A 139,536-nucleotide genomic window follows, 5' to 3' on the forward strand; every position below is an offset into this window, starting at 1 on the left:
CTCAGAGTCCTACACTAGCTTGGCTTGCTGGCTTAGATGGTGGTCCACCATTTAAGCCATACCTCCAGCCCTACATTTTTGTTGGTTGTGGGACTTGAACTCAGGGTCTGGGCGCTGTCATTGAGCTCTTTTGCTCAGAGCTAGTGGTCTACCACTTTGAGCCACAGCACCACTCCTGGTTTTTGAGTAGTTTATTGGAGATAAGAGACTCACACTTTCCTGTCCAGGCTGGCTTTGAACCACAATCCTCAGATCTCAGCCTCCTGAGTAGCTAGGATTGCAGGCATGCACCACCAGCCCCCAGCTCAGCCCTACGTTTTGTTGATTTAATTTGGAGATGGAGTATCACATACTTTACTGCTCAGACTTGCTTTGAACTATAGTCCTACAGATCTCAGCCTCCTGAGTAGGACCCTGGCCACTTGAGAGGTTAGGTTGACAGGTGTGAGCCACCAGCACCCTGGCTTTGAACTGCGATCCTCAGATCTCAGCCTCCTTAGTAGCTAGGATTACAGGCGTGAGCTATCAGCGCCTGCCTGGGATTCTTTTCTGAAACCCAGAGCTGGTGTTATAGCACAGAGGTGGTCTCCCAGCTGGGACTGAAGGACTGCCCTCCTCCCACCCCCAGTTTTCACAAGATTAAAACTCCCAAAGAAAGCACTGAAGCCTCCTGGGCGGGTGTTCTGACAGGGGCAGGAGGCTGGGACACCCCCACCTAGCGCCCAGCCCAGTCCCGGGCGGTGAGGCTGCAGGTGTCCACTAAGGTGGTCAGCCCCTCAATGGTCTCTCCTTCATGGTAACATTGGAGGTGGCCTCCAGGAGCCTGACTGCCAGGCACCAGCCTTTGTCCAGCCTAAGATAAAAGGGACAGTTGGCTGCCTGATTATTCTTTCTACAAGCAGCAGGCACCGTGGAGAGAAGAGAGGGGAGAGATGCATGCGTGTGTGAGATTTACACACAGCGCAATGACAGGGAGTGTCAGACAGACAGACAGACAGACAGAGAAAGCTGCCACACTGAGTCAGAGAGGCAGAGACAGAAGAGGGGAGAGGGAGGAGCATGGTGATCCCTCTGGGGACTCACCTGAGTCTTCCATCTCCCGGCCTTTGCCCCTGCTGTCAGCTGGCCTCCAATGACCCTTCTGGTTGTCGCTGTCTTCCAGGTTGTCACTGCTGGGAGCTTGCTGCGCCTCCCTTCCCCCGGTCCACTGCCTCCCCGTAGGGGGGCTCCTCTCATACTGAGGATGAACCTGGGGTGTCTACAACATGGCTGCTCCCTGCTGGGCTGGGTTCCTGGGCCTCTGCCTACCCAGCACCCAGCACACAGTAGGTGTGCAAGAGTTTCTCTTCAGTTGTGCCAGCCTGACATTGATGACCTGCAAATATTGAGCACCTACGGCATGCCCGGGCCGCTGAGGGGTGTCCTGGGGGTTCTGTCGGGGGTGGGAGGCCTTGCTTCTTGCCAGGCTGTTGGGGACCCCCAGCGGCCCTTTCCAGATGCTTCCAGATGGCACACTTTGTGCCCCATCCAGGTAACGCCTAGGATAGCCATGGTCTCTTGGCTGAGTCAGGGGCCTCCAACCTGGGGTCCCCCAGCGGCCTGACATCTGTCCCCACACCTGTCCCCCTCTGTCCCCATCTGCCCTCATCTGTTCTCTGCCCCCTTCTGCCTTCCATCCTGGCAGGTGGGAAAAGAGAAGTCTCTCCCTCTCCCTCTCTCCCTCCCCCCCTCCCCCCCTCTCACACACACATACACTCTGAGGTCCTTGACAGCTGATTTCATGACTTCATTTCTCCAGGTCCTGGCTCTCCCGCTGGACCAGGAGGTTCATGACCCCCGTCACCTTGGACTATTTGGGGGTTCACTGGGCTAAGGAAGCAAGTGGGAGGAGGGAACGCTTGCTCCCCAGCCAGGAAGCTGGCAGCCCCCCACCCTTTCTCCTGAACGGGGTTCTCCCTGGCGCAGCGGGCAGGGCTGCAGCGCCCAGGTCCTGCACGGCCGCTGGTCCTGCAGGGCTGTCTCAGCTCTTTCTTCATGAGCACACGCGGAACGCCCCGGCACAGGCCCTGGGGCTTGCTGGGGCCTAGAGGAGAGACTGACTCTGGGCAGCCATGCCAGCGACAAGGCCCTCAGCCCCTTGGGGGTGCTCCTGGGGTGAGAAGTGGGATCCCCCCCCCCCCCCCCGCCATTCCAGTTCCTCTGCAGGTAGGTTCCAGGACAACGCGGCCTCTGCCCTCAGACGGGGCTCTGGGTCCTTCAGGGCCTCTGCCAGGTGCCTGAAGGTTCAACCTTCCCCATCACATTTGGGGGGCCCAGCGTCCGGCCCACCTTTCCTGTGCATGCCACTCCAGCTCCTCCCCCATCGTGCTCACACATCTGGCTTTCCTACAGGAATTCCTGTGGCCCTGGTGCAGACCTGCCACCTAGAAGGTGCTTTGCTTGGAAGGCTAGGCTTGCTTGCTGGCTTTGTTTTTCTGCCCTGTCCCGGTCTGCTATCCTCAGTGCTGGGTTGGGGGCTCCTGTCTGGGCCTGGTTGTTAGAGGAGAATTGGGGAGCTGGGGCAGGAGGCGTGGGGGTAAAAGGGACCCCTCTCCAACTCTCAGGGGAACGTGCTCGGCATGCCACTGGGCGGTCAGTGTGAGGGTGTCTTGGTGTGGCTTTCCCCTGCGTTAGCTCGTGAAGCTGCTCTGATTGGAATCTTTGAAACTGTGGTTCTTAGAACATTTGGGTCTCAGAATCCAGAACTCCAGTTCACAGCATGGGTCCCCAGACTTCATAAACCCAGCTCTGTCATCTATCAACTCTGTGACCTTGAACAAGTCCCCTAACCTCTCTGGGCCCACATTTCCTCATCTGTCAAACAGCAGTAACAATGTTACAAGATTATTCTAAAATTTAAAAAGTCAATATTTATGGAGAGCTTACTCCAGGGCCAGGCAAGGACAAAGAATCTGTGTGCATTTGAGAAATAAAACGCTATGGTCGGCCAGATGTTGGAATCTTTACTAGTGTGCTCTTTAGGATCTCTTGGCCTAAGAGGGACCTCATTTCACATGCCAGGGCAGGAATCTTGTCCTCGGCTTATTTACCCTCCCTAACTGTGCAGCTACTACATCGTGAGAAACTTCTGTGGGGCACGCGTGAGCCTGACCGCTGTGCCCACAGCTGCTGGAGCACTGAGCATGGCAGGTTGGGCCTGGCTCCAGGAGAGGGGTCCAGGCGGCCTTCCCCTCACCCACTCCTGGCAGGACTTGGTGAGCTCTATTCCCAGGGCAGGCCGAGGCCTAGTGAGCGTGTGCGGCTGATGCAGCCTTCAGCAAATAGCAGACGCAATATAAATAGCAGTTGGAATAAATGAAGCTCCTGCACCAGCGACAGCCTCCAGGAGGGACAGCCCTGCCCTGCCCTGCCCTGCCCTGCCCTGCCCTGCTTCTTGTGGAGACATCGAGTCCCACTTCCATCCTCCTGCAGATTTGGGGGTGTCCTCTCCTGTCCCCCTTCTTAAAAATCTGTCCATATCCCGTGTCCCCGGGGTCACGCAGTGTCCTGGGGAATGGGGTGGTGTGTGTGTGTGTGTGTGTGTGTGCGCGGGCTTGAACTCCAGGCCTGGGCATTGTCTCTGAGGTTTTTAACTCAAGGCCAGTGCTCTATCACTTAAGCCATGGCCCTACTTCTGGTATTTAGGTGGTTAATTGGAGATAAAAGTCTCAAGGGCCAAGTGCTGGTTGTTCACACCTGTAATCCTAGCTACTCAGGAGGCTGAGATCTGAGGATCACAGTTCAAAGCCAGCCCGGGGAAGGAAAGTCCACGAAACTCTTATCTCCAATGAACCACCAGAAAACCTGGAAGTGGCGCTGTGGCTCAAGTGGCAGCGAGCTGGCCTTGAGCTGAAGAGCTGAGGGACAGCGCCCAGGCCCAGAGTTCAAGCCCTATGACTGACGAAAAAGTTTCATGGGCCTTCTTGCCCAGGCTTCAACCCGCGATCCTCAGATCTCAGCCTCCTGAGTAGCTAGGAGAACAGGCTGAGCCACCAGCGCCCGGCCCTCAGCACCTGCCCGCGGCCGCGGGGTGGGCGGAGGTGTGTGTGGGGAACCTGCACGCGTGGAGCCGCTCCTTCCCCAGCTGAGCCCTCCTGGCTGAGGAAACTCAACTCTGGCTTCAGTTTCTTCATGGGAAAAATGGAGGCAACGAGTGAGACTGCAGGAGGTGCCTAGAGACAGTAGCTGCTCATTAAATGGCTGCGGAGAGGCAGGGTCCGAACCGGCACTTAGAGGGTCCGCGTGCTTCCTAAGTAGCCCCTGGCTCCTGAGGGGTGAGCGAGGGGAGGGTGGAGCGGAGAGGCGCGGGTCAGGGGAGGTCCTGGGCTGGGAGTGGGCACCGCAGGAGCCGAGGCGGAGGCGCCGGGCGGGCGCAGGCTGGACGCCCAGGCCCCGGCGCCCACGCCACGCAGGGCCCGGCGGCCGCAGCCAGGTGGCCTTCCCGGAGGAGGCGGCCTTTCACACACACCTCGAGGGAGGCAGGGAGCCCTGGGGGCCGGGCCGGGGAGCTGGCGGCTGGGAGGGAGGGGGTCCCTCGCGGGGCAGTGGGTTCCCCCCCCTCGCCTCTTAGGGCGGCGTGACCAGCCCCCCGGGCACCCGGCCGGCCCCTCACGGGGTCCCCCCTCTCGGGCGCACGACGCAGCCCGGGCCGAGGGGTCGGCACCGCGGCCGGGGCGTCCCGGCCCCGAGGGGGCGCCCACCCCCCGCCGCCGGCCGCGCCGCCTCCCGCGCCCCGCGCCTGCAGCTTCCCCCCGAAGACATTGGGTGTCAGCACCAGCCCGGCTTCTCCGCACGCGGCGCGGCTCGGCCTCGCCGCACGTCCCCGCACCGCCCCGCGCTCCGCTCCTCCGCAGACCCCGCCGCGCGCAGACCCCGCGCCGCCAGCCCCGGGCCGGGGGTGCGGGGGGCGGAGGCGCCGACCGAGCCGGGCCGGGCCGGGCCGAGGGGCGGGGGCGGGGGGAGCGAGAGCCGCGGCTCCGACCCCGCGCCCCGCCAGCGCCCGCCTCGCCCCGCGCCCGCGCCGCCGCCGCCGCCGGCCCCGGCCCGCGCCCCCGCCCCCGGCCCGAGCGCCGCGCGCCGCCCGCCCGCCGCGCGCTCCAACTCCGCGCCGTCCGCCCGCCGCCGCCGCCGCCGCCGGGCCCAGCCGCGGCCGCCCCTCGCCATGGCCCGCGCGCCCGCCGCCCCCCGCGCCCCGGGGCCGCAGCTCATCCGGAACCGGCGGGGTGGGGCCGGCGGGGCGCGGGGTCCCGCGCGCGCGCCGCCGTCCGCGTAGGGGGTCGCGCCGCCCCCGCCTCACCCGGCCCACCCCGCCGGCCCGCCGCGTCCATGTCCAGGTAGGTGAGGGGCGCCGCGGGCTCCGAGCGGCTGCGGGGGCCCCCGCGGGGCGCCCCGGCCCCCCAGCCCCAGCCCGGGGGGCGCCCGCCGCGGGGGGGTGGCGGGGGCAGAAGGAACTTTGACCGGGCCCCTCTCCAAGGCCACCAAAGTTCTCCGGGTGCCGGCGCCGAACCCCGAAGCCGGCTGGGCCGGCGCTGCAGGCATTTATTCAACAAGTCAGGCAGCCGGTGGGCGCCGGCTCCCGTCCGTCCGTCCGTCCGTCCGTCCGCCCGTCTGTCCGTCCATCGCCCGTCCGTCTGTCGTTCCCCCCCCCCCTGCCCGCCCCTCCGCGGCTGCGGCTCTGCGGCCAGCAGGATCAGAGCCGCTGGACCAGAGCCGGTGCCAGGGTCCAGCGGGGCTGGGAGCCGGGAGTGCGGGCGGAGAGGCGGCGGGCACCGAGCGGGGAGCCCGGCCACGGCAGGGCTGAACTTTCCTCCAGGCCTGGTGGGCGAGGCCCCCCTCCGCCGCCCGGCCCTGGCCGGGACCCCCGCCCGGGCCCCCAGCCCGTGGCCCAGGCCCTGCCGCACGGAGCCGGGCCAGGGTCAGGGCTGGACTCCAGGGGCCGATCGGAATCCCCAGCCGAGCTGGAGGTGGTTATATAATGAACGCCTCCCGCGATCGGGGCTTAATTGTCTGCTGGGGGCTGTGTGTGGGGGCAAGAGGGCTTGGCAGGGCGTGGGGAGGCCTCCTTTTTTTGGGGGGGGGGGTGAGGGAGTAATGGTGTCTGGAGGAGGGGGCTCTGGAGGACACGGGCTGAGCCATCAGTCTGTGTCTTTCTTCTGGGGTGAGGAGTGGTAAATGAAATTGGGGTCTGAGGGAACCCCCCTGAGATACATTCTGGCCTTGAGAGTGGGTGTTTGGGAACCAGGTGTGAGTGTGTGTGTGTGTGTGTGTGTGTGTGTGTGTGTGTGTGAGGAGAGAGAGAGAGAGAGAGAGAGAGAGAGAGAGAGAGAGAGAGAGAGAGAGAGAGAGAGAGATAGCGCCTGCGTGTGTCTACGCCTGTGGTGTGTTGGGGTCTGATTCAACTGTGAGTGCGGTCCTAGGCTGGTCTGGGCAGGCGTTCTGGTCTGTCTGTCTGTCTGTCTGTCTCTCATTGCTGAGGAGACAGGCCCCCACAGATGCTGGCTCTGGGGGCTGCCCAGGCATGAGTGTGGGTTCCTAGGCCAGCCTGGGGAAGGTCAGGGGAGGAATTCTGGCCTGCTTCCTGCAGCCCCAACCCCTTTGGCCCTGCCCATGCTGCCCAGTGACCTCAGGATTAACTGTGTCCCCCCGCCCCCCACCTTGGCAGCAAAGACCTACTCTGGAAACTCTTGTCCACCTTTCAGGACAAACTTTGTGTTCAGGCTCCTGGGCTGGGTGCAGGCCAGAACTTTAGCCCTTTCTCTCTCCTCTGTCTCCACCATCACCCCTGTGAACCTGTGAATCCAGGGAGAGGGTGCCAAGTCAGGACAGGTTAGGTGGCACTGAGCAGGGACGAGCTTTGGCGAGAGTGTCCTGGGAATCCTGGGCCGGCCTGGAGCTGGCTGGGGATCTCCGTCACCACCACCACGGCCTGGCAGCTTGGGGGAGGGCTGCAAGCCTGGCTAGAGGCCCCGCTTTCTTTGATATCCTTTGCCTTCCCTGGCCCCCCAGTTCCTGTCCATCTTCCCTACCCACCTACTCCCCTTCTCCCATCTCCCTTCCAGGAGCTTCCAAAGGGCTGCAGCTGAGAGAGCATGAGCCCCAGGCTCGCGAGGGGGTGTCAGGCAGCCCCTTCGTTCCTGCGGGTTGACTCCCTTTGACCTTGGGCGGGCAGGGGTGGGGAAGGGGAGGTGGCTGTGGGAGCTCCCTGCTTCCCCACCATCCTCTTCTCACTGGACCCAGGAAGCCTGTCCTGGGAATGGTTGGGGGGGGGGTCACACAGCAGCCTCTGGAGTTCTGGATCCCAGAACCCTAGCACGGCAGCGGGGTTGCACCTCCAAGTCTCTACCCCATCCTCATGCCCTCTTCTGTCCCCTCCTGCCCCCCTTCGCCCCACACTTCGGCTGTGGCTCCCCCTGGACCTCAGCTCCCAGGAGAGGCTTTCTGGGTCCCCTCTGCCCCTCCCCCAACACAGTGGGGCTCCCGCCCCCAGCAGTTCAGAGCGCTTTCCACGGTAACGCAGGAAAGGCTCTTGTGTGAGGCTGTGTCTCCCGCTGCCTTGCTGCCTGATTCTTCAGATCGCATTTGGGGGGCAGGGGAGGAGGTGCTCAAAAACTATGCCTGCAAAGAGCAGGTGCTAGGCTAGGTGTGGCGGCCCCCCAATGCCAGGAAAGCAGGGTCCCTTTCCTGCCTAGGCCTCTCTCCTCTCCCTCCCTTCCTTTGGCCTCCTCCCCCATCCTGCTCCATTCCTGTCTCGTCTTCCATTCCCCTCCTCTCAGACCCCTTCCCTCCCTCCTTTGGGTTCCCAGGTTGTGCCTGGCCAGTGATTCCCAGATCTCTGGATAGGTGCATCTGTGGTCTTTGGGTAGTGATTCGTGGACCGGGGCCTGCGGGCCTGTGGATTCTGCAGCCCAGGGCATGTGGGTCTCCCCACACATGCTTGCAAGTTGAGAGATGGAAGAAAACAAATCTGATGTTTAGATTCCTTTTATTTTTCCTTCTCTTTTACATGGAGTAAGCACCTATTGTATGCCAACCTGCATTCTGGTTGCTGGGGGACCCCTCCGTGAACAGAAGGGAGCAGGCCAGTCAGCTCTCCCTGGGGGCTTTCTGGCCCATGAGGGAGTCCAGGTATCAGCTTCGGGGTTCAGTTTCCTCTTGGGCTCTGGGAGGGAGAGCTGGGCTGTATCTGCCACATGGGAACAAGAATGCAAGGAGCTGGGCACCTTGTATGAGTTCTGGAGACTTGGGGTCCTGGACCAGGAAAGGAGGAGAAAGAGGAGGAGGAAGAGGTGGGGGAGGAGGAGAAAGAAGAGAAGGAGGAACAGGAGGAGGGGGAAGAAGTGGAGGTTGCCTGGAGAAGCTGGTCTCTTCAGGTCAGGCTCAGAGGAGCCTGGGCCTGTCTGGTAGACCTGTCCCATCGTCTCCAGGGCCCCCTCTACCAGCTGTCCCCTTCTGATGTACTTGGCCAGAGAGGACAGGCTAGCATTGGGCTCTTACCTCTGCTGTGCACTGCGCATTGTGCTCCACCAAGGAGAGAAAGCAGAATGCTGGTCTTCACTGGGCCCAGAGGCCTTAGGCCTCCTCTTTTGCTCCCCCAGCTCTTGCTCCAGTAGGAGAGAGAAGTAGGTTTGTGGGGGTGACCGAGAAGGGCCAAGTCCCTCAGCACCTCAGGGGCCCTGCCTGGTGTGTCTGGAATAAGGTTTCTACCCTGACGGATTTCTCACCGGGGCTTGAAGCCTGTTTCCAGTGCCTTGCATGGGACCTCCTGCGGGGAAGTTGTTTTTCCCTTCATTAAGGTACTTTCCCTCGCTCTTCTTGCTTGCATTCTTACCAGAGGACATGAAGCGTGGTGAGACCCAGGGAGGGAGGCCGGGGCCTGGGACTCTTGGTCCAGTGCTCTTTCTGCTGGGTCCCCTCCCACCCACCTGCATCTCTGATCTGTTAGCTCAGGTATGACCCAAGGCCTTAATTACTGCAGAGTGAGTAAAAACTGATCAGCAGAGGCGCCTGCTGGGAGATGTTCAAACACACTGATGGAAATTCAAACACAGCCTTCCTTGCTGGTACTCAGCCTGAAGCCCAGAGCGTCTGAAAACAAACATAAGTCACTGAGTGCTGACCCACACGGGAGCAGGAGCCAGGGTGCCAGGGGGCCTGGAACTTCTGTCCGCAGACCGGCCAGAACACGCTTTCGCTGGTGACCTGGAGCTGGACCAGCCAGATCCAAATCCCAGCACTTCTTCTAAGTGGCTTTTGATCTTAGTGTATTTCTTCACGTCCCTGTGCCTCAGTTTCCTCCCTGGAGGAGAGAACACAGGTACTTACTTCTCTGGGTTGTAATGGATTCTTGTCAAAGGTACTGGTGTGTGTGTGTGTGTGTGTGACTGATCCAGTGTCCTGAACACATTTCAGAGCTGGGAGGGCCCAACTAAGAGTTGATTCAGATGTGAGGCAGTCATTGCTGGCCAGACCAGAGCAAGCTTTGTGTCTGCACAGGTTGCTGAACTGGAGCCATTCCTCGCTAAGCTGGAGGAGCTGTGGTGTGGCTCAGCTCCTCTGTGGGGCTCCTTGGACCTCAGGCCCAGGCACAGCAGTGCTCGTGGGCTGCTCTGGGTCTGGGCCTCCAGTCTGCATCAAGCAGGTGACCTGCCTGTCCTACTCCAGCGCCCAGGTGCTCATCGGATCCCGCCCGGGCAGAGGCAAACTGGGCAGACTCAAGCAGGACCGGGGAGGGGGCCCAGGGAGGCTGCTGATCTAGAATTGTCATCGGAGAAATGGCTGAGGGAGCCGGTGACAAGAGGCGTGGGGCCGGGAGGCTCGGGGTGGGCGGGCTGTCTTCATGCATCTGCAGGGCTGTCATGTGGAAGAGGGAGCTGACAGAAGGTTCCAGGGCTCTGGGATGTTGCTGGAAGATTCTGGGATGTAGTTTTCCTGCAGTGACTTCTTCGCAGATCCCAGATGCAGGCTCTGCACTGGTTGTGTGTGACAGGGCGTGGGTGGGGTGTGCTTGAGTGTCCTGCGTGTTTGGGGCTCTGTGGTTGCGTGTATGTTGTGTGTGTGTAACGGTGTACATATGTGTGTCGCAAGTGTGTCTGTGTGTGCCTGTGTTCTCTGTGCGGTGACGTGAGTTCTGTATCTGTTTCGTGCATTGTCCTTGTGTGAGTGTATGTGTGAGTGAAAGGTGTCAGTGTGGCTGTATGTTGTGTCTGTGTAATTGTGTGTCTGTGGGAGTGTGTTATGTGTGGATGTCTATGTCTGGGTGGTGGTGGGAGTGTGCCTGAGGGTGTGACAGGGCGTGAGTCTGTGTGAGTGTGATTGTGTGCTCTTTGTGGAGTGTGTGGTGACAGGCAGAGCCTCTTCTGGGTTCTAGAATGGCTGTGGAAGCCCTGGGCCTGGTGGCAGCACCCTGGCTTGCCCCCAGAGCAGCCTGGCTGGCTTCTTAGGCGGGGAGCCCAGTGTACCTCCAGGCTGTCATGTGACAAGGTGGGTTGCTGTGGGAGGCAGGACTGAACGAACACAGGTCATGCCCGGTGCTGGTGGCTCACGCCTGTCATCCTAGCTACTCAGGAGTCTGAGATCTGAGGATTGCGGTTCAAAGCCAGCCTGGGCAGGAAAGTCCATAATTAATCATCAGAAAAACCAGAAGTGGTGCTGTGGCTCAAAGTGGTAGATTGCTAGCCTTGTGCAAAAGAGCTCAGGGACAGGTCCTGAGCTCAAACTCCAAGGGTGGAAAAATATTAAGGAAATATCTCAAGCTGAGTACTAATGACTTATGTCTGTAATCCTAGCTACTTAGGAGGCTGAGATCTTAGGAGCGAGGTTCAAAGCCATTCTAGACAGGGAAAGTCGTTGAGACTCTTTTTTTGGGTCCAGTCGTGGGCCTGAACTGTGGGCCTGGGCGCTGTCTCGTGGGCCTGGGCGCTGTCTCTCAGCTTTCAGCTCAAGGATAGCGCTCTACCACTTGAGCCACAGCACCACTCCTGGCTTTTTCTGATTATGTGGTGCTGAGGAATCGAACCAAGGGCCTCATGCATGCAAGGCAAGCACTCTACCACTGAGCCACGTTCCCAGTCCCTCCTTTAGACTCTTATCTTCAGTTAACCAGCAAAAAGCTAGGAGTAGAATCGTGGCTCAAAGTTGTAGAGCACTATGGGCAGGGAAGATGGCTCAGTGGTAGAGCACTTGCCTTGCATGCCTGAGGCCCTGGGTTCAATTCCTCAGCACCACATAAGCAAAAAGAAAAAAGCCGGAAGTGGCGCTGTGGCTCAAGTGGTAGAGCACTAGCCTTGAGCTGAAGAGCTGAGGGACAGCGCCCAGGCCCAGAGTTCAGGCCCCACGACCGGACCCAAAAAGAAAAAAAATTAAAAGTAGTAGAGCACTAGCCTTGAGCAAAAAGAGCTTAGGGACAATAACCAGGCCCTGAGTTCAAGCCCCCCAACTGACCACAAGAACCCAAAGTGATATAGATCACTTCCAGCAGCCATGTTCAGAAGCAGCACACTGATGTTCCCTGGATGTTGATGGTGAGCTTGGCTGAGGTGCTCTGACCCTGAGACCTGGAGTCTCAGTTCCAAATGCACTCCTGCTTGTTCTTCTCTGTTACTTCCTGATAGTGACAGAGGGATAAAAGAGGTGCTTGCCGTGGGTGAGCATATACGCACTGAGAATGCACGCACACGCACACACACACACACACACACACATATGAGCTGGGTGGCTGCTCTTCCCCTCTGCCCCACATCCCTTCTTCACAGAAGCCCCTGGGGCAGGCAGGAGGTGGCTGAACTCCGCTGAGACAGATCTGGAGGCACAAAGACCTCAAGAGCTCTTGAGTGATGGCTGGAAAGCTCTGGAAGGCAGGCATCCCCTGTCATGCAAAGACTTGGGAGACTTGTGGGGACCAGCAGCTGCATTTCCCCTGTCTGATGATTCAGCCAGGAGGGGAAGCCTGGCTCCGGAGCCCCGTGTTTGGGCCTGGGCATGGGCAGATCTCAGTTGGCATCCCTGCTGCCACCTCCATCCATCACCTCCGCTTCATGCTATCTGGCTGACCTTGGGCACTGCTAGACTCCCCTGGCCCCCTGATTTTCTCCTCCATGGCGGAAGACGTCTTGGGGTTGTGGGAACTGGCAGGGGTGTTAGTGCTGGTGGTGATGGTAATAGTGTTGATGGTTATGATGATGGTGTTGGTGGTAATAACGATAGTAGTGACGGTGATGATGATGATAGTGGTGACGGTCATGATGGTGGAGATGCTGATGATGGTGGAGATGGTGTTAATGATGGTGATGGTGGTGGATGTAGAGATGATGATGGTAATGATGGTAGGGATGGTGATAATGCTGCCCCTGCTGGTGGTGGTGATGATGGTGGTGGTGGTGATGATGGTGGAGATGGTGTGGTGATAATGATGGTGATGATAGTAGTGATGGTGGAGATGATGATGGTGGCCATGGTAGAGATGGTGGTAGTGATGGTGATGTGATGATCGCAGAGGGAGGGCCAGGGTAGCAGCCCCTGGGATGTCCAGCTGTCCTCATGCTCAGCCTGTTGCCTGGGGCAGGCAGGAAGAAGCCCAGCTTCTCAGAGAGAAACGCGGGCGGGTGGGCTCAGGAGTGGGGGGGGCGTGTTCCTGGCATGGCGGGCCTCCGCTCCTGCCCCGTTTCTGACGGTTAGTAGTTCCTGCCATCCCACCTGGCTGGCCTGTGGGGCGGGGAGACACCCAGGATTAGGCCTCAGGAGCCTAGCTGGGACATGAGCCTGACGGAGCTGAGTCCTCTCCGCTCTCCGCTCTGTCTGCTGGCAGCTCGGAGCTGGGACGCAGCTGCCGTTTGGCCCAGCTGCTGGTCCCCAAGGGCTTTTTTGGTAAAGGGCACCCAGGCGACAGGCAGGGCTGTTGTGGGGCTGGGGGCGTGGGGAGGGGGTCGGGGTGGTGGCCTTGGTGGTGGTGTTTTCCTACAGTGATGGGGGGGGGTTGGGGGGGAGAGGTGTGAGGATGGACAATAGCAATGCGGACGTTTAAGCAGGAGCGAGAGAGGCAAAGGACAAGTTTACACATAGCATAGAGCCAAGGACAACGATGAGATGCTGCTCAGAGCCACGGGGGGGGGGGGGGGGGGGGAATGCGGGCCAGGCCGTTCTTCCTTCCTGGGGGCTGCAGGAGGGTTTTTCAGCAGTGCTGGGTCAAGGCTGCCACTGGGGTGACACCACGCGGGTGTCTGCACCTCGTGGCTCATCTGCCCAGCCCAGCCCCTCTCCCCAGCTTTCTCCTGTTGGCCACAGCCTCCCTGTGCTTGGAGTCCTCCTTTGGGGACTTGTAGGAAGCCCTGTTAACGTCCCCAGTGCCATCTCCTGTGCTCCGGGTTCAGCTACACTGGCCTTGTTCATGTTCCTTAAACGCACCGAGCATGATGCCAGCCTCCTGGCCCTTGCACATGCTCTCCTGAGCGCCTTTCCCCTAGGCCGTCCAAGATGGCTCCTTCCGATTCTTCTTGCTTTTCTCTTTAATCTCTCTTCCTGTAGAGAGGGCAAGGTATTTTCTCTCCCTTCCCGCCTTTCTCCCTGCTGGTACTTTTATTCATCTACTCCACAAATCTTCACTGCACACTTAGTATGTTCCAGTCGCCGGTCCAGGCATTGGCAAGACACAGCCGGGAATGTTCCAGGCCCCAGTGTCTACTGCTGACAGGCTGAGCAGACAGACACACCAAATCATGGGGCTATAAAACCAGGACTGGTGGGGTGTGTGTGTGTGTGGCAGTGAGAAGAGCTATGGGAAAGCAGGGTGAGAAGAATAGTCAATGGTTCTCTCTTTCCTCTTGGCTGCAGTGAGGGCTGAGGGCGGACGGGTGCCACGCTCACCAGCTGAGCTCCCGTGCTGCCCACAGTGGGGACGAATGAATGAATCAGCGAGGTCTGAAGAACGGGCCCGGGGAGGTGGGGGGACGGGCTGAGGAGAGGTGACAGCCGAAGCAGAGGCGTGGCCCAACCAGCGGCTGCTCCAGGCCTCAGGAGGGCTGGGGCGGTGTGCCTGGCACAGGGGGTCGTGGGGTCTGAGCTTGGCACGGCACGGAGAATACCTGGAACTGCCCGGGTGTCCGACACGTGGCCATCTAAGATTCCTAGAGCTTATGTAAGGCCCGTGGCTGGATTTCTGGAACCAAGAGCAAAAGCCCTGAGCTCAGGAGAAAACTGGGCCTCTCTGATCAGCCAGGCAGAGTGGCAGGAAGTGCCAACTCCCGCCCGCTGCCCCTGGGAGCCAGAGAAATGTCCAGAAGCATCAGCTCAAGGTAGATCAGATGATAACCCTATGGTCACCGGCAGTAGCTGGGTAGGTGCGAGGGAGGCAGGCCTTGCTGCTCAGCCCCACTGCCCAGCCTGGCCCTGTTGGGGGCGCTGGACCAGGAGATGCATCCTCAGGGATGGGTGGCTCCTAGAAGAAGGCGCCCCAGCCAGGCCTCCATGGTAACTGGTGCACCAGGTGGACCTGGATTCCTGGAGCTGGGCATCTCGCCTCTCATCACCTCCTGGCTCTGCACTTGACCCAGGAAGTAGCCTTGGCACACTAATCCTTTCTCCTGGCCTCAGTTTCCCCATCTGGAAGTGACAGTGGCTTTGCTGAGCTGATGGGGGAGGCCAGGAGTGGAGATGCCCCTGGGCTGGCACCAGAGCCAGCTGTGTGGCTTGCAAGGCCAGGCCAGGAAGTGAGCCTGGCCGCTGGCCAAGCGTGAATGGTTTTGAGTTGGTCCAGAGGAGAAATCCCAGCAGTGCCCAGGCCACAAATGGCATGGAAGCAGCCCCCACCATGTCCCAGCTCCGCCGGTTCCTGGCTGTGAGGCGAGCCTGGGCCCCTGGTCTCCCTCTGCAGAGCCGAGAGGCAGCCTGGCTTCCCACTGCTGTGTGTGTGCGGTAACCCTAGGCCAAGGGCTCCAGGGCTCACTGCAGGTCTGAGGTGCCTCCATGAGGTCCCCTGGTGTCTGAGTCCACAGCACCCCAACTTCCTGTAGCGTGTTACCCTAGCAATCACAATGTGAACAATAGCATCCTTTTTTCCTCCTCTTTTGTTTATTCTGTGTGTGTGTGTGTGTGTGTTGGCACTAGATATTTTTTTTTTTTTGCCTCAGGGCCTGGGTATTGTCCCTGCGTTTCTTTTGCTCAAAGCTAGCACTCTACCACTTGAACCATGGCTCCACTTCTGGCTTTTTCTGTGTATGTAGAACTGAGGAATCGAACTCAGGGCTTTGTGCATGCTAGGTGAACACTCTACCACTGAGCCATGTTCCTAGCCCCTGGCATTGGGTCTTGAACGTAGGGATATGTACTCTCTTCTGTATTTTTTTTTTTTTTTTTTTTGCTCAAGGCTGATGCTCTACCACTTGAGTCACAACTCCACCTCCAGCTTTTTGCTGGAGATGAGTCTCTTGGATTTGTCTGCCCAGGCTGGCTTTGAATCATGATCTTCAGATCTCAGCCTCCTGAACAGCTAGGATTACAGGTGTGAGCCACTGTGCCCAGCTTAGTTTTTTCTTTTCTTTTTCAGTCAGTACCAAGGTTTGAACTTGGCCTTGTGCTTGCTTGACTCGCTGGCTCACCTGGCTTGCTTATTTGCTTGTTTGGTGCTCTGCCTCCGAAGTCATGCCTCCAGCCTGGCTTTTTTGCTGTTTCATTGGAGATGGAGTCTCGAGGACCTTTCTGCCTAGGCTGGCTTTGAACTGTAATCCTCTGGATCTTGGCCTCTTGAATAGCTAGGATGATAAGTATAGCTACTGGGATCAAGCCTTTATTTTTTATTTTTACAACACTGGGGCTAGAACCCAGAGCCTTTTGCATGCTAAAGGCACACTCTCTACCAATGAACTAGAACCCTAACCAGAACTCTGGCCCTGGAACTGTTTTTGGGGATGTGGTTCAGGAAATCCCAAGTTCATAGCGTTGGCCAGGTTTGCCCCTGGTTTACTACAAGCTGGGAAGCGATTCCCCACTTGCCTGATGCAGCGCAGGCCTCCACTCCTCTGCAGGCCCCATGGCTGGGGAGGTGCAGGGTTGGGGGGGGGTTTACTGGCTGAGCCCTGTCTCTGGGAGAGGGGGAGGCCGGTTGGGGAGGGGGTGCCAGGGGTGCCTCCACATGTCCCCCTCTGTTCCTCAGGGCCCCCTGCTCCGCACTGACATGGCTGACAGCAGCTCACCACCCTCGTCCTCAGCCGCCCAGGCCCCCGAGCCGGGGATCACAGAGCAGCCGGGGCCTCGGAGTCCCCCTCCGTCCCCCCCAGGCCCGGAGGAGCCCCTGGATGGAGCTGATCCTGATGTCCCGCACCCAGACCTGGCTCCTGTCGCCTTCTTCTGTCTGCGCCAGACCACCAGCCCCCGGAATTGGTGCATCAAGATGGTGTGTAACCCATATCCTTCGGACTGGGCATGCCCGAGCCCTGCCCAGTGGCCGTGGGTGAGTGAGGGGGTGGGGAAGGGCAGCCCCGCCTAGCACACGGTCATCTGGATTGGGGGCCTGCGGCTTTGGGGATGCTGCTGAGTGGATGCCGGTGTTGAGTCTGGAGAGCTGGAGGGTTAGGCCTGGGGTCTTGCTCATATGAAGGTTCTGGAAGTTTCTGACGACCATGGCAAGGTGCAGGGAGGGCGTCAATCCTGTGGTTTGTTGACTTGGAATATCCTTGGTGTGACCTCCGCTCTGTGGAGTGGATTTATTTGCTAGGCTGGCTTTGAACCACAATCCTCAGATCTCAGCCTCTTGGGTAGCTCGGATCGCAGACATGAACCGCCAGGGCTTGGCACTCCCTTTTTATTTTTGAATTAAATCCCGTTTAATGACTGCCTTTGGGTATCTGAAATTATTTATTTCTTTGGTCTGATGAACTTTAACTTTAAAAAGAAAATTCCTTATTTCTTGTAGTTCTGAGGGGCTGGCAGTTCAAGACCGAGGGGCTGGCACTTGGCCCGGGCTGGGGGGAGGTTGTTTTGTGTCGCATCATCCTGTGACAGCCGGCGGCAGGGCCAGAGAGGCCAGGGCGGGCACGGAGGGCAGAACTTGCTGTGCTGCCATTCCGCTCGTTAAATCACAGAAGAGCTCTCGAGTGGATGACATTAATCTGTTCAGGAGGGCAGAGACCTCGTGGCCAAGTCAACTCTTACAGGTCCCGCTCTCAACACTCTTGCATTGAGAACGGTTTCTGCTTGGGAGCTTTGGGAGACATACTCACCATGGTTCGTAGCTCCCCACTGCCCTAGAGGTGCAGAGCCCAGTCCTAACTTGGCCCATCCCAGCCTCATTTTCTAGCATGCTGCTTCTCTGGATGTTCCTGGACCCAAGATCTTCTCACATGTGCTTCGCTCTGTCTGAAGTGCTTTCCCCTTCCCTCTTCACCTGGCCAAATGCTTTGCTGATTTGGTTTGAACTCAGTACCTGGTTGCTGTCTCTGAGACTTTTTCTTTTTGCACAAAGCTAGTGCTCAACCTCTTGAGCCATAGCTCTACTCTAGCTTTCTGGTGGTTCATTGGAGTTAAGAGTCTTTCAAACTTTCCTGCCCAGGCTGACTTCAAACTACGATCCTCAGATCTCAGCCTCCTGAGCAGCTAGGATTACAGGTGTGCGCACTTGGTGCCCGGCTTTTTTGCTACATCTTTTAAATCACAGCTCCACTGTGATTCCTCTTGGACTCTCCTCTTGTGACATCTAGTCATGGGATTCTTAGTTTACCACTTACCTCCTTCTGGGGTCTCATGACCAGGGCAGGGGTAAGCCTGTCTTGTTCTCTGCTTCCCCGCTGGGACATGGCTCCTTCCGTGAGTTTACTGGGCGCCCGTGGGAATGTCGAGGCTGAGTCTCACTGATGAATGGGGTTGCTGGGTGGAAGGGCAAGGGGAGGAGGATGCTCTGGGCACAGGCCTGAGAAGAGAGGAGCTGGAGGCGTGGCTGGCAAGAGGGCAGCGAGAATCCTGGCAAGGGGTGATTCCTGAGGCTGCCCGAGCTGCAGAGTATAAAGCAGGTCACATAGGAACCAGAGCTGAGGCGCGGAGCTGGGTTGTAGGGGGCTCTCCACAAAAGCTCATGCTGGCAGCCGGGCACCGGTGGCTCATACCTGTAATCCTAACTACTCAGGAGGCTGAGATCTGAGGATCACGGTTCAAAGCCAGCCGAGCTAGGAAAGTCTGGGAGACTCTATCTCCAATTAATTACCAAAAACCTGGAAGTGGCGCTGTGGTTCAAAGTGGTTGAGTGCTAGCCTTGAGCACAAGAACTCAGGGACAGTGCCCAGGCCCTGAGTTCAAGCCCCATGACTGACCCCTCTCCCCACCTCAAAAAAAAGTGGATGCTGGCTCTGCCACATGGTGTGTGGGACAATGCGTACTGCACCCAGAGCAGTCTGGGTACAGGTGGCCTTGACCTTGGGAGCCTGGCTTGGATGGTCTATGGCCAGCATAGAGCTGGACCCCACTTAGGGCGTTGGTTCCCGTGATGTCTTCTGTGTGGCCGTGGGCTGAGCCCCAGCTCATCCCCCGTCCCTGCGTGGGGCCAACGATGGAGCTGGCTTAGGATGAGGGTGAGGGGGGCCTTCAGGGAGTGCCCTCCTCTTATTTAAGACAGCCCTGGTTTGAGGGTGGGGATGAAGGAAGTCTGGCCTTCCTCTTCCCTTTAGAAGGACTCTCAGCCCTGGCTGCTGGGGAGAGGGGAATCCTGCAGCCCAGCGGGCCCAGACTGGGTGGGCTTGGAGGTAGCTCAGGTGTTAGTGAGAATGTCAGGGAAGAGCTGTAAGAATCCAAAAGCAGGGCACCTTCAAAGGTGCCAGGCTGTGGGACACGAAGACTCGCCGACCCGAAACATCTGTGACTGAGTCTAAGGGTTAAAACGTAAGGCCGGGTGATGTTAAAATTCGAAGTGACTGTGATCCAAAGAGAAAATTTCTGTGTTCCAAAGACTGTAAGCCTAGAATTCGGCAGCTGCACAGCTGTGTGTCCGGAGTCTCGGGGCTGTAGTCCTGTGACGGTGGTTAAGGCTCTCCTGGCTGAATTGGGGCAGGAGGGGGCTAGCTCACAGGGAGCTGAGGGACCTTGGGGCCCACAAAGGACCCTGCGTAGAGCAGAGGGAGCATCAAGGGCTTGGAGGTGATCAGTGGAAACTCAGCTTCCATTAGATTCCTGGAGTCCTTTCCTGGACAGAAGCCGTCCTCCCCCCATACTTAGCGAAGGGCACTGAGGTCGAGGGCTGACCAGCGATGTGTGTGTGTGTGTGCCTGACGCTGTGCATGGAGGGCCTTGGGGACCGTGTGTGGTCCTGTGACCCTCAGTGGCGGTGTGGCTGTGCTGCCTGTTCTTTGCGAGATGTCTCACCGACGTGCAGCTGCCTGGCTTGGGCAGTGACTATTATACTGGACCTTGTAAGCACCGTTTCTTAGAGAATGTCCTGCCCCCCCCACCTCCCGACTGGGCTATAGCATGGGGGGAGGTCAGGGATGAGCTCCTTCCAGGCCCCCTGGGGCAGAGTCTTCCAGGATAGCCTGCTGAGGACCCTGACCCTGGCCAGCTGCCCTTTGAAGTTGCTGCTCCTGACTCAGCTCCTTGCTCACTCCAGAGAAAGGCCCTGAGTCACCGCCTGAGTCACGGACATGCAGGCCCCTGGGTGGGAATAGCTGGAGATGGATGGTGTGGGGTGACTCGCAGGGAGGTGGTGTGTGGCCACCAGAGTCAGACACACCTGGAGGCTGGTTCTGCCTCTTCTTTCTGTATAGTGATAGCCGGGTGATCTCCAGCTCCCTGCCATCCCTCCAGCAGATGGGGTGACAGCATCCACCTCTCAGGCCTCACGGAAGGCCTGAGCGGCTCCTAAGGCAGAGTGGTGGTAAGATTTGTAGTAAAGTGTCAGCACATGGTTGTCACCATTAGGGGGGCCTGAGGCTGAGCCGAGCTCTCATGCACTGCTGCGTTTACACCCTCCTTGTGGTAGATTCAATAAGACATTGGTGGCAAGTCTTTAGAGGGAACCTCACACCTTCGGAAGACATGGTTCCCAAGGAAAATCAGATCCAGTGTCTGTTGTTTGGGTGAATTGGTGTGACCACACCGCCCCCCCCCCCTTCCCCCACCACTGTGGCCAAGCCCTGGCCAATGCAGACATTGCTAATCAATCACAGCATCCTCCAGCTGGGTGGCCCTGGCAGCCACGACTAATCTATCCGCTAGAAATCTATTTTCACCCTAGGTTAGACTTTTAGACCTTTCTTGGAGTGGCACATGTGTACTTTGATTTCACCTCCTGAGCCTCAGCTGTTCTTATCTCTGTAATGGGGTCATCACAAATATTTAGAACAGGCTCCTGTAAGGTCCCCAGTGGTTCTATATAGCACAGAAAAGGTGCTTACTGGTCAGAGGGCATTCACTGCCCACAATGTCACCCATAATCCTCTTAGCCATCCTCAGAGATAAGTGCCCCATAGCCCCATTTCCTAGATGACAAAAGAGGCTCAGAGTAGTTACTTTTTAGCCTGGTTGCACAGTCAGGCTGCAGCAGAGATGCTATCTGCAGACCCCAGAGTAACCCCCATCCACTCCCAGGGCAGGGAGGCTTGCTTGGCAGCTCCAGACCGTGGGGCTGGTGAGGTGCGGTTCCCCAGGCTCTCAGCGTACCTGCTCAGGGTCTCCTTGCTGGCTCCGTGGCTCTCTTACCCACCTCTCTTTGAGGAGTCCTCCCTTCCCAGCATGCTCCTGGGCGGGGCCTGGCGTGGGACAGCCAGTGCTCAGCCTGACAGCGTTTCTGCCTCAGTGCGGGCCAGCCGTGCGCGGCGGCGGGAGTCAGTGGCTTCCAAGTCAGGGAAGGTCCTGTTCCGGATGAGCCGGTGGGGGGGTGGGGGGGTAGGGGGGTGGGGGAATGAGGGGAGGAGCAGGAACTGCAAGAGCCTGCTGACCTTGATCAAGTCACAGAGCAGGACTGGGGGTGTGGAATGGATGCTGGGTCCCCACTTCTCTGCTCCCTCTCTGTGGCGAGTGCTCCTGCCCCTGTGGCAGTCACTGGCCAGGCTCTATCTGGGAAATGGGGAGCAAGGTGACCCCGGCTAGGAGCATCAGGGTTCCATGGGAGCTCGTGGGCCAGCACGGAGCAAACGGACCCCCGCGTGCCAGGGGGTTGCGTCCGTTCAGAACCTCCCGCTGCCAGATCCAGGCTCCGCGGGCCATGCTGGAGGTCCTGGGCTGTCACGCATTCCTCCTCCCAACTCCCCTCCGCCCCTCCCCACGGTCTCTTTCCGTCTGTGGGACATTGGCGCTTGCTGTCTACTAGGCAGCTTCTAGACCTCACCCCTCCTGCCCTAGCATCACCCTCCCTCCCCTCCCCTGCGCACGGAGAGAGCGTGGGGCTAGCCGGCCAACGCTGTGTGACCTTGGTAGTACCCCTCTCCTGACTGTGTCCCCCCTCCACCCCCCGCCCCCGAAGCTGGCCTTCCTCTTGGGCAAGGGACCTGCTTGTGCCCAAGGGGCTCATGTGGCTTCTGTCCTGCCCTTCTCTCCTCTCCCCTTCATTTGTTCACCCAGTCTTTGCTCATTTAATCCTTGCTACTCCACACTGGGTCCAGAACAACTGACCAACCTGGACTCATGGCCTCCACCTGGTTGTCCTGCAGCCCCGGATTCACTGCTGGGGAGGGGGGGCTGACCTCCCCAACTTCCTGGCTGAGACCCTGGCGGGGCAGGGCCGGTGGCTCAGCCAGAACATTCTAGTTTCCCAAGTACTTTCCTGTCTCAGCACACTCTACATCCTGTGGCTGGGGAGGCTGTGGCTCAGGGAGGGATCCAGGCTTGCCCGAGGCCGCAGGTCCAGCTAGGGTCAAGCCAGGGCAGGCCGGAGCTCAGGCCTGCAGGCCTGCAGTGTAGCTGCCCCACCCCGCCTGCTCCATGGCTGGGGGGGGGCTTTCTGGGGGAGGGGAGTCTCCTCCTCCCGTCCTGGCCTACTGGGTCTGTCCAGACGGGTAGCAGGCATTTCTGGGAGAGGCAACACATGCCTGAGAAATTGTCCGTTTCCTCCATCTGCTGTGGAGAAAGTTGTTTTTCTCAGAAATAAAAGTCAGCATTAAGTACCACCCCCCCTGCTTTCCCTCCCACCCCGATGCTCTGGAGGCCACAGTGGGAGCCATGTTCTCATTGGTCAGTAAGACAAGCTGGATAGCCCATCAGAATTGCCTAGCTTGGCCAGAGGAGACCCTGTCTTCCTCCTACCTCCTCAGGGCAAGGTCAGGTTCTATAGGTTGGAGATTTCTACCTGGGACCCAGCCTCGGAGCATTTGTGAATTCTGATCTGCAGAAGGAGGGGTCTTTTGGCTTGGGTCTTGCTGTATGAATAAGAGTTTTTCAGAACAGGCTCCTGAAATCGTGTAAGGGAAGGCAAGGGTGGGAACGATGCGAGGCAGAGCTTGGCTAGCAGGGTGTGAGATGCCAGGCTAGCGCTTGCGCTTTTGGCACGGGGGTGTCAGGGACGGGCGGCCCGCAGGGATAGGTCGGGCAGAATGCAGTGGCCTGCCGGGGAGACTGAGGCCTGGAAACCCCAGGAGATTCCCACAGGTGGCGTTCAGCAGGGGTCGGAGCCTGAGCATCGGAGGGAGGCATCCTGGGGAGGCCCAGTCCTTGGGACTGCATGGGTCCAGGGGCCCAGAGGGGCTGCCTGGCGCCCCCTCCCTCTGCCCCATCGAGAGAATCCCCTCTTGTGATCTCAGGGGGCGTGTGATTGTTGGGGTGCTGGGGGAGGCTGCCCCTGTGGAAGGGAACCTGGAGGCAGTCCCACAGTGGGCTCCGTGCTGTGTCCTGGCTGAGGCCTGGGCTGGCCAAGTGCTTAGCGCTGTGATCATGGAGGTGGGTTCCGGAGACGGGCCGGCCACAGGGTGCTGGTGTCCTACTGGGCGCTGGTGCTCACGCCTGTAATCCCAGCTACTCAGGAGATGGAGATCTGAGGATCAAAGCTCAAAGCCAGCCTAGGCAAGAAAGCCTGAGAGATTCTGATCTCCAATTAACCAGCAAAAGGGTGCAAGAACACGCGGTAGAGCGCCAGCCTTGAACAAAAAAGCTCAGGGACAGCGCCCAGTCCCAGGACCCGCACTCACACAAAATAGAGTCCTACTGTGTGCTATGCTCCAGCCTTGTCCAGGGGACAGCCAAGCGCCAGACTGGCCAAGTTCCTGTGCATGGCCTCCCGGCCTGGTGGTGCCCGGGGCGGTGCCAATGATCTGGTGGGACGGAAGCAGGCCCGGGCAGGCTGGGGCTGTCACCCCCTCCCCGGGGTTTAAACAGGATTGGATTTCCATCTTCATCCTGCCTGGGCCTCACAAGCTGCATTCGACCTGCCGTCTGTCCCTGAGACCCCATCACGATCCTGTTGGGAGACAAATGGCTTCATTTGTTTCCCTCGGAGGGAAATCAATACGTGTTTTTAATCAGTCAGAATGTCCTCCTGCTAATCTCACTCTGCAGCGTTCCTGTGGGGCTGCTTTCCATTTCCAGCCCATCTGCTGGTTGGAGCTGTGTGGTTCGGAGTGTGTCTTGGCCTTTCTGGGCCTGGTATCACCTGAGGTCATTGGTGGACAGGGTGGGAGTGGGAGACCACACCCATGGGAAGGTGTAGGGCAGAGGTGATGGCACAAGAATGCCCAGGCGGGTGGTGATGGTGAACCAGCTGTGCCCAGGGGCTGGGCACAGACCTGGGCACAAGCCTGGCTCTGCCAAGCTTGGTAACCTGTGGCAGGGGCCCCTCCCCCCAGGCATCAGTTTCTCCTGTAGAAATTGGGAGTGGAAAGGGTGGGCTGTGTTCTTTCCTTTCCTTTCCTTTTTATCGGTGCCTGTCCCTGCGGCTTGATCTGGATGCTGTCTCTGAGTTTTTGTGCTCAAGGCATCGCGCTCTACCACTTGAGCCACAGATCCGTTTCTGGCTTTTTTTGGGTAGCTGATCAGAGATAAGAATCTCGCAAACTTTCCTGCCCAGGCTGGTTTTGAACCACCACGTTCAGATCTCGGCATACCGAGTAGCTAGGATTATAGGCGTGAGCCACTGGCGCCAGCTTGTGTGTGTGTGCATGTGTGTGTGTGTGTGTGTGTGTGTGTGTGTGTGCGCGCGCGTGTGCGCGCACTCGAGCGCGTGCTGTCCTTGAACGTTTTTGCTCAAGGCTAGTGTTCTACCTCTTGAGCTACAGCTCCACTTCTGGCTTTTTTTTTTTTGGAAATAGTTTATTGGAGATAAGAGTCTCAAGGACTTTCCTGCCTAGGCTAGCTTCGAATCTTGATCCTCAGATCTCAGCCTCCCGAGTAGCAAGGATTACAGGTGTGAGCACCAGATCTGCCCTGGGCTGTGTGATTTTCAGTCAGAGCTGATTTCTCCCTCTGGGACAAACTTCCTGCAGTGTCCAGGACAGCCTTGCCCCAGCAAGAGACTTGTCCGGTGGCCTCTGAGGCCGAGGACACCTGACCCCAGGTGAGAGGTCAGAAGCTGGGGGCAGGTGGACAGAGGGAGGCGGACAGCGAGAGGCAGGGAGGATGGGCCCAGTCCTAAGTGGGGTCTTCCGAGGTCGCGGGGCTTGTTTGCCGCTGGAGTGTCACGTTCCTAACCACCTGTCCATCCAGCCCCTGGCCGCATCCGGCTACCATCCCCCCACCCCCTCATCCACCTCTCCACCCACCAGCCCCTACCTCCATGTCTGTCTCCTTCCGCCTTCTCTCCATCTGCACGTCCGTCATCCCTGCCCACCTGCACACATCCACCTGTCCACTCATCTGTCCTGCCAGCGCCAGCCCCTCCCCCCTTCCTCCTGCCGCCTGCCCAGTGTCCGGCTGGGCGCTGCCACTCTCTCCTTAGGCCACTTACAGGGCCTTTGGTACTCTACCTATTCTCCTTCCATTGCTAGTCTGGGAGCTCCTCACGCCGGTCTCCCCAGGCTTTGGCTCTTGGCCCTGCCCTGCTACGTGTGCAGCATGTAGTAGGTGCGCAGCACAGAGGAGGTGCCCAGCGCTCTGGTTTGGGACGTGCTGCCTGGCTGCTGGGTGGGGGAGGGTATGAAGTATGACTGACGTATGATGTATGGCGTGGGATGGGTAAGGCCAGAGGAAGAGGGGGTCCAGAACCTCAGGAAGGAGGGGTGGCTCTCTGCTCCAGGGCAGAGGGGTGGGTGGAGAGGAGGGCTGGTGGGGGTGAGAGGGACAGGTCTCTGAGATGAGTGTGGGGGGACCGGAGGAAGGGAAGCTCCAGAAGCTTCTAGTCTGGACCACTTCCAGAGTGGGGTGGGATGGGAAGCCCAGGGAATTTGGTGGTCTGGAGAGAACATGAGGCCATGCTCGGGGTACAGCATCGGGGGTGGGGGGTGCCTGGGGGTGGGATAGCCTTGGACTCTGGTCACTCCACGGAAGGCTGGGACCTGGGGTCAGAGAGAGGCGAGCTGGGCACCAGAGACGCAGCAGGTGGAGGATGAAGCCCAGGCTGGGGCCGGGGCTCTGGAGCCTCCTGGGGCCCAGGGGGAGAATTTCCAGAACCCAGAGCTCCTCAGCTCCAAGTGGGGGAAGGAGGGGATGAGCTGCAGATTTGCTTCGGTGACATTTCTTTTTAATAGTAATGGAGGTCACAGACCACGGTGGCGCTCACTGTAGCTCCTGCGGCTGCCACCCTTGGAAGTTACTGGCGATTTCCAGTCACATCACGGTGGCCGTGTATGTCTGTCATGTGACACGTCACCATGTGGCGTTGGACCTCTGCTGGGCTTGTTGTTTCTTTTTTTTTTTTTTTTTTTTTTTTAAATTTTATTTTATTTTATTTGAGAACATACTGTACAGAGGGGTTGGGCTTGTTGTTTCTGTGTGGACCACAAACCATGCACATTCATTGGGAGGATTTTGAGGCTGTGTGTGGTGATGCAGGTCTGGAATTCCAACCTAGAGGAGGCTGAAGCAGGAGGATTGGGACTTCAAGGCCAGTGTGGATTTTGCATAGTGAGATTCTGTCTCAAATTTTATTTGGCTAATTTTGAATGTAACTGGCTTCCTGAGCTTAAAAAATATTATATATTTAAGGGTTGGAGGCATGGCTCAAGCAATAGAGTACCTGCCTAAGAGTGAAGTCCGGAGTTCAAGCCCCTGTGTCACCAAAGAACAACTAAAATACCATCCCAAATTATATATTTATTTAATGTATTTTTTGCTGGTCCTGGGGGTTGAACTTCAGGGCCTGGGCTCTGTCCCTGAGCCTCTCTGTACTCAAGGCTAGTGCTCTGCCACTTGAGCCACAGCTCCACTTCTGGCTTTTTTCTGGGTAGTTTATTGGAGATAACAGTCTCATGGGCTTTCCTGCCTGGGCTGGCTTTGAACCTTGATCTTCAGGTCTCAGCCTCTTGAGTAGTTATAATGACAAGTGTGAGCCATGGCGCCTGGCTTCAGTGTAGAATTCTTAATGGTGAAGGATGGCTGTGGGGAAGAAGAGAGAGTTGAGGATGGGAAGGGAAGCTGCTAGTTTCTCCTGGACAGATGTTCCTGCTTTGCCCCCTTGGTGCTGCCGAGTGACAAGGGTCTCACTCCCTTTGAGTCTGCAGTGGCCCCTATGCAGCTTCTGTAGATGACACTCTGAGTTCAAGTTCAAGAGGGATGGCTTTGTAGCTGGGCGCTGGTGGCTCACGCCTGTAATCCTAGCTACTCAGGAGGCTGAGATCTGAGGACCACGGTTCAAAGCCAGCCTGGGCAAGAAAATCCATGAGACTCTTATCTCCAATGAACCACCCCAAAACCAGAAGTGGTGTGGTGGCTCAAGTGGCAGAGCGTTTACCTTGAGCTGAAGAGCTGAGGGACAGCGCCTAGGCCCTGAGTTCAAGCCCCACGACCAACCACAAAAAGAGAGGGATGGCTTTGCTCAGCCTCCAGTGGTGGCTCCATGCCCCTGCCTGCCCAGGCTTTCTCCTCACTAGCAGCTGAAGCAGTAGTGTCTGGCATCTCCTTGGCCAGAGCGTCTTGCCATGGCTGCCAGCCTGGCAGCCCCCCACCCCCTTGCCACCGCCTCCCCCAGTCCGGCTGTCTGTGCTGGGCACAGCGTCTTCGCTGGGCATCTGCAATCAGAGCTTCGGCCAAATGGAGCAAGTTTCTAAATGGTGGGGCCTCTGAGAAGCAGGGCTGGGGCCAGGGGCAAGGAAGGCAGGGGGTTCACTCCGTCCCTCCCCACGGGATCCAGAGACTGTCCGTCGCCTGCCTGCCCGGCCCCCCCCCCCCCCCCCCCCCCCCCGTCTGCAGAGGCAGCGGCTCAGGGTGGCCGGGCACCAGCAGCTCCACTGGTGTTGTGAACTGGGTTTCTACTCAGGGTGGTGTCGTAAGGGGCGGGTCTCACCATCTCGGTCATTCATTTCCTTCCACGTGTGTGGAAGTGCGTGGATTCTCGTGTGCTGACCTGCCTGCGGTGGGTGGGAGGGCTCTGGCCGCAGCCTTGAGCAAGAACGAGGATACTGGAACCCATCTGCTCGAACTCTGGGCCTGGGCGCTGTCTCTCAGCTCTTCAGCTCAAGGGGAGCGCTCTACCGCTTGAGCCACAGCGCCACTTCCGGTTTTCTGGTGGTTCATTGGAGGTAAGAGTCTCATGGACTTCTCTTGCCCAGGCTGGTTTTAAACTTTGATTCTCAGATCTCAGCCTCCTGAGTAGCTAGGATTATAAGTGTGAGCCACTGATGACAGGCCTTTTTTTTTTTTTAAATGCTGGAATTGGGGCTTGAACTCAGGGTCTGGGCGCTGTACCTTTTCACGCAAGGCTAGCAGTGTAACCACTGTTCCTGCCCAGGCTGGCTTTGAACCGTGGAGCTACAACTCCACTTCCAGCTTTTTGTTGGTTACTTGAGGATAAGAGTCTCATGGACTTTACTGCCCAGGCTGGCTTTAAACTTTGATCCTCAGATCTCAGCTTCCTGAGTAGTTAGGGTTGTAAGAATGAGTCACTGGTGCCTACCATGCTTGTGTTTTCAAAATAGCTGTATTATTAATTTTTCTTTTCTTTTTTTTTTTTTTTTGTTGGCTATGGGGCTTGAACTCTGGGTCTGGGTACTGTCCCTCAGCTCTTCAGCTCAATGCAAGCACTCTACCACTTGAGCCACAGTGCCACTTGCGGTTTCTCTGATGGTTTATTGGAGATAAGAGTCTCACAGACTTTACTGCCTGGGCTGGCTTTGAACTGTGATCCTCAGATCTCAGCCTCCTGAGTAGCTAGGATTACAGTTGTGAGCCACTGGCACCCGGCTTAATTTTTCTTAAAGCAGTTGCTTTTTATTATTTCTTGTTCTATTTTTTTAATTGAGGTACACTCTATGGGCAGTAATGCCACAGATCTTAGTGTGCCACCTAGGTGGTTCCCAGTAACTCCTTTCCTGTAGCCACCCTCATGCCACCAGGGTCATGCCACCAGAGAAAAGTAAGCCCGCTTTATCTCTTACCCCAGTGCACACACCGGTACACAGCAGGTACTCCATAGACGCTTATGCATTTGGCCCCAGAGAAGCACGGAACTGGCCTGATTGGAGAATCAGGGTGAGAGAGCTTACGCCTCTGAGGACCCCTGGCCTGAGGTCCCCATCTTGGGTGCACCAGAGATCAGCGTGAAGGGAGCTGGGAAGAGAGGCTACTCTCCATCCCCAGGGGCTGTCCTCCCTCCCTCCTGTCCTCCTCCCTGTCTAGGAGGAGGCAGCCTCAGCCCCCTTCCTTTACTTGATTCATTGAGACATCTGAGCCAAAATGGATCGGATTTCAGATCTGCCGAAAATAAAAACAAACGTGGCCGCCCCCTCCAATGCCCAGCACTCCTACCCTCTCCACCCGCCTCCCAGAAGGCCCCCACCGCCATCATGGACACCTGTGCAGTCTGCCGGGCCAGGAGGGGCGGGGAGGGTGGTGTCACCATGGAAACCGTGCAGGCCTCAGGCTGGTGTCTAGGGAGGAGGCTGTCCAGGGGCACCTGGCCTGGGCCAATGTCTGTCCACCTGCCTGGGACTTGGCAGGTGTGAGAGGTCCCTGGCATGGTGGCGTCCCAGGAGGTCCCATCCATGTCACCTCCTGGCCTTCCTGTTTTTCTTTTTTTGGTTGGTCATGGGGCTTGAACTCTGGGCCTGGGCGCTGTCCCTCAGCTCTTCAGCTCAAGGTGAGCGCTCTACCACTGGAGCCACAGTGCCACTTCCGGTTTTCTGGTGGTTCATTGGAGATAAGTCTTACAGACGTTCCTGCCTGGGCTGGCTTTGAACCGTGATCCTCAGATCTCAGCCTCCTGAGTAGCTAGGAGGCGTGAGCCACCGGTGCCCGGCAATCCCGGCCTTCTTAGGACTCTGGCTGTGGTGGAGTGGGGTTACCCAATCTGGCCCATTTTGGCCACTCTGGGGCTGGGCAGCTGACACAGCCTCCTCCCCATGACCTCCGTAGTCAAGTCCTCCACCCCACAGGACCAGCCTGTGCCTGACCCCGGTGGAGGCCGCTCAGCCCTGTCACCCAGCACAGGTCCTGGGAGTAGACGGCGAGGGCGGTGGGGTGGGGGGCACTCCCGTTGAGGGTCCCTCCCAGGTGCCCAGCCACGTGCCAGGCTGGATGTGGTAGGGCGAGTCCGGAGCTAGCAGGGCGCAGCAGAAATCTTGCCCTGCCACACGGTGCTGCCTGACTCTGAGCCAGTTCCTGGTGTCTCAGTTTCCTCATCTGTAAAGTGAAGTTCCCCGCCGAGGGAACTTGGCTGGGGAGCCAGGCCGGAGGTGACCGGCTGACTCTTTTGAAAGTCTTAAGTGGAGATTCACAAGTGGCTGGGCAGTAATGGCTTATAATGACCTTTAACCTTCAACCCAAGGTCACATCAACCCACCAGCAGATTCTCTGTTCTCCTCCTCTTCCTTTTCCTCCATGCCAGTACTAGGGCTTGAACTCAGGGTCCCGGGCACTGTCCCTTTGCATTTTTGTTCAAGGCTAGGGCTCTACTATTTGAGCCACAGCTCCATTTCCCTCTTTTTGGTGGTTCCTTGGAGGTGAGTCTCATGGATTTTCCTGCCTAGGCTGGCTTTGAACAGCAATGCTCAGATCTCAGCCTTTTGGGCTGAGGATTACAGATGTGAGCCATTGGTGCCAGGCTGTGGCTCTTCTTCTTCCTTCTTCTTTTTGTTGGTCCTGAGGCTTAAACTCTGGGCCTGGTCACTGTCCTGGAGCTTTTGCATTCAAGGCTAGTGCTCTACCACTTGAGCCACATCTTCATTTCCAGCTTTTCTGTGGTTAATTGAAGATAAGAGTTCATGGACTTTTCTGCCCAAACTGGCTTTAAACTGTGATCCTCAGATCTCAGCCTCCTGAGTAGCTAGGATTATAGGCGTGAGCACCGGTGCCTGGCCTGTGGCTTTCTTCTTCTTTTTTTTTTTTGGGGGGGGGTCCGGTCGTGGGGCCTGCCTGAACTCTGGGCCTGGGCGCTGTCCCTCAGCTCTTCAGCTCAAGGCTAGTGCTCTACCACTTGAGCCACAGCACCACTTCCGGCTTTTTTCTTTTGGCTTCTGTGGTGCTGAGGAATCGAACCCAGGGCCTCATGCATGCAAGGCAAGCGCTCTACCACTGAGCCACCTTCCCAGCCCCATGGCTTTCTTCTTTATGGCCTTTTTTCCTTAAGCCATGAAGAGGCGCAGCCCTGGCACTCTTGTAGGAGAGGTGTGGCCTGCTGAACCTGGTGGCAGAGCCCAGGGTGCTCACTACACAGGCTCTGTGTGCTGTGGCCCTCACTCCTGGACACACCAGCTTGGTTTAAATGAGAGAATATATTTACTTGATCAGAATGCTCCTAGGGAAACACATGCTCTTCGCCGTTTCACTTAGGACAGGTCTGCGATCACTGCCAGGTGGACCTGGTGTCTGGCACACAGCAGGCGCTCATATGTGCTCACCAGCTTCCTGCTGGGCTCTGAGGCCTAGGTGCAGAGGACTTTGGGAAGTGGGGGGAGGCTCCCTGGGGTCACCCCGGCTGGCAGCACTGCTGAGGAACCCTGAGAGTTTGCTGGCTGTTTCCCTCTGCGGCCCTGGGCTGAGCCGGCTTCGCCTGCCAAGGAAACCATATTGATCGTATCGCCATTGATCTGCTTGCCATCTGCCCTCATCAGAAGCACTCCTGGCTGCCCGTCAGGGATCTGATCAGTGTTGATGGCCGCCGTGTGGCTGGTCCCATTGGTGTCTGTCAGGGCTGGGACCTGGAGGGAAAGGAGGGTTCCGGGTGGGCTTGTAAAATGGGGTGGGGGCTCAGGAGGCTCCGTGGGTGGGGATGTGGGCTGCCTGGGTGGCTGGGTCTCTGGCCCTGTTTCCTGATCACCCCGACAGAAGGGAGGGACTGGGGGCAGTGCGCTATCTTACTGTGCATGGTAGCAGGACTTGAGCCCTTTGCAGCCTGGGGCCCCCAGGGCCCTCTGCACGCTGCTATCCAGCGCCACGTGGTCCGGCTGCTCTTCTAGGAGGGCTGGAGCCCTTGATCTCTGTGCCAGCAGGGAGCATGTCAGAGCCGCAGGCCGCCATGCCAGCTCTGGCCTGACTTCTGAGCCTCGAGGCTCTTGGATGAGGGCCCAGGACAGGGCCATCTGGGATTTCCCCAAGCGCCGGAAGCGAGGGATGAGCTGTCCATCGCAAAGTTCTGAAGCCAGGCAGTCTAGGGATGAGAGCTGCTCCCTCGGCCCGCCAGGGACGCCTCCGGGTGGGCAGTGCCTTGAAGTCTGACACAGAGGAGGACTGTGGGGCTGCAGTGACCTTGGGCAAGTCCTGCCAGCCTTCCAGGCCTGTTCCGGCTGTTCCCCGTGGATTGTGGTGACAGCCAACATCCCCTAGGTACCTGGCACGTAACTATCATGGTGTTGGCCAAGTTCATGACTGGAGCCGGCTGAGGTGCATCTTGGGAAATATGCAGGGCTTTGAAGGGTGTGTAGGAGTTTGCCAAAAGGGAAGGAGTTCATTATGTGCCAAGGTCAGCAGAGTTTGTTGGGATCAGAGTCTGGGAGGCCTCCGTTGTTTGGCAGGGTGAAGGTGGAGTGCTGTGGAAGACTTTGGAGCAGGACAGGGGCATAATTAGAGTTGTATTTCAGGCGGGTGAATCTGGCAGGGATAAATGAGCTTGTGGGGCAAGAGAAAAGCAGGCTGTGGTTTGGTGTCTCAGCTCTGTCTCTTTTCAGCTGGTGACCTTGGGTGGATCCGCCTCCCTTTGTGTCTTAGTTTTCTAGTTTCTAAGTGGGGCTTATCACAGAGCCCAGAGGATTCAGTGAGTGACACTTGCACAAAGCTCGGGGTACTGGTGCATGCGTCTGCCTGGGCATCTGTGAGGGCACAACAGAGGATCAGAGCCTTCAGAGGAGTGAGAGGAGGCTGGCACAGGGCTGCTGGGAGGGAGGAAGGAGGCCGAGGGCAGAACGCTAGCCTCTGAGCCCCGTGGACCTGGTACTTCTTCTAGTACATGCCAGGAGGGGCCTCAGTTTACCTCATCTGTAAATGCACCCATTGCAGATGGGTGGTAAGGAAGAGGGGAGAAGCCCAGCCTCCAAGGGAGGCCGCTGGGCTTGGACATGATGGGAGGGCAGAGGCCTCAGAAGGTGCAGCTGAGGGGGAAGGAGGGGGAGTAGGGGGAGCAGAGGGACGGGACCTTCACTGGTAATTAGAATGTTTGAACTTCAAAAAAGTTAATTAATGATGAAGCTGCTGCCTGAGAGATGTTCAAGCTAGAAGGGGGCCCTGGCAGCGACTGAAATTAATTACAGGCTGTGGCAGGAGAGTGGCAGCCAGGTTGGGGGGGAGCAGGAAGGAGCAGGGCAGGGATGAGAGGGGGCAGAGAAGGTGAGCCAGAGGGCTGGAGTGGGAGGGGCCGTTGCCAGGGAAACCAGGTCACCCTCCCAGCAGGGTGGGCCTGGGGGCTCCTGAGGCCTAGAGTAGGGCTTGGAGGTCCAGCGTGTGGGGGTCTCCGCCAGGTACACTGAAGAATTCCTGGGGGGTGGGGTGTCCAGGCCCTTATTTAGTTGTTCATTCAACCAATTTTTTTTCTTCCTCCCTCCTTCCTTCCCTCCCCCCCTCCCCCCTTGTCCTGGTGCTTGAAATCATGGCCTGGGCAATGTCTCTTAGCTTTTTCTACTCAAAGCTAGCCCTGTACCACTTGAGCCACAGCTCCATGTCTAGCTTTTTGGTGGCTACCTGGAGATAAGATTCTTGTGGACTTAACCTGCCGGAGCTGGCTTCAAACCAAGATCTTCAGATCTCAGTGTCCAGAGTTGCGAGGATTACAAGCATGACTGGCCAGTGCCCAGCTTCACCCAGCAAACTTTTATTGAGCTTCTGTTAGAGCCAGGAGTGCAAAACCCTTGTGCTCTGGTTGCTGGTTCTAGCAGTGGAGAGAGACTGAGTGTGAATAGAACACAAGGATTGAGGTCTGGAAGGGCCTGGAGAGATGTGAATGTAGGAAGGGGGAATGAGGGAGAAAGGGAAGAGGGAGGGAGAAGGGAGGGGGGAAGGGAGGAGCCCCTGGGGTTGACAGGGTCAGGGGAGGACATCTCAGAAGCGATCACTATGGATTTTGCTTTTTTTTCCCTCTCTGAAAGCTAGTGCTCTGCTACTTGAGCCACAGCTCTACTTCTGGCTTTTTTTGATAGTTAATTGGAGATAAAAGTCTCACAGACTCTCTTGCCTGAACTGGCTTTGAATGTTGATATACAACCTCCTGAGTAGCTAGGATTATAGGGTGAACCACTGGTGCTCAGCTTGAAGTTTTTGTTTTTAATGCAAGCAGTGTTAACTTTGCCCAAGTTCGCTTCAAACTCCAGATCTTCCTATTTCTCCTCTCTCCCATAGCTTGGATTACAGGGGTGTACCACTGCACTCTGCTGAGCTTCTAGGTTCTGTGGTTGGTGGCCTGAGAGAATGGTGGGATAGTGCCAGTTGATCAGGCACTAAGAAGAACTGTGAGAAAGGAGTGTAAGGTGCTGCCGCTGGCGGGGTGCAGAGGAGCCCCCCTCCTCCTAGACCTGCTCCTGCTGGGTAGAGATAGTGTCTAGCCAGGCACAGGTGGCTCATATCTGTAATCCAGCTGCTCAGGAGGCTGAGATCTGAGCCATCATGGTTTGAAGCCATTCAGGATGAAAAAGTCCATGACACTTTTTTTTTTTTTAATGTAAAGGTGATATGCAGAAGGGTTACAGTTACATAAGTCAGGTAATGAGTACATTTCTTTCTGTCACCTCTTCCCTCACTTTCTCCCAGTTTTTTTCTCTCCTGACTCCCTCCATGAAACTCTTATCTCCAATTAACCACTAAGAGGAAGAAGTGCAGGGGCTGGGAAGGTGGCTCAGTGGTAGAGCACTTGCCTTGCATGCCTGAGGCTCTGGGTTCGATTCCTCAGCACCACATAAGCAAAAAGAAGAAAAAAAAAAAAAGAAAAGAAGAGGAAAAAGTGGAGCTGTGGCTCTAGTGGCAGAGCATGGGCCTTGAAGGAAAAAGCTAAGGAGAGAGAGAGAGCTCTGGCTCTGAGTTCAGGCCCCTGTAAGGACAAGGACAAGTCTGGCCAGTCTTCTTGCAAGGCCCAGGGCAAGCTGTAGACCAGGCCTGGACTAGAGGGAGGGCTGTGGCCTGGGAGGGAAGGTGGTCAGAAGGAGGCAAGGGGCAGTCAGAGGGAGGTTTTAGAGATGGAGAGGCCAGGCCTGTGGTGAGCTGGGGGGTGGGGGGGGGGGGAAGAGGGAAGACCAGTCCTCAGGCAGGGGCTGTGGCCCTGGGGCCATGCATGCCTGTGTCCTGGGGGAGGTGGTGGTGTCACATTGTCACATTCCAAGGGAAGGCCCACCCCACAGCCACCCTGCCACGCTTTGCCCTTGACTCACACGCACGTGGTTTGAGTGCATCAGCATGCTGGTGATCCTGCTGAACTGCGTGACCCTGGGCATGTACCAGCCCTGTGACGACATGGACTGCCTGTCGGAGCGCTGCAAGATCCTGCAGGTGAGCCTGGCCCCGCCCACCCGAGGCCCCCCCCCCAGTGTGGCCCCACCATGCAAGGCCCCGCCCCTGCCCCCCCGCAGCCCCGCCCCACCCGCCAGGCCAGGCCATCAGGCCCCACCCCCAGGGCGTGTCCACTCCCTTGAGCCTCTTGAGCCTTTGCTTCTGGATACACTGAACAGAGGAGCCAAGACCAGCACCCAGACCCCCATCCAGTGGGCCCATCCTAAGCTGGTTCCTTCTATAGAGCCTCTGGAGCCAGTCCTTAGTTTCTATCCTCGTTTGGCCACTCAGCCTACTGTGTGATCTGAAGTAGGCTGCTTAACTTCTCTGAGTCTCTAAAATGGGGTCACCCTGGGGGTCATTGCGGTGAGAACCACAGAAGAGAGTGCAGACCTAACACCTACGTCTAATTGTGTGGCGATGATTAAATTTTGTGAGATCTCCTGCCTCCTTCCCCCGGTGCCTTGTCACTACTCTGGGCTGAGGGAGTGTGTAGACAGGGCTGTGTGACCTGGGACAAGTTCATTTCCCTCTCTAGGCCAACCTCTCCTCAGTTGTGGAGTGACTGCATTGAACCAGGGCTTCTGAAGTTCTCTTCCTGCCCCAGGATCTTTCTAGAATCTTTCCCAAGCCCTCTTGCCCACACTCCTGTCCCCACCTCACATGCTGACTCTGGCTTGCTTCCTCTTGCGCGACAGGTCTTCGATGACTTCATTTTCATCTTCTTTGCCATGGAGATGGTGCTCAAGATGGTGGCACTGGGCATTTTCGGCAAGAAGTGCTACCTCGGAGACACGTGGAACCGCCTCGACTTCTTCATTGTCATGGCAGGGTAGGTAGTGGGCTGTGGTGCATGGAGGGTCCTGGGGCCGGCCTGGGCACTTCCTGAGGGCGAGGCGGGTGTCGGGGAGGGGGAGCAATGCCCCTGGCTGACCGACCCAGGGGCACAGGTGTCCCTCCCGTCCTGCATGTCCTCTTGCGCCGCCCGCAGAGCCCGCAGAGCAGGGGTCTGCGTTAAGCTGATTAAATGTGTGCCTGTGAAAAGTGCTGATACGAGTTAGCTGTATCCCGTCGTTATCACCTTCAGCGAGGTCACCCAGCGATGGAGGTGGAGGGCAGACACACACACACACACACACACACACACACACACACACACACACACACAGACACACACACACACACACACACACGGCCTGGCCCTCAACTATGGTCATTCCTTATGAACATAGGCTGTGTTAGGTGGGAAGAGTGCTTAGTCCAGGAGTTCAAGGCCAGACTGGGCAATAGATCAAGATCTGTCTGAAAAAAAATAAAAATAGCCTGGTGCTGGTGGCTCACGCGTGTAATCCTAGCTACTCAGGAGGCTGGGCTCTGAGGATCATGGTTTGAAGACAGTCCAAGCAAGAAAGTCTGTGAGACCTTATCTCTAGTGAACACACACACACACACACACACACACACACACACACACACACACACACACACACACACACACACACACGGCCTGGCCCTCAACTATGGTCATTCCTTATGAACATAGGCTGTGTTAGGTGGGAAGAGTGCTTAGTCCAGGAGTTCAAGGCCAGACTGGGCAATAGATCAAGATCTGTCTGAAAAAAAATAAAAATAGCCTGGTGCTGGTGGCTCACGCGTGTAATCCTAGCTACTCAGGAGGCTGGGCTCTGAGGATCATGGTTTGAAGACAGTCCAAGCAAGAAAGTCTGTGAGACCTTATCTCTAGTGAACCACCAGGAAACTGGAAGTGGAGCCATGGTTCCAAGTGGTAGAGCGCTAGCCTTGCAGCACGCAGGCCCTGAGTTCAAGCCACACAACTGACCACCACCACCACCACAAAACCCAGTAAGTCAGCTGCTGTGGCTCAAGCCTGTAATCCAAGCTACTTGGGAAGTAAAGATGGGGAGGGAAGAGGATCACAGGATTCCAGCCCAACCAATGGCCAAGCATGTGGCACATGCCTGTTACCCAGCTCTGTGTATGTGTGTGTATGTGGGGGGGTGGGGCGTAGGGATTCGTGCAGTGACACAGAGAAGCCCAGGTTAGACTGAAGCCTAGGCTAGCCTGGGCTTAAAGTAAGATCCCATCTTGAAGGTAATCTAGGAATAAAAAGGGCTGGAGGTATGGCTCAAGTGGTAGAATTTATGCGTTGAGTTCAATCTCCAGTATGCAAAAACCTTCGTAATGGTTAGGTATTGAAATAGGTAGGTTTAATCAGGTAAAGAGAACACCACGTGCTTTCAGGCAGGAAGAGAAGTTTATTTTACCAAACTGCTTGCCCTCCACATGGCCGAAGGAAGGGGTGGGCTTAAGTAGGGAAGGGGAGGGGAGAATGCCGCCAGATGAGGGAAGGTGTGGCCACACTGGATGCAGATGTGACCCTGGGACCCTCCCCTGGTCTGATGGGAAGCCTGGGGGGCCAGAGGCCAGGTTACAACTTAGGGCATTTGGTAAAGACTGCTCTCCGAGCCTCCTCCTACTTTGCCGGAATCCATCCAGCTGCCAGGACTTGGTGGGCACCACTGAGTATGGACATGGTTCAGGAGGAGAGCAGGAGACCAGCTGTGACAGGGGCCCACAGCAGTGGCAGTGTCTTCACACAGCGGTGGGGCGGGGGGGGGGGGGGGGGGGGGGGAGGGGGAACCAGGGCTGTGGGCGAGATCATGGGTCAGGGCAGAGGTGAGGCAGGGAGAGGGAAGTCTGGAGGCCACATGTGTCAGCGTGTATACATGAGAAGGTGGCGAGGTCTCGGAGTCAGGAGTCCACACCCCCATACTGAGTGCGTGGTCTGCTCCCAGTTTCCAGCTTCCTTTCCTCGCCGTGCTCTTCGGCCTCAGCCCACGGCTCACACGCATTTGGACCTAAGCAGAAGGCAGTTGGGGTTCAGTGGCTTCTTAGGGTACACATCACCCCCCTCCCCCTTGCCAGGTGCATTCTCCTTTTCATTTTGGTTTGGATGGAGAACAACCTTCAGTAATTTTTCAACAAAAAGGAGCTTGGAAAGTGTCATTTTCTTTGCAGTCTTGCTTGGCCAAGCATGTCCCTGTGATCTCGAGCAGGAAGGGCGCTTCGTGCTCATTCTAGTCTACAGTCATGTTGCTTTGATTTTTCTTTTCTCCTTTCGTTTCCTTTTTCTTTTCCTATCTCTCTCTCTGTCTCTTTCCTTCTTTCTGTCTTTCTGTCTTTCCTTTTTCTTTCTTTTTTGTTGGTTGTGGGGCTTGAACTCAGGGACTTGGCTCTGTCCCTGAGTTCTTGCTTGAAGCTAGTGTTCTACCACTAAGAGCCACAGCACCACTTCTGGTTTCCTGGTTAATGGGAGATAAGAGTCTCAGGGAATTTCCTGCCTAGGCTGGCTTCGAACTACAATCCTCAGATCTTAATCTCCTGAGCCAGGCCTGTGAGTCAGCTTCTCCCCTCCCCTCCCCTCCTCTCCCTTCCCCTCCCCTTCTCTTCTCTCCCCTCCCCTCCCCTTCCCTTCCCTTCCCTTCCCTTTCCTCCCTTCCCTTCCCTTCCCTTTCCTCCCCTCCCTTCCCCTTTCCTTTCCTTTCCCCTCCCTTCCCTTCCCCCTCTCTTTCCCTCCCCTCCCCTCCCCTCCCCTTCTCTCCCCTCCTCTTCCCCTCCCTTCCCTTCCCGTCCTGGTATTGGGGATTGAAATTTCGGCTTCCTTTTTGCCTAGCAAGCACTGTACCACTTGCACGACGACCCCAGCCCTACGGTTTTGTATTTTGGCTTTTGAGTCCAGTTCTCCTTAACTTTATTAGAACCAGCCTCAAACTGGAGAGCCTCCTGTCTCTGCCTCCTGAGTAGCTAGGATTTCAGGCATGGCCAGCTTGCCTGGTCTCAATGAGTGGCAACTTCTCTCCCTCTTCATGGCCTCAGTGTAGCCGTGCAGATGACGAGGTGTGCTGCAGGGAGCCCCAAGGAACCCCAGCTTCCTTTCTTGGAAGACAGCAGATTTTTTTTTTTTTTTTATGGATTCAATTTCACCCCAATCTCCTTATGGGTGCTAATTAGGTGTCATCAAGTTTCTTCTTGAAGGTAAGTTTGTGGCTAGAAGCGTGCTGAGTTTTCTTGTACCTTCGGAATCAGAGCCCTGTTTCTAGGGCAGGTCTAGAATTTGCAGAAGGGAGACTTGGGTATTCCGCCAGCCCACTCTCCTTCTAGAACTTACATTCTCCGGATCTTTTCTCCCAGTTTTCCTCTCTCACCTGTAATGGAGTGAGTCACCACTGGGCTAAAAGCAGGCCCTTGCCCCTTCTGCCGGAGTTCCTGTTTCTTTCTAGTCTTCCATCCCCCAACAACCTAATTGTTCTGGGAGGGGAATCTATGTTTTTTTTTTTTCTCCTGTTTTATGGATTCAATTTCACCCCAATCTCCTTATGGGTGCTAATTAGGTGTCATCAAGTTTCTTCTTGAAGGTAAGTTTGTAAATGCAAATTGAATTTGCATTTGTACCGCAAAGTGTAGAGTAATAACCATCCCACAAATTAAAGGGCACTCGGATTGCATTGATTATTTGGGGGAGAGGTGGGAGGGGACTGCAGCCAGCAGAGTTAGAGAGTGGTATGGGGCCTTGGGCATTGGGGAGAGTCCCAAGGAGATGCACCGTGAGAATCAAGGCCTGTGACAACCTGCAGGTGATAAAATCACAGTCTTTGCCTCTTCTGGTGGACAGATGTTGCACCTACCTCTGGAAAGTAGAAATTTTCACCATTGAACCAGCACCGGTGGCTCACGCCTGTCATCCTAGCTACTCAGGAGGCTGAGATCTGAGGATTGAGGTTCAAAGCTAGGTCCAGTTAACCACCAAAAAAACAAGAGCCAGAAGTGGAGCTGTGGCTCAAGTAGTAGAGCACCAGTCTTGAGCAAAAAAAGCTAAGGGTGAGCTCCCTTGCCCTGAGTTCAGGCTCCATTACGGGCACCTGCGAGTACACACACACACACACACACACACACACACACACCTCTATATATCGACATGTACCATCACAACAAAAAGCAGTGAACGAGACAAAGTTGTGTTTCCTCTGGATGACATCACAACAAAGCCTGCTCTTCCTTCCAAGTTCCAGGATGGTTGTCCTCACTCACTTGCCCAGGGGAGCCCATTGTTTGGCTGGCTCCATCCTGCACCTCCATGAGCAGCTCTCTGCCTTTTGGGCCTCTAGGGTCTGTATCTTGCTAAGCAATTCCCTCCAGTCTGTTCCTTTAAAAATAAATAAATAAATAAAGGCAATGGGACCTTCTGCTCCTGGCTGCTCCGGTTGGTGTGCCAGCACTGGGGCTTGAACTCAGGGCCTGGACACTGTCACTTAGCTATTTTGCTCAAGGCTGGTACTACGAATTGAGCCAAGGATCCACTTCTAGCTTCTGGTGGTTGATTGGAGATGAAAGTCTTAACGGACTTTCTTGCCTGGGCTGGCTTCGAACTGCAGTCCTTTGCTCTCAGCCTCTTGAGTAGCTGGGATTAAAGGTGTGAGCTGTGGGACCTAGGATCTAGAGTCCAGATGCGGGGTCCTGCCCCCACCTGGTCCTGCCTCTCCTGAGCTGCCCTCATCCCCCACAGGCCCACCCGGCTGGGTGCTATAAATGTTCTGTTTCCAGAGTAACAGCCTGACAGCCCAAGGATATTTCTTTCCTTCCTGCCCCACCCCTCCCTCAAATTACCGGGCTCCCAGAGCCTCACAGTTGGAAGGTGCCTTGGAGGTCATGGCGTTCCTCTCCACTTGGAGTCTGACTATCTCAGCCGCGTAGCTGCACCTGCTGCACGTGGCTCACTGCAAGGAACTCTCTGTCTCCTCAGGCAGCCAATGTCACATAGGGAATGCCTCGTGCTAGAAACTTCTGGCTTGTGCATGATGGTACCATTTATCCACGAAGTCAGCATGGATTGAGGCTTGCTGCACTCCAGGCTGGGTGTGTGCTAGGCCGGTAAGCAGAGGAAGGCGAAGGACACAGCTGTGTTTTGATCTCGAGGAGCTGGATTTAGGAAACACACACATACAACAGATCACCACAGATAACTTTCAACTGGGGCCTGCCATGTTTCCCGGAAGTACACAGGGCCATGAGGTTTTGGAATAAGGACCTGATTTCCAGCTGGGGGCTGGCATTGTTTGTGGAGTGCAAGCCCCAAACCCAGGAGTCCTACGTTAGATCTGACCATGTGTGCCCATGGCCCTGATAAAGAGACCTGGTGAAGAGCAGAGAAAGGAGGTGGATGACGTGACGGCTGGGGGAAGACAGCACTTCAGTACACCGCCAGCCATCTTCAGGGGTACCGACATTGATTTGGAGAGGGGGTGAGAAACATAGTCCCAGTTCACAGGTGTGGCCTGGTTGACCCTTAGCTCAGTCTTTGTCCTTGGAGGAGTCCTGGAGATGAGGGATCACTTTATCACTAGGCCAGACCCCCCGTACCACCACAAAACTCCCCCTAAAACCCACACAACAACAACAATCCAGATGCCTAGCTGAGTGTAGTGGCATACATCTATAATCCTAGCTACACAGAGGTGGAGATCAAAGGTGGAGGATCAAAGTCTAAGGCCAGCCAGGGCAAATAGTGGATGAAATTCCCATCTCAATCAACAACTAGGTGTGGTTGTCTGTGCTTGTCTGTCCTCCTGGTTACAACGGAAGGAGGATCTTGGGTATGAAGCTGGCCCTGGGCAAAAGGCATGAGATCCAGTCCCAAAAGCAGCTAACATAAAAAGGACTGAGGGTATGGCTCAAATGCTCCGTCCCCCCGAGCGTGACTTACTGAAGGTCACAAGTTGGTGAGGGGCAGAGTCTCTTGTTGCCTGGCTGAGGTCCTGATATTACATAATTTGTCGTGAATGTGCTTGGCTGCAAGCGACAGAAACCCAACCAATGGTGGCGTGAGTAACCGGCGTGGCTTTCTGACAACACCTAGTCCTGCGGATGGCCGTTCTGGCCATTATCTCTGCAGTGTGAGGCTGGCATCCTTGGGATTTTTTTCAGGCCTTTCTTTTATGGTCACAAGGCAGTGGCTAAGCCGTGGGTGTCTTGTCTGAATTGAAGGCTGGAAGGATGAAGAGAGGCAGGGCAGTGCCAGCTGCGCCTGTCCTTTTGGATGACGAAAACAACATTTTCTTTTCCAGATTCCTCCCCTTCCCCACATACTTGGGCCGAACTGCGTCTCATGGCCCATCCTTGGCCAGAAAATCAGAAAACATTGAATCTGGTGTAATCAACCACAAGCTCTTCTATGGGGTCAGGCTGGGTCTGGAAGGAGAGAATGAACATGGGGTGGGTGGCCTCCTCTCTTGGGCCTTTCTGTTCCTTCCTCCACCCTCTGCCATGCAGTAGCCTCTGCTTGGCACCTCTGAGCTCTGCTAAGCTGGCAGGGCAGGGTCTGTACTGTGCTGAGAAACCTAAAAATGCCAGCCATGCAACCTTTTCCGAGGCCGGTATCTGCCAGCAGACCTAGCCATGGTCAGGGGTCAGGGGTCAGAGGTCATCACTGGGTGTTTCTAGAAGCCTGTGAAACTGGCCTCCCTCCTGTGTGGGGTGGGACTCCAGGTGTGGGAAGGTGGGGAGCACCCTGCGGCCCCTGGGCTTGCGCTCTGATTTATCATGGATGTTACGGGTCTGCCTGTCTCCTGAGGACAGAGCTGAGGCCACCATCATCCTGCAGATCCCAGGGCTTGGCCCTGGGCCAGGACTGCCAAGGAGGCTCCGGGTTTCCTCTCTGTTGTGTGAGGCCCTCAGGGTGGGTGGGGGAACGGGAGCCATTTTTTGTTCAGCAGAGCCCTGTGGGTGGGCGAGGACCTGGGAGAGCTCCCCTGGGAATCTGAGTATGACTGGTGATCTCATTTGCATATGGGGCAGGGTTAGAGGGAGGTGGGGGTGGTCACTGTACAGGCGGTTTCCATGGAAACAGGATGGTAGCCAGCCAGGATGAGTGATAGAGGGAGTCACCATGATGCTTAAGCCAGGGGCCTGATAGTCAGGCATGAGTCAGGCAGGGCTGCTGGAGCTGCCTGGCACGGAAATGTCAAACCTGGTTAAGAGAGTCTACTAATGACTTCATTGCAAAGCCCGGGGGTCTCCAGCATCCTACAGGGTGTCGCAGACTGTGCACTCCCATCCCACAGCCCCGCTCACTCTTCCATGCTGATTTCTGTCCTTGGGCTCACCGCCTACTCCTGGCAGGAGATGTCTTTCCTTTTCCAGCCAGACCCTGAGGCCCAAACTGGGTCTATGCGCTTCGATTGGCTGATGTGAGGTATGTGCTCCTCCCTGGGCCAATCATAATAGACCTGGTTGATAGAGAGATTTGATTGGCCCGGGTAGGTGTAGGCCTACTTCATGCAGGTGTGAGGTCAGCCCCATCCATGCCATAAAGCCCGAGGGTCTGGAGGATGGAAAAACCCAAATCCCAGGCCCTGTTGTCCGTGGAGTGGAGAAGGGCATTGTGGGAATTGAGAAGACTGGGTCCAATGACCAGGCTCTGCATGCGCACACACACACACACACACACACACACACACACACACACACACACACGCATATGTTGGTAGTGGGATTTGAACTCAGGGCCTAAGTTCTATCTCTTAGCTTATTTACTCAAGGCTAGTACTCTACTACTTGAGCCATAGTTCCCCTTCTGGGTTTTGGCTGGTTAATTAGAGATAAGTCTCATAGACTTTCTTGCCTGGGCTGGCTTTGAACCTTGATCCTCAGATCACAGTCTCCTGAGTAGCTACAATTATAGCTGAGAGCCACTGCTCCTGGCTTGACCCAGCTCTTACACGTAGTTTCACGCCATGGAATCCCAAGATTAGGGTTTTGAAACTCATTTTACAGAGGAAGAAACAGAGACTGGGAAAGATGGACTGGCGCTGGAATGGCAACCTTCGAGTCCAGCGTCCCTCACAGCAGGAAGGGATGTCACTTTACCAGAGGCCCAAAGATTCTAGTGGGTTTGCCCCCAACCACTTCGGAAGCCTACCAGCCCTCAGAGAGCTGAGAAGTGACTCTTGAGACAAGCATTTCCCCCTAGCTCAGGTAGAATGTAGAGACCCCTCCACATCCCTCTAGCCTACTCTGTTTTCCAGCCCATCTGCTATGGTGCCAGGATCAGCCTTGGGTCACAGAGCTTTCTCCCATGGGAGAGACCCCAGGAGGAGAGTGTGGACACACAGAATCCTGCACTGTTGACTGGGCATCCTGTGTTGCCTGGGCAGTCCTGTAAGAGAGGAAGGACTGGGACAGAGCTAGACTGGGGACTTGGAGGGTCGTCTTGGTGAATCCCAATAGGAAGGGGGCTCGGGGGCTCGCTTGGGGAGGGGCTCCTCTCATTCCTGAGGGCTGCACCTCCTAATGTCCCCTTGGTGGGCACTGAGCATTTTGGTGTGTGAATTTGGGGGCACACAGACATTCAGTAGGTGAAATGTTCCTTAGATTGTAAGGTGCCAGCCAGAGTCAGGGCTCAGTATTACTCCTCGGTCTGCTTCCCCTCTGTCCCTGAGCACTGGTTGTGTATTGAGTGCTGAGCTGGCATGGAAGGCCGAGGTCTGGTTATCAACAGACACAAACCTGAGTTGTCACTGTGACAGATGATCTGGGATTCCTCATATCTCAGCTTCCTTCCTATTAATTACATCTTCAATTATATTCTAAGAAAGCTCCTCCCTCCCGTGTGGGCCCCCCTCCCATCCCTTTGCAAAGAGTGAGCAAACACTATTTTTATCGGCATCATGTAGAAAAGCCAGCCCCTGGGTGGGGAAGTTCTGGAAGGATTCTGGAGCTCACTCATTTGATGTTGTTCTTTTCAGCTTTTCTTTTTTCCCCTTTCTAATCTCATCTCTCAAGTTATTTATTTTTTTACTCATTAAAATATAGTCTGTTACGAGGTTTGGACTTAGGGCCTGGGTGTTACCCTGAGCGCGCATGCTCAAGGCTAAACTTTCACCACTTTGAGCCACAGTTCCACTTCCAGCATTCTGGGGAGTAATTGGAGATGAGTCTCACAGACTTTCCTGTCTGGGCTGGCTTTGAACCTCGATCCTCAGATCTCAATCCTTTGAGCAGCTAGGATTACAGGTGTGGGCTACCGGTGCCTCGCTCATGTTATTAGCTTGGAAAGGCTGGGAAGGATTCGCAAGCCTGAGACGGCCTGGTGCAGTCTGGGAGCTGGAATGTTCCTTGTCCCTGGCACCCCGGGGGAGTAGGGTGGACGGCTCAGGGATACCAGCGCCTGCTGCTTGGGTTTTCTTGGCCCTTCCTGCCTGGACTTCTCTAAGCAGGCAGTGGGAGGCTGGAAGGACTTCAGCAGGTGTCACGTGACTCTCGTGTGCTTGTGAACTGAGTCAGTGTTTTGTGTGATGCTGGGTGACACTCGTGTGGCTCTTCAGGCTCAGGTCCTGCCCGCTCTGGGTCTGTTTGAGCTCATTTCCATCCAGTCTCTTGCCCAGGTCATCCTGGCCGCTCTGGGTTCTAACCACTGGACCACACGGCCTCCAGGGGTGCTGGCTCATCTAGGGAACTGCAGTCAGTGTTGGGAGGCTTGTATCCCCCGAAGGTGGTCATGCTACCCAGGCTTCGCTGATGACAGATGGGAGGTGGGTGGCACAGAGCTCCTGCACCCCCTATGCCTGGCTGGGTCATTTGGGGTCTCTCTGGGCCTTGCTTCTTTGGGGTGCAATTAGGTGGGGACAGGTGCATAAGGCCCTGGGCAGGTTCTGAGGGCCCAGGGCCAGCCAGGATGCTGGGCTTCAAGCTGCAGAGACTCTCCCAGTCCTGGACCCCAAAGGAAGGTCCTGTACCCAGTGCTGTGCCGTGAGCAGTGGCCGAGATTCACGCGCAGCTGGAGGGAGCTGCTCTGGCCATATGGCAAGGATGCCGCCCCTCAGGGGCTGTGCCAGTCTGTGGCCTCTTGTTGAAGCCAGGGAGAGGAAACGCCTGAAGAGCCCTGGTTACTTTACCCTCCTGGCCCAGGAGACCAGCCAGGAACTGAGTTAAGTCCCTCTCCTTCTGGGGCTTCCAGGACGGAAGTGCTCGCTTTAAAACAAAATTACTTACCTAATTAGGTGCTTGAGAGCTGGCAGGAGAGCTGGGGGGGAGATGGTTGGATTTCTTTTTAAAAGACTTTTAGCACCAACGCTGTGTGATAAAGTCACTGTGTAATTAGGAATTAATTTCTCACCTCCCCAAAGGGATGTCTTACCGGTGGGGGGGCCGGGGGGGGTGGGCTACGGGAAAGTCAGCCCTGTGTTTATCCACCCACTCAGCGCCCCTTCTCACTTTGTCTGCTTTGGAGTGGAGCAGGGTGGGGGTGGCCACGCGTCATGGGGCGACGCGAGGAGGGGAAAAGCCAGCGTTGTCCCTGTGGGTGGCGCTGGGCGCAAGGCTGCGGGAGCAGTCATGCCGGTGTGTTCCCTGAGGGCCGTGGGGGGACCTGGGGCTGCAGAGGTCCGAGGACAAGAGAGGCGCACGTCCGGTGTCACAGAGTCCCCGAGGGACAGCTGCCCTGAGGGCGCTCTTCCTGTCTGTCCTGTGGCCCGCCAGGTCAGCTGTGTCCTGTCCCAGACAGTGCCCTGCATCCTGGCCAGCTTTCTTCTGGACCAGGGCCATGGAGAACTTTCTCCATGGGAGCTACCCTTATCTTTTCACCGGTGGATGTCGCCCGTAGCCTCCACCCTCCAGCCTCCACTCTCCAGCCTCCACTCGCTCCTTTTCTCTAGTGCTGGGCATGGAAATCAAGGGCCTTGTACCCACTCAGGAAGCAGTGCTCCACCACCAGCTCCCTGGCCCAGCTCGGCCCGCGCTCCCTCCACATGGACTCTTGGGGGCTCCAGGATGCCACCACACCTGCTGCCCGCAACGACGGTGACCTGGGGTGAACAGCCCTCCTTGGCTTTTCCTTCTTCCTCCTCCTCCTCCTCCCACCCTTCCTGGGATTCCCCCCAAGTAAGGGACTTTCCTGAGTTACTGGCTCAGGGCCTGCGCTGAGGGGAGCCCACGTCCTCCGGGAGGTGTGAACGGCACGCCTCGTGGTGGGCTGCGTCTGTGGCGCTAAGCGGGGTGAGAAGAGCTTCCTGGGGGAGGCGGTGCTGGAAGGCAGGAAGGGGCTGTGCTCGGGGCTGCTGATGGGCCGGGCTGAACACAGAGGGCGAATGGACCAGGGGCCCTAGCCAGAGGCCACACTGGGTGTGTGTGTGTGGGGGGGCACAGCTCAGTCTGGTTTGGAAGGTTTGTGGTGATGCGCTGGGAGGAGGAGGCTGCAGGGGAAGGAGGACAGGCAGGAAGAGGCTGGCATTAGGGGAGAGGGGTGTGATGGTTGGTACAGGAGGAGCTGAGCGGCTCACCCACGTGCTGCTGCTTGAGGCTTCCATGGCGTGAGCCCAGAGTTTCTGCCCTTCCACCGTCCCCAGCTCTTCCTGCCACCCCTGTCTTGGCTAGTGGCCCCTTCCTGTCCTCCTCTCCTCAGAGAAGAATGAGAACTGCTGGTTCTTCACCTCTTACGGGTGCCTTCTTCTCTTCCTTTTATTTTTTTGTCAGTCATGGGACTTGAACTCTGGGCCTGGGCACTGTCCCGCAGCTCTTCAGCTCGAGGCTAGTGCTCTACCACTTGAGCCACAGCACCACTCCTGGTTTTTTGAGTGATTCATTGGAGATAAGAGTCTCACAGCCTTTCCTGCCTGGGCTGGCTTTGAACTGTGATCCTCAGATCTCAGCCTCTTGAGTAGCTAGGTTGACAGGTGTGAGCCACCAGCGCCCAGCATTTTTTTTTTCTAAACTACCAAATGTATGTATGTACTTTCCTACTCCCCCACCCCCACCCCCATTGGGTCACAACTGTCAAGAGAGGAGGAACCCGAGATAAATGTTTAGGCCAATGGATTCCCCGAAAGGACTGTACAATATCAAGATCTTTCCTTGCTGAGCTCCCTGGCAGCCAAGTGGAAAAAGGGGAACATCACATTTCCCCCCAGCTGATTGGAAGGTATATTCCTACCTGGAGGTCAGGTCTGGGGTGAATGGAAGGGGCTGGGTTAATCATATTTGGTTTCAGGTCAGCCTAACGTGGACCTGCTCAGGCTTTGAGGCTTTGGAGTTCCCAAGGCATTCCTTGGGGATGGAGGGGTCCGTGGGTCCGTGGAGTGAGTGTCCGGGCTTTGTGAGTCTGGCCAGCCTCTCATGGCAAGGCTGGGTCGGGGAGGCATTCCCCTCCTCCCACCCAAAGCTTACTAGCCAGGCAGTGTGGGGCACCATGCCACCCAGCCCTGAATTGTATTTCATCAGGACACTGGGCCCACCTCTTCCTGACACCCTTCTTTGTGGCCAACACAGAATGGAGAAAACACCATTACCCAGGGCCCCTGCACCCCCCGCCTGTCCTGGGGCACAGCCGTGGGTGACACCCACAGTTAGCTAGAACAGATATCCCATGATATCTGGGTACCTGGGCTTCCCCAGGAGGAATGGCAAAGCCGGGGTGGCAGGGCGGGGTGGGGAGTTGGACAGGAGGAGGCCGGCAGAGGTGGCCCGTGGCAGCAGCTCTGTCCTGGTCCCAGGTCCCGAGCAGCGTGCCGCACGGGTGCGGGCACCTCCAGCTGGGTGACACAGGGAAATTGCTAGAAAGTCCCTGGTTCTGTTGCTAGCAGTCCGTGGAGCCTCGTATGAGCGCCTGCCGGGGCTGAGCGAGTGCTCTGGGGCGCGGGTGTGCAGTCCATGAGGGGTTCAACCCCCAAGCTGTGCCACCCCCCCCCCCCCCCCCCCCCCCGGGCAGGAGCCTGAGAAGATGGGGTGCAGTAGGTGGAGGGTCCTGGGGATGGTGGGTGGGGCATGGTGAGGGACTGCCCGTCGGGGAGGGGGCTCCCCAGGCTGGGGTGCGCCTGTGCGCGTGCCCGGCGTGTGCCACGCCCGCAGCGCCTCCGTCACACGCATCTGCGCCTAAGAGGGTGATGGCGTGGCTCCCGCATGTGGGATCCTCACGTGGCCCCACGCGCGGCTGGCCCTGCCCCCCCCCCCCAGCACCCCAGACGGTTCCTCTAGGCTCTGTCTCCAGTGACTTACTTTTTTGGGTCATTCCCCCCCAACCCCCATCTGGATGTGGGTGGAAGTAGGAGAGAGAGAGAGAGAGAGAGTGTGTGTGTGTGTGTGTGTGTGTGTGTGTGTGTGTGCGCGCGCGCGCGCGCCCATGCGCAGGTGCGTTGGGCTGCACCCTTGGAGCTGAGCATGCGCAGCAGCGGGGTGGGGGGTGGCTGGGGGCATCTCAGGCGAAGCAGCTCTCACTCAATGACTGAAGGCAGCAGGAGGGGGTGGGAGCAGGTTGGTGCCGTGTGCAGAGGCGCCTTCCTCTCTGGCTGATGGAGGTGGCAGGTGTCTGCGGGATGGAGCGTGAGCGGGGGTGGGGAGGCCCCGGTTGGCAAGTTCCCCAGCGTTGGGCTTGTCTTTCCGTGGGGAGGGACCATGGTGCGTGAGCGTTGCCCTTCATGGGAGCTCTGGGAAGACCCCTTGGAAGAGGCGAGCGCCTCCCCCGGGCTGCGAGGCTGGCGGGCCATGGGTCCATGGCTGTGACATGCTGGTCCACTCTGGTGCATTGGCCCATCTCGCCATGAGCTTGGCATGGAGGAGCTTCGAGGACTCAGGGACCTGCCTAGGGACCCTTTAGGCAGGGGCAGGCTTTCGTGGATGGAGATGGGGTGGACCCTTGGCTGGGACAGCTTGGACCCAAGCCCCGGGCTGGGGAGATGTGGCACGTGTGAGGCTGGAGCTGGGCGGCGCCAGTCCACTCAAGACCCCATGGAAAGTACACCCTCCCGCCACCTTCCAGATGTACAGCTTGATGTGAGGCAGGGCAGAGAGGAGGCCAGGCCTGGTAGGTCTCCTGATGCCCCCTACATCTGTGGAGACCCAAGGACAGGTCAGACAGCCCTCCCCCCTTGATATGAGTCTAACAAATGGCCAGGGTCCACACTGTCAGAGACATAGCCCAGATTCTGACCCCCGGTGGGCGTGGCTGGCCTGCGTGGGTGCCTCCCACCCCTCCCTCACTCTCTCCCTCTTCTCTGCAGGATGGTGGAGTACTCCTTGGACCTTCAGAACATCAACCTGTCGGCCATCCGCACTGTGCGTGTCCTGAGGCCCCTCAAAGCCATCAACCGTGTGCCCAGTGAGTTGCGCTTCCTGACCACCCATCCCCATCCCCCAGACAGGCATGGCCCCAGTGCCACAGAACTTGTGGGCCTTCATCTGGGCCTGAGGAGGCCAGACAGTGACCCTGATGCCTTTGGGTCCCCAGGTAACTGACATCTCTTTCAGCTCCTGGGGTCTGACTGTCAGGCATTACACATTCTTTGGGACTGGAAGGTGAGCTTGACTATGAAGAGAAGGGGAGGCACGTGCAGCATTGCTGGGTGGTGGGTTCAGACGTCCTGACAGACTTACAGCTTGAACTCTGTCACCTACTCATTCACAGACCTATCCACCTGTCTACCTGTCCATCCACACATCCATTCATCCATCCATCATCCATCCATCCACACATCATCCCCCCATCCATCATCCATTCATCTAACATCCATCCATCCATGCACACTATCCTCCATTCATCCATCTATCCACTGTCCACCATCCATCCCCATGTCTTTTCATCCACCCATCTATCCATCATCCATCTCCATCCATTCACAGATCCACCCATCCATCATCCACTCACCCATTTATTCATCAACCAACCCATCCACTCATCTACCTATTCTGCCACCCACCCATCATCTACTCATCCATCTATCCACCCACATATCCTATCCATCCATTCACCCACCCACCCACCTTGTAACCACAAGCCCGGCATTGTCCTATTTGCATCTTTCTGAGCCTTACAGTTACATTGAGGGGGAGGTGGGCTATTTTCCCTCTAGAGATGAAAAAATCTGAGACTTGGAGGCATGGTTTCCTGCCCAAGGATGCTCTTCCATAGTGGCCGGCGAGGTCTCCTGATTCCTCTGCTGCCCAGTGTTGGGGTGGGCTGGGGGAGAGGGGGGGAGGGAGGGCCATGCCCACACAGAGCCTTCAGTCCTGAGTGGGACAGGAGGTTTGTTTGTGGTCTAGGTACTTGGCATACTGATGGCTGTGATTTAATCTTCTCAACAATCTGTGTGAAGCTCAGAGAGCTTAAGTATCTTCTGAAGGTTCACACAGCTGTTTGGCAGCTGGGCAGGGATGTGAGCAGAATTCTGTCTGTGCTAAGCCTACTTCTTTCCTTGGCCCTGTCTGAGTCATTGAACCTGTGTCTTTATCTGTACCATATCTCCCTCCACACTCAGCACTGTCCCACCTTGACCAGCATCAGTGCTGTGGCCGTGGGGCTCTGTTTCCTGCTCCAGCCAGTCCATCTCTTTGGGGTCCATCTGCCTCCTGGCTCTGGGCTTGCAGAGCAGAGAGTAGTACTTAGACAAGCAGGCTGGTGGCCAAGAAGCCAGGATGTGTGGGGCAAGGTGGCCAGAAGAGGCCAAAGTGGGCCAGGCCTGGGGGTTTCTGGATCCCTGCTCTGTCCTGCAAAGGGCAGGTGGGCTGAAGTTAGGGGATGAAAAGACCTTGTGGGGCCAGTGTCTCTCAGGACACCAGGGCCGCCTCTCCACACATGGACCTTGAGAGCTAGTGGGAGGGGTAAGGGAGGGGGGTTAGATAAGGGGAGAAGGTGGGAAGGTGCTCTGCCTGTCACTTCCTCCACTGCCCTGGGGTGACCCTGGGGACAGGGAAGGGTCACCTTTCCCTGAGAGGCTGTGGTAGGGCTGGTTTTCCTTATCTTTCTCACTTAAAGCTCCTTAAAGATCAGTTTTCCATTGCTGTGACAGACACAACTTCAGGAGAGGAAAGATTTAAGTTGGCTCATGGTTTCAGAGGTTGTAGTCCAGGGGGACTGGTGCCATGGCTGCTGGGCCTGTGGTAAGGCAAAGAGTCATGGTGGAGAGGGGGTAGAGGAGAGCTGCTCACCTCATGGCAGCCAGGAAGCAGACAGAAAGATAGACATCACCTTTTGACAGCCGGGAAACAGACAGACAAACAGATACACACACACACACACACACACACACACACACACACACACACACACACTCACACCTTCCCTTATCCCTCCCCCCATCCCACAGATTGTACCACCGGGGAGGAGGTTGGTAGAGGAGAGCTGCTTACCTTATGGAAGCCAGGAAGCAGAGAGACACAGAGGAAGGAGCTCCAGGGCCATTCACAGTGTCCCAACCAGGAAGCAACCAGTTGCTTCTTCCAGCCAGGCCTTGCCTCCTAGTTCCCATGCCTTGCCCATAGTGCCGTTGTGCTCTAGTCCTTGAGGGGTGACTCCACTGGTGAAGGAGAGCTGCCCTGGTGCTGTCACCTCTTGGCGATTGGATTTGTTGGCTGGGGACCGAGCCTTCCACACATGAGCCTTTCTGTGTGTGGGGAGGTGGAGGATGCTGCATATACCTTTCTTAGCTGAAAACTAGCTTCATCTCACTTAGCAAACATGGAATCAGGCTGAGATGGAATCATGAGCAGCCAATGTCACCCAGCGAAGCAGTGGCAGAAGCCAGCCAGGAGTCCAAGTGTCTAACCAGTGCCCTTCCCCAGCTGCCTGTGTAGGACAGAGAGCCAAGGGTGCTGGTGGAGAGCAGTATGAGGCCAGGGTGGGGAGGGTACTGGGCTGCATGGCTGGGGTCCTCGGGAAGAAGCTGGAGTCTGAGCTGAGGGTCAGAGGCCTGGGGGTTAGCACATTGGGAAGGCCTAGGGGCAGAGGGGAGGCAGGAAGGCCAGGACAGAGGCTGGGAGGGAGTTCAGGTGCTAGCCAGTTGTGGGGGGCAGGGGCCTGGGTCTGGAGACCACAGGGCCGTGTGTGGATGGCCTGTGTGCCTGAGGAATCTGAGAGCCGTGGACGAGGCCCGCAGGGGTGCGTAGGGTGGGCTGGGCTCGGGGGACTGCTCTGTGTGGGCTGCTGTGGAGGGATGGAGGAGATGGGGTTCCTGGCCCCAGCCCAGGTCCTGAGGGTCATGGAGCGTCTGGGCAGGAGGGAAGGGAGGAAAGGGCTAGAACAGCCAGGGGGCATCTCTTCAGAGCCTTCTCCACTTCTGTGCTGGAGGATGGCAGATTACGGTCACATTCCTGCCGTAGAGCCCACGGGCTGAGTGCGTGAGCACGTGAGCGTATGTGCACGAGGGGTGTGCCTGGGTATGTCACGGGTGCCCGCGTCCCTCCTTTCCTCCTGGCCCCATCTCTTCTGCTGTGTACAGAGCGGCTGTCCCAGCCTCCTCCCCGCCCCCCCCCAGGGCCAGCAGGCCTGATTTCTGGTGAAGGGCGGGGGGGGGGGGGGCCTGACCTCTGCACCCCTGCCCTGATGGAGGTTCCAGCTACTGAGGCTTTGGTTCCAGAAAGCCAGGGAGGAGCTCAGCCCTCCTCAGGACTTCCCTCCAGCTCCCAGCCCTGCTGGCAACCCCGATTCCATTCCACCTTCCGATGTGACTCTTGGAGTCTCCAGAATTAGGGAGAGGCTGTTAGTGTTAACCCAGGGTCCGAACGGCTGCCAGATTGGCGAACGGCAGTGCTCCGCCAGTCACGGTTCCTAAGATCAATTCATGTTTGTAAGTAATTAATTACCAGGCACAGAGACTGTTAGTACCTGTGTGACTCTGAGGTGCATCGATCCAGCCCCACAGTTCACAGGCGAGGCAGCTTCTCTGCTTCTCCGGGAATGAGTACCTTGCGGTGGTGGGGGCAGGGAGGCTCTTGGAAGTTCTTCCTACAGAGGTTTTGTGGTTGTCTCTTTCCTGCTCTCTCCTCCCCACCCACCTTTTGGTGGTAGTAGTGATTGAACTCAGGGCCTCACACTTGCTGGTCTTGCTTGCTTGACTGGTGCTCTGCCGCTTCAGCCACACCTCCAGCTTAGCTTTTTGCTGCCTATTTTGGAGATGGAACCTTGTATTCTTTGCTGCTTGTGCTGGCTTTGAACGTTGATCTTCTGGATCTCAGTCTCCTGAGTAGCTAGGATTATAGAAGTGAGCTACTATCGCCAGTCTTGGGATGCCACTTTTCATGAATTTTTTTAAAAAAATGTGTTTGCTTTGGTGTTTTGAGACCAGGTCTCTCGGGGTAGTTCAGGATGGCCTTGTACCCTGGGTCTGAAATACAGAGATTACGGGATTGTACCCTCGTGCCTGGGTCGTCTATTAAAAAAAATGAAATAAATAAAAAGGAATTTCCCAAGTCGTGTCCTTAGAGCTGTGCCCGTAGCTCTCATTTCTGCCACTAGATGGCAAGCTAGAGAGCGGTACTAGACAGAGTCAGATCCTGGGTTATTAATTGCACCTCTGTGGGGAGTGGGCTGTCTGCCATTCCAAAAAGTGCACTGGAGTTTGCAGAGATCTGTTGGGAAGACTCATCCAGGGGTCCGGAGCTGCAAGTTCTGGCCTCAGCTCCGCCATGTTCTGCTATGGGACCTGGGCCTCAGTTTCCCTAGCTGCACAGAGCAGAAAGAGGGACTGGATTAGCTGTATGCCTCAGCTTTGTCGGGGATGGGTGGGGGATGTGGAAGTCAGGGAACTCTACAGACTTGTAAAATGTGTCTCTCTAGCCCATCACGGCTGTCTCTGTCCAGGCCCACTCCCCTCCCCCCCATGGGGTAAAGGCACGGCATAAAGGAGCTGGGGAGGAAGGGAGGAAGCTAAGTTGTGGTTCCTTGCTGTGTGACCTTTTACCAATCACTGCCCCTCTCTGGGCCTGAGTATAATGGGGCTGCTTTATCTCTACATATCCTCTCCTGACACCAGCCTGGGCCCTCCCTTGTGCCCGCCACTAGTGCTTCCCTCAGCTCATTGGCTGAGCCCTTTCACAGGTAAATAAGTAGTCAGTGCCAGGACTCTAGACAGCCACGTCTGCAGTGAGATTAACCCTGCCCTGGGATCCCCGCCAAGGCGTGCCCTTCTCCTGAAGGAGATAAGCCTGCAGAGAAGGAAGGAAAGAAGGAGGGCTGGGTACCAGGGGCTCATGCCCAGCTACTCAGGAGGCTGAGATCTGAAGACTATGGTTAAAGCCAGCTTGAGCAGAAAAGCCTGTGAAACTTGTTTTTTTCTCTCTCTTTCTCTCTCTCTCTTTTTGGTGGTCCTGGGGCTTGAATTCAGGGCCTGGGTGCAGACCCTGAGCTTCTTTTGCTCAAGGGTAGTGCTCTACCACTTGAACTACAGCTCTACTTTTGGCTTTTTTGGTACTTCAGTGGATAAGAGTCTCTCGGACTTTCCTGCCTGGGCTGGCTTTGAACTGTGATCCTCAGATCTCAACCTCCTGAGTAGCTAGGATTATAAGAGTGAGCCACTGGCACTCAGCCTTATCTCCATTTAACTACCACTCCCCCCCAAACTCCCAAATACCCCAAAACTGACAGGGGGTCTGTGACTCAAGTGGTAGAACATTAGCCTTAAGTTAGAAAAAAATAAAAGAGAGGGAGGGGGGAAGGGAGGATGGGGTGGGAGAAGAGGGAGGGGAGGAGAGGGGATGAAGTAGAGCCCCTCCCCTTGCAGGATTGCTGCCTTCCCGGAGGAGATTGGGGGGGGGGCATCTGCCTGCTTCTGGGGAGGAGGGGGAGGGGACAGGGTGACAGGACAGTGAGGTGGAGGCCAGGCGGTGAGGCGGACAGCTGCGCAGGTCGTGTTTGAGCTCTGTTCTCCAGGTCAGGAGGGACCTGGGACAGGACACCAGGTCAGCTGGTTGAAGACAGCATCAGCCAGGGCCTGGTGTGGGGGTGAGGACCCCACATGCTCTGAGGCCTCACAGAGGGGGGCAGGGCATGGGGAGGCTGTCCCAGGCCACTGGGGGGATCTTTGGTGAGGGAGGGGCCCCAACAGCTCTGGGGAGGGCCAAGGCCTCCTGAGAGGGAGCAGATGGGGTGCTGCTTTGACTAGGTACTGTGGGCCCCCACCAGTGCCCAGGCCTTTCCTCGGCTGGAGCCAGTAAGCTGTCAGGCGGCCCGTCTGCTCCCTGGCCTGGCCTCCGGGCCGCCCACCGTGCCCCTGATTAGCCGGCATTGGCAACGCCAGGGCAGCAGACGGCCTCTCCCGCCGCCCAGCGCCCTCCACTGACCTAGCTGAGCTAGAGAACACGGAGGCCTGTGCCAGGCCGCAGTCTCGGCGCCCCTGTTTCTCCGCCTCCCCTCCCCCTGGCCGCAAGCTGTGCCCCTGGCAGAGGCTGGCACGTGCCCAGCCATTTCTACTTGAGCTGGCCTGGCAGAGTGGCCTGGCTAATCTGGGCTGACAGGTTCTGTCTGTGGAGAGTGCCCAAACCTCAAGGGGAGATGGCGGGGAGGAAGCTCACCCCCTCCCTGCCACGGAGGGCCCCCCACCCCGCTGCCCTGCGTCTCCTCCCCTGAGGGCAGAGAGTCAGAGCAGCTCTCTCCATGTGGCCTCTGCCCTGAGACCACCCACGTCCGATGCCCTGGCTGGACCCCTCTGCTGGACTCCAGGCCCTGAGAGCTCATGAAACGACTTCTTAAAGATACACACTAGGTACCCCCAAACCTGCATGTCCAGATGGAGCCCAGTCTCTCCTGCTGGCCACCCCCCTGACCCTGGCTGCTCAGGCCACAAAGCTGGCACGGCCCTGCCTCCTTCCTTCCTTCCTTCCTGTCACCTCCTCTCCTTTGGCTCAGTGATCAGAGCACCTCCAGAGAGAGTCTGCCCTGACCTGCCTCCTCCGCTGTGCTCATCTGCCGGGGCCCCATGGTCCTCTGGCTTGTGGCAGTGGGGCCGGCCCAGAGTCTAAGGGTACAGGGTGAGGAGTCTATCTCTCCGGGGCCTTACTCCAGTCCCAGAGGAGAGCCTCCACCACATGGCCACTATTGTCATCCTGGCTACCAAGCCCACTCTGGGCAGGTTAGGAGAACACAGCCCTGAAGCCACAGTGCTCTCGATGTCCTGATGGAGGGAGACAGGTGTGGCAGCACCTCACAAAGCACCAGCTCAGCGCTGGGGACCAAAAGAAAGAAAGAAGAATCTAGGTTAGGAGGCTCCCACCTGTGATCCCAGCTACTGAGGAGGTGGCCATCAGGAGAACTGCATTTCAAGATCACCCCTTCCCCCATCTCAAAGAACAAGCTGGTGTGATGGTATGCACCTGCCACCCCAGTTATGGGAGGGGGATAAATAGGAGGGTTGTGGTTTGAGACCAGCCTTGGGTAAAACCCAAGACCCTAGCTCAAGAATAACTAGAACAGAAAGGGCTGGGTGTGTGTGTGAATCAACCGCTGGAGTCCTGTGTGTCCCCTCCTACTTTGAACTCCCTGAGTTAAAAACCAGCAACTGCTACAACACTGCCCTTGCTGGGCCAGGGCCGGGCTGACCACTGGTGAGCCCCAAGGGGACTGCAGGGGGGCTAAGGATTTGGACTTTCCGCCTGGAGAGAGCTCCTTTGTCAGGTGTCCTGGGCCCTGTTATGTTCTGAGAGTCTTGCTGGACAGGACCAGAGAGGGTGAGCTTGGGCTTGGGGGAGGGGGCTAGTTGTTCATCATTTTTGTGGGGCCACCTGTAGCCTGTCTGGGATCAGCGCCCCGAAAGCCCAGCAAACCCCTGTTGAAAGAGGAGGTGCTTATAGAGGGCTTTGTAACCAGCTCAGATGAGAAACAGGAATATCAGGGAGGGCTGCCTGAGGGAGGAGGCTGGCAGGAGGAAGGTGTGGAGGGAGATCCAAGGGTGGCTTGGAGGCAGGGGGTGATTTGAAAGGTGGTTTGTGGACGTTCTGTCTGTCTGTCTGTCTCTGTGGTCTGTCCTTCCTCCTTTTGCCCTGTCTCCCTCCATCTCTTCTCTCTCTCTGTTCTTTGCTTCCAGTTGTCTCTGTCTCTGTCTCTCTCCTCTCTTTGCCTGTGTGCCCAGTGCCGGGGGTGGGGGTGGTGGGTGGGGCCTGTGCTGTGTCCCCATCGGCCTGTCTCAGCTCATGATTTGACCTAACACATAAAGGAAGATTAGTGGAGGTCTCTGGGGCTCCCCCCCTATCCTGCGCCCTCCCTTCCCCTGGCACAGAGGCGACGTTACACTCCTTCAAAGTCCCTAATTAGCTAATTACGCTTCCACTGTGGGGCCCTGGGACCTTGGGGGCCCCTGGGAGAGCCAGGCAGGGAGCTGGGGGCCTCTGGGTTGAGGGAGGTGGAGGAGGGGGAGTGGACGCCGTTCTTGGATGCCAGCCGGGGCAGGGGAGCCGCTCAGAATCTCAATATCCTGGAGAAGAAGAGAAGTAGAATTAATTGAGCCACAAAGGCCGCCCTGGGGAGCAGCGGCAGGGCAGCCAGGCCGGGCTGCGCCTCACAGCCTCTTCCAGGAGCTCCTGCTCCAGCCTCCTGTCCAGCTGCTACCAACCTCCGAGCTCTGGGCACCCTTGCTGCCTCCGTCCGGCCTCCCAGATTGCAATGCCTGCATCAGGCCTCTTGTTTTGCAGGTGGCCACAACAATGGCACAAGCTCCCCACCTGGCTGTCTGCACAGAGCCTTCTCACCTTAGGCCTCACCTACAGCAACCTCTAGGCCCAGCCTCCATACCCATGGGTATTCCCACGCCCAACCCCTCGGGCAGGTCCTTTCTCCCAGCCCTGTGTTCCTTGTCCCTCTACTGCTGAGCTGTGAGCCTGAAAGGGGGCACAGATGGGTCATGTTGGCCTCTGTGTTCTCTGCAGAGGGTAGTCATTGATGGGTGAAATGTGAGGGAATGAATGAATGAGTGAATGAATAAATGAATGATAGGAAGATCCAGAGTTGACCTAACTGCTGGATTCCCTTGGAGGGGTTATGTGGAGGTGTGTTCCATTTGCTTGCTCCTTCACCGAGTGCCCCTCTCTCTCCCGTTCGGGGTGGGGTTGTAGCCCTGTGCCCAGGCAGCCTTTCCTGAGAGGAGGCTGACCTAGTTTCATGGGAAGGGAAGATGGGGGTGGGCATTAATTATTGATCAGAAATCACTCCGTGAAGAATGCGTGATGTAGATCTAAAATAATTTCCCGCGTTAATAACACCCCCACATGGCCTGTGGAATCAGTACAAATGTAGTCAGGGCCTCTGTGCTTATCACCGCCTTCTGTCCTCCCTTCCCCAACCTTCTGCTCTCTTCCCTTGATGTACAGCATCATTGGTTCACAAGCAGTCATCTAGCAAATACTGACGGAGCCAGTCTTCTGGGCCTCAACACACGGCAGGCTGAGATTTCTGAGATAGCTTTGAAGCAGTCTCTGCCCTCAGGTGCTCACAGCACCCTGGATGAGACCAGCGGGTAGACACACAATCTGCACTCAGGCCAGAAGGCTAGCTGCACAGTGTACAACCTGTACCTGGTGCCTGAGGCTAGTTCAGAGGTGCTGAGATCGCGGAAAACAGAGGAGTGAGAGATGAACTCAGGGCTCACTGAGTTAACGAGGCTATGGTGGTTGAATAGTAGTTTGCTGGAATGTTCCAGGATGATTAAACAACATGGATAAAAAGAATAGCTTGAGGAAAGAAGGCGAGGTTTAGTTTAAAGGCTAGTTGGTTTAAATCCAGATCCTGCTGCAGGCTTAGGGTCTGGAGGGTGTGTTCCCCACCCTCTCCCCAAGGCAAGCAGCTTTTCTGGGCCTTCTTGTATCTCTTGTTTTATAAAACAAGGTGTTGATTTTTAAGTTCTCAGGCAAGTGCCTGGCCTATAAGTCTTGCAAATGCCTGTGCATTCACCCACAATCTGGTATAAGTGTGTCGGGGCCCAGAGCCATTTTCCTAGCTCTCTGAACAGAAGGACAAATGTGGAGGAGAAGGTCACAGGGAGGCATGGAGAGGAAGGAGCCCAACCATGTTGCCCATCTCCTCTCTGCTTGTCTGCCCTTCCCTCCTCTCTTCCCCGGACCCCTGCGCTCCTCTGTGCTTGGTGATGACCCCTGTGCCTTCCTCTCCCAGGCATGCGGATCTTGGTGAACCTGCTCCTGGACACGCTGCCCATGCTGGGCAATGTCCTCCTGCTCTGTTTCTTCGTCTTCTTCATCTTTGGCATCATTGGCGTGCAGCTGTGGGCTGGCCTGCTGCGGAACCGCTGCTTCCTGGAGGAGAACTTCACCATGTGAGCATGTGCAGCCAGCATGCTGGTACCTGGCCCTAACCCAGTGCTTAGGACTCAGAACTGAGGGGCAGAAGCAGCCCATTGGGAGAGGGTGGGAGGAGGAGGAGGGAAGGGATACAGCCCATGCTGACCGCTGGGGACAGTGAGAGCAGGAAGCGCCAAAGCTGGCCCAGAATGCCGCTAGCTCTGTGATGATGGTGAGACTGGCTCCCGCCCGGACTACTGGGCCCCAAACAGGAGTTGGGCGTTCCCAGGAAGGGATGGCCAAAGCTGGCACATGCAAGCTGAGCTTTGCCCTGAGAGGAGGTACGTTGAGTTACTTGTCTGAAAAGTGTCAGCATCTGGCCGTGCACGCAGGCTCGGGTTCAGCCTCTCAGCCTTCTCTGGACTAGGGGAGTGGGATTAGTACAGACGTCAAGGGGAGGCTGGGGGAGGGTCCTGGTATGAGGACGTGTGAGGAGCCCCATACAGCCTGCGGGGTCCAGCTCTCCTGAACCTCCCCATCCTGCATCCGGCCATCAGACACTGCTCTGGCTGGGGCTAGATTAGAAACCTCCCAGTACTTCTTAAGAACTGAGCCATTCAGTTACTGGTGCCTCACACCTATAATCCCAGCGACTCAGGAGGCTGAGATCTGAGGATAATAAAGCCCTGGTAGAAAAGTTCATAAGCAAAAAACTGGTTAATGGAGGTGTGGTTCACGTGGTAGAGTGCTAGCCTTGAGTAAAGCTAAAGGAAGCAGGGTACCTGTGGCTCACGCTATAATCCTAGCTACTCAGAAGGCTGAGATCTGAGGAGCATGGTTCAAAGCCAGCCTGGGCAGGAAAGTCCCCATGGGACTCTTAACCACTGGAAAATTGGACATGGTGCCGTGGCTCAACGTGGTAGGCTTGAGCAGAAGAGCTCAGGGACAGCACCCAGACCCACACTGACAAAAAAAAAGCTAAAGGAGCAAGAACTCTGCCCTTGAGTTCAAGCCCAGGTACACACACACACACACACACACACTCACACACACACACACACACACACACACACACACACACTCAGAACTCTGAGCCAGAGGTTCTATAATCAGAACCTTTTACCACCAGAGGCCAATCTGGGTTTCTTAGGAGACTCTGTTTCAAAACAAAAAAGAAAAGGCAAAACCAAAATCAAATACAAAAGAACTTTTAATTTTTATTGTTATTATAAAGGTGATGTACAGAGGGTGACAGGACATAAGTCAGGTGAAGAGTGCATTTCCTTTTAGACAATGTCACCCTTTCCCTTGCTCTCTCCCAGTGTTCCCCTCTGGTCCCCACCCACCACTGAAGAACTCTCTGGGTTTTCAGAAGGGATGGATTCCAATCAGGGTTGGAACGAAACATTTACAATGCAGAAGGCTCAAATCCAGAATATGCCAAAACCAACTCAGGTTGACAAGAAAAACAAACACGATCCAATGAAAAATGGGCCCCAAAGACCTCAGCCAATGTCCTGTCCCCTCCCCCTCCCCCCCCCCCCTCCCGCCCCGGGGTTGTTCAAGTAGGCTGACAAACTCATGAGAAGACAGGTGTTACCATTCCTTTTCTGGGCTCTACAACTGAGCAGGCAATACAGTAACAGAACACCTCACCAGTGTGGTTAGAGAGGTCAGCGACGTGGGCCATGGGGTGGCCCTGCTGTGTTCCTGGAGATTGAATATATCACCATGGAAGTCTGGCACCTCTGCGGTGAAGCACAGGAGCAGCCTCAGCCCAGCAGCTCCAGCCCTGATATTTGCTTTTTAAAAAAATGGCTTATATTCACCCACAGATATGGCCCAAAATCTTTGTGAGCCTTCTTCTTTTCCCACTACTGAGGTTTGAACTCAGGGCCTTGTGCATACCAGGCAAACACTTCACTACTTGAGCCACACCCCTAACTCTCCCCCCCCCCCCACAAACTCCCCCCCCTTTTTTTGGTTTAATTTTTAAGTTTGCTTTTGAGATATGGTCTCACTAACTTGGTGTAGGCTGGCCATGAACTCAAGATTCTCCTGCCCTCCGCCTCCAGAGTAACTAGGATTGCAGGCATGCGCTACCATGTCCAGCTAGTGATGAGGTCTTAAGAGCCCCAAATCCCAGAAATCCAAGTCATTAATTGGGTCAACGAGCAGTCATTCTCGGAAACGAGGAGGAAGGAGACACTTTGTGCTCTAATAATGGTGTCTTTCCTACACTTTCTCCATCTCTCTCCCTCTCATAAGTGGGATAGCGTCTTCTGATGAGTGTGTAGCTCAAGAAGGAAGTTCAGCTCTTCAATCAGTTTTTTGGTTTTTTTTTTAAAGCATGGCTGTTAGTGTCTAGTTTAAGAACTCTTCTCCCAGCCTAAGGTCATGGGCATATTCTCTGGTGCTCTGTGAGCTTTTCTCATTTCATATTTCACATGCAGGTCTAGTCCATCTACAAAAGAATTAGTCGAGAGTGTGTGGTTGTGCTATTAAGTCACCCTTGACTCGTTTGTTGAAAAGTCTGGCTCTTCTCCGGGAAGTCACAGGGGTGATTGATTAGAAACAGGTGATCAGATGCCTTTGAGTGTTGGCATCAGCTGACATGTGATTGTTGGTGGGTGTTCTCAGGTTGTACAAGGTCTGTACAGTTGGCTTGTCTATAATAGTCCATGTGAGCGCTGGTCTCCACTCTGCGTTACAGCCATTCCAGGCAGTCGGGATGTCATCATTATCTGGGTTTGCTTTCATTTATGACTGTCGCTGTGGTCTTTCACCCACCTTTCTGGTCCCAAGACAGTAACCCCATGTATTGGATTTGTCATTATTAGTGGTAGAATAGCCTACTCTTTCTTTTTCTCCTTCCCTTCCTCCCTCCTTCCCTAATCTCCCTCCCTCCCTAGTCATGTTGGATATTAACCTCAGGCACTCTACCTCTAAGGCCCACCACTAGCCCTTTGTGCTTTCCTTTTTCAGCTGTGGTCTGCTTTTGCCCCAGTTGGCCTGTGAGCCTTCTACCTATTCTTCCATTGTGCCTGTGATTACAGGCGTGCAGCATTATGCCCAGCCTCCAGCCCCATTTGTCCGTCCATCTTCCTTCCTTCCTTCCTTCCTTCTCCCCTTCCCCTATTCCTTCCCTCCCCTCCCCTCCCCTCCCCTCCCTTCCCTTCCCTTCCTTTCTTTTCCCTCCCCTTTCCTCCTCTCTTCCTTTCCTTTCCCTTCCCTTCCTCTCCCTTTCCCTCCTCTCTCTTCCCCTCCCATTCCCTTCCCTTCCCCTCCCCTCTCCGCTCCTCCTCTCTCCTCCCCTCCCCTTTTCTCATTTCTTTCTCTGCCTGGATTTATTTCTCCCTTCCAGATACATTCTTTTTTTTTTGGGGGGGGGGTTCAGTCTCAGAGCCTGAACTCTGGGCCTGGGCGCTGTCCCTCAGCTCTTCAGCTCAAGGCTAGGGCTCTACCACTTGAGCCACAGCACCACTTCAGGCTTTTTTCTATTTTTTTTTGCTTAAATGGTGCTGAGGAATCAAATCCAGGGCCTCAGGCATGCAAGGCAAGCGCTCTACCACTGAGCCACCTTCCCAGCCCTCCCCTCCAGATACATTCTTGAACCACCCAGCCAGGTTCCATAGTTAAGTCATACTGGGACTTCACTTGGGTTTGTGGTGAAATGCCGCTTAGTGTCCAGGATAAACAGGGCAGGGATTGTCTATGTTTTACAGATGAGAAAATCCATGGCAGGAGAGGGGCAGGGACCGGCCCAGGGCTGCACATGTGGGGAGAAGGGCAGACAGAGGGTCTTACCATCACCTGCTAGACCAGTGAAATCTAGCATTTGCTCATCAAGTGAGGAGGGACCTGGCAGGTGGGCGTGTCCAACCAGGAACTAGATGGAGGTGGGCCTAGAGCAGCCCCAGGGCCCTCGGGGCTCTCCCAGGGCAGGGCTTGCAGTGTGACTGCACCAAAGGTGCCCCAAACAGGTGCGTGGTGCGAGTCTCGGCCTGACCTCTCCATGTCCCTTCTTCCCCCCCCTTCCCCCGTGCACAGACAAGGGGATGTAGCCCTGCCGCCCTACTACCAGCCTGAGGAGGATGACGAGATGCCCTTCATCTGCTCCCTGTCGGGGGACAACGGCATCATGGGCTGTCAGGAGATCCCTCCGCTCAAGGAGCAGGGCCGAGAGTGCTGCCTGTCCAAGGATGACGTCTACGACTTCGGGGCGGGCCGCCAGGACCTCAACGCCAGTGGCCTGTGCGTCAACTGGAACCGCTACTACAACGTGTGCCGCACGGGCAGCGCGAACCCGCACAAGGGCGCCATCAACTTCGACAACATCGGCTACGCCTGGATCGTCATCTTCCAGGTGAGGGACGCCTGCCCAGCCTGGGCTTTTGTCGGCAGAGGCCCCGAGGTTCCCAGAGAAGAGGGGTGCCAGGCTGCCGAGCGTCACACAACTGCTAAATGGAGTTTTGCCCCACTTAGGCCGACCCCAAAGCCTGGAGGTCCAGGGGGTCTTGCAGGGAGATCTGTTCAGAGAGCAGATGAGATTTTTGGAGGGGCACAGTCCAGATAGAGTCGGGTCCGTGGAAGGTGAGGAGGGAGAAGGGCATTCCTAGAGGGGGTGACAGCTGGGGTGCAGGCCTAGAGACTGGGGCACTGAGCTGGTCTCACAGGAAATCCCTTCTGCACGGAGACCCTGCTTCCTCCTCCCCCTGCACTCTGCAGACAGGGTGGGGTTTGACAAGGGAGCTAGGGGGTGGAGGACTTTGGGGGTGTCATTTAACCCCTCTGGGCCTCACTTCTCATCTTTGTGAGGGTGAGCAGTCTGCAGACACGAGGTGAGGGCTCAGTAGAAGCCATGCACCTGCTGTCCTCAGAAGGATCTGGGCAGGAGCTTGCAGAGGAGGGGAGCCCAGAAGCCACTGAGGAGGGGAGTAGGGGTTCAGAGGACTGGGAGCTGCTCGGCTCAGCTCAGCTCCTGGGGCTGCTGCTCTGATCCTTTGTCCCAAGCGCGCAGGGGAGTTCTCTGCCTCTGTTTCTCCCCAGGCTCCCTATGTTCCTTTCTGGAAGGATCCTGGGGTGGAGGATGGGCGGAGAGACTGTCATAGCAACCTTAACCAGCCCCCACTCCCTGCTCAGCCAAGCTGCACCCAGCCCTGCTAGGGGCTCTGTCATCCTGCGAACTGAAGAAGCCAGTGGGGCCCAAGGGGGAAAGTGGCCCAGTTAGTGAGCCTGAGCCTAAGCTCAGAGATCCTTGCTGTGCCTGTCCCCCTCTCCACCTCCCTTGGGGTTGTGGCCCGGAAGCGGGTGGGCTCTGGTGGAGCAGGGGTGAGTCTGGCCCTCCTGTTCCTTGGGGAAGAAATTGCCATGTGTAGTGAGTCCCAGCACATAGTAGGGCCTCAATGTGAGCTGCTCCCTGGCTGGCTGCCGTTCCCCGGGGCCAGGGCCTCAGGCTCGGTGCTCTCCCCCTGCAGGTGATCACGCTGGAAGGCTGGGTGGAGATCATGTACTACGTGATGGATGCGCACTCCTTCTACAACTTCATCTATTTTATTCTGCTCATCATAGTAAGTGTCGGGGAGCTGGGGCTCAGGGCATGCTCGGGAGGCCCCTGGGGGACAGGGAGCGGAGGAGGGACGGGTCCTCGGGGAGCCCTCCGCAGAGCAGGGGGCGGGGGAGGCAGCGAGAAGCCTGCTTTTTAATGCAGCTGACCAGCCGGTGATGGAAGGGGCTCTTCAGGGTGGCCGCTGGAAGCATCCATCATTTTCGATTGCCTTCATTTTTCATTTCTAGACATTTTCGTCCAGCCGCTTGCTTCTGCTTATCTTTCTCTGCTCGTATCTCTAGGAATACATTCTTGTTGTGACCTTAGCTGGGGGTACAGCCCCAGTATGGAGTCTCCAGGGCTTGGGGTTTGTCCCTATGAGGACAAGAGTGTCTGAAAGCCCGGGGCTGCTCTGGAGTCAGAGATGGAGAGAGGAGGTCAGCCCTAGGGGCGGCCTCCCTGGAACATTTGATGGTCTCTTGCTTCTTAGGAAAGCATGGGGGGCGGGGCTTTGCGCTTGGAGCTGTCAGAGTGGGTGATTGATGCGTGAACTCGTGAATGAATGCATGCGTGAATGAATGCATGCGTGAATGAATGGTAGAAAGATCTAGAGGGCTCTATCCACCCTTCCAGGCCCAGCCCCTCCTGTCTCCCCCCACACAGTCCCCAGAGCCAGCGCATCTTCCCCGTCATGCCTGACTGCAGCTTCAGACATGGCACAGTTCCCATTTGTGCCGGTGATTCACTCTGGGGACAGCCGTCTTTCTCCCTGCCGGAGCGAGGCCAGCATCTCCCGCTTCCTGGTGGTGGGCGAGGGCATGTTCTGCCCTCTGGGGTAGTGCCCCAGCCCGAGCTGGTGGACCTCGGACGGGGGTGGGGAGTGAGGGCAAGCTGAGGGCTGACCGGAGATGCACCTGCTGTTAGCAGAGCTCCAGTGCGCGTCAGGCCGCGGGGTGATGCTGCTGATAAAAGGGAGAGGGTCCAGCCGTTGATCAGCATTGCCATCCATTCACTCCCAGAAACTTCAGGAAAGCCGGCGCTGCACCCAGCTTGAGCCCGGTGCTGGGGGCAGCTGTGAGCTCCAGGGCTCGGCATGGCAGAAGGACGAGCAATGACCACCCAGGGCCTTAAGTGCTGGATAGAAGGGAGCCCCAGAGGCTGAGGGGTCCACAGGAGGCCCCTCAACCATTCGGGGGAGCTTCCTGGAGGAGGCAGCGCTAGAACTGAGCCTTAATGGGTAAGGCTCCCCTCTCCTCACCATGGAAGAGCCTGCAGTCAGGGTCACCCACAGAGTGGGTCAGCGTCCCATGAAAGGGAAGCAGAGGCCTCTGGGATTGCGAGAGGACTCCCTGGGTTCCAGAGGGGCTGGAGAAGGCTCTGTCTGCTTCTTCTGGTTGAGTGAATGAATAGAGCCTGAGCCAGGCACTGGTGGCTCACACCTGTAATCCCAGCTGAGATCTGGGGTTCATGGTGAGGGCCAGCACGGGCAGAAAGTCCGCAAGACTTAGCTCCAATTAACCAGCGAAGAGCTGGAAGTAGAGCTATGGCTCAAGTGGTAGAGCTTCACTCTTGAGCAAAAAAAGCTGTGGCAGACCCTGAGTTCAAGGCCTGGTACACTCTCTCTCTCTCTCTCTCTCTCTCTCTCTCTCTCTCCCCCCTCCCACTCTCTCTAAAGAATAGTCTGGAATCCTTAAGTAGGCTCCTATGTCCCCACAGTCTACATGAAATAGGGATCTAGATTCTGGACTCTGAGTACTCAGTAAGTGCTCAATAAACATACTCTGCTGTTTTTCTTGCTACCTTGTTGGGTCCTGATTGGCCCTGCCCAGAACAGGAGGTTCTAGGAGAGCCAAGGATGCTGAGTTTACTGGTGCTGGCAGGATCCAGGGGGCCCATGTGAACAAACACACTGGCCAAGCAGGTTCACCTGCCTAGACCTTAGAGGCAGGGTAACTGGCCTGGGCCACGCAGCTGGTGGGGGTCTTTGGTCCTTGGCTGCAGTACCCACTGCCCCATTCTGATCAGAAAAGTCCTCCGCTTATCTTACCCTCCCTGGACGCAGTGGCCATGCCCCAGATGGCGGTGGCTGTGGTTTGGGGCTTGTGACCCGAGGGCTTGGCTTAGAAGCAGCTCTGATGGGGTCTGGGGGGCTGCCTGGGCCTTTCTGTGGAGCAAAGCCTCAGAGATCTTTTCCTGTCCCCGTCTGTGTCTGTGCCTCTGTGTCTCTGGGCCCCTCCCCCCCCCTTGCTCCTCTGCTGTCTCCACCTGCGAACTCTGCACCCACACCCTTGGATTCTGTCCTCCCTGAGCCCCCTTCTCCACCCACTGTCCTCTTGGTACCCCTGGCTCTCTCTCGCTGCCTGTCTCCCTGCTCTGCCCTATTTCTCTCTTTCACATCTCTGATCTGTCCTTACCCCTCTTCTTTCCCCCATTTCCACCTCTGCCTCGTGTCATTCTCCATGTCTTATGACCCCCTTCTTTACCTCTGCCTCCCTCACCCCACTGTCCCCTCTGTCCCTGTCCTTTCCTCCTGCTGGTCACAGGTGGGCTCCTTCTTCATGATCAACCTGTGCCTCGTTGTCATAGCAACCCAGTTCTCCGAGACCAAGCAGCGGGAGCACCGGCTGATGCTGGAGCAGAGGCAGCGCTACCTGTCCTCCAGCACCGTGGCCAGCTACGCCGAGCCCGGCGACTGCTACGAGGAGATCTTCCAATATGTGTGCCACATCCTGCGCAAAGCCAAGCGCCGGGCCTTGGGCCTCTATCAGGCCCTGCAGAGGCGGCGTCAGGCCCTGGGCCCAGGGGAACCAGCCCCTGCCAAGCCCGGGCCCCACACCAAGGAGCCCAGGCACTACAGTAAGTGCCGCCCCCTCCCCCCAAGGCTGGCAGTGCCACCAACTGGGGACTCAGAATGGACCATGAGTCTCACCATCACTAGAGAGTAGAGTGCTTGCCTAGCATGCATGAAAGCTGTGGGTTCGATTCCTCAGCACCACATAAACAGAAAAAGCCGGAAGTGACTCTGTGGCTCAAGTAGAGAGGGCTCTGGTGGACTCAGGTTTCCAGGACTTTTCTTCAGATGTGGGTGTTTCATGGCCTGGGAGTTCCAGGCCTTATTCTGCTTTCCCGGTCTCTTGCTCCAGCCAGTTCTGGCTGGCTGACTGGGGCCTTGGCCTCCGACCTGGAGGAATTCACTTCCAGGGTGTCCCAGGAGCCACTGAAAAACATGCGATGATCTTTTCTTTGGCCTTTAGTGCAGCCCTTCTGGCTGCGGACTGCATGGCCCTGCTGTGGCTCCTCCGCTGCCCCCGCTTACCAGAATGCTGGGCACTGAGGATCATGACCTTTCTCCCCAAAGGCCTGGTGTGTCAGGATAATCTGCACCCAGCGTTTTGCTCCTGCCACTAGGCTATTTCTCGTACTGAGAGTGACCAGCTTGTTTCTGGGGGGTTCTGGTTCAGGATAGGGTGTCCCTGGAGTGCATTTGGTCTATGAAGCAATCCTGAGAAAGGGGGCTGCACTGGTCATATCATTCCCAACTTTCAGATGAAAAAACTAGGGTGCAAATGAGATGAGCGTGTCACGGAAGGTGGCCCAGTGCATCAGTGGCACAGCTCTGTCACCGTGGGCTGCCAGGGGTGCTGGGCTTTGCTGAGTGTCTGCCTCTAGCGGCCAATATACCCAACCCTAGGAGGAGGCCACTCAGAGCTCCAGGGCGAAGCCAGGGCCAGCCTGCTTCCTCCCAATTGGTGCTGAGGACATCGGCTGTCACCCGGCTGTCCCCTGGAGCGGCTGTAGAGTGTGGCGTGCTGTTCCCTGCGTGGCCCCTCTGCAGGGCTCCAGCAGCGATCTTGAGCCACAGGAGCTCCGAGCCCCAGGCTGCACCCCCGCTCTCTCATTCTGGGAGTCTGAGAGGCCAGCAGGAAAATTCCTTCTCAGAACTGCTGTCCCACTGTCCTCCAAGCTAGCTGTCCAGGCCTGGCCTTGGAGGATCCCTGGCTGGCCCAGCAGGTGGATGGTAGGGGGTCTGGGGTCTGAGGACTAGGAGGGTGTTTATTTCGAGGGTTTCCTGCTGATCCCATCCCTTCTTCCTAACTGTGTGAGGCCCCTCCTCCCCCCACCTCTGTCCTCCACTGTGGGAGCAGTGAGGCAGGACCAGGGAGGGCTTTGACCTGGCTTCCAGGGCCGAGGCAGTTCCTGGGCTTCTGGTTACAGAGTGTGAATGAGTCCGGGAGCTCTGACTGAGGCTTGGGGGACATCTGGAGGCTAGTGTGTACTGAAGCGTGGACATCACAGTCTTTTCTTTCTCTTTGACACTACTTTTTTTTTTTTTGCTTACACAAGCAAAATGAGTTTATTTTGGGAAAAACATAAAGAAGCCAAACCAATCAAGCCTCTGTGAAACTTCCCTGTGCTGGCTGGCAGATCACAGCACTAGAGTTCAAGGCCAGCCTAGCTTCTCAGATTCCCAGGTGGTGGGAGGGTGGAAGCCACGCCCCCGGGGGAGTGGACAGGGTGACGCCCCCTGAGTGCAGTGGTGAAGATGGAGGCCACAACCTAGCAGGCCCTGGAGAGGGTGGAAGCCACACCCCCCTAGGCAGTGGTGAGGATAAGGCCACACCCCCCTGTGGGCCTCAGACTCCCCTCCCTCTGACTGTCAAACGCTGTGTGGAGGGAAGTCCTGGGGCTTGGGGCTCAAGGTTACCTGCCTTCTCCATTCTCCACACAGGCGGGGAGCTTAGGAAGGTCATAGCTCCTCTAAGGGGTGTCCATTTTCTTTTTTTTTTTTTTTTTTTGCAGTCCTGGAGCTTGAACTCAGGGCCTGAGCACTGTCCCTGAGCCTCTCTGTGCTCATGACTAGCACTCGACAGCTTGAGCCACAGCGCCACTTCCAGCTTTTTCTGTTTATGTGGTGCTGAGGAATTGAACTCACAGCTTCGTGCATGCTAGGCAATCACTCTACCACTAAGACACATTCCCAGCCCCAGGGCGTCCATTTTCTATAAGAGCCTGGCTCTGTCACTATACAGGGCCAATGCCTGAAGAGAGGATGCTACTTCTCCAGGGAAGACCAGGCTCCTCTTGGTGGGGCTGGCTTGTTCTGGGCAGACCCTGTGGGTCTCCAGAGGGTTGGTTGGGTCTGGTATGGAACTGATGCTTTTTTTTTTCTGTGTGTGTGTGTGTGTGTGTGTGTGTGTGTGTGTGTACGCGTGTGTGCGCGCGCGCGTGCACGCATGCTGGTACAGGAGTTTGAATTCAGTGCCTGGGCCCTGCCCCTTAGCTTTTTGGCTCAAGGATGGCACTCTGCCACTTGAGCCACATCTTTACTTCTGGCTTTTTGCTGATTAATTGGAGGCAAGAGTCTCATAAACCTTTTCTGCCTAGGCTGGCTTCAAGCTGTGATCCTTAGATCTCAGCATCGTGAGTAGCTGGGATTGTAGGTGTGAGCCACCAGTGCCTGGCTTTGATGCTGCCCTCTGTTTGCTTTTCAGAGCTGTGCCCGCGGCACAGCCCCTTGGACCCAACTCCTCACACGCTGGTGCAGCCCGTGTCCGCCATGCTGGCCTCTGACCCTGCCCACTGCCCACGCTGCCTGCAGGAGGCAGGCCGGCGACCCTCAGGCCTGGGCAGCACCGACTCGGGCCAGGAGGGCTCAGGAAGTGGGGGCTCTGGAGAGGCGGAGGCTGATGAGGATGGGCCCCAGAGCAGCGAGGATGGGGCTTCCTCAGGCCTGGGGAAGGAGGATGAGGAGGAGCAGCCGGACGGGGCGGCCTGGCTGTGCAGGGGCGTGTGGCGGGAAACGCGAGCCAAGCTGCGGGGCATCGTGGACAGCAAGTACTTCAACCGGGGCATCATGATGGCCATCTTGGTCAACACCGTCAGCATGGGCATCGAGCACCACGAGCAGGCCAGTGTGGTGGAGTGCTGGGCTTGGGCTACCTGGGGGTGGAGGGGTGGCCATCCAGGCCTAGGCCCAGCTGGGCCCACATGTCTACTTGCCCCTGGCTGAATTTAGTCCCCTGTGTCCCTCAGTGCCCAGTCCAGGGCCATGCTTCAGCTAAGGGGGAGCAGTTCTGCAGGGTGAGTTGGGGGATAGGAATGAGGGGGGCCAGTCCTTTGCACCCTATGTGGCACAGATGTCCCCAGTCTATAGGCCACTTCTGGGGTGACAGTCTGATGAGGCGTCTGACTTGAGCCCCTCACAGACAGTCAGGGGCTGGTTTGAGTCCATCTTCGTGTTAAGACAGACATCTGACACGGTTTGCATTTCTAGAATCCTTGGCTTAGCTTGGCTTCTTTCCGTGAGACCCTGCTCTGTGCCCAGTGAGGGCCGCATGCTCACTCCTGGTTCATCGGCTTTCCAGGCACGGGCTCTATTCAATTTCCTGGAATTCGGCCCCTGGGGTGCTGCTGGTCCATCAGCCATTCTGACTTAATTAAAAAGGTCCTCTGGGGGGCGGGGGGGACGGCTCTGTGCAGGGTGAAGCTTGTAAGACAGGCTGCCTAGACCCCCTCTCCCACAGGTGCCAGCCAGCCACGGCACACCCACCATCGCCGTGTTGCCATGTCTGAACCCCACTGTACCAGAGCTGGGTACTGCCCGTGGCTTGTTGGAGCCAGCTGGAGAGAGCCAGCTTTCTCATGTGAGGATTTTACAAGCAGTTGTTAAACTATGGAGGAAGTATTTACACCATGGAAATTGGCAGATGCTATAAGTTGGGCCATTTCTTCACAGACCATTGTGTTAGCACAATGCAGGGTCCTGCTTCCCTGAATCCCCTCTGAGCCAGCCCACAGTGAGGGAAGCTCAGCCTTAGGGCTGGCCATGGTCCTTGCCAGGCTCCAAGGCTGGCCCTTTCACAGCTGGCCACATTCTGTAGGAGCTGTCTGTCTGTCTGTCCACCCTCCCTCCCACCCTCCCCACCTACCTTCCTTCCTGAATTGGGGCTTGAGCACAGGGCTGGGGCACTGTCCCTGAACTTTTTTACTCCAGGCTGGCACTCTACCACTTGAGCCACAGTTCCATTTCTGCCTTTTTGGTGGTTAATTGGAGAGAAGAGTCTCACAGTCTTTACTGCCTGGGCAGGCTTTGACCCATGATCCTGTGTAGGATTGCAGGTGTGAGCTGCCAGCATTCATTTGAACCCAGAATCAGGTGAGACCTCTTCCCTCTGGGTAGCAGTCAACACATGGTACTGGAGTCGTCTCTTCCAGTGGCCCCCATTATGCCCCATGGATGGTCCATACTGACTTCTGCCCTCTCCTTCTTAGGGATGGGAAACTATCGACTGAGCAGCTACTGAGCGCCAGGCCCTGACTGAGCCTGGGTCCCTGGGTTCTCACAAGGGCCCCTCTAGCAGGTGCCATCCCCTCCCCTCCCAGCCTCCCACTTATAGGGCAACAGGGAGGCCATGCCCCTGACTCAAGGTCTGTGGTTGATCCCCTCCCCCCAGAGGGGCTGGGAAGGCCAAGTGCCCCCAAGAATTCCGGCACTCGGGAGGTTCTCATGACTCAGTCATGACCGGCGAGACTTTTGTTGGAGCTTTCTGCCACCAGCCTGGGGTGAGTTTACCATCCGCTGTCTGGAGCTGCAAAAATTAATTAGTTAAAGAAAAAGTGAGGAGGAGGAAGCATTTTTGAAATGTTCTTTTTAAAGCAGCTCCGAGTGGCAGCCATTGTTTGGTGAAGCTCTGTGCAGGGCCCTGCTGGTATTTTTGCTTCCCAGACATGGCTCAGCAGGAACCGATCCACCCCCAAGTTTATTTTGAGCATCCCCCGCTGAGGGTGGCACCCACAGAGAGAGGTAGCCCAGGGCCGCCAAGGGGGCACAGGGAGAGGAGGGAGAGGAGGGCGGGGAGGGGCAGGTGAACCACACAGCATCTCCCCCTGCTCCTGTCTGCAGAGGGAATGGATGACTGGCGGGCACTGCTGATCAGGACGGGACTTGGTAGGCTGGGGGAGGGAGGGGTGTTCACTCTTTTCCTCCTAAGCCGCACCCTGGGCCACCCCTGGGTGACAGCCTGGCTGACATATCCTGAAGCTATTTGGAAAATGCTTTCTCTCTTCCGGTGTACCCCTGGTGGTCCCATATCTCCTCCTGAACTCACCTTGGCCTGGACCTGGAGGATGGTCAAGGTTGAGGATGAAAAGTGGAGGCTGGGCTGAACGGGCAGCCGGCCAGGGTGCAGGGCCTCTCCCTGGGATAGAGCTCACCCCGGCTAGCTCAGGGCCCACGTCAAGACCACAAAACCAGCAGGAGTTCCGCCCACTTCATTCTCCTTTCTGGAGCCCCTGTCCCATCACTGCCAGCCCAGGTGCAGGGTGACTTTGGGTGCAGGAAGGTGGGCTGCCTTAGTGGCTGACTTTTTTTTTTTTTTCCTGGCCATTGGGTTTGAACTCAGGGCCTGGGTGCTCTTTTTGCTCAAGGCAAGCACTCTACCACTTTGAGCCACAGTGCCACTTCCGGTTTTTTGGTGTTGTATTGGAAATAAGAGTCTTACAGACTTTCCTGCCAGGGCTGGCTTTGAACTGGGATTCTCAGATCTCAGCCTCCTCAGTACCTAGGATTATAGGCGTGAGCCACCAGTGGCCCAGCAGTGGCTAAAATTTGAACCCTGGAAGGGTTTAAGGAACAGAGGCATCGATGTGGGCTGTAGTCAAGGGAGGCTTCCTGGGGGCTATGGCACCGGAGATGAATTCCCCAAGGAATGAGTTCATCAGTGAGACAGACAGCTTGGACATCCCCATGGACCCCGAGGCTGGAAGAATATGGGTACAGGGCAGGGCAGACAGGAGGACAGGACGGCCGTTCATTCCCAGTGACCTTGAGGCCTGTGCTTTCTGTGTGTCCGTCCCCTTCTGGCCAGGTCTCTGGCTACTATAGTCCTAGTGCTATGTCATCTCAGTTCTTTTCTTCTTCTTTCTCTTCTTCCTCCTCCTCTTCCTCCTCTTCTTTTAATGTCCATTGGTGTTTTTCTTTGTGTGTGTCTCTGAGTCTCTGTGCTCTGTCTTTGCTGCCTGAATCTCATGCTCATGTCTGTCTGTCTGTCTTTGCCCATCTCTCTGTGCCTCTGTCCAGGCCCTTTCATACCCTCCCTCCTCAGCCTCTCACTGGCAATGTCTATGTGCATCTGTATGCTGCTTTCCAGCCTGCCTCCCTCCCAGAGAAATACCTTGGGGAGTGATGGACGGTCCATTAGGAAAAGAGTAACAGGTGTGCAGTGCCTGGAGCGGCAGCTGCTGCGGGGGCGGGGAGCCAGCGGTGACCTTTCCGGGAAGCAGCGGCTCCCTCGCTGCACTGACGGCGGATGGCAGGAGTGTGCGCACCGGCTGCACGCGGCCCAGGGCCGGACCAGGCCCTCCTGAGCTGTCAGCGCCCACGGACGTGGTTTGTGTGGGCTGGGAACACCGAGCAGGGTCTGAGCCCTCCCTGTGAGGCCCCTCTGGGGCCCCCCATTCCCCTTTTGGGACCATTTTGTGTCAAATGTAATTACAGATGGAGATGGCTCTTCCCTTTTCATCTGGGCTTGCGAGGAGCTGGCAGCTATGAGATTTCCTACGCACTAGGTGGAAATCTGGGGGCTGGGTAGTTTTCTTCCTCTTTAAAGCCACATGGAACCGAAGTCAGCCCTAGGGCTTCCTGCTGCTCCCTGTAGAAGGGCTGAGCCTGGCCCAGGGGAGCGGGCCCACTGTCCTTGCCTGTCACCTTCCAGCCTGTGCTATGCTGGGCTCCGAGCACCCTTGCTGCTTCCCTGTCACCAACTGTCTTCTTAGATCTCTGCTAAGATGGCGCTTCCTTCAGGAGTTCTCTGGGCTTCCTGACACCTCCTTCACCTGCCCTCTGTGGCCCTGTTGCTGGGTGCTGGCCTGCTTTGTTAGTGTGGCTTGTGGGGCTTTGCTGCCAGGTGTGAGCTGCTCTATTTCAGTAGCATAGCCCAGAGCATTGCAGGAAGACCCCATAGGTCTTCCAAGGGAAGATGTGAATGGTGAATAGATGAATGAATGAGTGAACGAGTGGGTGGGTGGGTGAATGAGTGGCTGAGTAGAGCGAGAGAGTGAGTGAGTGGGTGGGTGAGAGTGAATGAGTGAATGGCTGAGTCAGCAAGTAAGTGAATGAGTGAGTGAGTGGGTGAATGAGTGAATGAGTGAGTGAATGAGTGAGTGGATGAGTTAATGAATGAGTGAGTGAATGAATGAATGAGTTAATGAGTGAGTGAATGGGAGGGCTCAGGTGCGGCTTCAGTCTGTAATGGGACAGCAGCTTGGAGTCTGACTTGGATGAGTACCCAGCCCTGCTACCTTCCTGCAGGGTGGCCTGAGCAGGTCAGTCCGTGTTGCCCAGCCTGTTTGCTAGCCTATTCGGGGAAGGCCAGCGGTGGACTTGCAGGTGGCCAGGCTCAGTCCCGTGTCAGGCGTCAGGGTCAGCGAGGGACTCGTGGTCAGGGAGGGACACATGCCCTTTCTTCTCCAGGATTCAGTCAAGCTGCACCACCATGAGCACCAGGCAGACCCTTCCCGGGATAGCAGAGAGGCCACGGAGGGAAGAGAAGGGGCTGGAGCCTCAATACCCTTACTGAGGGGCTTGGCGTGACCCCTGCTATGGATGAGGGAAGGAAGGCGCAGCAGTGGAGGGGACTCGCCCTTTGCAAGTCACCATCTGCTGCTAGAAACCATGAGGCAAACAGCCCCGGGACAGAGGAAGTCTGCAGCTGCCTATGGAGTGGGGAGCGCATAAGTGGGCAGCTTTGGGCCTTCCCTCGACCTCCTGGGTCCCAGCGTCCTCTGGGAGCCATCATGGCAGTGTTCTGTGTGTGGGCCGTGCCTGGCAGGCAGCAGGTGCCCCTCCTGTGCCCCTTCCTCATGGGCACCGTGGGAGATGGCTCGAGAGTTTACACAGTGATAGCTGCGGCAGTGCCCTCAGCATGGAAGCGTGGCCCCAAGAGTGTCCCCGCCCCCAGTGGACCTCGTAGGAAGGACCCTGAGGGGTCAGAGCTGAGAGGAGATGACAGGATGACAGAGGAGATAACAGCCAGGACCTAGACCCGCAGGGTTACGCTTCCCCTTCTCCAATGTTCCCACAGCCAGAGGAGCTGACCAACGTCCTGGAGATCTGCAATGTGGTCTTCACCAGCATGTTCGCCCTGGAGATGATCCTGAAGCTAGCTGCCTTCGGGCTCTTCGACTACCTGCGAAACCCGTACAACATCTTTGACAGTATCATCGTCATCATCAGGTACTTCCTCACCCGCTCTGCAGCCGAGTAATGGTGGTCATGCAGTGACCTCAGACAGTACAGAAAAGTGGCCAAGGAAATGAAACACACTTCTGCACACATCTTCATTGATTTTTGTGCCACTACTGGGGCTTCAACTCAGGGTCTTCCGGCCTCACACTCTTGTTTGGTTTCCTGTGCTCAAAGCTGGTGCTCTACCACTTGAGACACAGCTCCACTTCTGGCTTTTTTTTTTTTTTGCTGATTAATTGAAGAGTCTCAGGCACTTTTCTAATGAGGCTGGCTTCAAACTTCGATCCTCAGATCTCAGCCTCCTGAGTAGCTAGGATTACAGGTGTGAGCTACCAGCACCCAGCCCAAATATATATAGCTATAGATATAGCTACAGCTATAGATAGGTGTGTGTGTGTGTGTATAAATTGGTGATTTAGTTTCTGGATGAATGTGTTAAATAGCAAGATGTCAGCAATGGGTTTAGACCATCATTCCAAAGAAGATCTGTGCATAAAAAATACTTAGAAATAGCTGCATCAACTGTCATGTGACAGGAAGGTATCAACTATTTCAATTGCCCACAGAGCCATAGGTATGCTAATTCTGAGGCTTATTCATAATCAAAAGAAGCATAAAATCTCAAAAAGAGGACAGTGACATTCACTGAGCTTCCTAGATTTTAGCCACTGGCGTGTGTGTGTGTGTGTGTGTGTGTGTGTATGTGTGTGTGTGTGTGTGTGTGTGTGTGTGTGTGTGTGTGTGTGTATCTGTCCATGGACTCCAGGCGCTGGTTTAGGGGTGCAGTCAGCAGCATCTGGTGCATCATTTGTTGGATGAATGAATGAATGAGCTGAAGCTCTTGTCTGTTCATACTTCCATCCTTCTGATTCTGCCTCCCTCTCCTTCTGGTCTCCCACTGACCTCCTCCTGCCTCCCTGATTCTTGTATATCCACCCCACACACACAGCATCTGGGAGATCGTGGGGCAGGCAGACGGTGGGCTGTCGGTGCTGCGTACGTTCCGGCTGCTGCGGGTGCTGAAGCTGGTGCGTTTCATGCCCGCGCTGCGACGCCAGCTCGTGGTGCTCATGAAGACCATGGACAACGTGGCCACCTTCTGCATGCTGCTCATGCTCTTCATCTTTATCTTCAGGTGAGCTACACCTGTGGGGACGGTGGGCAGGAGCCTGTGGGGACGGTGGCTGGCTGAAGATCCCAGGGACAAACTCACCTGGGTCTGGGTGTGGGTCCTGGTGCCAGCATTCTATCCTGATGGCTCTGGGGAAGGTACTCCCCACCCCCAACCTCAGTATTCCTGTCTACAAAACGGGAAGATGGGACTAACGTTGCCTCCCCCCCACTGAGTCTTCCTGAGAACGGGCAGGCAGCTCAATGCGCAGTTGCACTGCACCCGTTTGAGCTTGGTTCACATGTGCCCCTTGACCCTCCTCTGAGCTCAGAGAACTTGCACTCTGCACCTTGTGAACTCTCCTTCCCCGCCTCCCGCAGCATCCTCGGGATGCACATCTTTGGCTGCAAATTCAGCCTGCGCACGGACACAGGAGACACAGTCCCAGACAGGAAGAACTTCGACTCCCTGCTGTGGGCCATTGTCACCGTGTTCCAGGTGAGAGGCTGGAGCCTTGTACCTTGTGTTTCTGGTTAAACCATCCTGGACAGCAGGCTTGGGAGGGCTGAAGTGGCTTAGGCTGGGTCTGGGCCGGGGGGACCCAGCACTGACTCATGTCCCCCCAACAGATCCTCACCCAGGAGGACTGGAACGTGGTCCTCTACAACGGCATGGCCTCCACCTCCCCCTGGGCCTCTCTCTACTTTGTCGCCCTCATGACCTTTGGCAACTATGTGCTTTTCAACCTGCTGGTGGCCATCCTGGTGGAGGGCTTCCAGGCTGAGGTGACCGCAGCCCCGGTGTGGGGGAGGGTACCTCCATGGGGCAAGCCCCTGGGCAGGGGAGAGGCAGCCAGGGGATGGGGGAGGGCTGTGACTCAAACATCTAACTGAGGTGGTGAGCTCTCTGGCACAGAAAGCACACAAAACAGATGCTGTGGGCTGAAGGGCCAGGCCTCTCCATCTGAGATTCCAAGGCCCCCATATCTGGGTTTCTAGACCCAGCTTCCTTCTTTCTCAGAGGTTTTGGGGACAGTTTTAATCAGGCAAATAGATGTTTGCAGCCTAGGTTGTCATTAGCTTCTTTTGTCCTTTTTTCTAAGCCTCAGTTTCCTCACCTATAAAAGGGAAGTTGAAATAGCCATGGAAAACTTCAGGATCTGGGGTGGGGGAAGGGCTACGTTGACCTCTGCGCTGCTCTCCTAGGGTGATGCCAATCGCTCCTACTCGGATGAGGACCAGAGCTCTTCCAACATGGAGGAGTTTGACAAGCTCCAGGAGGCCCTGGAAGGCAGCAGAGGTAAACAGGTTTCTGCTTGTCCCCCAGAGCCAGAGGCTGTCCCTCGATATGCAGGCGGGCACAGGGCCTCCGGCTTTCTCCTCAATCAAGCCCAGGCGTGGGGGTTGCTCATGAGCTGCTCGTGCCCTGTGTTCAGTTTTTCCGTTCACAACTAAAGGAGGTGCTGAGTCTCAAAGGGAGGACAGCATTCATGAACTTTCTAGAAGCCAGCCAGAGGGGCAGCTACAGACCATAGATTCCCGTGGTTAGAATCTTGGGGCCTTAGGCTGAGGCTGGGGTTCCGCTAGAGCACTTGGAACAAATCTCTCCCAACTCCTGCCTAGTGCTTCCACAAGCCAGGCACACGGTCCTTGCCCGCTTCCCTCTGAGTGAAACGGATCCAAGTGTGGAAGGCCAAGGACTCAGGCAGAGTAAAGAGTCCCACAGGCTCATGGGATGGTGTGCAGCCCAGAAGACTTCCTGGTGGAGATGTCTTCTCAGAAGAGCTCTCCATTTCTGCTAGGGTCACATCTATTGCTGTTTCATGGCTTCCTTTACTCTCGTTCTCTTCTGTCTATTGTCCTTCTCTCTTTCATCTTACTCTTCCAGATCCCAAGCTCTGTCCAATCCCCATGACTCCTAATGGGCACCTGGACCCTAGCCTCCCACTGGGTGGGCACCTGGGAACTGCCGGGGCTGTGGGCGCCGTGCCCCGCCTCTCTCTGCAGCCGGACCCAGTCCTGGTGGCTCTGGACTCCCGCAAGAGCAGCGTGATGTCTCTGGGCCGGATGAGTTACGATCAGCGCTCCCTGGTGAGTCCTCCTGTGGGCGGTGATGGTGCTCCTTGATCTGGAGTGAGGGGACCCTGTTTCCAACCCAAGCTAGGGCACCCCGCTATCCCACCCAAACCACGCATTCCTGATTTGTCACTCCTGGGTGCCCAGTGCCAGAGAATGGCCTGGCAACAATGAATGGATGGTGCCTACCGTAGGCTCTGGTATAGAGAACAGGGGTGTCATCTTGGCAGCAGTAGGTGGGGTAAATTCTTGGGGGGCCATGTAGACTAGAGCTTGAATCTGTCCTTTGCTATATGACCACAAACCAACTGCTCTCCATCTCTGAGGCTCAGCCTCCCTCTGCAAAACAGGAAGATGGCCCTAACTTCCTGTGGGTTCCCCATGAAAAGTGAGTGGCAGGAGGGGGTGGAGTGAGTCCAGCTCCTCCCTCACCCATTGGCTAGGCCCCTGTCCAGGGGATACGCTGGCACTGACCCGGGCCTGGCCTCCCCTGTAGTCCAGCTCCCGGAGCTCCTACTACGGGCCATGGGGCCGCAGCGGGGCGTGGGCCAGCCGTCGCTCCAGTTGGAACAGCCTCAAGCACAAGCCGCCTTCAGCTGAGCATGAGTCGCTGCTGGGCAGCGGGGCCCGGGCCTGCGAGGGCGCCCGGGATGAGGGGCCGCCCCGCGCCGTGCCCCTCCACGCCCCACACACCCACCACCTGTACCATGGACCCCACTTGGCGCACCGGCACCACCACCATCGCCGCACTCTGTCCCTCGACACCAGGGACTCGGTGGACCTAGCCGAGCTGGTGCCTGTAGTGGGCACCCACCCTCGGGCTGCCTGGAGGGCGTCAGGCCTGGTACCTGGGCATGAGGACTGCAATGGTAGGATGCCCAGCATCGCCAAGGACGTCTTCACCAAGATGGACGACCGCCGGGACCGAGTGGAGGACGAGGAGGAGATGGACTATGTGAGTGGGCCGGGCTTGGTGGGCGGGGCAAGGCGATGGGCGTGCCATGGAGGGCCTGGTGTAGAGGTGGGTGGAATGATGGGGCTTCTGTTGAGTGAGGCTGGAGGGGCGGGGCCAGAAGGACCAGGACACAGGCCACCAGGTGGACTATGAATGGGCAGGAGCTGCAGTAGGCGGGGATTAGGGGCGGGGCATGTCTGTTGGAGGAGCTAAGGGGCTTCTGCAGGGTGCATAGAGTCAGAGCTGGGCTTGCCCAGGGGAAGAAGCTCCTTCTTGCCCCTCCCCACACCTGCCATGGAAGGGGGAGAGCTCAGAGGTCACTCAGCGACCCTAGTCTTCTGGACGGCCAGATGGGGCCCCAGAGCCCAGCACTGACCCTCCTATGCCCGGCCTTCTCCTTGTCAGACTCTGTGCTTCCGTGTCCGCAAGATGATCGATGTCTACAAACCTGACTGGTGCGAGGTCCGGGAGAACTGGTCTGTCTACCTTTTCTCCCCAGAGAACAGGTGTGTAGGGGCTGGCTTGGGGTGAGGGCTACAGTGGAGGTTGGTGACTTGTCCTGGAGGGCGAGCTCTCTCTGCCAAGCAGGGCAAAGCCATTAAATGATAGATACACTACCATACTGAGAGTGGTATCTGCCAGGGAAGAGGTGGATCCAGACATCCATTCAGAGCTTTCCTGGGCACTTCCTATAGTCTAGGTTAGCCCAATACCCAGCACCTGGTTGGACAGATCCTGAAGCAATTGGGGGTTCTCACTTCCAGAGTGGCATCAGAAAGTTTCCTGAAGGAGGAGGCCTGTGTTAGGCTTTGGAGGTAGCTAGATAACACTCAGTTAGGCAGAGTGAGTTTGGAGTTATGAAGTGGACCGACTAGCACAGGTGAAGGGAGCAGCGGAGGGAAAGCCGAGGGGACATGAGATGGTGGGATGGTCTGGGTGTGGAGTTGGCACCTGCTGTGAGTCAGAGGGCAGAGGAAGAGAGGGGACCACTTCCCTCGGCTGCCCTGAGTGGGCTTGGACCCTCTGTCTTTCCCTGGCTGTCCAGGTGGGAGGCAAACTGACACTCTTGGTGCCTCCTGCCCAGGTTCCGGGTTCTGTGTCAGACCATCATCGCGCACAAGCTCTTCGATTATGTCGTCCTGGCCTTCATCTTCCTCAACTGCATCACCATCGCACTGGAGCGGCCCCAGATTGAAGCTGGCAGCACTGTAAGTTGCTGCCCTCAAGCAGGGCAGGGGGCCAACCTGAGGGGCACAGCACCAGGGCCTACCCTGGCCCAGAGTGCCCGGCCCAGGGAATCCTCAGCAAAGCCAGACACTGGGCCCAACCACGGAGGGAGGTGCTGGCAGGGAGCTTGCTGGGGGGAGGGAGGAGGGAAGTCTGCCTAGATCTGAGAAGTGGCAGCTTCTCCTGGCTGCCCCTTGGAGAGTGGCCAGGTGGCTGGGCAGTTGTGGCACTCTTTGGGGCGCATGGCATCTCCTGGCTCTTTCAGGAACGCATCTTCCTCACGGTCTCCAACTACATCTTCACAGCCATCTTCGTGGGCGAGATGACACTGAAGGTTGCTTTGGGCTTCACCTGGATTGCTCCTATCCCTAGATTGGGGGCGGGGGCAGGGCGGGGCGGGGTAGGAGGGCTGGGGGTGAGACTGGCCTAGGTCCCGCCCCTTCCTCAGCTTGTCATTGGCCATCAGCACCATTCCACAGGCTGGGAGACCCGCCCTGGCTGAGCTCCTGACCCAGCCCCTGGGGCCTGGAGGGGGTCGGTGGTATCTCCCATCCACCCTTCTGAGAATCAGACCCCACCAGAAAGGCGAGTACAGGGAGCAACATAGCTAGAGGAAGAGGTATCTGTGGAAGTGGGGTACAAGGTGCAGGAGAAGAGATCCTCTGAGACTCTTCCTAGCACTGGACCTTTGGATTGGGTTTGTCGAAGTGTTGGGAGATCCTAAAGGGGCGGTGTCCTGGGTCCTGACTTTGCCCCTTCCCTGCTCATTGCCCTCACTGGGACAGCCTTGAGCTGCCCCACGCCCACCACCTCCACCTGCCCGTCCTGCCCCAGTGGCTGCAGGTGGGCTTGACCTTGCCCTGCTCCTTCCCCTTCCCCCCCCCTCCCGCTGCCCCCAGGGCCCTGACCACAGCCCCACCCCCAGGTGGTCTCGCTGGGCCTGTACTTTGGGGAGCAGGCCTACCTGCGCAGCAGCTGGAATGTGCTGGACGGCTTTCTTGTCTTCGTGTCCATCATCGACATTGTGGTGTCTGTGGCTTCGGCGGGGGGAGCCAAGATCCTGGGGGTCCTCCGCGTCCTGCGTCTCTTGCGCACGCTCCGCCCGCTGCGGTGAGCACCCTGGAGGCAGGGGAGGGGGGTGGCTGAGTTGTTCTGGAAGTCGCAAGGGTTTAGTTGGGACAGGGGCTCCGGGCCGAGTGGGGGCCGATGGCTCACGATGCTGCTGTCTGCTGTCCCAGGGTCATCAGCCGGGCCCCAGGGCTGAAGCTGGTGGTGGAGACTCTCATCTCCTCCCTGAAGCCTATTGGCAACATCGTGCTCATCTGCTGTGCCTTCTTCATCATCTTCGGCATCCTGGGGGTACAGGTGAGGGGTGCCTAGTGTGTGTGGGGGAACGGAGCAAGGGCTGCACATTCCTGCCTATCTTAACCTCACTGATGCTAGCCAGCCTGGGGCTCAGATGGCCCTGGTGGAGCAGCCATGGTCTTAGCCAAGAGGAAGGCAGTGCACAGCCCAGATGCCTGAGCCTAGGCAGTGTGACTGAGGGGTGGGTCTCTCCTCTGCCCCCCCAGGCTCCAGGAGCCCTGACCTTCTGACCTTGCTCTCTTCTCCTCTCCCACCCCCCCCCCCCCCCCACAGCTCTTCAAGGGCAAGTTCTATCACTGCCTGGGCGTGGATACCCGTAACATCACCAATCGATCTGACTGTGTAGCAGCCAACTACCGCTGGGTTCATCACAAATACAACTTTGACAATCTGGGCCAGGTGAGCACTGCCCACCTGCCTGCCCGCCTCGGTCTGGCCTGCCCTGCCTACTGTGGGTGAGAGTTGTTCAGTGTGGATGGCCCTGGCACCAGAGACTGGTCTGTGGTCTTGTCCTGCCATTCTCGAGCCTGTGATGTTTCCCTTCCAAGCCTGTTTCCTAGTCTGCCAAAGGGGTGGGACACACAGTCTGCTTGAAGTACGCATGAGGCTAGAATTCCACGTGCAGGGCCAGGCCCACACCTCTGTTGAGCTCCAGCTAGGCTAGGTGTGAGGCTGTGCCAGGTGCTTCAGCACCCACCTGCCACCTTAAAAAAAGGCCGGGAGAACTCGCTTGCTGTCCACGTCTCCCGATTATTTCCCTCTAAAAATCTCAGACTAGCCTGGCACTGGTAATTAATGCCTGTAATCCCAGCTACTCAAGAAGCTGAGATCTGAGGATTGTAGTTCAAAGCCAGCCTAGGCCGGAAAGTCCCTGAGACTTTTATCTCCAATTAGCCAGCAAAACCCTGGAAGTAGAGCTATAGCTTAAGTGGTAGAGCACCAGCCTTGAGTGAAAAAGCTCAGTGACAGTTCTCAGGACCTGAGTTTAAGCGCACACACACACACACACACACACACACACACACACACGCACACACACGCACACACACACACACACACACACACACACACCAGATGCATGGCCCACGTTGATCACACAGGGAAGGCCTCTGTTCCTGGGTTTCCCAGACACAGAACAACGGGGAAACAGAGGAGCCTACTGTGGCCTGGGCCATCCACACCCCTTATTTCGCCCCTCCCCATATCTTCCAGGCGCTGATGTCCCTCTTTGTTCTGGCCTCTAAGGACGGCTGGGTGAACATCATGTACAACGGACTGGACGCTGTGGCTGTGGACCAGCAGGTGGGCATGGCTGGGACCAGGCCAGCAGGGAGAGACATGTCTTTGGGGCCAGGTGATCAGAAACTTGTGCTACTGACACTCAGAACCCCAGTGTCATCCCTCCATCAGCCCACTCTCAGTGTCCTGGCCCTACTTGGCCCTTCGCATTGCTCCTTCGGTGGCATGAATCCTTGTACACTTGCTTCTGCAAATCCCCTGCTCTGCAGGGGGGGGGGGAGGGATATCCCAGCTGGTTCCTGCCTGGAGGGACATGGCGCCTGGTGGGTGGACAACCAAATACAGAAGAGGAGAGGGGCTGAGCCAATTGGCAGAGGGACAGCAGGTACCAGCCTGAGGCGAGAGAGGCAAAGTGAAAGTCTCAGGAAGGGGGGGGAGGAGCCAAGACTCCACCGTTCTCTAGCCAGGGGCAGCAGTTTATTCCAAAGGAACAGGGAACCATCCAAGGAGTGGTGCCCCCTGCTGGTCAGGCTGAGTGTGAGCACTTCCTATAGTCTGTTGAATGAGAGTGGATATGGAGAGGGGCCTGGGTGGAGAGAGTCAGGGAGAGGCTGAGTCCCAGAGAAGGCCTGAGCCTTAGTTCCAAAGACTCCTCTGGGAGATGTCAGGCAAGACACAGGTCTGATCAGGGTTGGCTGGGGCCAGACCATGGGAGTCTGAAGAGGTGGTTGAGAGAAGGATCAGAAAGAATTCTAGGTCAAGACTGGAGAAATGGAGGCTTTGGGTAGCCCCAGGCCCATTAGTAACCTGTAAATCTTAGCCTCCTGGAGCACATGTAGTTAAGACTCTAGAAGCTAAAGGCAAGGGAAGAAAGAGTAATCAGGGATGAGAACTCCACCTCCTTGTCTGTTCTGTCCCTTGCCCTCAGCAGAGAATGTGCATGCCTTTTTTTTCTTGTTTCTGAATGGATGAATAAGCAGGTGGGTAGATAGATATGTGGGTGAGTGGGTGGACAGGAGTTGGTGAGTGAGGGATGGGTGACTGGTTGCACAGGCAGATGGATGGAGGAGTAGCGAGGTAGATGAGTAGATGGCTGGATGGAATAGGGATTGGATGTGTAGGGCATAGATGAGTAAGTGGAGGATTGGGTGGTTGGTTGGAAGGATTAAAGAAAGGATGAGTAGATGGATGGGTGGGTGGATGGATAGATGAGTGGATAAGAGGATGAATGGATGAATGATAAATGGATGAATGAGTGGATAGGTGGGTAGATGGATGATTGGTTGGATAGATGAATGAAAGGGTAAGTGGATGAATGACTATAAAGGTTGATGATGGGTGGATGAATGGTAGATGAGTTGATGAGTAGATGGATGGTTGAGTGATTGGATGGGTGGGTGGACAGACGAATAAGTGGATGGGTGGACAGATGGATGGGTAGATGAATGGATGGGTGAAAGGATGAGTGGATGGATGAGTATGTAGATGGATGCATACTTTCCAGTAAATGATAGGCAAATGAGAGGAAAAAGATAGATGTCCACGAGGCCGCAGCTGGAGCTTCAGGAAAGAGGATTCTCCTGGCTGACCACCTCACTTTGCCAGGCCCAGGCTGGGTATTTCCTACCTGCTGCCTTGTTGAAGCTGCACAGCACCCTTGGTGGCAGGCTGTTGGCACCCCCCCCCCGCCCTTGCACCCAGGCTTGGCGAGATCAGGGACCTTTCTCATGGCCCTGTGGGTGCCTGACTGTGCCCTTTACTTGGATTCCGCCCCTGCAGCCCGTAACCAACCACAACCCCTGGATGCTGCTGTACTTCATCTCCTTCCTGCTCATCGTCAGTTTCTTTGTGCTCAACATGTTCGTGGGGGTGGTGGTGGAGAATTTCCACAAGTGCCGGCAGCACCAGGAGGCGGAGGAGGCGCGGCGGCGCGAGGAGAAGCGTCTACGGCGACTGGAGAAGAAGCGCCGTAGTGAGTGGGCACTGTGGGGTGGGGTCACTGCCACCTGGAGCCCCTCTCTGGGCTGCTGTGCCCCTTGAGGCCTAGGTCTGACCACAGCCTCCTTCACTTTGGAACTATAGACATCAAAGTGCCCTCTCCTGTGCCTGGGGTCCAGCATCTGCTGGACTCAGTGCCCCAAGTCTATCAGTGCCCACCTGGAGTTCCGGTGACCCCACTGCCCACCTCAGTGGAGCTCTAGATGGTTCAGGCTAGGCAGAAGCCAAGGCTGAGGCCAGCGGGCCAGCCCTGGACCTTGCGTCCTCTCCACGAGCAGACCTTGTGCTCCTGCTGTGGGCATATCCTGGCCTCTGTGCCACCCTCCCCTATGGCTTACACTTTCCCTCATGGTGCCCTGGCCGTGTGGAGAAGACCTAACTGGACCAGAGCTGGGAGTGGAGCAACATCTTTCTCCTTTGCTTCCTCCCTCGCCATTGTCCCTCCCTCCTTTGTGCTCTGTCCCTTTCTTAATCTGTGGTGTCTGCCACTCCTCGTGCCATGCAGAGGCTCAGAGGCTGCCCTACTATGCCACCTACTGTCCCACCCGGCTGTTCATCCACTCCATGTGCACCAGCCACTACCTGGACATCTTCATCACCTTCGTCATCTGCCTCAATGTGGTCACCATGTCCCTGGAGCACTATAACCAGCCCACGGTGAGCCACGGCCCTTCCCAGCCCAAGGTCACGTGTTGGGTATCGGACCTTAACAACAGACTGGGGTGGGGGTGGGGGTCAGCTAACAGCAGGATCCGAGAAGCTGCTCCATGCCAGGCCCTGTGTTGGCACTGCATGGAAAGGGGGTCTAGGACAGCCTGCCCCGGGGAAGCTCAGGGCCTGAGGTGGCAGATGCAAGAAGAGGGAAGGTCAGAGGGAAGGTCACTCATTTCGAGGTGACCTTCAGAGGACATCTTAGAAGATGAACACCAATGACTGCGGTAGAGTAAATATTAACTCATTAACTCTTACAGCATTCTAGGGTTGTCTAGGTTTTATTGAGAAGGAAAGTGAGGCACATTCAAAGCATACCATATAGTCTGTGCTTTTAGTTGAATATACAGGAGAGGGGGAGGGGGGAGGGCGTGCTGGGTGGGCACTGCTGGGGTCTGAGGTGGTAACCAGTCCCCAGGATCGTGGACGGCATGCACAGAGGGTGTGTGAGGTGAAGTGTTTCTGAAAGCCTCAGCTCAGTGGAGTCATTAGTCAAAATGCGGGAAGGCGGGGAAGGGGGGCAGATCCGCCAGATGAGGAATTGGTATCTTATTTCAAATGATAGAGGATGTGATGGACGAGGGGAAGGAAAAGGACACCATAGGCAGAATGAAACAGTAATTGTAGAGTTTCCAAATTAACATTAAAAAAACCAACATAATCATAGCTCACCTTTCCCCAGTGTTTATTCAGTGTCCAGAACTGAACTGTTAGCTCATTTAACTTTCACAGCAATTTTTTGAGGTAGGTGACATTGTTTTTTCACAATTTTCAGATTAAGAAGCTAAGTACCAGAGGTCACTCAATTGTTCCAGATTATATAGTGAATAGGAGTAAACGCTAAATCCTTATTCACATCCATATAGTCTGGTCTGAGAATTCTTAATCACTACCTCATATGGCTTCCAGAGGGGGGCAACTGGACCAAATAAGCAGAAATAAGGAAAAAGGAAACAACAATACAAATAACACATATTAAGTAAGGTGGAAAGGATAAAGCCTTATCATTATACTACATGTGAATGGACTAAATTCTCCCTTAAAAAAAGGTAGAGACTTTTCTTATTGGAGGAAGGTTATAGGATAGTCCAGGAGTCCTGGATCATGTTTCCCTTTGCTCCTCCAGTCTCTGGAGACAGCCCTCAAGTACTGCAACTACATGTTCACCACTGTCTTTGTGCTGGAGGCTGTGATGAAGCTGGTAGCATTTGGCTTGAGACGTTTCTTCAAAGACAGGTGAGTGTCTGGACAAGATGGGGATGCATCCCTGAGTCCTAGAGAAGCCTGGAGCAACCAGAAGAGGGAGACCAGAACGCTTTTGAGCACTGATAGCTTGGGGCTCCCTGCTGCCACCTAGATCTCTGATCAGAAAGTGGTTAGGTCACATGGGTTAGGTACAGGGCATTCCACCAGGCCCTTCTCAGCTCATCTCTAGGGGATCTTCCACACCCTGGAGGGTCTGCTATATGCCAGCCTTCCATTTCAGAGGGAGCAAGTGAAGCTTAGAGAAATGGATGTTTAAAAGCCACCCAGAAGGAGCAGGTGGCTTGGAATATAGGCCAAGATGTCAGAGGCCATGCCTCTTCTCCTACAGGAGGCCAATGGTGCTGATTTAGCTCAGTCACAGACTTGCTTTGGGGAGTGGAGTCTCTCTGGAGCTGGACCCAGTGGTGTTTTGGGGGAGCTACTAGTGAGGGGGGGCGGCTATAACAGGAGGGTGAAGAACTGAGAGGCATCTCCCAGTAAAGATGTATCTGGGCCAGTGCTGCTCCCCCATCGCCCCTCCTGCCTCCTGTGCCCCGCTGAGCAGGTGGAACCAGCTGGACCTGGCCATTGTGCTGCTGTCCGTCATGGGCATCACGCTGGAGGAGATTGAGATCAACGCAGCCCTGCCCATCAACCCCACCATCATCCGGATCATGCGAGTCCTACGCATCGCCCGGGGTGAGGGCCAGGGTTGGGGCGAGCAAGGGAAGGGGGGGACTCACCAGCGCAGGTCGGGGGTGGGGTGGGGGGAGTTGTCAGGAGTGGGCTGGGAGAGGGAGGGGCTTCCTGCTGAGCAGGAGTCAGGCGGAGCCACAGATCCCCCCTCCCGTGAAGCTCCTCTAGACAAACCCTTACGCAGCGGCCAGTCTTGGTTGAGACGGAAGGAACTGGGCCCAGCTCTAGTTGCTACCTGGCATTTTTCCAGTTCTGCAGCTATAAGCATGTCTTAGTTTCTGCTTCATCCTCCCCCCATCCCAAGGTTATGCCTATGCTGCTACTACGTCTGCTGCTGCCTCTTCCTCCTCCTGCTCCTCCTCCTCCTTCTTTTTGTCAGTCATGGGGCTTGAACTCTGGGCCTGGGCACTGTCCCTGAACTCTTTAGCTTAAGGTGAGCACCCTACCATTTGAGCCACACGGACATTCCTGCCTAGACTGGCTTAGAACCACGATCCTCAGATCTCAGCCTCCTGAATAGCTAGGATTACAGGCGTGAACCACCAGCGCCTGCCTTCTGCTCCTCCTCTTCCTCTCTTCCTCCTCCTCCTCCTCTTGTCCCTCCTCTTCCCCCTGTTCTTCCTTCTTTTCCTGGTCCTGGGGCTTGAACTCAGGGTCTGGGCTCTGTCCTGAGCTTCTTTTGATCAAGGCCAGCTCTCTACCACTTGAGCTACAGTGCCACTTCGGTTTTCTGATGGTTAATTGGAGATAAGAGTCTCACAGACATTCCTGTCCAGGCTGGCTTTGAACCACAATCCTCAGATCTCAGCCTTCTGAGTAGCTAGGATTACAGGCGTGAACCACCAGCGCCTGCCTTATCATACTCTTCTCCCCCTCCCCTTCTTCTCCTTCTCTTCTTCCTCCTCCTCCTCCTTCTCCTCTTCCTTCTCCTAACTCCTCCTCCTCCCTCTGTTTCTCCTTTTTTTCCCAGTCCTGGGGCTTGAACTCAGGGTCTGGGCTCTGTCCCTGATCTTCTTTTGAAGCCAACTCTCTATCACAGCACCACTTCTGGCTTCTCTCTCTCTCTCTCTCTCTTTGTTGGTTATGGGGCTTGAACTCTGGGCCTGGGTGCTGTCCCTCAGCTCTTCAGCTCAAGGTGAGCGCTCTACCACTTGAGCTACAGCGCCACTTTCAGTTTTCTGGTGGTTTATTGGAGATAGGAGTCTCACGGTCTTTCCTGCCCAGGCTGGCTTTGAACTGCAATCCTCAGATCTCAGCCTCCTGAGTAGCTAAGATTACAGGCCTGAGCCCCAGCACCACTTCTGGCTTCTCTTGAGTAATTATTGCAGATAAAAGTCCATTCAACTTTTCTACCCAGGCTAGCTTCAAGCTGCAATCCTCAGATCTCAGCCTCCTGAGTAGCCAAGATTACAGGCGTGAGCCACCAGTGCCTGGCATTCCTGTGCTTCTTCCCAAACCCTCCCGCCTCAGTCCTGATTCTGGTGCCTCTTGCTCTTCTACCTGTCCTGTGCCCATTGCCACCGTGTTCTGGACAAGTGACACCAGAGCCCCCAGTAGCCAAAAGAAGCGAGGATGCTGCTGTCACCCCTGCCTGCCTCATCACGGTTGATGCCACACTCCCGCTCACACTTCACGCCCCTTCATTCTGGTGCATGCGTACTCATCCTCTTGGCTTTTAGATGCTGACCTCCACACGGGCATCACACTTTTGTGCATGACCCTATTCACCCTGAATATAACCCCATACCCCCCCATACACACACATCCTTGCAGCCCGGGCTGAGGGCTGGGCTGGTTGTCACCCACAGTGCTGAAGCTACTGAAGATGGCTACAGGCATGCGGGCCCTGCTGGACACAGTGGTGCAGGCTCTGCCACAGGTAAGAACTCCTCCTTTTCTCAGCCCCGCCTAGATATCGCCATGGTGAGCTGGGCCCTGGGAGGCATGCCTCAACTTCCTTCTCCCCAAACCTGCCCAGACTCAGGACAAAGTCCTGCCTCTTCTTGGCCTCACCGTATGGCTGCCAGTGCAGCTCTGGGTTCTGTCCTATGCCAGAGCCCTTGGCTATTCCTTGAGCAAAGGGGGAAGGCTCCCCTGGGAAGGGCCTCTGGAGGCTAAGTTGGCAGGAAAAGGTGGAGATGTGGGTAGAAAGCTCCTGACCTGGGCGGGCCTTCCTGAACAGGCAGGAAACTCCTGGTCCACGGAATGGGAACTGGGGTTAAGGCCATGGACAGGGCAATTCTTCAGTCCCAGTACTGTTCTCAGCCCACCATCCCAACTGCTTGAGCTCCACTTCCCTCCTGTGCTCCAAGGTGAGCCTCACCCACACGCACTTACCGACTCATCTAATCTTACTGAGTTACGAGCATCTTGAAATCAAATCAATGGGCTACATCTGTAATTGTAGCTGCTTGGAAGGCTCAGATCTAGAACATTGTGAAGACAGCCTGGGCAGAAAAGTCTTTGGGATTCTGTTTCCAAAACACAAACCAAAGCAGAACGCAGGGCTGGAAGTATGGCTCAAGTGGTAGAATGCCAATGAAGCAAGTAAGCTGAGCGAGTCTGAGGCCAGGATAGCAGTGAATTTGTTTGGTGTGAGTTTCCCAGTGGCCTAGTGACAAAGGGAAAGTAACATGGCTCTGTTCAGGTCTGGATGGACCATAAAGGCTCTTGCTGGAGATGTGGTTTTCCTTAATATCTGGGAAGCGGTGGAGGGGATGATGGGCTGGAGAGAGTGTGAGACAGGAGCTAGGTTGCAGCCCGAAGTTGAACCACAGGACCTGGGATCCAAGAGTGGGGCTTGGGCGCGCAATTTAACCCTTCATGCTTTGGTTTCTGTCATGATAGTGCATCAGGGTTCACAGGGCTGATGCTTACAAAGCACTCAGCAGGACCTGGGTCATGGGTAGCACGATGGCAGATCCTACTATGGCTGAGAATGAGGGCGTAGGGATGGGGGTACCCAGGCCCCTTTGGCCTCTTCTGCCCTTCTCTGACCCCCGAGGGTCCTGAGCTATCCCAGGGCACATGAAGATGAGACCAGCCTCCAGGAGGTGACGGGTGATGACAGTTACAGTGACATCAGCCCTTGGAGAATCTTGTGCCAAGTACCACGTGATCCTGTGAGGTGGGCTGGGGCTTGCCTCTCAAAATCTAGTACCTGACGCCCGTGCTGCCCAGCGGCCCTGGGCGTGCTCTTGCTTCTGTGTAAGAAGGAAACTTCAGCTCTTTCTCCCGGGCTCTGCTCCATGCAGAGGAGAGAAGCATCAGGAAAGGCTCCCCAAAGGAGGTGGCCCACCCATGGGCCTTGAGGGGTGAAGAGAGAGACATTGACTGGGGAAAAGACACTACAGGGGTCAGTTTTCCACTGGCTTGGAGTGGGGGAGTGGGGGTGGATGATCAGGCCAGGAAGTTGCGGGGGCGGGGGGGGCAGCTGGGTGCCTGGGAGTCAGATCACAGTCAGCCTTCAGCTCTGCAGAGAACTTGGGCTTTATCCCACAGCCCACAGGAGTATTGGACAAGGAGGACTCTCAGACAGTTTCTTGGCAGTTTCTGGATGGGAGGAAAGGCTGGAGGCAGGGAGGCCAGTGAGGAGGTCTCTGTGGCCATGAGATGCTGAGGGAGGAGACTGGTAGAGAAGATAAGGAAGGCACCAGTGGGAAGGATTCGCTAGCCCCACAGAGCAGGGTGAGGAGCTGAGTTCCAGGGCCTCGACCACGCTGGTCTTCCTCCCTCCTGCCCCCCCCCCCCAGCTGTCAGGGCTGCAGGCAGCCTCACGGCGCCCACTAAGTACTTGTTTCACTAATGAACAGAGCACCATTTAATTAGCCAGACACTCCAGTGCAGGGAGGCTGGGAAGGGAGCCCTCCCTAGGAGCAGTCTGTGATGGATGGCGTTTACTTCTCAGCAATTAATGCGAACGCCTTTTCCATCCACACGCACGGCCTTCAGAGGGCCTGAGAGCGGTTGCCTTTCCAGGCCAGGAACGTGTTCTGCGCTGGCGTGGGTAAAGACCGCCTCTGGCGGGTGGATTTAGAATCTGGGACGTTCTCTCCCGCAGGAGCCATGGGCTGGGGGTGGCTGTGTGTGTGCAGGAGGCTCCCGGGTTCTGTATGAGTTCCACACCCTGATCATTTCCACGGTTAGCCTCGTGCTCACGCTGGCCTGTGGGGGCAAAGAGGACTTTTTTTTTTGTGGTCATGGGGCTTGAACTCTGGGCCTGGTGCTGGCCCTGAACTCTTCAGCTCAAGGCAAGCGCTCTACCACTTGAGCCACAGCGCCACTTCTGGTTTTCTGATTAATTGGAGGTAAGAGTCTCATGGACTATCCTGCCTGGGCTGGCTTTGAACTGTGATCCTCAGATCTCAGCCTCCTGGGTATCTGGAATGACAGGTGTGAGCCATTGGCGCCCGGTTTGCAAAGAGGACTTCATCCAGCTTGTGAGAACTTTGCAGGAGAGATGATGATGGGGACGTGTGTTTACATCTGCACTGGAGGAATCAGGCAGGCTTCAAGGAGGGGGTGGCACTGCTGCTGAGACTCCTTCCTCTTCATCCACGGAGCCTCCCAGAGCACACAAGGTGCTCAGAGCACACATTAGGAGCTGTGTGTCGGGGAAAGTGACTTCACCTCTTGGTCTGCCTCTGTTCCTCTGAGAAAGGGGGATAAATAAATGATGCTGTGTAGATTACGGGTATAAGGGAGCTGAGGAATGAAGGACTTGAAACACAGCATATATATATCTACATATATATATGCACACATACACACATACATATATAATGTATGTGTCATTGTATGGCTTGAATTCAGGGCTTGGCTGCTGTCCCTGAGCTCTTTTGTGCAAGGCTAGCACTCTCTCACTTTGAGCCACGGCTCCACTTCTGGTTTTCTGGTGGTTAATTGGAGATAAGAGACAGACTTTCCTGCTTGGGCTGCCTTGGAAGAGCGATTCTCAGATCTCAGTCTCCTGAGTGGTTAGGATTACCGGCGTGAGCCTGCGGCGCCCGGCTCATAGCAGCATTTTATTCTTATCCTGTGGCCTCCCTGTAGGCAGGCGGACATGGACCTGTGTGCAATATCATATCTGCCCGACCTTAGGTGTTGAGGCTGGCCTGGGCTCCCCTCACTGTATCCTCCCTGCCTGGAGCTCTCTGCTCCATCCTCTTCAGCCTCCTCCTACCTCCTACCCTCTTAGGCCTCTCCATTCCCCCCCCCGCCCCCCCACATCCTTGCCCAGCCTCTTTTTCCTCGCAGGTCGGCAACCTGGGTCTTCTCTTCATGCTTCTATTCTTTATCTACGCTGCCCTGGGAGTGGAGCTCTTTGGGAAGCTGGGTGAGCGACTCCCCGGGCCTGGGGCGGGGGGACTGGAGAAGGTGGGGGGCGTGGCAGGGGAGGCCCCTCTGCAACTGGGCCTCCACACCCTGTCTTAGTGAGAGCAGAGCTTCGGAGGGTGGAAGCTGGGGCCCTCTGATCCCCCGGGGGCTTGTCTTCCTTGCCCAGGGCAGTGCCTGTCCCAACAAAGTCCAGGACAGGGTGGTGTGCCACACAGCTCAGGCCAGCTCAGCCCTGCACAGGGTCAGCTCAGAAAATGGGGTCTCCCGAGGGGCTGGCCCTTGCCCCTCACCCCTTGTCCTCTCTTAGACCCTGTCGCTGTTGGCTTGAAGGATGAGTGAGACCATTCTGAGCCTGAGTTCCAGGCTGGGTGCCACCTTCCTCAGCCTCAGTTTCTCCAGCTGTGGGCTGGGCGGGGGTGGCACACATCTCTGAGGATTGCGGGGAGCACTGGCTCAGGGTGGGCCGGGAAGGGCAATGCCAGCAGACCAAAGGCCCTCTGCCCTTTCAGTGTGCAATGACGAGAACCCGTGCGAAGGCATGAGCCGACACGCCACCTTCGAGAACTTCGGCATGGCCTTCCTCACGCTCTTCCAGGTCTCCACGGGAGACAACTGGAATGGGATCATGAAGGTACGCGTGGGTGGGCTGGGGAGAAAGACACCAGGGGGTGGTGGAGTCCAGCGTGGGTCAGGCCCTGGTGCCCTCTGCATGCCCAGTGCTCCACTGCATCCAAGAAGCCCAGGGACCGCTGGGGACCGCAGGACGCAGAGAGGAGGCACTGAGGCCGGGCCAGGCAGCACTGCCCTGGTGTCCTCTAGCGGAGGCTCAGGGGACACCTCTGCTGGGGTCCTTGCACTGCATTCAAAGCCAAGGCTTTGAGGCCTGAGGACAGAGACAGCCCCCTCTCCCCCCATGGGAAGAGCCTGGCCTTTCCCTCCCCCATCAGCTTGACCAGTGGGCGGAGCATGAGGCGGAAGTCGGGGAGGCGGGGATGGCAGGTGACCCAGCAGCTTCTTGGGCTGTGCTGGGATGGGGGACTGAACTGGTCTCAAAGCCTCCGGAAGAGCCCGGATGCTACTCCTTAGGGCTGACTGTGGCGTGGGGCTGGGGGCTGGAGGCGAGGCGGGTGTGGGGACCTGGTCCTCACCCCCCCCCCCCCGCACTGCAGGACACGCTGCGGGACTGCACGCACGATGAGCGCAGTTGCCTGAGCAGCCTGCAGTTTGTGTCGCCGCTCTACTTCGTGAGCTTCGTGCTCACTGCCCAGTTCGTGCTCATCAACGTGGTGGTGGCCGTGCTCATGAAACACCTGGACGACAGCAACAAGGAGGCGCAGGAGGACGCTGAGATGGACGCCGAGATAGAGCTAGAGATGGCCCACGGCTTGGGCCCGACCCCCCGACCCCCCTCCAACTCCCCGGGGGCCCCAGGCCTGGGCCCCGCAGGCACAGGCAGCGGGGGTGACCCAGAGGGCCGCCTGTGCCGACGCTGCTACTCTCCTGCCCAGGTAAGGGTGGGGGGACGACCCCAACATGCTGAACTCCAGAGCGTGGTGACCCCGTGATGAGGGGCTCAGTCCCAGGCCATGGGTACCAAGAACGGGAGGGCAGCTGTGTCCCTCCCACCCTGCAACCCGGGGACCCGCCAGTAATCCCACCTGTCCCCACCCCGCCCCGTCCGCCTAGGAGAACCTGTGGCTGGACAGCGTCTCTTTAATCATCAAGGACTCGTTGGAGGGCGAGCTGACCATCATCGACAACCTGTCTGGCTCCATCTTCCATCACTACGCCTCGCCTGCTGGCTGCGAGAAGTGTCACCATGACAAGCAGGAGGTACCGGTGGCCGGGGGAGGGGACCGGCCCTGGTGGCCAGCATCAAGCCAGCAGGGCCAGGCTGGCCCAAGGAAGAGCCCCAGCTCTGGGCCCCAGGGGCTCGATGGCCCCTGGGTAGTGGTCACAGATGACAGTCTCTACAAGCCTGGGCTTGCTGATCTGAGCTGTAGGGTGGGGCCCTGGGGTGGTGTGGGGAGCTGTGAGGCCCAACTTCCTGCATTGTGTCCCCTCCCCCGCACAAGCTGGAGTGCCATGGGTGGCCTGTGGGAGCATTCAGCCTTCTGTGACAGGAAGGGGTCACCTTAGCCCGCCCTCTCCCCCATGGCTACATTCCCCTTTAGTAGTCTCCACCCCAGAATGTTCTCAGGGACCCCTGCCCCAGCCTTGGATCCCAGCCCCCCTTCCCAGGACAGTTTTCCTTGGGTGGTCCCCCGGGTTGTCTCCAGCAGGTTCAAGAGCCCCTCGATGCTGCCCTGCTTCTGAGCTCCCTGGGGGGTGGGGCTGGGGAGGGCAGTATGATTGTTCCCAGGGGAACTTGTCATGGGCTGGAAGTGGAGGCTGTGCACCCCTGCTACCCTATGGAAGCATATTCCCCTGGGTCTCAGGCCCAGTACCCCCTCTGCCCATCACACACACACACACACACACACACACACACACACACACACACACAGGGCTGGCCCGCATCTGGGGCTCATCAGACTCAGATCCAACGCTGCCCGGACAGACTCTTGGTCTGCAGCAGGCAGCCCACCATGGTGACCCGCAGTGTGTGCTCCCGGCCTGCTGCCGGGCTGGAGCGCAAGGCCGCCAGCTGGCCTGGCTTTCCTCGGGGGAGGCTCTGTGTCCCTGTCACATGTTACCAGGCTAGGCCTCTGTGTAAGGAAGGCATTCCACGCATGCCCAGCAGGCTCATGAACTGCTGTGACCTCCGACCCCTTCTGGAGCCCCCCCCCCCCCCCCCCCCGCTCTTCCTCAGTCCAGCCCAGGCTGCCTTGTCCCAGCCATGAGGTTGACGCGTCCACCACCTCCCCCTGCAGGTGCAGCTGGCGGAGACGGAGGCCTTCTCCCTGAACTCAGACAAGTCCTCGTCCATCTTGCTGGGGGATGAGCTGAGTCTCGAGGACCCCACAGCCTGCCCACCTGGCCCCAAAGACAGCAAGGTGAGCCGCCGTGGCGGGCTGTCTGCGTCATGGTGCATGGCTTCTGGGGCGGGCTGCAGTGTGGTGAACCCAATCAGAGCAGCACCTTACGGCCCCCCGCACCTTCCTGTCCCACCTGACCCCCTTTCCTGCAGGGTGAGCCGGACACGCCCGAACCCATGCAGATGGGGGACCTGGGTGAATGCTTCCTCTCTTTGTCCAACACGGCTGTGCCCACCGGCCCAGAGAGCTTCCTGAGCGAGATGGAGGCCGTCCCCTTCAACCCTGTGCGGTCCTGGCTGAAACACGAGAGCAGCCAAGGTGAGGCCTGGGAGCCCGGCCTGCTTCTCAAGCCCTGATCAGGGGCATCTGCTCAGGGGGAGTGAGGTGGAGATTTTCCCTTCGGTATTTTTGCACAGACTTATATTAGTCTTGATGGTTATCTGGTAATAAGGGGTAGACTCTGGAGTCTCATAGAACATCAGTAAAAGAGCAAAGGCCAACTAATGCTGAGATATGAGATATGAGATATGAGGATCCTAGGAGATGGGGTGAAAAGAGAAACAGGCCAACACATGCACGCGCGCACACACACACACACACACACACACACGCATGCACGCGCGCACGCGCGCGCACACACACACACACACACACACAGACTCTTTGCTGTCAGGCAGAAGGAAAGCTACCAGATTACGGATTTTTTTCCGTACTATATTTGAGAGGAGTTTGTTCTCCAGATTCTCACATAAGGTGATGTTAAACAATAGGAAGCCTGGTTTCTTCAATAACCGTTTAGTAAAATGCTCGGCCATTTCTCCTCAGGCTCTACGCCCAGGATCTGTTTGGAGGTACTCTGTGCTCTGGGCCTGTGGCGGGGCTGTTGGTACATGGCAGGGGACTGAGGGTGCTTGAAAGCCAAATGTGCTTTCATTTGGCTATCATCCCTCTTGGGGGATGGGGTTGATGGGAACCTGGCTTCATGGCACTGCCTGGGGAGATGGGAGGACCCCAACAGAAGAGGGACCCTGAGTTCTCTTCTGAGACTATACGCTGGGGCCTCCTAAGAGCTGAGAGGACCCTCCCTGGAGCGGCGGCCTTTCTGATGGACTTGGTAGTGTGAAGTGTGAGGCCCTATACTTCCTGAACCCAAAGCATGGATGCACGACCTGACACCACGGCTGGTTTTATTTTGTGCTAGGACTTGAACTCAGGGCCTTGTACTTTGACTTGACATTCTTCTCATGGCTTGAGCCACCTCTCTGGTCTGGCATTTTAAAATTCTTCTGTAGATTTTATGTGTCTTTTTAACTTTATTTTTAAATTATTATTATCAAGGTGATGTATAGAGGAGTTACAGTTATATAAGTCAGGGAATGAGTACTTTTCCTTTTGAGCAATGTCTCTCCCTCTCTCCCAGTTATTCTCTCCCATCTGGCATTTTGCTGCTTAATTGGAGATGGAGTTTTATGGACTTTTCTGTCCTGGCTGGCTTCGAACCTCAGTCCTCTACATCTCTGCCTTTTGAGTAGCTAGCATTATAGGCATGAGCCACTGGCTCCAGGTTGATTTTGATTGCAAGAGTCTGTCCCTTCTAGTTAACCATGTATTTGCTTTTTCCTTCAATAATGAGGAGTTGTAGACTAGAACAGCCCAGACATCGGGGGCACCTACTTATAGATTCTCACCCCTGGGACTCATCTTCATCCTACAAGGCGCAGAAAGGCCGTGGGTAGAGTACTGCCCTGGCCACAGGCTCTTCTCAGTTGGTTCGACCCAGTCAGTACAGGCCCTGGTGCAGGGCTGGAAGCAGCCAGGTCCTGTGAGGGTGTCAGGCCCGAGAGTAACTAACTTCGCGATTCAGCACCTGCTGTATACTTGGTACTGGGCCAGGAACTCTGCCACTAGTTCTTATTCTCACAGTCTTTCCTCTCCTCAGGGTGGGCATCTGTCCTCATTTCCAGAGGAAGTGATTCCTTATGGGCCAGGCCCTGAGCCAGATCTGTTTGGCTCAGAAAGCAGTGCTTTGGCCCAGTCCCTGTCCCCCAGGAACCACACCTGCTGCTTCAGTCCTTCTCTTTTGTTTTCACAGTGGGGAAACTGAGGCTCAGAGCCAGGGTCTTGCTCAGGGTCTCACAGCCTGTGTGTTAGGTAGCCTCCCCGTGCCAGACCAGTAAGGGTGCCCTCAGTGACCCCCTCCAGGGCCGTGCCTTCCCCTGCCTGCCTCAGCTCCATTTCCTCTTCTCCCGTAGCACCCCCAAGTCCCTTCTCCCCGGACGCATCCAGCCCCCTCCTGCCCATGCCCTCCGAGTTCTTCCACCCTGCCGTGTCTGCCAGCCAGAAGGCGCAGGAGAAGGGCACCAGCACGGGGACCCTCCCCAAGATAGCCCTGCAGGGCTCCTGGGCGTCGCTGCGGTCACCAAGTGTCAACTGCACCCTCCTCCACCAGGTATACACAGAGGCCAGCGGGCCACCGAAGGCTCAGGGCGCCACCCTGGCAGGCAGGGGGAGTTTGGGGAAGCTGGGGAGGGAACGCGGAGAAGATAGATAAGATCGGCAGGACCAGGACCAGTCCTGGGGCGCCTGGGGGCAGAGAGTGTGGGATGGTCCTGACGGTGGCATCTGGAAGGTCTGTGGGCCCCAGCTTGAGGGAAGAAGGGGGTGACGCGGTGCTAGGATCGAGGGAAAATGTCTGGGGCAGGGCGGGGGAGGGGGACTTGATTGCTAGAGCTGCCCAGGGGGACAGGTCTGGAAATGGGATGTCTCAGCTGCAGCGTCCCCCTGGACTGGGTCATGTGGGGCCCCACAGCTCCCAGGCTACCTGGGCACCACTGTGGGTGGGGAGATGGGGCCGATCCTGGCCCCGTACAATGGTGGGGACAAGACTGCAGGTGCTCTTGGCAGTCACACTTTCCCCCAGGGAAGGCCACCTCCCAGCTCTGTGCCCAGCTCTGAGTAACAGTAGGCCAGCAACACAAATTCCCTCCTCCTGTGTGTGCGCGTGCTGTGTGTCCATGTGCATGCGTGCATGCGCGTGCGAGTGTGGGAGGAGACATGATAAAGCAGGATACATGTCCAGGAAGTCCAGTCTGTTGGGCAGTGACACGTGAGGAGGGAATGGGGCCACCAGAACCAAAGCCCAGAAGGAGCCGAGGGCTTGCTGTAAGGGGGTGGGGGAGCCTCATGATGGCTGGAGAGGGGTACAGGGAACCTCAGGCCAAGCCCCTGAGGTGAGTGCCACCACAGCCCCGCATCCCAGCTTAGAGGAGACTAGGGGTAAGCCAGGGGGATCTTGCTTGTGTTGATGAGGCTCCAGGGGGCGTGGCTTCTCGTAGGCGGGATCCCAAGGGCAGAGCTTCCTGGGTGCCCTCCAAAGGGGCGTGGTTTATGATAGGCGGGGCTCCTAGGGTGTGGCTCCAGGGGGCGTGCTTTCCCTGGGCGGGACTCCCGAGGGGCGGGGCTGCTGAGAAGGTCACCGAGGGACCAATCACCAGGTGATCCCAGGGACCGGGGCGTGGCCCTGCGGCGCCACGGGCAGCCTCATCCCCGCCTTCCTCGCAGGCCACCGTGAGTGACACATCGCTGGATGCCAGCCCCAGCAGCTCGGCGGGCAGCCTGCAGACCACGCTGGAGGACAGCCTGACCCTGAGCGACAGTCCTCGGCGCGCCCTGGGGCCGCCGGTCCCCGCGGGTCCCCAGAGCGCCGGGCTGTCACCGGCGGCCCGGCGCCGCCTCAGCCTGCGGGGTCGCGGGCTGTTCAGCCTCCGCGGGCTCCGCGCCCACCAGCGCAGCCACAGCAGCGGCGGCTCCACCAGCCCGGGGTGCACGCAGCACGACTCCATGGACCCCTCGGACGAGGAGGGCCGCGGTGGCACGGGCGGGGAGCACTCGGAGACGCTCAGCAGCCTGTCGCTCACCTCCCTCTTCTGCCCGCCACCTGTCCCGCAGCCACCCGGCCTCCCCCGGGCCAGGAAGTCCAGCAGCACCAGCAGCCTGGCCGCCCCGTCTGGTCACCGGCATCCTGCTGCCCCGATCCCCAGCCTGGCCCGGAGCCCTTCGTGGGCGGCTGAGGACCGCAGCAAGGACCCACCGGGCCAGGCCCAGCCCAGCCCAGCCTTGGGGCCCTCGGCGCCAGAGCTGCAGCCACCCCCCGGGGATCTGGAGGCCACAGATGCCATGAGCAAGAGGAAGAGATGAGAGGTGGCAGGGGCCGCGGCTGGTGGCCAGATGGATGCGTCTGTCCACCCGCCCGCCCCGTTTCACCTTCTTTTACCTCAGGAGCCAGGGAGCAGACAGCAATACTTTGTCCACACCTGGGAGTGGCCTGGGGCCAGCCGGGGCCAGCCAGGGCCAGCCCTCTGAGCCTGCGCCGATGGAGGAGGACCTGGGTTAGCCGAGGCTAGGATGTGGCCCCCACCCCCACCCATGCGGTGGCCAGGCGTGGCCCTTCCAGTGCATATGCATACATATATGCAGATACACATATAGAGAGAGACAGACACATATATTTATTTATTTTTTTTACTGAGAGCTTATGACTTCCAGAAAGTGCTAAAAGTTGGGGGTATGGGCCAGGGGCCTTGTCTGCTGCTTGGCACACAAGCCTGCCCAGGGCAGGTGCTCTTATCTGGGTGTCACAGCTGCAGGTGCAGGTTTTAGGGTGTGTGCCTGGGTTGGGAGTAGTAGCTGGAGGAGGCTCAGGGCTCAGAGGCTGGGGAGGCGGGCAGGAGAAGAGGTGCAATTCAGGGTGCACTTTTTCCCCCCATTTTAAAGAAGTCGCTGCTATGGTTTCCCCACCTCCGCCTACCTGTTGGGGTATCTGTCTTGTCCCTCTGATTGTCTAGTTGTCGTGAAGTCTTTTGTAGATACCCCTTCCCTGACATCGAGCACACAATCCCTGTTAGTTAACCAGCTAGATGTTTTCTTTAGGCAAATCAGGGGTGTGTAGTAGTGTGCTTAGGGCAGGGCAGGAGGCTGGGGGACGAGGGGCTCTGGAGTTATGTGGGACACATACCTCAGTGAGCACTGTTGCCCCCAAGGAGGCCTTTGGATGGGCGTAGTAGCAGAAGGATGCGGGACAAGAGAGATGGACTGACCAGTCACAGCATGCTCCCGGGGTCCGGGGTGCCCACCTGCACCCCCACAGGCACCTGTGGACTTGGGCAGTGGGTTGCATGGGACCTTACTGTCTTTTAGCCCCACTTGGGCCCTGAGCTACGTTCCTAGGGACTGTGCTCACCCATCCTAAGTGACTGCTTCTGCTCCGGAGCACTTCAGGGTCAGCAGAGATGGTCTGAGCACCTGCCCAAGCCTGGGACCAGTCCCCTCCCCACACCAGCTTTTTTAGCCTCCAGTCTGGTTTCCTGGAGACCCACATCCTTGAACTCCTGTCTGCCTGTCCCTGGGTCTCTGTCTCACGGATCCTGAGCTGCAGGTCAGATTTAACTGTAATGCTTATCAAACAGGGTCAAGACAGGGCGGGTGGGGGGGGTGTCTCTTTTTCCTATTTGAATAGTTATGCATTTATTTCAGTATTTATTAGAAAAAAATATAATGTATTGAATCACAGACATATTGCTTAGGCCCCACTAAGTTCTAAAGAGTGGGCAGATTTAAAGTCATGAGTCTTTGCCTCTGTCCAAGCCTTGCCCAGGCCCCTCCCACAAACCCTGACTTCACAGCAGTGGGCGCTGGGGCCAGCTGGCAAACCATGGCTGCGTGGCTAGAGTCTAAAATTGTCAGCTGGCACGGGACCCTTCAGGCTGGGCACTGCAGGGAAAGGAGGAGGGAACAGAAGGCAGGAACAAGGCGCCATTGGTGGAAAGGAGTGGCACTCAGAGGGCCCAGTATGCTGTTGGCCAGCTGGGCTGGCCTGGGCCCTTTGGGCTTCCTGAGGAAAGGCTCTGACACTGTCCAGCTCTAGCTTGAACTGTGACCCCAGAATGAGCAGGGGATGGCGTCTGGGCAAAGGGACAGGCAGGGGCAAGGACTGTGGTAGGACAGAACCGGGCCTCCTGGAGGCAGAGTCCTGTCTGGGGACGGGTTTCCTCAGGGTCCCAAATGCCTGCCCTGGGCATTGGCCTTGATCCCATGCAGGGCACCGGGGAAGCTGTGTGCGTGGCCAGGACGCACCCTCGGTGGATAAAGCGTGAGCAAATGGCCTCTCCTCCCTTCCCAATCCAATGGCCTCAGCCCATGCGTGTCCATCACCAAAGCACAAACTCCTCCCAGTGCACATGGGCCTGGCTGTGGGGACAATGGGGACCCAGGTGCCGATACCCCAAAGTCGTTCGCTTGCTGGTGGCAGGCCGGGGACTGCAGCATCTCAGACAGGGACCTGAGTTCAGCTGGGACCGTGGCCTGCTCTGGCCCCTTGCTCACCCCTGCCCTGCCTTCTGCCCTAGGCCCTCTTCCCCCCTACCCCCTCCAGGAGGACAAAGCGTGCACAGTATCAGCCTGCCTCCCCTCTCTCCCTTTGGGGCCTACTGCTTCCAGGGTCCCCTCCAGCCCCCTTTTGCTGCGCTGTGTAAGGGCTTGGGGTCTTAGAATCCGCTCTTTAGCCCAGACACACATATCTTTTTGTCTTTGTGCAATAATCAGTGTTCCTGGCAGAGCTAGGGCCAAGCTGGGCCTAGGGGGGAGGAGACAGAAGCCACCTCCTCCAGGAAGCCCCCCGGCCTGGCTCTGCTGCTGTGACAATAGCATCCCCAGTCACTGTATAGTTTCTATGGCGTGAACAAACTCCCCTCCTAGCTGCTGACAGCGCTGGCCCCAGTGGCCCGGCACAGAGAAGTCCAGCGGCAGCCACCGCCAGCCAGCGTTGTTTTCAATAAAATCCCCGAAGCTGATTTAGGACTTTCTCTGTGTATCTCTGCTCTTCTTCCCTTCCAGGGGTGGGTGTCAAGCTGAGGCAGGGAGGGCAGGGGCTGGGGGATGCTGTCTTTCCTTTGGGCTGAGGTTTGTGGGGCCTGGTATCTGTCAGGGGTCTAGAGGCATGTCCTAGGGGAGGTGGCGGGTGGGCCCTGGTGCTGTGGAGGGCTTCAGGGTGGGGGAGGAGGCAGAGCCTGGCATCGGGTCTCTGGAGGTGGCAAAGATCTAGGGTAGGAGGATCATATGGGAAGACGAATCTGCTTACCTCCCCTACTGTTTCCTGGATTTGCATTGCTGGTCTTGTCAAGCCTCTTGGCTGCAAAGGACAAAACCCAAGTCAAAAAGGAAAAAAGATGTAGAGCACGAGAGAAGGAAAGGACAGGAGAAAGAAGATGGGAAAGAAACAAAAAGGGGAAACTGGTTGTGTGTGTGTCTGTGTGTCTGAGTGTGTGTGGTCCAGAAACAGCTGGGTGCTGGTGGCTTGTGTGTGTGTGTATGTGTGTGTGTGTGTGTGTGTGTGTGTATAGTCCAGAAACAGCTGGGTGCTGGTAGCTCACGCCTGTAATTCTAGCTATTCAGGAGGTTGAAATCTGAGGTTCATGGTTCAAAGCCAGCCCTGGCAGGAAAGTGCATGAAACTCATCTTAAATATTCTCAGGAAAAAAAAAAAAAAACAGAACTAGAGCTGTGGCTCAAGTGGTAGAGTGCCAGCCTTGAGTACATAAGCTCAGGGACAAAGTCCAGACCCAGAGTTCAAGCCCCAGGACCAGTTAAAAAAAAACGACAAAAAACCAAACCAAACCAACAGAGCTTAGAAATAGAGTTGCCTTTAGGTATAGCTGGATCAAGGGATCCAGTGGTGGCCTTAGTTGTACTCTTGGTTCTACTGCTTCTGTTACTACTTCCCTCCTGTGGCAGAAGCTACCAGCTGCCCCAGGCTTAGGCTTGGCCACCGTCATTGATGACCAAGAGCTTCTCTGCAGGCAGTGAGCTTGCTGGGCCCCCCCGCCTGGGCTGGCTGGGGTACACACTATGAGGGAGATATGTGGGCCGGGCTGGAGCCATGCGCTCACTCTGGACTCCAGAGGCGCCACCCCTGCACCCCAGAGTAGGAAAGAGAGAGAGAGAAAAACCCCAGACAATTGTGTGTCTGCTTGGAGGAGAAGCTGACCCAAGGCCCCCCCATGGGGGGGCTGGTGGGGGCTTCTCATCCGAGCCCCGCAGCTGGATCTGACACTAGCCGCGTAGACGAGGCTGGGACAGTCAGAGCAGACGTGTCTGGAGAGCTGGGGCACACACCAGCCTTCTCTGGGCATCCCTGGCCCCATTGTGTGGCCAATGTCTTCCCAGAGATACCAGGGGAGACAAAATGGCGGGTATTACTTCCAACACGACACCTCTCTCAAATCTACTCACCATGGATGTAGGGAAGGTCTGAAGCCACCCTGCCCGACCTCTGACCCCACTCCATAGCCCCTCCCTCCCCCCTTGGTCTGCTCACCCTGCTTATTTCCTAGTCTGCTTTGTGTTCTTACCTGTGTCTGCTACAGGTCTTGGAAACAGAGCTCGGCAGAGCCATCCGGGGCCTGCCTGGTGCGGAGTGGGGAGGCTGAGGCTGGGGCTGGGGCGCAGGCGCCAAGCTGACTGCATTGGTCTCCCAAACACCTGGCTTTCCTATCTCAATTCCTGCAGGTGTCTGGCTCCTTTGAAGGCCTTTTCTACCTTAGGCCCAGGGACTGGAGGTACAGGGACTGGAGGTGTGAGCACCGATGTGGGCGTGTATGCACGTGTGCACGGAGGTACGAATGCGCTGATGCTGCAGGTCTCTGGGCAGGCCTGGCCCCAGCTCCTGGGCCCTTGGTCTTATAAGAGCCATCCTGGGGCATGGGTGTGGCGAGATGCCTCTCCCACTCCTGGACATCTGCCTCTGGCCAAGCCACATCTCTGGGGAGCATCCTCTCCTGCCCACCCTGTCACCACCGCCTGCTCACACCCCATCACCCTGGAAGTCCCTGGATTGTCTCACACCCGCTCCACTCTCCTCAGCGCCCGGGCCTGCACCTGGACTCCACCAGGCCCACTGACCATCTCAGGTCCCCACGGTGCGATCCACCCTGGCTCCCCTCTCCATTCCAAGAAGCCCCCCTCGAAGCTCTTTTCTCCTCTCGGCCCCTCTTCCTCTACAGTTAACTGTCCCAGGCTTCAAGGAGCCTGAAAACGAGCCTGGGTCCATTGCTGGTGGTCAGACTTTCTCGTCACGCCATGCTGAGATGACTGGTGGGAATTTGCTTCCAAGTCTATTTTCCCCTAAAGCCCAAAGCTCCAAGTGCAGTTTGTTTCTATGCCTTCGAAGGCAGTTGTAGGCAAGGTGAGCAGCCTACAGGAAGGGCCAAGATGGATGGATGGATGGGGAAGTGGGTGGATGAGTAGATGTATGGATGGATGATGAATAAATGAATGACAGCTGGGCGCTGGTGGCTCACGCCTGTAATCCTAGCTACGCAGGAGACTGAGATCTGAGGATTGCAGTTTGAAGCCAGCCTGGGCAGAAAAGTCTTTGTGAGACTGTTATCTCCATCAAACTATTCAAAAAAGCAGTGACCCTGTGGCTCAAGTGGTAGAGCTCTAGTCTTGAGTACAAAGAGGCTCAGGGACAGTGCATAGGCTCTGAGTTCAAGCCCCGGGACCAGCAGGAAAAAAAATGGGTGGCTGGAGAAGTAGATGGAGGGGTGGATGGATGATGTATGGATGGGTAGGTGAGTGGATAGATGGATGGATGAATGATGGATGGATGAGTGGATAGATGGATGGATGAATGGATGGGTGATGGTTGAATGGATAGATGGATGGATGAATGGATGGGTGAACTGTTGGAGAAAGGAAGTAATGATTTAGAACAGTCAGGAGCATGGCTGGGGCTCTCTGGCTGAAGAAGTATCACACTGCAATCCTGTGGGAACTGGCAGCATCAGTGCGCCCCTGCCAGGCGGCAGTACTGCTCAGGCTGGAGTAAAGGCCAAGTCACTGGCCAATTGGAGAGCTCAGACTAGTCACAGGCCAGGTGTGGGGCGGGACCAGACGTGGGGGAGTGAAGGGTAGGTACAGGTACTCGCGAACCTGATGGGAGAGGGCAGAACCCCACACCCAGGCCCCAGGGCAGGACCTTCTTTTGTCCTGTGGCTCCCACTTCTCCCTTTGTGCTCACTCTTCCTCCGCAAAGTCTCGGTCTATTTCCCGATTGAGTCCCCCTCCGAGTGTCCCAGCAAGGACAGTGGCGCGACTCCTCTCTCCCTCCTTGCCCAGAGGTGGGGCAGTAGCCCCAGCAGATGCCAGCTGGGTGGTTGTGCTTGGGAATGAGAACAGGTTTGGAACCACTTCTCTCCTTTCTCTACTGAGGAAAGCCAGCCCAGGCAGGGAAGTCCATGAACTACCCGTGAACCACCCAAAGCTGGAAGTAGAGCTGTGGCTCAAGTAGTAGAACACAGGCCTTGCACAGTAGGACAGCATATAGGCATTGAGTTCAAGCCCTAGTACACACACACACACACACACACACACACACACACACACACACACACACACACACACGCAAACAGCTGCCAAAGGGACAAACTGGCTCCAAACAACAACTCAACAATATTTCAGGAGAGTGAAAAACTTCAGCCATCAGCACTTTTTATTTCAAGTAGAATTCATGAACTTGAACCAAATAAACGTGGGCATGTTAGATATTAATATATGTAGCGTTATGCAAACCCACCGTTGTGGCTGGAATGAGAATCAGGTTGGGCTCAGCGGTGGTGTTCTGGGAGGGAGGCATGCTCAGGGTGTCTGGAGCTGTGACCTCAGGTTGCCGTTGCCATGGTAACAGGCCTGCAGTGGGAATGTGTGTAGGGGGAGGTTGGTCCTGTGTGTGTGTGTGTGGGGGTAGAGCTGTGGTCAGCTGTGGCCTCTGAGGAGACGGGGGGAGTGAGGGGAGTCACAGGTGCCGAGGCTGGGAGGGAGCAGTAATAGCAAGCGCAAGGCACCCCTGCTCCCTCACCCCCTCACCCCTGCCTCCCTGTTGCCTCTCAGTACATAGTAGTGGAATGTCTACTGGGGACAAGCCTGTGCACTGGGGACAGAGCAGCGATGGGTCCCTGTGCTCGCAGACCTGAGGCTCAGAACAGGAGAGAAGCAGACAGACAAGAGCGGGTCCTCAGCACCAAGGGCCATGGAGAGGATGGGACAGAGGACAGGACAGGAGCGACGTGTGTGTGTGCGTGTGTGTGTGTGTGTGTGTGTGTGTGTGTGTGTACTGTGGTCCAGGAAGGCCTACCTATGGATTCCTACAGGACTAGGGGTGGCAGGACCCCTTCCAGGCCAGGGCAGAGCAGGGTTACCCAATTAAAGTTTGGCTTTCAGGCAGGGACGGAGGTGTGACTCAGTGGTAGAGCGCTTGCCTAGTTTGTAGGAGGCCCGAGGTTCCCTCCTTAACGCTACCAAACCCAAACAAACGGAAACAACAAAACGCTGCAGGTAAGCCATAAATAAAGCTTACGATTGTATTTGTTGGCTACTACAATTCAGGATTCACAGTCCATCTTGTTTTCTTCTTCAAATATAAGTTGGTCTTTCAGAGCAGGGGTGACCCTGAGAGACAGCGCTGGCCCTGCCCTGCCCCTCACCCCTTACCCCTGCCTGGCCCTCCTGGAGGTTGCTGAACCTCAATCCACTTCCCTCTTAGCTCCTTCCCATGATAGGCGGGGGGCGGGGGGGGGTAGGGGGGACCTCTGGGTGAGAAGCTATATATTTACCACCATCTATGCCTAAAACATTTGTGTGTGTGTGTGTTGTAGGACCTGAGGGCCTAGACATTGTGGTAGGGCTAGGGCTCTACCACTTGAGCCACACCTCCACTTGTAGCTTTTATTTTTGGTGGTTCATTAGAGATAAGAGCCTCATGGACTTTCCTGCCTGGATAGGCTTTGAACGGTGATCCTCAGATCTCAGCCTCCTGAGTAGCTAGGATTACAGGCGTGAGCCACTGTTGCCTTGCCTAAAACCTTTTTGCTGTCTTCCCAAACTGAGCCTCTGCACACGTGACCTCTCCATTTCCCAGCTCTGGGCCCTGGCAACCCACACCCCTTCTGATTTCTCTGTGAATTCTGGGAGGTAGCTCTCACGGTGGAATGGGTTCTTTCGTGGTCGGCTTACTTCAGCTTGCATAACACCTTCCAGGTCTGTCCTGGTGAGTCTGCGGACAGCACTGTGGAGAGCTCTGCCTCTGTGTGTGTGTGCGTGTGCACACGTGTGTGTGCATGTGTGCGAGTGTGTGAGTGCGCGCGCGCGTGTGTGCGCATGCATGTGTGTGAGTGTGAGTGTGTGTGTGCATGTATGTGTGAGTGTGTGTGTGTGTGCATGCATGTGTGTGTGTGCGCGTGTGCGTGTGTGTGCGTGCATGTGTGAGCGCGGGTGTGTGTGTGAGCGTGCGTGTGTTTGCGTGCACGTGTGTGCACGTGTGTGTGTGCGAGTGTGTGTGTGTGCATGTGTGTGTGTGTGCGTGTATGAGCGTGTGTGTGTGTGTAGGTTCAGCTTTTGCTCTCACTTCTTCCCTGTGTGTGCCCGAGTGGAATTGCTGTGCCAAGGGCAAATCCCTGGCAACGTGGGGGCGCGGCTGCGCCTCGCCGTTCATGCCGGCACGGTTGTATATAGATTGCATTTTTCCTCTCTCTTTCCCTGCCGTCTCTCTCTAGCTCTCTCTTGCCTCTGTGTCTCAGGGGAGTTTTCTATCTTTCACTGTGTCAAAACTTTCTTTCATTTCCAAAAATCCACAGGAGAACTTGAAGAGAAGCAGGAGCAGGCGGGGGCAGCTGGCTGGGGGGGGCAGAGAAGCTGACTGGGGTGCGGGGAGGGGGCCTGGGGGGGAGGGGGAGAGGAGGGGAGGGGGCCTGGGGGGGAGGGGGAGAGGAGGGGAGGGGGGGCACCCACCTGCCAAAGAGCCTCAGGGCCATGCATGGTCACAAGGAGCTCAGAGCCACAGCGCTGCTGGGCACGGGGACTCTGAATGTGGTGCGAGCGTCATTTGGGTGTGACAGCGGAGGGTCACCGAGGTGGGCTTAGCATCCTTTTCTGAGCGGGCTGGAGTCGGACCCAGCCGGGCTCCCTGGGCCAGCCGCCCTTCCTGCAGCCTGCTCCTGCTGGACGGGGCCTCCTCATCTTCAGGGCCAGACTTGAGCGGCTGAGGGTGAGGTTCCTGGGCTTCCCGGTCGCAGCTGCAGGCGGAGTCAGGAGGCTGCGGGGCCGCTGACATCCTGGTTCACCTTACTGTGGTCATCTTGGCCTTTCTGAGTCTCATCCGTCCCATCCCAGAATCTGCTCTGTGTACCACTGAAGGTTTCCCGGCCTCGCCCTTCCTCCGTCTCGGTCTCTGTCTTCTTCTCAGCCTCTACCCACTGTGCTCACCAAAGCCCCGTTGGCCACCAGGGCACCTGAAGCAGACTCCTCAGTCACGGCCCAGGCACCACCCATGGGGAGGGTGTCATCTCCACGCATGCGCTGTGTACCCAGGAGCGCTCTGTGCTCTGCCCGTCCAGGCTCACTGTCAATGTCTCTGCAGAAGGCTGGGGCTCTCGGGACCCTGCTCCAGTCCTGCCATTTGCTCCTTCAGTGACTGTGGCCTGGGACAGCTCTTACCAGGCAAATTAGGGCAATTAGCGGATGCTGATGCTGACAGTGGGGACTGCTCCTCCCAGGCTCTGGGTGGGCTTCCTCTCCTCCGGCACCCCATTCCACCTGCTGCCAGATGATGCCCCCCAGGACAGGTCCTCTTCCTAGGAGGCCTGGAGAAGCACAGGGAAGACCCTTAGGGCCTCACGCAGTATGGGGTCTCTGGGTCCAGGCTCCCCAACCACAGCCACACCCGCACAGAGTGTCGTGGACCTAGGCCTATCACTGCAGTCACCTCCATATGGCAGATGGACATTTGGAAAGGGGGCACAATGGCTTTGCCCTCGGTGGGCGACGTGTAGACTCAGGCAGCTCAAGTTTCCTCAATGGTGGCTGCCTCTGGCTGGAGCCAGTGTGACATGACACATCATGGAATGTCACTTGTGAGCACAGGTGACAAAGAGCTGTTTCCTTCCTCATTGTCCCCTTGTCCCCACCTGCTCTGGCCACTTGGGGAGCTCTTCCTGTGGAGAAGGCTAGGTGACAAGGACTTGGAAAATGGCTCCTTCCAGAAGCATCTAACAAAGAGCTGAGGTCCTCAGCCTCAGCTTGGAAGGAAGACTCACTCTGTTGAGCCTCAAGATGAACCTGCAGCCCCAAGCCCATTGGCCATGCCCCCAAACCCATTGGCCACGCCCAAACCCATTGACCACACCCCAAACCCATTGGCCATGCCCCAAATCCGTTGGTCACACCCTAAACCTGTTCCTGACCCATAGAGGCTCTGCAATAAAAACTACTACTACTACTGGGCTGGGAAGGTGGCTCAGTGGCAGAGCGCTTGCCTTGCATGCCTGAGGCCCTGGGTTCAATTCCTCAGCACCACATAAGCAAAAAGAAAAAAGCCGGAAGTGGCTTTGTGGCTCAAGTGGTAGAGTGCTAGCCTTGAGCTGAAGAGCTGAGGGATAGTGCCCAGGCCCAGAGTTAGGACCCACGACCGGACCAAAAAAAAAAAAACAAAAAAAAAACTACTACTACTACTACACACAGTGACTTTAAGCTGTTAAATTTGAGGTGATTTGTTACACAGCCATGAACTGATGCAAATACATCTCTTCTGTGCTATTATGTGAAATTTCAGACCAGGGAAAATTAAGATGCAGTAAGAAAAAAAAAACAACAACAAAACCCAAAGCTTGGAGGAAACTTCTCAAGCTGATAAGGAGACACACTCTTTTCTCTGTCCTTTATTTCTGCTTCCACAGATGTAAGCACCTGTCAGATTTCACCAAGTGACTTTCAAGACGCGTGCATCTCATTGCTTGTAAATTTTGCATCAGAAACAATATCTGCCGATGCATTTGGGAAAGTGTACTGATGTCTTCAATTTACTTTGAAATGCATAAAAAGTAAGATGGATTGATAGGTGGGTACAGAGATGGCTGGATGAATAGACACATCATAAAGCAAGTATAATTTAATGAAAATGGCAGATTTGTAGGCAGTGGGCAGGTGAATGTTTCCTAACGAGTCTTTCAACTTTGCTATGTTTGGCAATTTCATAATAAAATGTTGGAGACATTTATCTAGCAAATATTCATCCGATGCTTAGTGGGGAAAAAAATAAGAAGAATGGCATTATGGTCTGGATAGTAATTTTAATCAAGGTTATTATATGGCAGGTGTCTGATGAGGATTTCGTCCTATGGCTGGCTACCCCTCAAAGATGCAGTGATGGTGTCCAACTTTTACACGGGGAAACTGAGGCACAGGGAATCAGTCAACGTAGGCTATGAAGAAAGCAAGCAGCAGAGGCTCCCATGGGTCTGAGTGCTCAGAGGTGGTGAGCTGTGTCAACCTGGGGAGTCCAACTCTTCCGTGCCTCAGTTTCCTCATCTTTGAAGAACAGGTCCAAACTGCTGGGCGGGCACTGTGAGGTGGCATCACCTCTGTCCCCAGCCGTTTCCGGGTGCAAGACGGAACTGAGCGGGAGTGAGGAACATTGAGAAACCTCCCAGCAGGTCAGACGTCTGAGAGGCAGCTCCTTACGAACCAGCCGCAAAAGGGAGGGCACAGGCAAAGGGGTCGGCGCCTCCCCTGCCTCTGTCCCCTGCCTGCCTCTGTCCCCTGCCTCTGTCCCCTGCCTGCCTCTGCCCCCTGCCTCTGTCCCCTGCCTCTGTCCCCTGCCTCTGTCCCCTGCCTCTGTCCCCTGCCTGCATCTGTCCCCTGCCTGCCTCTGTCCCCTGCCTCTGTCCCCTGCCTGCATCTGTCCCCTGCCTGCCTCTGTCCCCTGCCTCTGTCCCCTGCCTCTGTCCCATGCCTGCCTCTGTCCCCTGCCTCTGTCCCCTGCCTGCCTCTGTCCCCTGCCTGCCTCTGTCCCCTGCCTCTGTCCCCTGCCTCTGTCCCCTGCCTCTGTCCGGCTCAGCATCCCAGCTCAGAGCCTGCGCAGTTCAGACGCCAGAACCGTGGCCGCTGGCGCCCGATTTCACCCCCCTCCGGCTGCCTCCTCTCGGCAGCGCCTGTCAGTGCAGATGCTTCAGGAAGTGCTTGGAGGGGAAGGGGCGCGAGGCATCCCGGAACATGTGCGGGTGTCACTCTGTTGTACAAGGTTTGTCCTGAACTGGTGGAAGCAGCCTCAGCATCACGGCTTCCCTCTCCCCGCTGCCTGCAGCCCGGCCCGGCCCGGCCCGGCATGCCTGTGCTGGGCCTTCCTGTGCTGCGCTCTCGGCTGCCTGGTCTCCCCGGCTTCATGTTCTTGCTCGGTCCCCAGGGAGGGGGGACCCTCAGCTGTCCCAACTCCCCCTTCCTGCAGCTTCCCCTTGGGGACTCTCCAGCACTGGCACAACCTAGAGTCTGATTCCCCCCAGTGGGTCTCAGTCAGCTCCAGCTGCTGTAACACACACCTGATATGTGTGTGTGTGGGGGGGTATTAAGCCGCAGGTACTTTTCCTTGTTCTGAGGCCTGTGCCGTGTGCAGACTCAGTTATTAGTGAGCTTGCTCATCCTGACCCACAGATAGCGCCATCTTTCTGTATCCTCACATGCTCTTTTCTCTGTGCCTGTGAGGAGGGTCAAAGCTTTGGCCTCTCTTTTCTTTATTATTTTGGTCTTAGACCAGGACTCGAACTCAGTACCAGATGTTTTCACTTATTGTCCGGTGGCTCTACCAACTGAGCCATGCCTCCACCCCCTCTCCCTCCTCTCATGGGGGTCTTAGCCCCATCGTGGGGGCTGCAGCCTCAGGACCTCATCTCAACCCCATCCCTTCCCACAGGCCTCCCTGGGCATCATCGTACTGGGCATTTGGGCCAGGGCAAGGCTGGACTCCAGGACTGATTCTCAGAGGACTGGTTTGGCCAAAGGAGGGGGCCAGGCAGCAGGGTGGCCAGCACCGCCGTGTATCACAGGAAAAGCATGCATGTCTGCCATGTGCCACACACGTGGTACCATGTCAATCCACCTGGGACCGCACATAGGACCGTGGCTGCTCCATACAGCCCGCATGAGTCATCTCTCTTGCCATCTAGGTTTGTCTGAGTACGTGCTGGGATGTTTGCTCAGCGACCAAGTCCTGGCTTGTCATCATGTCCTTGTCATGAAGCAACCCAGGATGCTGAGGGCAAGGGAAGGAGTTGGCTCATGGAATTATTAGAGCAGAAAGTCCCAAATCTGTAGGACAGGCAGAGCAGCGCTCGGGCAAGGCCTCATTGTCACAGATTTTGGTGCAATTCCCGTCGCCTGGCCCTCCCTCCTGCTTTTGAGGGTCCTCTCCTCTGCGTTCAGGAAACTCATCAGAGATGAAAACCACTCCAGAATGCTTCCACAGGAACATTAGCCGAGTGTCTGACCAAACCCCCGGGCCTCGTGGCCCAGCCAGATTGCCACGGAACTAATTGTCCCAGCTGGGTTCAAGTCCCAGCTCTAGAGGTAGCCCGTTGAATGGCTGTGGGGTCTCGCCAGCTGGAGGCTGCGACACTTTCCTCCTTGGCTGTGGGCGAGGGGCAGGGAGGGATGCGTGTCAGGGCCTCGCTGGGCCTCCTTCGGCCTGTCTGTCATCACAGCTGGACTGTCACCAGCTGCCGGAAGGGAGCTGTCACACTGGGGGAGCCTCCCCAACAATCAGGGGGTTGATGGACTCTCGACATGTTTGTACAAAGGGCTCTGCCACTGCTGGGCAAGCTGGCAGTAAGAGCTGTGGAAACAAGGTTTTACAGCACTGGGGCTGGCCTAGCAGCCCTGCAAACTCAGGGCCCTGAGCCCATCCTCCGAGCACGCCCTGTGCCCTGCTAAGGCTCAGTTGAATTGCCCTTGAGTCCCGCCCCCCCCCCTCCGCCCCTACCCATGGGTGCAATGGCTCAGGACTGTAATCCTAGCTACTTGGGAAGCAGAGATTGGGGGACTGTGTTGGAGGCTGACCTGGGCAAGTTCATGAGTCCCCGCCAACTGGAGACCATGGCTCACCCTGACATGGCCACTTACGGGGAAGCACAAAGACAGGGTCACAGCCCAGATCGATCCATGCATAAAACAAGATCCTATCGTGTGTGTGTGTGTGTGTGTGTGTGTGTGTGTGTGCTGGTACCAGGGCTTAAACTCAGGGCCTGGAGCTCTTGCTCAACATTTCACTCAAGGTTGGAGCTTTGCCATTTGAGCCACACCTCCAGTCTGTCATTTTTTTGTTGGCTAACTTGAGACGGAATCTTCAGGACTTTTCTGCCCGGTTGGCTTCAAACCACGATCCTCAGATCTCAAGCTCCTGAGTAGCTAGGACGAGAGGCAGTGAGATCCTCTCTTGAAAATAACGAAGGCAAGAAGCCTGGTAAAATGGCTTAGTGGTAGAGCACCTGTCTAGTAAACATAAGACCCCGAGTTCAAACTCCAGTACTAACAAAAAAGGAAAAAAAAAATCAGAATCTCCCTGTTTCAGCCAAGGTAAAGCCTACCTGCTTCTCTGTCTCCAGTGCTCTGGACCATGAGGTCTTCCAGACAAGCACAGCCTCGTCCAGGCCTTGAGGCCTCAGCTTGCAAGAGGTATCTTCTAAGTAGCAGCCCCTGTCCTCAGACTCGCTCCAGCCATCAACCTTTTGTTCCAGGTCACGTGTGTGTGTGTGTGTGTGTGTGTGTGTGTGTGTGTGTGTGTGTGTGTGTGTGTGTGTGTGTGCAGATGCTGAACTATCACAAAACATTGTTTTCTCTGTTTCTCCAAATACATGAGCCTGGGAACTGTCATTTAGCTTTTATGCTCAAGGCTAGTGCTCTACCACTTGAGCCACCATTCCACTTTCTCAATATTCTTTCTTTATTCAGTATAGCTAGAGTTTTTATCAATACGGATCTTGCCTGTCTGCCACATGATGATCTTTTTTTTTTTTTTCTTGAGGTTGGGGTATTTTTCTGCTATTATTTTATTCAATAGGTTCCCAGTGCCTTCAGTTTGCATTTCTTCTGTTTCACCTATGCTCATGATTCATAGGTTTAATCTTTGGATGGAACCCAAGATCTTTGTATCTTCTAAGTCTTCTTCATATCTTCTATTTTTTCACTGTCTTTGACTCTTTGATCTATTCCTTATGTTTTATCCTTACCCCCGATACACTGTTTTCAACTTCTGTTTGCTAGGTTTTTGACTAAGTGGTTTTTATTGTTTTGTTTTGTTTTTGTTTTTTGGTCTGTCATGGGTCTTGAACTTTGGGCCTGGGCGCTGTCCCTCAGCTCTTCAGCTCAAGGCTAACACTCTACCACTTGAGCCACAGTGCCACTTTCGGTTTTATAGTGGTTCATGGTTCATTGGAGATAAGAGTCTCATGGACTTTCCTGCCTGGGCTAGCTTTGAACTGTAATCCTCAGATCTCAGCCTCCTGAGTAGCTAGGATTACAGGCGTGAGCCACCAGCGCCTAGCAGGACTGAAGTTTTTTTTTTTGGGGGGTCCGGTCGTAAGTCCTGAACTCTGGGCCTGGGCGCTGTCCCTCAGCTCTTCAGCTCAAGGCTAGCGCTCTACCACTTAAGCCACAGTGCCACTTCCAGCTTTTTTCTTTTTGCTTATGTGGTGCTGAGGAATTGACCCCAGGGCCTCAAACATGCAAGGCAAGCGCTGTACCACTGAGCCACCTTCCCAGCTCCTGGACTGAGTTTTTTAATTAGAGCTATTTCTAGAATTTCCATTTTATTTTTTTAAGATGTATATATTTGATTTCATCTTTCATATCCTTTATTGTCTTCTTTCCCTCATTTAGCTGTTTGTGTTCTTCAGTTTCTTGTTTGTATTCTTTCATTGTTTATCTGAATCCTCTTTGAATTTGTTCAGCTGTTTAAGCATCACCTTCTTTATTAATCATTCTTGTTAAGGTTTTATTGAGATCATTGCATGAGCTTCCTTCTGCTTCGTTATTGCTTAAGTCCTGTGTTCTGGAGTTGCTGGCTTTTGAGGGAGACATGTTGCCTTGTTTGTTCATAAGTTTCATGATCTGTTTTGCTGAGATTTGTGCATCTGGAGTTCTTAAGCTCTTACTCTTTTTAGTTAGTGATTCCTTGTAGGTGGCTCAAGATTTAGTAATGGCTGGGTTGAAATGTGTTTTCCTGTTACTAGAAATGTGTTTTCCTGGAATTCTGTCAAATAGTCAAGTTTGATGCTCGCAACGTTGTGTGCAGAGCTAGTCTCAGGGTGAAGAAGCGTGCCCATCACAGCCATTGCAGGTGATACAGCACAATCTCATGTGTGTGGCAGTTTTTGTGAAGATGAGTCACCACTGCCGTTCTAGTATCTTTAGAGGAATGTAGAAGCAAAGATGTCTCTGTGCTCTAGGAAGCTCTTAGCTCACAGGGAGGAGATTATGGGGATAACACTAACAAATATTGGCGAGTCTTGGTAGGAATGGTTATCGGCAGGAAGTAGAAAGTCTAGCTGCTGTGGCTTTGAGGCAGGGAGGGGGAGATCAGATTAAGAGAAGTGAAGAAGTACATGTACACAAACAAACACACAAACAAAAAACCCACCCAAACAACAAAAAGAAGAAGGAGAAGGAAGAGGAAGAAAACAACCCCAGCAAAATTCAGAACAATGAAATGAGACACAGAAGAACTAGGAAGAATGATGGTGTTTGGGTAAATGTAATTACCTGGTAAGAGTGTGGGTAGTGAGGATGGGGGATTGGGGTAGAAGGAAATAGAGCAAGCAAACAATTCCACTTGCGGATAGGAGGAAAGTCTAATGGGGAAGGTCCGTAGAAAGCAAATGAAAATGTGGTCTAAAATTGAGTACTGAGAGGCAAGTGTTGCGGATTGATATATTCTGGCTTAAGGGAAAAGGAAGAGAGGGAGACACAAAATGAAAAAGTAAATGGGAGGGATTAAATGTGAAAGAGTAATGGCCTACCTCGGGTGTACACTACAAAAGAAAACACACTTAAAATGAGCACAGCAGCAAAACAATCCAATCGAATCTGCAACAAAAACATACAGATTTATGTACAATGTAGTATGGATTTTTCAGTTAATCTTGGTATATATGAACTTATACATGCATACATCTCCACAGGACGCTGGAGGCTATGGATATGATGTGATTTAGATCTGAGTGGGAAGACTGTCCCCCTGGGCAGTGAGCGTGGAGAGCCCCGGGGCAGGCCCGGGAAGTTAGTAATCCACACGCACAGTCTGCCCACGGGTTTGTTGCTTACTGTCCTTGTTGATTGAAGTGATTTCTAATCTGGGAGGGTGGAGCCTCAGACAGCAGCCACGCCTACTTTTGGGGGTTCTAGCTGTCTCCATCGTGATCCTGCAGAAGCTGCCTCCATTGATTGGTAGGCACTGCGCTTCTATTGTTTTCTGGCCTCAGAGGCCTTGGAGCTGTGCATCTGTCCCAAGGCTTGTCTAGCTGTAAGCTGTTTGCAATTAACCAATGGAAGCTACTGCTCTGTGGTCAGGCCTGTAGATCCGTGGGGATTAATGGATCTTCTGAGTTAGACCGGGGAATGGAGCTGGGGTGCTGCGGGCCTATGCTTGTCAACACTCTATTGTAGATTGTTCTCTCAGTCATCTGGATGTATTATCATCAGAGCCTGGGCTTTGTGCTTCGTTTTGTTATTGTTTTTGTATTCTGACCCAAACAGTAGTTATCCAGTGAAGTTGAGGAGGAGGTCACTTCTCTATGCCCCCCTCTGATGGCTGTTGGCTATGTGGACTCTGGCTGGGAAGGCCGCAGATGGGGCTTCTCTGTTCCCAATCCCCTCCCTTCCTCGTGTGTCTCTGAGAACCTGGCTGGCCTCAGGAAGCCTCATGTTGACTAAGGAAATCCCACATCTTGAGAGAGCTCTGCCTGGACCAAGAAGCCCCCTCCCAAGACGGCACCAAGCAAGAGGTTGGCCATAAGATAAGCGTGTCCTTGCTATTGTCTAGCTGTGGAAGCCACTCACCCACCAAATCCCTGTACAGAGCGTGATGCCTGTCGGAGGTGTGGCTCTGTTCCATTGTCGGGTCCAGAGTCCTGGCTGGGAGGTCACGGCTTCCTGTAAGCTGGAGTGGGGGTGGAGGGGTGCCCCAGGCAAGGTCGGGCTGGGGCTGTTGACCACTTCCGTTCCCTCCTCATTTCTAGTGGTTCTTGGCACTCTGCCTCAATTTGGCTTTTCCAGATATAGACGACTCTGTTGCTCAGACTCTTTTCATTTACGGAGTCCAATGAAGGAAGTCTCGACTGCCATGGTTTTCTGCCTCTTCCATTGGACATGGTCTCACCTACGCGCTCTGGAGTCTCACGGCCAGAAGCACTGTCCCAGAGGCAGAAGAAGCAATTCTGCATCAGCAACATGTCTGCCTCTTCAATTCCAGCAGGCTCCGTGACTGGGCACCTGGCTCCTGAGTGCCGGCCCGAGAAACACCCTTGACGTCCATCCCAAAGCTGTACAAAGATTCTGGGGGTAGTGCTAATCCTCATGCTCACATGTGATGCGAATTCTGGCAACACGGCAGAGCCGGGGTAGAGAAGGAATGCACACGCGAGTCCCAGCAGTTTCTCCTGCTCGTCTAGCATGGTGGACAGCGCTCATTTAAACCGTGACTGGGGACCCCAGTATGTGTCTCTTGTGGCTTCACTGCAGGAAAATTGCTTGGCAGGGTTGGACGTGGTAGGCACCACTTCCTCCATGTCTTGTTGAATGGGATGTGGCCGACTAGTTGCAAGGGAGGCTGGGAATGTGGTTCTTCTGGGAATGAGGAAAGGCTTGGGAAGTGGTAAGAGACTCGTTCTGGTATAGTCGTATCTTCTGGATGTGAAAGAAGGGTATCAACCTTCTGGTCAGAAAACACCTGAAAACATGGAGTGCAACACAGCTTTTTTCTTTTCTCTTTATTTTGTCAGTCATGGGGCTTGAACTCTGGCCTGGGCACTGTCCCTGAGCTCTTCAGCTCAAGGCTATTGCTCTATCACTTCAAGTTTTCTGGTGGTTCATTGGAGATAAGAGTCTCACAGCCTTGGAAGTGGTGCTGTGGCTCAAGTGGTAGAGCACTTGCCTTGAGCTAAAGAGCTGAAGGACAGCGCCCAGGCCTAGAGTTCAAGCCCTACGACTGACCAAAAACAAAAAACAAAAAACAAAACCAAACAAAGAGTCTCATAGCCTTTCCTGCCCGGTCTGGCTTTCAATCACAATCCTCAGATCTCAGCCTCCTGAGTAGCTAGGATTACAGGTATGAGCCACTAGCGCCCAACTCACACATTTTTTTTAAATCAGTGAAGAGCTAGGTTTGCAAGAAAGTAAGGACTGGATCTGAGCAGGAGCAAAAGCTGCCAGCTTGATGCCCGAGGCATTACCGGTATCAGCACCCCCTTGGGTTTAGTACAGGGGAAAAAGACACAGTCTTGTCCTAAGCTCTCAAGGATTGGGAGCAAGAAGAGGGCAGGTATCTAAAGCTGGACCTTTCCAAGGCTTTCTCTCATGGCAGAGTGGATATAAAGACAAACTCATTGGCCAAGCAAAGTAACCTGGACACCCATTTACCTCGAGCCTCTGCAATGAACGAGGATGAAAAAAGACTGTTCTGAGGTTGTGCCAATGCAGACTGGCTTTACTAGGGGCGGGGCTTGAATTTATAAGCTGAGTGGTCCAAGAAATTAACCCAAAGTGGTGCAGGGTGGATGGACCTGTGCCAGATCAGCATACCCTCGCCCCTGCCCCTCTAGCAGGGGAGACATGACCCCTAACGGTCTGGATCAGCAGCAAAGTCAAATTCAAAGAGCTCAGCTGATTGACTGGTCAGGAACAAAAAGAAGTTACACAATATTAAGGCAATGAAAAAGCTTGAGAATATGGACAAGGAAACTCAGGCTGTGCAAGAAGTCACAAAAAATGATAGCCGAAACGTGAAAGTCAGCCACTGGTTGGGCTGCAAGGGGCACCATTTCAAAGGCAATTCATTGGCAGACTAGGAGATGGAGCTGAGGCAATTTCCAGAATGCAGGATGCAGGACAGGGGGACATGCCACGGAAGAAAATACGAAACAGACATTAAGAGGAGATGGTTGAAATGAGAAGAAATCACTCACATCTGTTAGGAGATCCTGAAGCTGAATAGAGTCATTACTCAAAGTGATAATTACTGAGGGTTTTCCAGAATTGTTAAAAGATAGAGATTTCAGGCAGCCCAATAAAGCTCAAGCAAGGGGGAAAACATACTTGGAGTCATCCAAGTTGCAGAGAACATTTTTAAAAGAAGCCATAAGAGTGGCTCATGTCTGTAATCCTAGCTACTCAGGTGGCTAAGATTCAAGGATCTTGACTCGAAGCCAGCCCAGGCAGAAAAGATTGTGATACTCTTACATCCAATTAACCATCACCAAGTCAGAAGTGGCGCTGTGGCTCAAATGGTAGAGTGCTAGCCTTGAGCAAGAAACTCAGGGAAAGTGCCCAGGCCCTGAGTTCAAGTCCCAGGACTGGCACCCAAAAAAGAAAAAAGCCATGTAGAAGAGACCATATAAGTAAAAGTCAGTGAGACTGTAGGCAGCCATCCCAGCAACAAGAACAGAAGGTAGAAGCCTGGAACATGACATCATCAAATATTAAAATACATCAATAAGATATGTGTCCACCTCACACATCCCTGTCAGGCAAAACAATCCTCCAAGACGATGAAATTATCTGCAGACAAAGCTCTCTGGGACAATTTCTAAAGGAAAACAGTTCTGAGGAGATGACCAGGAGGGGGAAGAAATGGCCGTGTGGTAAAAATCTAAACACACATTCGTTTAACAGAGAAACTATACTGTTTAGTTGGAAGAGAAACTGGATCAAATGTCCAGGATGCTACTTGAGTCCATGGTGACTATTTTGGTGTTTTTAGGATCAAATCTTAATTCACAAATGACTCTTTCACAAATGTTCTCTGCTTTGCTGATGCAACCTGGGCTATGAGCACCCCCACTGGAACCCCTAAATGCTGCCAGGCTCCTAACATTTGGCTGAAGGAGAGCATTTCCCAGGACAAGGGCAGGTGTCCCAACAGCCCAGCCCAGGGGCTCTCAGCAGGGGCAGCTGGAGGCAGGATGGTTCCAAGCTGCATGGCTAACGTGTTCGCAGGTGCTGCTGCTCCTGGGATTAGGCCACTGGGTGAGAATCACTGTTGGCATCTGACGAGCCCCGGTCCCTGCGGCAGCGTTAACTCTTCTGTAGGAAACTGTCAGCAGGTATCAAACCAGGTGAGTCTATCATCAGCTCCGCCCAAAATAGATTCCCAGTGAGCAAATGACATATTGTGTGCTCTCTGTCTCTGCCGTCTCTTTTTTTTTTTGGGGGGGGGGGGTCCAGTTGTGGGGCCTGAACTCTGGGCCTGGGCGCTGTCCCTTAGCTCTTCAGCTCAAGGCTAGCGCTCTACCACTTGAGCCACAGCACCACTTCTGGCTTTTTTCATTTTGCTTATGTGGTGCTGAAGAATCGAACCCAGGGCCTCAGGCATGCAAGGCAAACGCTCTACTACTGAGCCATCTTCCCATCCCTCTGCCGTCTCTTTCTTCCCTGTGTTGGATATAGAACCCAGACCTTCACAGGTGCTAGGCAATTCTCTACTACTACCAGCCACTGTGCGCTGGTACTGGGATTCAAACTCAGGGCTTCACGCTTAGGTTTTTCTATCAGGGTTGGCACTCTGCCACTTGAGCCACACTTTCACTTCTGGATTTTTGTTGGTTAACTGGAGGTAAGAGCCTCTTGGATTTGTTTTTCCAGGCTGGGTTTGAACCATGATCCTCAGATCTCAACCACCCAAGTAGTTAGGATTACAGGCACAAGCCACCTGGTTATGCTTTGTGGCTCTTAAAGGGTCTTTGGGTAGAGGTAGAATTGGAACACCTGTGGGCCCTCTCCACATCAAGAAATCTCTCTCTCTCTCTCTCTCTCTCTCTCTCTCTCTCTCTCTCACACACACACACACACACACACACACACACACACACACACACACACACACACACACACACACACACACACTTGCTCTCTTCTACTTTGGAGTTTGCTCCACAGTTTAGCAGCCTTCTTAGTGCCGGCCTGAGGCTGGCCTCTGGTCAGCCTTGGGGGGCAATCAGGGTTCCCCTGGGCTTTTTCTAAAGATAGGGTCATAGGTCTTGGGGAGCTTTTGGGGGCCCTCATTCCCTTTGGACTCTAGCTCGTCTTGCTCTACCCTCCACCCCTCAAAGCCCATGCTGCTCAGGGATTGGCTCAGGGTCCTGATCAGGTCTTCTCCGAGGCTGTCAGCCACCAGCAGGGGATAAAGTGGAACACTATGGGCAATTGGTCCCAATAAGCTTAAGATGTCTCCGTTCCGGGCGAAGGCCTTGCTGACAGGAGCGCCAGCTGCTGAGCGGCTGGCGGACCGACGGGAGCAGCTGGGGCCCCACCCCGTCGTGGCAGAGAGACTCAGGGGGACGCTGCTCATGTGTTGGGGAAATGGCTGACCCTCCGGGAGGGAGGGGGTGCCTGGGGGCTGCCTGAGCACTCAGGGAGTCTGAGGAAGCAGCGGGGGTGAGTCCAGGGCACCCAGGTGGCTGATTTATGAGGGCAGATTAAGAAGATGGATGATCTGTCCCTTACCCAAGAAATGAATCCTGTTGCAAACCTTTGAAGGGGGGGGGAGGAAGAAGAGGAGGAGGAAGAATAGGAAGAGGAGGAGGAGTAGAAGAGGAGGAGGAAGAGGAGGAGGAGGAAGAAGAGGAAGCTTGGTAAAGAGCAGTAATGAGGACTAATGGGCTGAAGCTGAGCTGAATCTGAGGGAAAGCTCTTGTTTTCGAGGCCTGTTCCGGCTGGAAGACGTGGCCTGGCAGGGTCTGGGACTGCTTTCTTGAATCATGGACTCTGACGGCCAGGCGTGGGAGGCCCACGGAGGAGGAGATGGAGTGGATTCAGCCCAAGACCACTTGTCGGCAGCTACAACTGCTATGTCCTTACCCTCCGCCCTGCGGGCCGCCTAATTGGACGTTGGATCAAGCGCAGCCTATGGCCCCCACGTAGGGGTGACACCTGCAGGCTGCCCACGGCAGTTAGGAGGCGGTGGGGGAGGAGCTGCCCATGTGGCTTAGGCCTCAGCTCTCAGTCTGAGCCTGTAGGACGGGCCAGGAAGGTACAGTATCCACTTGGCATCTGTGTGTGCGTGGGGGGGTGCCCCATACCCCATACCCCAGGTGCAAGACAGGGCAGGGATGCAGGCCCCATGAAGGTCGGCCCATAGCCCAGCCTTCTGAAAGCTAGTCCCTGCTCTTGTTGAAGACCACCCCCAAACACACAGACACAGACACACAGACAGACACACAGACACACAGACATACCACGTTACTATAGGGGCTCTAGTTCCTATCTGGTGAGAGCCTGGAGGGGAAAGTTCTAGAACACTGGGAGGGCTGGCCTGGCTGCCTGCTACCTTCACATTCTGTGAGCTGCCTGCGCCTGGGGGCCCTTCCGTCTCCGTGAGTGGGCAGCCTGAACTTTCCCACCGCGCGGGAGCCGGCTCGGGTTCTCCCTGGGCGAGGACGCCGCCCCCTCCCCGGCTGCATCCACACACTGAGTAATGGCGTGACGTGTGTCACAGTGAGCGGTGCCTGGAGGAAGTGGGCCGCGTGACTCAGCTGTGACTCAGGGCCCGGCCTGGGTGGGCTCAGCTGTCCAGGTTGGATGCCCTTCCTGGGGAGCATGGGCTGCCTGCCGAGGCCAGTACGCTGTGTCCCCACCTCAGGCTCCCTGGGAAGTCCCAGGCTGGCCGCCGTGGCTCACGCCTGTAATCCTAGCTACTGAGGGGGCTAAGATCTGAGGATCATGGTTCAAAGCCAGCCTGGGCAGGAAAGTCCATGAGACTCTTATCTCCAATTAAATAAAAAACAAACCACCAGAAAACCAGAAGTGGGCTGTGGCTCAAGTGGTAGAGCACTCGCCTTGAGCTGAAGAGCTGAGGGAGAGCGCCCAGGCCCAGAGTTCAAGCCCCACGACCAACAAACAAAACAAAACAAAACAGATCCCAGCACTCGTTCTGTCCTTGGTCAGTTCCGAGTGGCTGTGCTGGAGTTGACTGCCCAGAAGGTCTAGCCTCTGGGCCCACCCTTCCCCTCCCCTCCCCGCTGACACCCACTGACGCCTCACTTTGCCCCAGCCTCACGGTGCTGCTAGAGCCTTCCTTGCTTGCAAGGAGCAGCGTCAGGATCAAAAACTGTTTATTTATGGGGTTTTTATCCCTGCCCCCACCCATGGAATACACCGGGACAGATGAAGCACAAATACCAGCCCAGCCGTGCCACGCCTCCCCCCTCCCCGAGCAGTCCCAAGCCCTGGATTCCTGGAGTGGCCCTCTGTTTCCCCCAGAGTTCTACATAGATCACCTATTTGAGAAGGTGCCAGGGGAGGTGGGAAGCGGAAAGCCAGGGAGGAAGCGGCGCTCACGCCCAAACAGGATTCTCATTAGTTTGAAAGATGGACTAGAGTCTGGCTTGTAATGAAGAGCATGGACTGGGTTCCGATGAAGTAGTTGGAGATGTGGAGATGTGCTACAGCTCCTGAACTGACCTTCACAGAGGTCTCTAGACACATCCAACTTCCGACTCAAGAGGGACTCTACCCGGTGTGAGGGGCATTAGATTTTCTATCGACATCAATCATCAAAGGAGATTGCTAAGAGGATGCTGGTGGAGAGACCAGGTCTGTCTTGTGGCTGGGCCTTGGGTTGATCAGTTTTATTTATTTTTAACTTTTTGATGGTCATGGGGCTTGAACTCTGGGCCTGGCTCTCCCTCAGCTCTTCAGCTCAAGGGGAGCGCTCTACCACTTGAGCCACAGCGCCACTTCCGGTTTTCTGGTGGTTCACTGGAGATAAGAGTCTCATGGACTTTCCTGCCCAAGCTGGCTTTGAACTGCGATCTTCAAATCTCAGCCTCTTGATTAGCTAGGATGACAGGCGTGAGCCACTGCGCTGGCTGATGATTTGTTTCTCAACCCCTCAGCGTTCGGCTATTGGGTGGGCATTGTCATTCTGTGTGTAGAGAAACATGGAGGATGCTTGGCACGCTGGGCTGGCTCTCCCAGCAGCCCCTGGCCCTCTTTCATGGCAGTGTCCCACCTGCTCATGCGGTGACAGAGGTTGGTATCCCGGTGCTGGCTGCCCAGCAGAGCCATTGAGTCTGCTTTCCACAGACATGCTGGCTTGGTGCTGGGCTCCCGTGGTCCCACCTCCCCTGCAGTTTTCGTTGGAGTGGGTGAGCGTCTCCACTCGAGTCTCACACGGTCAGACCAGGCTCAGCAACGTCTGCTGGAGTCATTCAGCTCCCAGGCGGGCAGTCATTTCTCAGCCCGGCTGCGTCTTCCTCCTGGAGAAAGATCTTGAAACACCTAATAAACAAGGTACAAAAGCCACTCAGATCCTTCAAGCGCAGCTTGTGCAGTGACACACCAGCTACATAAAAGTGATCAAGGCCATTTATTCTTGTCTTTGGAACATAAAAGCAAGTTCCTAGAGCCGAGGCTGTAAGATGCTAATGGCATTTCTGTTTCCCGAGCTGACAAGCCAGCACCCTGCTTCTCAGAAGCAGGTCTCTGGAGACAGCCTGTGGCCATCTTTGGGGAAGTTCAACAGGCTCTTAAATGAAGGATGGAGGTTTATAGCTCCGGGGGGCTCTTCTTCCCTGGGGTTCTCCTTGTTGACCCCAGTCCTGCCCTCGCTTCTCACCCTTGACTAGCCACTGCTAATTCAGTGCTATGGCAGGCTGGCTTGCTCCCTGTTCCTCTCCCCCTGCCAGCCCGTCTCTGGTTGTCTGTGCTCAGTCCCTAAACCAAGCTTCAAGCCCTGAGAACTTTGCCACTTAAATGTCTCTGCAGACCCATCCAGGACCTGGGTGTGAGTGAAACCAGCCCCACCGGCTCCCAGAGCTTTCAGAAGATGTGATCCATCTCTGTTCTCTGCCCACTTTCCCAGGAATCACTTGGAAAGCCAGGCTCACTAAGGTCCCCTCTGTTTGGAAGAGGCAGATGAAGGATGCTTTTGCTGGACCGTGTGAATTAGAAGTCCCCTGACTTCGTACCTGTGCCCTTTGATCGTAGTTATTCTCTGCTGCGGCCAGCTTGGCAATCACCAAGAAAAATCAGATCCAGTGAGAAGCATCTTGTGTGGAAGGCAAACTGCCCCTCGCAAGGCAATGCCTTCTTCCCGCCTTACAGAAAGCCCCAAACTCCAGACCACCTGCTTCTTGCTCTACTCCAGTGATAATGTGACTCCACATCTCCAGGACTCCTCCAAGTGAGCTAAGAGTCAACCAGGCCACACATGTGACCCCCTTCCCCAGATCCCCCCACTTAACCTGAAGCCAGTGTCGGTCCCCTGAAGATGGCTGGCGGTGTACTGAAGTGCTGTCTTCCCCTGGCTGTCACGTCATCCACCTCCTTTCTCTGCCCTTCTCCAGGTCTCTTTACTGGGAACATGGGCACATGTGGTCAGATCTAACGTGAGACTTCCGGCCTTTGGGCCTGGGCTCCACAAACCGGGCTTTACATTGTTTCTTGCCCTGTATTGGGGGCCTCGATGCCCTTCCCCTGGCTCCCAGCTTCCTGACCTTGGTCAAAGAGCTCCTGCTGGTTTTAGAAGGCTCTTCTCAGCCTCCCCTCCTTCTGGAAGCCAATCCTGAGCGGCAAAGTGCTCCCTGTGTGCTCTCTGCTTTGCAGGAGCTCATTTCCTGTTGGAATCTGTCCCCAGTGGCCCATCTCCCCAGAACTCTAGCTCTCCCCAGATCCCAGCTCACACAATTGGCTGCCCTGGTTCCTATGAACAGACTATACACAGACCACCTTGGACGGAGCTTCCAATGGGACATTTCCCCCAAACAACTGCCATGCCTACAGCAGCCAGAGCCCCTGAAGGAAAGCGGCCAGTGTAGCCAACTCGGTGCCGCCCACGGCGGTGAGTTTGATCCTTCCCTGTCCTGAGGGCATGAAGGAGGCAGGTTGAGCTCCAGGACGGAAGTCTGAGGTCCAGCTGTGCCCAGGGCATTCCCTGCATGGGAGGGGCCCTCGCTCTCCAAGTCTGAGCCCCCTCAGCTTGCTCCCCCCCCCGAAAGTCCTATTTTGGTTGTGTCCCATGTCCTGTTCTCTGCAGGAGGCTGGAAGGACCCCATGGGGTCTGCACGGAGATGCATCTGGAATCCGCTCAGGTGCCCTGGGGAATGGATTCTAGGCGTCCAGCAGGAGATGACAGGGACCACCTGGCCTCTGTCAAGGCCAGGTCCCCCTCTGCCTCGAAGGCCCCCCGCTTTCCTGGAGGGGGCCCTGTGTGTCACGATGACAGGGAGCGGGGCAGACTGTGCAAGGTCACACCGGGAGGGGTCTTCTCTGCTGCTCAGCTCGCGTGGGCCTCGGCCTCAGAGTGTTCCTTTGCGACTCGCTGTCCCTGTTCCCACGCCACAGGCACTGGGCTGGTTCTGCGGTGGCGCAGGGCGCGGCGCAGGGTGGGCACTGCAGGAGGCAGCAGCAAAGGGGGTCCGAGTAGTGGGGAGACGCTACGCCCCTCAGCCTCTAAGTGTGTGTTCCGTTTCTCCCACGTCTCAGAAATGCCACTTTGCAAACCCAGCCTCTTGAATGCTTGGAGAAACAGGGAGGTAGGATGGAAGGACGGGTCAGAGCCTCGGGCCACAGCTTTGCTATTAGAAGTGGAGGTGAGTCGGGGTTCAAGCTGGTGATGCCGACGGTGGATGTGGGAAGGATGGGTGTGTGGGTGAGGGCTGTGATGATGTTGTGCATGCCCGGCACGCAGGAAGACTCAGCCCTTCCTTTCTCCTAAGCTGCTGCTGCAACTCCTGGGACAGGTCTGCTCCCAAAGCACCTGCTGCCACCGTCCTCTCTGCCTGGAGGGGTGGTGGGGGGGTGGGGGGGGCAGTTAGTGGCCCCACAGCTTCCCACCACTGCTTTTGAGTTCACCTTCTCCACTGCCTGGTGGCCGCCAATCTGGTGGTGAGGACATGGCCCTGACTCTCTTCCTGGCTCCCTGCTGCCTGAGCTCCAGTGTCCTCCAGGGGCTGGCATGCACTGGCATCTGCCAGCTTTCCAGAATGTTCCTGCACTCCACAGCTGGCCCTTCCTCGCAGATGTGCTGCCTGTCCATGCGCAGCCTGCCCCCCTGCTGGGCAGGCCATCCCCACCAGCTGATGGCGTCCACCCAGCAGAAGGGCCCCTGTCCCGGCAAGGCACTGCTGTCCAGAACAGTCTGAGTGGCCGCTGTGTGGCCCGGTCTCTAGTCTGTCCCCAAGGCCACAGCAGAGTCTCCTTGTTTTGTCTTCAGCGCCTGCCCAGGCCTGGTGCCTGGCAAAGGCCCTTGGGAAATGTCTGTGCTTTATTTAAGCACAGAGCAATGGGGTGAGGAGACACTTTGGGTCCCAGGCTCTGAGAGGGGACCATGCCCACTGTTGTGGCAGCCGAGAGGCCGTGACCTGAGCCATGTTACAAGTCCCTACCCTGAGGAGTCTGGAGTTGCAGAAGGGCCATACTGTCTTCCTCCTCCTGGTTGAGAAGCAGTGGGACACAAAAGGAAATCCGGAATGTCACAGGCTCACCTCCCCTTCCTCGGCCTGTGATGGTCTTTAAGAGAGAGGCAAGGAGCTGGGAAGGTGGCTCCGCGGGTCAAGTGCTTGCCTAGCATGCATGAAGCCCTGGGTTCCAGTCCTCAGTACCACATACACAGAAAAGGCCGGAAGTGGTGCTGTGGCTCAAGTGGTAGAGTGCTAGCCTTGAGCATAAGAAGCTCAGGGACAGTGCCCAGGCCTGAGTTCAAGCCCCAGGACTGGCAGACAGGAGTGGGGAGGGGGGGGCAAATGTCCATCCTCTGTGGGATTGTTGTGAGATGGGGTTCCTGGTCCCCTCATAGTGTGCTCTGACACAAGTCATTCTGCATCTGTGTGCTGCAAAGATGCTCTGGATGCAAACAGAATATTCCTTCACCCCCCCCCCCCCACACCAGTATTGGGTCCAACCTTATCCTATAGTGGGACTCAGGGATCAGAGTGTCCAGGGCCAGGGATGGGGACCTCCTCTGCCACTCCCAGAGCTGTGTGGAAGGAGCCTCTGATGAACGGATGGTGGTGGGAAATAGGTGTTAAGTGACAGCAGCCAGGTACCAGGCATGGGAAAAGCTCTCTCCCAGGTGGGGCAGGGTGAAGTTGGCAGGGCCCCACCAGGAGGGTCCCATTCTTCCCAGAGTCTTGGTTGCTCACTGAAGGAGCAACCTGGCAGCCACTGGCTACTGAAGGTCTTTACCACACACCGTGGGGTTCCCCAGCCTGCACCAGGAAGGAAATTCCTGCAGCCTTGAGGCCTCCAGGAGACAGACAGTGCAAGGGTCCTCCCCACAGCCACAGGAGCTGAACACCAGAGGCAAAGAGTACAGTGAGGCTGGCCAATGCTGGGGAGCTCTTATTTAAGGGGTGCAAAGTTTCAGTCTGGGAAGCTGGAAAAATTCTGTGGCTGAATGTACTTGATGTCCCTCAATGGTGACTTAAAAAAAAAAGGTTAACAAAGCCCAGTGTGGTGATGTATGCCTATAAGCCCAGCTATTTCGCAGGCAGAGGCAGGAAGCTCAGGGTTGAAAGGTAGTGGAGGAAAAAATTAGCCAGCTCCTAATCTCAAAAGCACAGTATAGACAGAAGGGCGGGGTGGGGGTGGACAGCTCAAGTGGTGCAGTATATATCGCTTGAGATCATGAGTTCAGTCCCCAGGACTGACAAAAACAAAAAAGACTTGTTTATGTTACATATAGTTTGCCACAATCTTAAGAAATATATGACAGCCACTTTGGGAATGACAAATGAAGGGATAGAAATGTATACCTCATTTCCAGCAAAATAGAAATGAGTGTGTGTGTGTGTGTGTGTGCGCGTGTGTTTCCTTTATAGAGATGACAAAACATCAGCAGAGAGGAATCAGGAGGAATTTGAAAGGACTCAGCTAGCTCTGGAGACTGCTGTTTGTCTAGCCTCTGGGGTTGGAGTCCTTCACATAGGAGAAAAGCAGATATTGCTTGTAACATTTTGAAAGGTCAGAACCACATGGAAGTCCAGCCTGCTGCCTAAACGCATGATAATAGCGAACTTAAAAATTAATTGCCAGGCCTCTCCTGGCGGCCGGGGTGTCAATGCGCATGGAGGGCCTTTCACTGTCCGCCCTGATTCCTGGAGCCTCCTGTGCGTTCTGCCATTGTCTGGGACAACAATACACTTGCAATGGAAAATGTTCAGTTGGACACAAAGGAGACACCTTCTGAGCCCAGGAGGGAAGAAAGAGGCTACTTGGCTGAGGGCAGGGAAGAGCAATGCATTATGGGAGCCTGGGGATGCCCCCTCCGACTCCCACCCCCATACTGCCACCTCACCTTGGAACTTTCTGAACTAGATGGAAGCCTCTGAATGCAGAACCAACAGAGTAGGTAAAGCACTAACTAGGCAGGGCAGATGGGACTGCAGAGCTCCATGGAGCCGGAGTCTGCATTTTGTGACCCCTGCTCTCCCAGCTACTCTTGAGGACAGTGCCACCCCTTCCCCAGGTTATCTGCTGGGACAGGTCTAGCCTCGTGCATCCAGGGCCTGTCTGCCCAAGGGTTGCCTCTGTTCCATTCCACAGTGGTACCTGCCTCTTACCCAGGGGCCAAAGACTTTGATTTGATTCCAAGTGTGTATCTAGGAGACTTTGGGGGAAGTGCCAGTTTCATTCATTTCTTCGTCTTGAGAATGGAAGCCATTTCTGTACCCGTCTGTATGGCTGGGTTTTGCTGCAGTGACAAGCATGACCATGTACTGCCCAGTCTGTGGCAGTTGGCTTCAAGTCTCCTCCCCGCAGAATGCCAAAGTCACCAGGCCAGGGGACCTGGGATTTATTACAGGCAGGCTCCACCTGCATGTTTTAATGCACATGGGATAAAAAGTGCTCTCCACCTTTTGCCAGAGAGGAGGAGAAGCAGTCATCTTTGGTGGCAGCCCTCACACCTACTTGAGACTTTCCCTGGAGGCCTTTTGTTGGCTTGTTGTCAGGTCAGACAGAGAATGGTGTATGATGCTCTTTGCAAAAGATCAGGCCTTCTGCAAATGTCAATTAATGTAAAACACAAATGTAAAATACTAACGCATTATTGCTGTTGTTACAGGTGTTAGTAATGCATCTAGTCTTTCCCACCACTCCAAGGAGCAGCTGAAGTTGCGGGAGGGCCTCTTTCCCCCACCCTCCCAGAGCAGAGCACAGGGAGCAGACCCCACTCTGCGGCTACCCTGGCTGGGTTTGACTTCTGGTATACTGATTAGCATTAGATTTTTTTTTCTCCCTCTGCTGAATTTTCTATCATTATCCAATTCCAAAGCCACAGAAGCATCAGAATTCTAATAGACCTGGGCCCCGGAGCCTGATTGAGAACATGATGATGCCCAGACACAGATGCAAAGTGCTGGGCCTCTGGCTTGGGACACAAACACTGTGTGCTGCAAGCTGCCTAAGGAAGGATTCTGGGAAATCGCCCAGTGGTGGGGACCCATTTAAAAGAAAGACTTGTACAATCTCCCAAAGTTCCCAAATGTCTGTCACTAACCTCTATGCTTCTGAATGACACACATTAACTATCCCTCCTTCCCTCTCTCTCCTTCCTTCCTTCCTTCCTTCCTTCCTTCCTCCTCTTCCTCCTTCCTTCCCCCTCTCTTTCCCTCTCTGTGTCTTTAGGACTCTGACTGTCTTAGCTCTAGCTTTTTTCTCTTCTCTCAGAGGAGGTAGAAGCATAATATACTTCTTGGAATTCACCTTTGGCTTCAAGCAGACATTTTTTTTTTTTCTTTCCTTGTTATGGGGCTTGAACTCAGGGCCTGGATGCTGTTCCTGAGCTTTTTTGCTCAAGGCTAGTGCTCTACTACTTTGAGCCACAGTGCCACTTGTGGTTTTCTTTGATAGTTTATTGGAGATGCCCAGGCTGGCTTTAAACCACGATCCTCAGATCTCAGCCTCCTGAGTAGCCAGGATTACAGGGGTGAGCCACCAGCTCCCAGCTCAGGCAGACTTCTTACTGGCTGTGTGTTCTTGGGCTATTCTTTAATCCCTCTGATCCTAGCTCCTTCAACATGGTATAGAAGGCAGTGCTTTGCCCACAGGCCGAGTGTGTGATTCACTTCTTTTATTCTTTCTGCCCCCTCCCTTCCTCCCCCGCGTTGGGGCTGCTCTGGGGATGGCCCTGATTGATCTGCCTATCCCTGCACCTGGCACAGACTTTTTCAAGCCAGAAGCAGTGAGAGGCTGAGGCTGGGGGAGGAGCGGGCGGAGCGGCTCCATAGGGCTTTGGTGACAGCAGCGGAATAACAGGGCGGATTGTGGGAGAAAGGTCAGTCTGTGCTGTCTGATCACCAGCGCCCAGGGAAACACCGTCTTCCACCCTTTGGACTGTGCTTCTTGCCCTGACTCTACTTGGAGCGTGGGCCACGTAGACCTACCGCAAGCATCATCCTTACGTAGGTGCTCACTGTCTGTGTCTGGCTCCCTTCCAGTGTGTGTGGGGGGGGATGCCCTTCTCCCCAACCCCCCCAGCTGGAGGCTCCTCCCAGGCCTATGGGGGTAGGAGCTGGGGAGAGCTTGGGACTGCACCCCTTCCTCTCCAGGCCTCCTGCCTCTGCAGCCTTCTGTGAACCCCATCTGGGTGCGGGGCCCACCCAGCCTGCTTCCAGAAACCTCCATGCCTTGAAACCAAGAGGAGGGCCATGCCTGCCTCACCCCCTGTCCAGGACGCTTTCTAGTTCATCTCTCTGGGCCTGGCCCTGCCGGCTCCAGCCCTGGCTTGCTTCGCCTTCCTTTTGCCAAGGTCTGAGAGGCTGAGAGAAAGCACCAGCCTGCACCGGCCCGACCCAGCCCTCTCCAGCCAGACCCTCTGAAGGCAGGCTGGGACAGGACATGCAGTCTCTCTGAGAGCCCCGTGGCCATTTTTTCCTTGGCTCCAAAGAACCTCAAGGCCTCTACCACTCCTCAGTCCCCAGAAGGCCTGAACCCTGTTCCATACCAGCTGGGCTGCCTGCTAGCACAACACCTCCTACCCCGGGCTAGGTATCACATAGAACCACTCACCCCACGGCCTTGCTGACAGCGGGGAAGAAAACACAGGCCATTGGGCAACATGAGATCTCAAAGCCCAGCCGCGCCCAGGTCGCTCCCTGCCTGTCAGCACGCTGGCTCAGGACCTGCTCTGAAATGAACAAGAAGAGCCAGGGCTATTTTATACCCCAGATACTTAGCCTCTTGGATCTCGTGACACTCAGCCCCGAGGCTTGGAGGCGGCCAGTGTCTCCCAACCCTCAGTTCCTGCCGAGGGTGGCTTTCCTGGTGCTGCTTTCAGCAGGCATGTGGGGCCGAAGCATGTGCACGGAGGGTGCGTGGTCCAAGGTGCTTGGGATGCGGGATCTAGGTCACCCTAAAACCCAGGTGAAGGTCAGTGGCTGCCTCGGTCTGGAGGCTGAGCCGACGCAGTTGGTGTACAGTGGGTGACACCGCCGGCTGGGTTCCATCCTGGGTGTGATCTGGAGTGAGCTCATTTATGCAAAGGATGTCCGGCTCTAGGTTGTCAAGAAGCAGCCAGCATGCAATGCAATGTAAAAATCAGCTGTCATTGTGGAAAATTGTAACGTGCCATGGAGTGATGTTGATGAAGAGAAGTTTCTAGAAGACAATGAAAAACAACAAGGGGAAGGAAGAGAGAGCAAACCAGAGGCACTGAAGACATCTCCAGGGGACAAAGTGTTTCCATTCTGCTGGCTCTTTAGCAGAAGGTCTCTTCATCTCTGCCATGATCGAGGCCTGGGCTAGTTCCCCTGACCCCTAGCCTTAAAAGAAAACCTGAGTAGAAGAGAGATGGGGACCTTGCCTGTAACTGACTTCTGAGCAGGTTGGCCCTGCATCAGGACACTGAGCCTGATTGGCCTCTTGTGTTGTTTCTGTCTCAGGGCCTTTGCACATGCCATCTTCTGCTCAGGATGCGGTTTCCTGGTACCTTTCCACGGCTAGCTTCTTCTTGTCATAGAATCTCAGACCAAAGTCTCTTCTTTAGAGGGGCCTTTCTTGATTCGTCAGTATTTTCTTGATTAGTTAGTATTTATTCTCTGCTGTCTGCTGTTTATTGTCTGTGCCCCCTATCTAGAATTGGAGGTCCATGGGCACCAGAGACCTTGTTTATTTCATTCTGTGTTAGATTCCAAAAGCCTAGAATGCACCTGGCACAGATGAATCAAGTTCCACAGCATCTTCTTTGTTTTCTTTTGAGACAGTATCTCCTTTGCTATGTAGCCTGAGATGGTCACAAACATCTCTTGAACACCAGCTCTATGCCAGACATGGCATTGTCCTTTATGAAGTTGTCAATTTACTATGATGAAGTCTCTCTGTCTCTCTCCCTCCTTTTCCCACTCTCCCGTTCCTGCCTGTCTGCTTGTCTGTCTGTCTCCGTGCTGGGGGCGCCAGGGCCGTACACATGCTAAGCATGTGTGTTAGCACTTTATTAGCTTTGTCTGCAGAGGAAAATGCAGCGTATATCGTTATTACCCGTGGCTCCAGGCATCGGCAGAAGGCTTTGGACCATTTCTCCTGTGGATAAGGGGGGACTACTGTACCCTCTCCAAGGAGATGTCAGGCTCCTGGCCACAGGTACCTCACAATGTGGGCTCCTTTGGAAGGAGGGTTTTTAGACTGCAATAAAGCTCAGTTGTCCGGGTGAACCCTCAGGCACCGTGACTGGAATTCTAATACAAAGGAGACACTGGGGGCCGGAGCCTGCCGTGCCCAGAGGGTGAAAAGACACGGGGAAGGGGCAGGGCTGGGGTGCGCAGCCATACTCTGCAGAGCCAGGTTGCTGGCGACCACCAGGAGTGCGGCCATAGCAGATTCCCTCCCGCAGCCTGGGCCTCCGACGGGGCCAGTCCTGCCCACATCTCCACCTTCGACCCTGGACCTCCGGCTTCCAGAACTTCAAGGCCACACATGTCTGGCATTTTGAGCCACTTGATTCCCAGCACTAGGGAGGCGACGCTGGTGGGAGCTTCGCTTTGCTGTCTGCTATGGGGGGACTGTCTCTGTCCTCTCAGCCAAGTGGAAGTCCTGCAGGAATCAGCTCACTCTCCATGCAAGGCTTTATTGACACTTCTGGAAACATTAGTTTTCCCACAGGAGGTGTCCTGCCTTCACCCCCAAGGAGCTGGGGGACGCTTCCATGCTCCTCTCCTCGTGTTTCCAGAGCCCTTGTGTCGCCCATGGGAGCCATTCACGCTCCGTGTAGACAAGCACCGTGGGCACGCGTCCAGCAGCTCTGCTCTGCCTAGCAGAGAGACAGAAGAGGGAGAAGCCGCAGGGAAGGACACAGGCCCGTGCCCAGCCCTGTGCTTGGACAGCTGAAATTTTAACAAGTGGATTGACAGTTACTATTCACACATCTGTGTTTTGTTGTTTTGTCAAGTCCTGGGGCTTGAACTCAGGGCCAGGGCACTGTCCCTGAGCTTCATTTTGCTCAAGGCTAGCACTCTACCATTTGAACCATAGCACCACTTCTGGCCTTTTATGTGTATGTGCTACTGAGGAATCGAACCCAAGGCTTCATGCATGGTAGGCAAGCACTCTACCTCTAAGCCACGTTCCCAGCCCTAACATATTTTTAGTTCCCACTATTAGCATTAGAATGCATGGCAGAGTTCTCCAGGTCCTTAGCACATGATGGTCACCACGTGAGAAGATTAAAGAACCACAAATGTGGGGCTGGGAATGTGGCTCAGTGGTAGAGTGCTTGCCTAGCATGCATGAAGCCTTGGGTTCGATTCCTCAGTAGCACATACACATAAAAGGCTAGAAGTGATGCTGTGGCTCAAATGGTAGAGTGCTAGCCTTGAGCAAAATGAAGCTCAGGGACAGTGCCCTAACACCTACCAGGCCCAAACAGGGCCACTGACTTCATTAGTCGAGGTTTTAGGTGACAGAGGAGCCTTCAGATATGAAGACCCCTGCCACACAGGAAAACAACCGGTTTTTACGCTTGGTTTTGACGGAGTGGATAGAGCTGTAGCAATGTGATCAGACAAAAAAGAAATCAGAATAATCTGATGTCAATAGACTTGGGGAGAGGCATGAAGATGTGGCAGCTGGCATTTCTCTGAGTGTCTGGGGCCCTGCCCTCAAGGTCAAGGCTTCTTCCTTTCCCTCCAGGTACAGGGAAGGCCCCCCCCCAAAAAAAAAACAGAAGTGGGGGAGGCAGGCCACAGACTCCCCCAAGGCCATCTTCATGGCCAGGCAGGGGAAGGACAGGGCTTTGTGGGGACAAGATGGGTCGTAGCCAAGAGGACACTGCAGTCAGAGAGCATTTTGTCGCTGAGGACTTCCGAGTGCCACGCTTTGGGGTACTATCTTCTGATACCCCCTATTTCTCTGCTATGTGAGAATACAGCAAGAAGTATTTGGGAACTGTGAGAAACACATTTCTTAGTAAGCTACCCAGTCTGAAGTACTTTGTTACAGCAGCCCAAATGTATCCCGTGGGAGTCCACCAGCCTTGCTCCTCAGAGCTGTGCGACCTCCAGCCCGTGGCCTCGCCTGTTTGAGCCGTGAGACAAAACAGATTTGTTCCAGTGCCCTGTAAAGGGCAGGAAGCGAGCCCCAGGGCGCAGCAGAGCAGGCGGTGGAAGGCTTTGGAGATAAACAGCCAAAGCACAGCCAACTTGTGGGTTGCATTTTCCCTAGTAGCTTCCTAAAATACATTCAAAAGGAGTCTACAAGCCCCAGGATGAGGCCTGGGGGGCTGATGTCCACCCCACAGCGGGTGGAAGAGTCTCTACTGCCTTCGCTCTGGACACACACCATTGCTGGCTCCAACTGGGACCAGGGACTTAATGCAGCGGTCCCCTGAACACAGCAGTGACGATGTAAAGGCCAAATGATGGTTCCGAGAGGTGCAGCGGGGGGCCCTGCAGAGTGAGTGGGGTGCAAACAGATCGGGTCACCCTGGACAGAGTCTGGCACAGGGGTGGGGTGGGGTCACACAGGGGTTTAGACGGGCACAGCCCACAAGACTCCAGAAGTGCAGGCGGCTTTTTTCAGATTTGCTGCCTTTGGGGAACCTGTGCTCCTCTGTGATGTCCCCCCAACCCTGCCCGCCTGCCATCCGGTACAGCCTCCCAGCCCTGTGTGTCCATCAGCCACCCGGCAGCTGCACAGGGGTGCCACGTCACCTGAGGTCCCCCTCCCAGCAGAGGCCTCTGGCCACATCTGTCATTGACTCGCGATTCTGACCTTGTGAGCCGGATAGAAAGGCTCGGCTGGACTCTCCGTCAGGCCCACGTGCTCTCCTGCTCTCTCCTCTCCTGAGGACAAAGCTCAGCCTGGCCTCTCGCTGTTCGGGATCTGGGTTTGTTTTCTTCCCTCTCAGTGGTTCTCTTTATCCTTAGAGTTTGTGCTTTTCAAGCTGTGTGTTGATGCTCGCACTTGGCTTAACCTGTGACCATTTCTGGCTCACGTCTCGCTCTGGGCTTTGGCCTTGAGGTGGGGTGGAAGGCGCACAGGGGAATGGAATAAATGGCTGCTCCTTGGAGGTTGGTGTCCTTACAGGGACTCCACTCCCTGTGGCTGTGGGGGACTGCAAGCCTCCCATCAGCAGCACTTGAAGACGAGATTAACCCCTTAGGAACAGGGCTAAGTGTCCCCACTCTATTATTTTCCTTTTAAAATAACTTTTATTTTTTGTGCTGGTCTTGGGGCTTGAACTC

The 139,536-nt window shown here is 56.0% G+C and overlaps 1 protein-coding gene across 1 annotated transcript; it reads left to right on the top strand.

Annotated features, from left to right (window-relative positions):
• The first annotated feature begins 5,349 nt into the window (after nucleotides 1–5,349).
• Cacna1i (calcium voltage-gated channel subunit alpha1 I) lies at nucleotides 5,350–102,151 on the top strand. Its single transcript, XM_042698007.1, has 37 exons — nucleotides 5,350–5,372; nucleotides 16,181–16,431; nucleotides 34,875–34,986; nucleotides 35,685–35,818; nucleotides 50,052–50,149; nucleotides 59,921–60,080; nucleotides 64,096–64,411; nucleotides 65,523–65,615; nucleotides 68,137–68,449; nucleotides 71,086–71,501; nucleotides 76,675–76,826; nucleotides 77,788–77,973; nucleotides 78,330–78,447; nucleotides 78,579–78,734; nucleotides 79,155–79,248; nucleotides 79,837–80,039; nucleotides 80,521–80,979; nucleotides 81,385–81,485; nucleotides 82,064–82,187; nucleotides 82,472–82,540; nucleotides 83,132–83,316; nucleotides 83,445–83,571; nucleotides 83,845–83,970; nucleotides 84,784–84,873; nucleotides 86,590–86,782; nucleotides 87,314–87,465; nucleotides 88,646–88,755; nucleotides 89,330–89,463; nucleotides 91,269–91,339; nucleotides 94,717–94,795; nucleotides 95,307–95,428; nucleotides 95,967–96,305; nucleotides 96,484–96,630; nucleotides 97,671–97,793; nucleotides 97,928–98,093; nucleotides 100,028–100,224; nucleotides 101,337–102,151. The coding sequence occupies exons 2-37, from the start codon at nucleotides 16,202–16,204 to the stop codon at nucleotides 101,970–101,972; spliced, it is 6,531 nt and encodes a 2,176-aa protein (XP_042553941.1). The 5' UTR covers nucleotides 5,350–5,372; nucleotides 16,181–16,201; the 3' UTR covers nucleotides 101,973–102,151.
• Nucleotides 102,152–139,536: the final 37,385 nt, after the last annotated feature.

This window comes from Dipodomys spectabilis, unplaced genomic scaffold (genome assembly GCF_019054845.1).
Source record: "Dipodomys spectabilis isolate Male_0828 unplaced genomic scaffold, ASM1905484v1 ptg000230l, whole genome shotgun sequence".
Lineage (NCBI taxonomy): Eukaryota > Metazoa > Chordata > Mammalia > Rodentia > Heteromyidae > Dipodomys > Dipodomys spectabilis.

What these genes read in the sequence shown, in the direction of transcription:
- Cacna1i (XM_042698007.1), top strand. Translation starts at nt 16,202, where the DNA reads ATGGCTGACAGCAGCTCACCACCCTCGTCCTCAGCCGCCCAGGCCCCC. An exon ending in CTCTTCATCTTTATCTTCAG is followed by an intron (nt 77,974 to 78,329) that starts GTGAGCTACACC and finishes CGCCTCCCGCAG; the next exon opens with CATCCTCGGGATGCACATCT. An exon ending in GCTGCTACTCTCCTGCCCAG is followed by an intron (nt 96,306 to 96,483) that starts GTAAGGGTGGGG and finishes CCGTCCGCCTAG; the next exon opens with GAGAACCTGTGGCTGGACAG.